This window comes from Sphaeramia orbicularis, chromosome 11 (genome assembly GCF_902148855.1).
Source record: "Sphaeramia orbicularis chromosome 11, fSphaOr1.1, whole genome shotgun sequence".
Lineage (NCBI taxonomy): Eukaryota > Metazoa > Chordata > Actinopteri > Kurtiformes > Apogonidae > Sphaeramia > Sphaeramia orbicularis.
Window position 1 is genome coordinate 53,743,353 of NC_043967.1, and position 112,531 is coordinate 53,855,883.

Below are 112,531 nucleotides of genomic sequence, written 5' to 3' on the forward strand. Positions count from 1 at the left end.
CTGTCATAAAAGGAGGTGCAAGACTGGTGTCAAACAAACCTGCTGTCATCAAAGGAGGTGCAAGACTGGTGTCAAACAAACCTGCTGTCATCAAAGGAGGTGAAAGACTGGAGTCAAACTCAGCTGCAACTGTAATCAAAGGAGGTGAAAGACTGGAGTCAAACTCAACTGCAACTGCCATCAAAGGAGGTGCAATACTGGTGTCAAAATTAGCTGCTGTGATGATAGGAGTTACAGTGCTGGCGTCAAACTCAGCTGCTGCTGTGATCACAGGAGGTGCAAGTCTGGTGTCAAACTTAGCTGCTGTCATGAAAGGAGGCGCAAGTCTGGTGTCAAACGTAGCTGCTGTCATCAAAGGAGGTGCAAGACTGGTGTCAAACTCAGCTGCTGTCATCAAAGGAGGTGCAAGACTGGTGTCAAACTCAGCTGCTACTGTCATCAAAGGAGGTGCAAGACTGGTGTCAAACTCAACTGCTGTCATCAAAGGAGGTGCAAGACTGGTGTCAAACTCAGCTGCTGTCATCAAAGGAGGTGCAAGACTAGTGTCAAACTCAGCTGCTTCTGTCATCAAAGGAGGTGCAAGACTGGTGTCAAACTCAGCCGCTGTCATCAAAGGAGGTGCAAGACTGGTGTCAAACTCAGCTGCTACTGTCATCAAAGGAGGTGCAAGACTGGTGTCAAACTCAACTGCTGTCATCAAAGGAGGTGCAAGATTGGTGTCAAACTCAGCTGCTTCTGTCATCAAAGGAGGTGCAAGACTGGTGTCAAACTCAGCCGCTGTCATCAAAGGAGATGCAAGACTGGTGTCAAACTCAGCTGCTGCTGTCCTCAAAGGAGGTGCAAGACTGGTGTCAAACTCAGCCGCTGTCATCAAAGGAGGTGCAAGACTGGTGTCAAACTCAGCTGCTACTGTCATCAAAGGAGGTGCAAGACTGGTGTCAAACTCAGCTGCTTCTGTCATCAAAGGAGGTGCAAGACTGGTGTCAAACTCAGCTGCTGTCATCAAAGGAGGTGCAAGACTAGTGTCAAACTCAGCTGCTTCTGTCATCAAAGGAGGTGCAAGACTGGTGTCAAACTCAGCCGCTGTCATCAAAGGAGGTGCAAGACTGGTGTCAAACTCAGCTGCTGTCCTCAAAGGAGGTGCAAGACTGGTGTCAAACTCAGCTGCTTCTGTCATCAAAGGAGGTGCAAGACTGGTGTCAAACTCAGCTGCTTCTGTCATCAAAGGAGGTGCAAGACTGGTGTCAAACTCAACTGCTGTCATCAAAGGAGGTGCAAGATTGGTGTCAAACTCAGCTGCTTCTGTCATCAAAGGAGGTGCAAGACTGGTGTCAAACTCAGCTGCTTCTGTCATCAAAGGAGGTGCAAGACTGGTGTCAAACTCAGCCGCTGTCATCAAAGGAGGTGCAAGACTGGTGTCAAACTCAGCCGCTGTCCTCAAAGGAGGTGCAAGACTGGTGTCAAACTCAGCTGCTACTGTCATCAAAGGAGGTGCAAGACTGGTGTCAAACTCAACTGCTGTCATCAAAGGAGGTGCAAGATTGGTGTCAAACTCAGCTGCTTCTGTCATCAAAGGAGGTGCAAGACTGGTGTCAAACTCAGCTGCTTCTGTCATCAAAGGAGGTGCAAGACTGGTGTCAAACTCAGCCGCTGTCATCAAAGGAGGTGCAAGACTGGTGTCAAACTCAGCTGCTGCTGTCCTCAAAGGAGGTGCAAGACTGGTGTCAAACTCAGCCGCTGTCATCAAAGGAGGTGCAAGACTGGTGTCAAACTCAGCTGCTTCTGTCATCAAAGGAGGTGCAAGACTGGTGTCAAACTCAGCTGCTTCTGTCATCAAAGGAGGTGCAAGACTGGTGTCAAACTCAGCTGCTGTCATCAAAGGAGGTGCAAGACTAGTGTCAAACTCAGCTGCTTCTGTCATCAAAGGAGGTGCAAGACTGGTGTCAAACTCAGCCGCTGTCATCAAAGGAGGTGCAAGACTGGTGTCAAACTCAGCTGCTGTCCTCAAAGGAGGTGCAAGACTGGTGTCAAACTCAGCTGCTACTGTCATCAAAGGAGGTGCAAGACTGGTGTCAAACTCAACTGCTGTCATCAAAGGAGGTGCAAGATTGGTGTCAAACTCAGCTGCTTCTGTCATCAAAGGAGGTGCAAGACTGGTGTCAAACTCAGCTGCTTCTGTCATCAAAGGAGGTGCAAGACTGGTGTCAAACTCAGCCGCTGTCATCAAAGGAGGTGCAAGACTGGTGTCAAACTCAGCCGCTGTCATCAAAGGAGGTGCAAGACTGGTGTCAAACTCAGCCGCTGTCCTCAAAGGAGGTGCAAGACTGGTGTCAAACTCAGCTGCTTCTGTCATCAAAGGAGGTGCAAGCCTGGTGTCAAACTCAGCTGCTGTCATCAAAGGAGGTGCAAGACTGGTGTCAAACTCAGCTGCTACTGTCATCAAAGGAGGTGCAAGACTGGTGTCAAACTCAACTGCTGTCATCAAAGGAGGTGCAAGACTGGTGTCAAACTCAGCTGCTTCTGTCATCAAAGGAGGTGCAAGACTGGTGTCAAACTCAGCTGCTGCTGTCATCAAAGGAGGTGCAAGACTGGTGTCAAACTCAGCTGCTTCTGTCATCAAAGGAGGTGCAAGACTGGTGTCAAACTCAACTGCTGTCATCAAAGGAGGTGCAAGACTGGTGTCAAACTCAACTGCTGTCATCAAAGGAGGTGCAAGACTGGTGTCAAAATCAGCTGCTGCTGTCATTAAAGGAGGTGCAAGGCTGGTGTCAAACTCAGCTGCTTCTGTCCTCAAAGGAGGTGCAAGACTGGTATCAAACTCAGCTGCTTCTGTCCTCAAAGGAGGTGCAAGACTGGTATCAAACTCAGCTGCTTCTGTCATCAAAGGAGGTGCAAGACTGGTGTCAAACTCAGCTGCTGCTGTCATCAAAGGAGGTGCAAGACTGGTGTCAAACTCAGCTGCTTCTGTCATCAAAGGAGGTGCAAGACTGGTGTCAAACTCAACTGCTGTCATCAAAGGAGGTGCAAGACTAGTGTCAAACTCAGCTGTTTCTGTCATCAAAGGAGGTGCAAGACTGGTGTCAAACTCAACTGCTGTCCTCAAAGGAGGTGCAAGACTGGTGTCAAACTCAGCTGCTGTCATCAAAGGAGGTGCAAGACTGGTGTCAAACTCAGCTGCTGCTGTCATCAAAGGAGGTGCAAGACTAGTGTCAAACTCAGCTGCTTCTGTCATCAAAGGAGGTGCAAGACTGGTGTCAAACTCAGCTGCTGTCATCAAAGGAGGTGCAAGACTGGTGTCAAACTCAGCTGCTACTGTCATCAAAGGAGGTGCAAGACTGGTGTCAAACTCAGCTGCTACTGTCATCAAAGGAGGTGCAAGACTGGTGTCAAACTCAACTGCTGTCATCAAAGGAGGTGCAAGACTGGTGTCAAACTCAGCTGCTGCTGTCATCAAAGGAGGTGCAAGACTAGTGTCAAACTCAGCTGCTTCTGTCATCAAAGGAGGTGAAAGACTGGTGTCAAACTCAGCTGCTTTCATCAAAGGAGGTGCAAGACTGGTGTCAAACTCAGCTGCTACTGTCATCAAAGGAGGTGCAAGACTGGTGTCAAACTCAACTGCTGTCATCAAAGGAGGTGCAAGACTGGTGTCAAACTCAGCTGCTTCTGTCATCAAAGGAGGTGCAAGACTGGTGTCAAACTCAGCTGCTGCTGTCATTAAAGGAGGTGCAAGACTGGTGTCAAACTCAGCTGCTTCTGTCCTCAAAGGAGGTGCAAGACTGGTGTCAAACTCAGCTGCTTCTGTCATCAAAGGAGGTGCAAGACTGATGTCAAACTCAACTGCTGTCCTCAAAGGAGGTGCAAGACTGGTGTCAAACTCAGCTGCTGCTGTCATTAAAGGAGGTGCCAGACTGGTGTCAAATTCAGCTGCTGCTGTCATCAAAGGAGGTGCAAGACTGGTGTCAAACTCAACTGCTGTCATCAAAGGAGGTGCAAGACTGGTGTCAAACTCAGCTGCTACTGTGATCAAAGGAGGTGCAAGACTGGTGTCAAACTCAGCTGCTACTGTCATCAAAGGAGGTGCAAGACTGGTGTCAAACTCACCTGCTGTCATCAAAGGAGGTGCAAGACTGGTGTCAAACTCAGCTGCTGTCATCAAAGGAGGTGCAAGACTGGTGTCAAACTCAGCTGCTGCTGTCATCAAAGGAGGTGCAAGACTGGTGTCAAACTCAGCTGCTGTTATCAAAGGAGGTGCAAGACTGGTGTCAAACTCAGCTGCTACTGTCATCAAAGGAGGTGCAAGACTGGTGTCAAACTCAACTGCTGTCATCAAAGGAGGTGCAAGACTGGTGTCAAACTCAGCTGCTGTCATCAAAGGAGGTGCAAGACTAGTGTCAAACTCAGCTGCTGTCCTTAAAGGAGGTGCAAGACTGGTGTCAAACTCAGCTGCTTCTGTCATCAAAGGAGGTGCAAGACTGGTGTCAAACTCAACTGCTTCTGTCATCAAAGGAGGTGCAAGACTGGTGTCAAACTCAGCTGCTTCTGTCATCAAAGGAGGTGCAAGACTGGTGTCAAACTCAACTGCTGTCCTCAAAGGAGGTGCAAGACTGGTGTCAAACTCAACTGCTGTCATCAAAGGAGGTGCAAGACTGGTGTCAAACTCAGCTGCTACTGTCATCAAAGGAGGTGCAAGACTGGTGTCAAACTCAGCTGCTTCTGTCCTCAAAGGAGGTGCAAGACTGGTGTCAAACTCAGCTGCTGTCATCAAAGGAGGTGCAAGACTGGTGTCAAACTCAACTGCTGTCATCAAAGGAGGTGCAAGACTGGTGTCAAACTCAACTGCTGTCCTCAAAGGAGGTGCAAGACTGGTGTCAAACTCAGCTGCTGTCATCAAAGGAGGTGCAAAACTGGTGTCAAACTCAGCTGCTACTGTGATCAAAGGAGGTGCAAGACTGGTGTCAAACTCAGCTGCTACTGTGATCAAAGGAGGTGCAAGACTGGTGTCAAACTCAGCTGCTACTGTCATCAAAGGAGGTGCAAGACTGGTGTCAAACTCAACTGCTGTCATCAAAGGAGGTGCAAGACTGGTGTCAAACTCAGCTGCTACTGTCATCAAAGGAGGTGCACGACTGGTGTCAAACTCAGCTGCTACTGTCATCAAAGGAGGTGCACGACTGGTGTCAAACTCAGCTGCTTCTGTCCTCAAAGGAGGTGCAAGACTGGTGTCAAACTCAGCTGCTTCTGTCATCAAAGGAGGTGCAAGACTGGTGTCAAATTCAGCTGCTACTGTCATCAAAGGAGGTGCAAGACTGGTGTCAAACTCAGCCACTGTCATCAAAGGAGGTGCAAGACTGGTGTCAAACTCAGCTGCTACTGTCCTCAAAGGAGGTGCAAGACTGGTGTCAAACTCAGCTTCTTCTGTCCTCAAAGGAGGTGCAAGACTGGTGTCAAACTCAGCTGCTGTCATCAAAGGAGGTGCAAGACTGGTGTCAAACTCAGCTTCTACTTTCATCAAAGGAGGTGCAAGACTGGTGTCAAACTCAGCTGCTACTGTCATCAAAGGAGGTGCAAGACTGGTGTCAAACTCAGCTGCTACTGTCATCAAAGGAGGTGCAAGACTGGTGTCAAACTCAACTGCTGTCATCAAAGGAGGTGCAAGACTGGTGTCAAACTCAGCTGCTTCTTTCATCAAAGGAGGTGCAAGACTGGTGTCAAACTCAGCTGCTTCTGTCATCAAAGGAGGTGCAAGACTGGTGTCAAACTCAGCTGCTTCTGTCATCAAAGGAGGTGCAAGACTGGTGTCAAACTCAGCTGCTGTTATCAAAGGAGGTGCAAGACTGGTGTCAAAGTCAGCTGCTACTTTCATCAAAGGAGGTGCAAGACTGGTGTCAAACTCAGCTGCTTCTGTCATCAAAGGAGGTGCAAGACTGGTGTCAAACTCAGCTGCTTCTGTCATCAAAGGAGGTGCAAGACTGGTGTCAAACTCAACTGCTGTCCTCAAAGGAGGTGCAAGACTGGTGTCAAACTCAACTGCTGTCATCAAAGGAGGTGCAAGACTGGTGTCAAACTCAGCTGCTACTGTCATCAAAGGAGGTGCAAGACTGGTGTCAAACTCAGCTGCTTCTGTCCTCAAAGGAGGTGCAAGACTGGTGTCAAACTCAGCTGCTGTCATCAAAGGAGGTGCAAGACTGGTGTCAAACTCAGCTGCTACTGTCATCAAAGGAGGTGCAAGACTGGTGTCAAACTCAGCTGCTTCTGTCCTCAAAGGAGGTGCAAGACTGGTGTCAAACTCAGCTGTTGTCCTCAAAGGAGGTGCAAGACTGGTGTCAAACTCAGCTGCTTCTGTCATCATAGGAGGTGCAAGACTGGGGTCAAACTCAGCTGCTACTGTCATCAAAGGAGGTGCAAGACTGGTGTCAAATTCAGCTGCTGTCATCAAAGGAGGTGCAAGACTGGTGTCAAACTCAGCTGCTGTCCTTAAAGGAGGTGCAAGACTGGTGTCAAACTCAGCTTCTACTGTCATCAAAGGAGGTGCAAGACTGGTGTCAAACTCAGCCGCTGTCATCAAAGGAGGTGCAAGACTGGTGTCAAACTCAGCTGCTTCTGTCATCAAAGGAGGTGCAAGACTGGTGTCAAACTCAGCTGCTACTGTCATCAAAGGAGGTGCAAGACTGGTGTCAAACTCAGCTGCTGTCCTCAAAGGAGGTGCAAGACTGGTGTCAAACTCAGCTGCTGCTGTCCTTAAAGGAGGTGCAAGACTGGTGTCAAACTCAGCTGCTACTGTCATCAAAGGAGGTGCAAGACTGGTGTCAAACTCAGCCGTTGTCCTGAAAGGAGGTGCAAGACTGGTGTCAAACTCAGCTTCTTCTGTCCTCAAAGGAGGTGCGAGACTGGTGTCAAACTCAGCTCCTACTGTCATCAAAGGAGGTGCAAGACTGGTGTCAAATTCAGCTGCTGTCATCAAAGGAGGTGCAAGACTGGTGTCAAACTCAGCTGCTGTCCTTAAAGGAGGTGCAAGACTGGTGTCAAACTCAGCTTCTACTGTCATCAAAGGAGGTGCAAGACTGGTGTCAAACTCAGCCGCTGTCATCAAAGGAGGTGCAAGACTGGTGTCAAACTCAGCTGCTTCTGTCATCAAAGGAGGTGCAAGACTGGTGTCAAACTCAGCTGCTGTCCTTAAAGGAGGTGCAAGACTGGTGTCAAACTCAGCTTCTACTGTCATCAAAGGAGGTGCAAGACTGGTGTCAAACTCAGCTGCTTCTGTCCTCAAAGGAGGTGCAAGACTGGTGTCAAACTCAGCCGCTGTCATCAAAGGAGGTGCAAGACTGGTGTCAAACTCAGCTGCTTCTGTCATCAAAGGAGGTGCAAGACTGGTGTCAAACTCAGCTGCTACTGTCATCAAAGGAGGTGCAAGACTGGTGTCAAACTCAGCTGCTGTCCTTAAAGGAGGTGCAAGACTGGTGTCAAACTCAGCTGCTGCTGTCCTTAAAGGAGGTGCAAGACTGGTGTCAAACTCAGCCGTTGTCCTGAAAGGAGGTGCAAGACTGGTGTCAAACTCAGCTGCTGCTGTCCTCAAAGGAGGTGCAAGACTGGTGTCAAACTCAGCTACTACTGTCCTCAAAGGAGGTGCCAGACTGGTGTCAAACTCAGCTGCTACTGTTATCAAAGGAGGTCCAAGACTGGTGTCAAACTCAGCTGCTGTCATCAAAGGAGGTGCAAGACTGGTGTCAAATTCAGCTGCTACTGTCACCAAAGGAGGTGCAAGACTGGTGTCAAACTCAGCTGCTGTCCTTAAAGGAGGTGCAAGACTGGTGTCAAACTCAGCTGCTGTCATCAAAGGAGGTGCAAGACTGGTGTCAAACTCAACTGCTGCTGTCATCAAAGGAGGTGCAAGACTGGTGTCAAACTCAACTGCTGTCATCAAAGGAGGTGCAAGACTGGTGTCAAACTCAGCTGCTACTGTCATCAAAGGAGGTGCAAGACTGGTGTCAAACTCAGCTGCTGTCCTTAAAGGAGGTGCAAGACTGGTGTCAAACTCAGCTGCTGTCATCAAAGGAGGTGCAAGACTGGTGTCAAACTCAACTGCTGCTGTCATTAAAGGAGGTGCAAGACTGGTGTCAAATTCAGCTGCTGCTGTCATCAAAGGAGGTGCAAGACTGGTGTCAAACTCAACTGCTGTCATCAAAGGAGGTGCAAGACTGGTGTCAAACTCAGCTGCTACTGTCATCAAAGGAGGTGCAAGACTGGTGTCAAACTCAGCTGCTGTCCTTAAAGGAGGTGCAAGACTGGTGTCAAACTCAGCTGCTACTGTCATCAAAGGAGGTGCAAGACTGGTGTCAAAGGTTGTTCCTGTCATCAAAGGAGGTGCAAGACTGGTGTCAAAGGTTGTTCCTGTCATCAAAGGAGGTGCAAGACTGGTGTCAAAGGTTGTTCCTTTCATCAAAGGAGGTGCAAGACTGGTGTCAAACTCAACTGCTGCTGTCATTAAAGGAGGTGCAAGACTGGTGTCAAATTCAGCTGCTGCTGTCATCAAAGGAGGTGCAAGACTGGTGTCAAACTCAACTGCTGTCATCAAAGGAGGTGCAAGACTGGTATCAAACTCAGCTGCTACTGTCATCAAAGGAGGTGCAAGACTGGTGTCAAACTCAGCTGCTGTCCTTAAAGGAGGTGCAAGACTGGTGTCAAACTCAGCTGCTGCTGTCATCAAAGGAGGTGCAAGACTGGTGTCAAACTCAGCTGCTACTGTCATCAAAGGAGGTGCAAGACTGGTGTCAAACTCAGCTGCTGTCCTTAAAGGAGGTGCAAGACTGGTGTCAAACTCAGCTGCTACTGTCATCAAAGGAGGTGCAAGACTGGTGTCAAAGGTTGTTCCTGTCATCAAAGGAGGTGCAAGACTGGTGTCAAAGGTTGTTCCTGTCATCAAAGGAGGTGCAAGACTGGTGTCAAAGGTTGTTCCTGTCATCAAAGGAGGTGCAAGACTGGTGTCAAAGGTTGTTCCTTTCATCAAAGGAGGTGCCAGACTGGTGTCAAAGGTTGTTGCTGTCATCAAAGGAGGTGCAAGACTGGTGTCAAAGGTTGTTGCTGTCATCAAAGGAGGTGCCAGACTGGTGTCACAGTTTGCTTCTGTCTTGTCAGCAGCAGGGGCTGTTTTACTAGGATTCCTACTTTACAAGTTCTCTGACAGTAAGTTGTGTTCAATTCAACATCTTTGTAAAAATGTGTTTGTGTGATCAGTGAGTATTTCAATGTACACAATTCCTTGCAAAAGCTCAGATTTTCTTTTTATCTGCCTTTTAGAAAACTCAAAGAAGAAGAAGCAGTAATACCACGTCCGGCTAATGACCCCAAAAACAAGCCCGGGTCCATATAAGTGATCTTCTCTACAATTAATGAATTTATCTCCATCCTAAAAACTGTATGATAAACTGTGTTTCCTTCCTGTCATGAAAAATGGCATTGGAAAAAATAAAATGAACTAATAAATGTAATCATCATCTAATCTAACGTCTTTGAGTACAATCCTGTTTAGGTATTTGTGTGATTTGTTGTGTTATTTACAAGGTCGGTGGGCTTCCTCGTTCGAACAAGACCAGGAACCGTCCCTGTCCTGATGCCATGAGCCTGCCTCACTCGCCCCCCAGACCACATAGTCCGGCCGGCTCCCCCTCACACCATGAGTACCACTATTCCACGTCTCCTCGTCCTCGGTCTGACCCCTCCACTCTGATCGTGGGTGACAGTACCATCAGACACATTCGCTTCGCCAACTCCATCACATGCTTTTTTCCTGGAGCCACAGCTGCAGACATACTGGACAAACTACTGGACCTGCTGCCGTCACTTCCATCCTCCGTTAAACGCATTATAGTTCACGTTGGCTGCAATGACACAGCTCGTTGGCAGTCTGAGCTGACAAAAAATGATTTCAAGACCCTTTGAAGTTTCCTTGAGAGTTGTGGCAGGTGGGTTTTTATCAGTGGTCCAATACCAACACTGTTTTGCAGCGTGGAGCGTTTCAGTAGACTGCTCAGCCTGAACACCTGGCTCCAGCTGACCTGCCGCACATACGACTTTGGTTTTATTGACAATTCAACCTCTTCTGGAACCGTCCCTCCTTCTATAGAGCTGATGGCATCCACCCAAACAAACTGGGCAGCTCTATAGATCAGTTTCATGATGACGTACGACGTATGCGGCTCGCGCACCTTGGAGGCAGAAAGCACGCCGAGTTCGTAGCAAAACACTGACTGTCAGTGTGAATAATGCCGTCGTCTTGCTGTGCCGTGGGTTGTCAGAACAGAAAGAACACACAGAAGGATTTAAACTTCTACAGAATGCCTTCTGACAAACATCCCTTCCAGAAGAATCAGCAAAAGTTATGGTTGCAGGCATTAAGACGCAAGAACTGGTCTGAGGAGGAACTTCAGAATGCTGGTCTGTGCAGTGCACACTTCAGATCTGGAAGGACTGGAGATCTACCAGACAGAGGTCGAGTTAACCAGAAATATTCCACCATTGACGGATTTTTTTTTTTTTAAATGACGGAAAATTCTGAAGGCCGTCCATCATTTTGACAGATTAAAATACTGAGGGTAATCGTTGTTTAGCTAACTTTAGCCAAAATTAGATGCTACTTTGCTAGTGCAAACTGTGCAGACAGCCGAGTCTCCTTAGTTCTTTTAAAGCCCAGTAAATGTGATGGCACTGATAAACACGGAGAAAAAAGAGGGACTGATGCGGTGAAGGATGACGAACATGCAAGTCATACGCCAGTTCTGATGGCATTTGGTGTGTTATATGTACGCATTTTCTACCTTTCATGTGTTATGGCATGTCAGTTTGTGCCCAGATCTGTGGTTCACAGAACCTGAACCCTAACCCTCAGTGCACGGGACTGACACTGTGTGAACAAACACAAGGGAAGTTTAGAATGTCTACAGAGAACACACCAATTAAAAGTGGTGTCTATAATTATGCGAGCAGTGATATCACGTTGGTTTATCAGCCAGCAGTAACTACAGCTGCTGCATCACTGAGATGTTTTGGAACATTAAATTCTACTAAATATATCTCATTATCATTAAAAAATAAAAATTTGAAATGACGGATAATAATATGTTATGATGGAATTTTTACGACCCTGTCCGTCAAAATGACGGACAATAAAAATGTCTAGTGCACCCCCTGCTGCCCACCCGTCTGTGACAGTCTGCTTTTCTACAATGGGACAGCCTGTCCGATGTGGTCAAGTCAAATTATGCAGCCGTGAGAGAGAAGATGGGATCTGCTTTTAGACAGAAACAGTTCATGGACAGGGTTAGAGCTAACATATTCGCTCGTTAGCCAGTTCCGGGGCAGAGCCTGGAGGTGTATGTGAGCCGGCTGGAGCTGGAACTGGAGTTTTTGCCTCCGAGGTGCGCGCGCATCACTGTTGTTAGTAAACATTGAAACTCATCTATACTAGCTGGTAACATTCAGTCCACTTTACACTCTGCCCCACGTGACTGACTGTTTACACCACACACCCTACACCTGTGTTCTCCCCACACCCACTAAAACAGCTCACAGCTCCCCCCTTTGCTCACACAGCATACTCCCTGCAGTACCACACCCTGTCAGTCACATCCCTGTTTGCATAACACACAGACTCCCCAGACACCCACCAGAAGTACCCCGTTCAATGGACCCAGACAACCTCATCACTCTCACAGACAATAACTCTGAAGCAACCACACCTCCAACCAATAACTCACCTGTAACCTTCAGCGTGACACTTTTAAACATCCATTCTCTGTCAAATAAGGCTTTTATTGTTAATGACTTGACTTCAGATCATAGGACTGATTGTTTATTCTTAACAGAGACATGGCTGAGCACAGACACACCAACAGTTCTCACCGAGGCCTCCCCACCAAATTTTAACTTTGTATTTTCTATTAGAAAGGGCAAGAAAGGTGGTGGTACAGCCTCACTCGCCTCTAATGCACTTTTGACCGAGCAAATTTTATTTGATCGGTACCCTACCTTTGAGCACCACGCCTTTGTTTTTAATAACCCTGTAGTTATCTGTGTCACTGTTTACAGACCACCAAAACAGTGCAGGTTTGCTAGTTTTTCTTAATTATTGTTTTTTTTTTTCTGAATGCTTAGTTTTAGTTTTAGTATTAGTTTTAGTTATTTCATATATTTTACCTTCCTCACCATCCTATTCAAAGAAATTAGTGAGGCACAGATCAGTGGGTTACCCTGCACACTTTATTTGGGGGTTGGGTTAGGGCGGCTCATTGACTGAGCAGAGACACAAACACATGTACAGTACAATGTATACATTCCATATAGTAGGTTGGGGGGTGGGGGGGAGTTAATCCAAACACAACGTCACTTACATGAAAACAATGCAAAGATGTGCAAAGCGTGAGAGGAGATGCACAAAGCCGCCAGCAGTAAACCAGATAGAAACACATATAAACCAGCCAACCAGCAGTAAACTGCATACAAACATATATAAACCAGCTAGCCAGCAGTAAACTGCATACAAACATATGTAAACCAGCCAATCAGCAGTAAACTGCATACAAACATATATAAACCAGCTAGCCAGCAGTAAACTGCATACAAACATGTATAAACCAGCTAACTAGCAGTAAACCAGATAGAAACATATATGAACCAGCTAACCAGCAGTAAACTGCATACAAACATATATAAACCAGCTAGCCAGCAGTAAACTGCATGCATCGGATGCATTATTCCTGACGGAGACGTGGCAAAGGGATGGGGAGTTCATTCATTTAAATGAACTGTGCCCTCCTGGCTGCTCTGCTGTTGGTCAGCCCCGCCCCTGTCGCCGGGGCGGTGGCCTTGCTGTAGTGCACCAAGACAAATACATATGCAGAGGGATGAGCACCGATGACTTTCCCTCATTTGAGTCACAAATGATCAAGATTGGCTCGTCCAGTGTGTTTTACTGTTTCTTAATCTACCGTCCCCCTGGCCCTGCTGGTGCCTTCTTAAGCGATTTCAGTGATTTCCTTACATCAATAATAAAACTGGAGAAGGTTTTAATTCTTGGGGATTTCAATCTGCACATCGATAACAATTCATCCAGCCCAGCAATGGAACTTTTAGCCATGACTGACACTTTTAACCTCAAACAACATGTATCTGGCCCCACCCACAAGAAAGGACATACCCTGGACCTGGTTTTCTCATTGGGCTTACACGTCACAAATGTGTGTGTTGAGGATGTCCACTTGAGTGATCATTGTGGTGTGTTTTTTGACTTATGTGTGCCTCTTGAGCCCAAGCCTGCACCTAGAAGGGCCAAGAGGAGGATCATTACAGAGTCCACAGCCCAGGATTTCCGTGCCCTGTTTAACCCTAGTCTTCTTAATGAGTGTCCCGATGTTGATGAGTTTATCCAGTGCTTTGCCACACACTGCAGCTCTATTCTTGACCAGGTGGCTCCCGTGAAAACTAATGTCACTCGTAAGTGGTCTTGTCCCTGGATAAATGAAAACATCTTAAACCTAAGGAGAACTTGTCGCAAAACTGAGCGTCTTTGGAAATCAACCCAGTTGGAAGTACACAGGTCACATCTTAAAGATCTCATAACCTCATTAAATAAAATGATTAAGGAGGCAAGATCCAGCTACTTCCACAAACTTATAGCCACAAACAAGAAAAACCCCAAAGTGATCTTTGACACAATCCAGTCCATTGTGTCCCCTGCTGTCCCTGCTGCCCCTGTGCTCTGTAAAGCTGACAGCAATGACTTCCTAAACTTCTTCACAGACAAGATCAGGGATATTAAACACAATATCCCACCACCCTCTGGCCGTCTGACCCTATCTGATCCCCCTCTGCAAACCTGGTCCTCTTTCGACCCTGTGACACTGGAGGACATCTCAGCACTTTTATCCAAAACGAAACCCTCCTCCAACTCTGCAGACATCCTCCCCCATAAGCTCCTTGTCGGTGTCTTTGACACTATTGGACCATGGGTCATAAAGTTTTTTAACCTGTCGCTCACAACTGGTTTGTTTCCCAGCTCCTTCAAACAGGCCATCATAGAACCTAAACTAAAGAAAACCACACTGGACCCCACAGACTTCAAAAGCTACAGGCCCATTTCAAAGCTCCCCCTATTGGCCAAAATCCTTGAGAAAGCAGTGTCTAAACAACTTACAGCTTTTCTGGAGACACACCAGATCTATGACACTTTTCAGTCTGGGTTTAGACAACGCCACTCAACAGAAACCGCACTATTAAAAGTGTCTAGTGATATCCTGATGGCGGCTGACTCCGGGAAATCCACGGTCTTGGTCCTGCTAGATCTCTCCTCGGCCTTTGACACAGTGGACCATACCATAATGATTGAGAGACTGAGGGACCTGGTAGGGATGTCAGGTCCTGTGCTAGACTGGTTCTCCTCTTACCTGACCGGCAGAAGCTTCACTGTGTCAATAAACAACTTCCAATCTGACTCAGCGGATCTACTGTGTGGTGTGCCCCAAGGCTCTGTCCTGGGACCAGTCCTATTCTTACTCTATGTCCTCCCACTTGGCCACATTATCCGACAGTACAGTGATGTCTCCTATCATCTATTCGCGGATGACATCCAGATATACTGCTCCTTTAACTCCTCTGAGCCCCACAAACTGAGTTCCTTAATCAACTGCTTGTCAGAGCTGAAGCAGTGGCTAAATGATAACAGCCTCCAGCTGAACTCCAGCAAAACTGAGACCCTCATCATTGCCCCGGATAGTGCAATCCCAGGGATCAAACATCACCTTGGAGACCTGAGTTCCTCGGTAAAGACAAAACTGAGGAATCTGGGTGTCATCTTTGACCAGGACATGTCTTTAGAATTCTACTCCAAACACCTAGTCAAAAACTGTTTCTTCCACCTACGCAACATCTCCAAACTCAGATCTATGGTGTCCACAAATGAGCTCGAGATGATCGTTCACGCTTTCGTATCTTCTCGCTTAGACTACTGCAACAGCCTGTTTACATGCTTAAACAAGAAGGAGCTGGCCCGTCTACAGTTTGTCCAGAACTCTGCTGCCAGGCTCCTGACCCGCACAAACAGGAGAACCCACATCACTCCCATCCTTAAATCTCTCCACTGGCTCCCTGTTCTATATCGTCTTCATTTCAAAATTCTTGTGCTAACTTTCCGGGCCCTACATGGCCAGGCCCCTGCATACATTGCTTCCCTGATCCAGCCCTACAGCTCGACTCGTAGCTTGAGGTCTTCAGGACAGCACCTGCTGATGGTTCCACGGACCTGTTTTAGTACACGCGGTGACAGGTCTTTTAAAGCTGTGGCACCACGTCTATGGAATGACCTGCCTCTACACCTACGGTCCATGGACTCTGTAGAGAACTTTAAGAAACACCTCAAAACCCTCCTGTTCAAAAAGGCTTTTTAGTCTCCCACCTGACCCAGGACCACCACAGACTGATTACACTCTATGTATTCATCATAACGTACTCCATGTGTCATTCCCCCCCCCAGTCTCTCTATATCTCTATCGCTCTCTCTTTTCTCCTCCTTTACTCTCTCTCTCTCTCTTTAACCCCAACTGGTCAAGGCAGACAGCCATCCTTCAGGAGTCTGGGTCTGCTCGAGGTTTCTGCCCGTTAAAGGGAAGTTTTTCCTCGCCACTGTCACCAATCACAAGTGTTTGCTCCTGAAGGATTCTGTTGGGTCTCTGTAAACTTAATTTGATTCTGATTTGAATTGATAAAGCACTTTGTGACTCTGTCTGTGAAAAGTGCTCTATAAATAAAATTTACTTTACTTACTTTACTTACAAACATATATAAACCAGCCAACCAGCAGTAAACTGCATACAAACATATATAAACCAGCTAGCCAGCAGTAAACTGCATACAAACATGTATAAACCAGCTAACTAGCAGTAAACCAGATAGAAACATATATGAACCAGCTAACTAGCAGTAAACTGCATACAAACATATATAAACCAGCTAGCCAGCAGTAAACTGCATAGAAACATATATGAACCAGCTAACTAGCAGTAATCCGCATACAAACATATATAAACCAGCTAACTAGCAGTAACCAGATAGAAACATATATGAACCAGCTAACTAGCAGTAAACCAGACAGAAACATATATAAACCAGCTAACCAGTAGTAAACTGCATAGAAACATATATGAACCAGCTAACTAGCAGTAAACTAGATAGAAACATATATAAACCAGCTTACCAGTAGTAAACCACATACAAACATATATAAACCAGCTAACTAGCAGTAAACTGCATACAAACATATATAAACCAGCCAACCAGCAGTAAACTGCATACAAACATATATAAACCAGCTAGCCAGCAGTAAACTGCATACAAACATGTATAAACCAGCTAACTAGCAGTAAACCAGATAGAAACATATATGAACCAGCTAACTAGCAGTAAACTGCACACAAACATATATAAACCAGCTAGCCAGCAGTAAACTGCATAGAAACATATATGAACCAGCTAACTAGCAGTAATCCACATACAAACATATATAAACCAGCTAACTAGCAGTAAACCAGATAGAAACATATATGAACCAGCTAACTAGCAGTAAACCAGACAGAAACATATATAAACCAGCTAACCAGTAGTAAACTGCATAGAAACATATATGAACCAGCTAACTAGCAGTAAACTAGATAGAAACATATATAAACCAGCTTACCAGTAGTAAACCACATACAAACATATATAAACCAGCTAACTAGCAGTAAACTGCATACAAACATATATAAACCAGCCAACCAGCAGTAAACTGCATACAAACATATATAAACCAGCTAGCCAGCAGTAAACTGCATACAAACATGTATAAACCAGCTAACTAGCAGTAAACCAGATAGAAACATATATGAACCAGCTAACTAGCAGTAAACTGCACACAAACATATATAAACCAGCTAGCCAGCAGTAAACTGCATAGAAACATATATGAACCAGCTAACTAGCAGTAATCCACATACAAACATATATAAACCAGCTAACTAGCAGTAAACCAGATAGAAACATATATGAACCAGCTAACTAGCAGTAAACCAGACAGAAACATATATGAACCAGCTAACTAGCAGTAAACCGCATACAAACATATAGAAACTATATAGAAACATATATAAACCACTTATAAACATATATAACCCAGTTCCTCAGCAGTGAACCACACCTTAGCAGATATGTCATCTCTTAATCATCTACAGTTCCATTGTTAGCCAACTTGGCTTCATTTCAGTTCAGCTAGCTGTAGCTAGTAACATCAAACGTTTTTAACATTCTAACAGGTTCCCTACCTCTGTAATTGGATTAGTTTTCCTCCTCCTCTTTTCTCCTCTTCTAAACTATGCAGTTCAGGCCTTGGAAGGTCTTTTCATGGTGATAAACTCTCCAGTTTTAACCTGGATGCTTACACTTGTCTGACTCTGTCCTTTAGCTCCGCTCTGTCTCTGTCACTCACACACACACACGGTGCACAAAAAAAAAACACATAAAAAAAAACTCCACGCATGCATCACTAAAGTAAATCCCAGTCAGGCCTGTGCTGCTTTGTCCCAGCTTTAGTCTGTATGTTCCAGGTAGAGTGGGACCAGAAGACGACTGGAAACCACCAGTGACCACCCAGATAGCAAAGAGACACTGGGACGGATCTGGAACAGAACCGCTGACCGAGTCGGCCCGAAACCATTTGGCGGATCTGGCCCAGTGTCCAAACACACATCGGGCCAAAACTGGTACGGCTCTGCGAAACGGATCTGCTACAGAGGCGGCCCGGCTCTGGCCCAGTTCCGTCCCAAATAGCAAAAAGATACTGGGACGGATCTGGAACAGAATCGCACCCCGACACGGCCCGAAACCGTTTGGTGGATCTGGCCCAGTGTCCAAACGCACATCGGGCCAAAACTGGTACGGCTCCGCGAAACAGATCTTCATCAAAAGCGACCCGGCTCTGTTGTGCCGGAGTCTCCCGCATTCCAGATGCGTTTCAGACCCATTTGCCACATCGGTGCCAGACCCGTTAGCCCTGTAGAAGATCCGTTTTGCGGAGCAGTACCTGTTTTGGCCCGATGTGCGTTGGACACCGGGCCAGATCCACCAAACGGTTTCAGGCCGTGTCGGGGTGCGATTCTGTTCCAGATCCGTCCCAGTGTAACCGAGCGTCTGGAAGATGAGCCCTGACGGCATGATGTGTAAAAAGGATGACAGTTTTAACTTTGGAGGCACTTTATTTCTTCACAGCACTGTCTTCAACATCAGCATGAACAACCTGCGTTTTTACACACATAACACACTTCCTGCCTTCACAATAAAAGCACTGTATTACATCCTGTCAGTCAGCATGAATAAATCATCCTATAAATTGGCAGCACAGAAACATTGCTTACACCAGCATCTCTTTGCTCTCTGAATTATGTATGGCATTATTATTGTTGTTGTTATTATTATTACTATAACTATCATCATTAACTGGCCTAATGCTTTAGTCGTTGTTTAGGCTATATGTAAAATACCAAGATCAGACCAGTCTAGACAGGTCATGAATTTGCAGGGGCTAATACCTGACTGTGGAAAAATTAAGACCAAAAATATCTACACGCAAATGAATGTTTGAAGCTGAATCAAGGATGTAGTCTATGTATCTGTTTAACATGGCTTACTTTTTAGTCTGAGTCGTGTTTGTCTGTACAACTAGATCTCCAATCAAGAACCAGTGCATATAGATGAAACAGTTTTATTTAACGCTAGGCCATATTAACAAACACATGTATGAAAAAATTTAAACAACTGATAGAACACAGTAAATTGGGACAAAAACTGAACTGACTGTCAAACTGACTGGAAAAGCCCAAAAACAAAAACTTAATGCCTGGCTCAGCGTTGACGCCTCTCTCCCTCTCCTGACGTCCGCGCCATCCAAACCATCTTACAGCTGCTGACTCCACTGGTGGCGGATCTGGTGGAGCCACATTTTCTCACAGCACCTATAACGTAAAATAGACACAAATAGAGTGAATATTTTTTCAAATAATTTTCCAGGTAAGCCCATAGCTGCCTGTGAGTATGTGACAGTGGGAAGAACGCATAAACGACACAACAGATTGAATGAATATGTAATATTGACACGCAATTGTGCGTGTGCTGGGAGGAGAAAATGTAAATAACAGTATATTCAATCCAACCCCACACACACACACACACACACACACACACACCTTTAAAATGAAAAATTAATGAATGAATGAGTCATGCAATACCTTCTATGACTAAACTCCTCCAACGTTACATTTCCATGCGTCTGGATCATTCAGTGCACTGTTACCATTAGTGCTGGTGTATCCCACAGCAGTTTCTACAGTGTATTGTCTCCAGTAGCGTACACAAAACCCTCATTTAAATAGGGCGGTCTGCAAGACTTTGCACCTGTTGTTATTCGCACAATCTTTGTAAATCACCCACAAACCACGGTCCAGCCCCACACGCAAAACTGTGCAAGCAAATTACCAAACGCAAATTATGATCTTCGTAGATCTGGCCCTTAATGTCCAAAAACTGCGATCAATCATCAACAAATTTATTTAATAAATTGTCTGTTTGTCTCTGTGTGTGTGTGTGTGTGTGTGTGTTTAAGTGCGTGTGCATGTGTGTGTGTGTCTCTAAAATATGAAAAATGAAGAATCCATCTAATAAATGGTAATGATAAGTAACCTTAAAAATAGAATAGAATAAGAACAAGTCCATCTCTAATCTGTTGATCTGCTGCTGTTTTCTGACATGAAACTACATTTGTTAGAACCAGAGACACAAGACCTGGACCCAAATGCACAACCAACAGACAGGGATAAAGTTAAAGGGTGTTTATTTAACACGGACAGAATTAACAGTTCACAAAAAGGTTTCCTTAAGGTGTCTTCGCAGGTTAGACTGTGTGAATTCGTCACGGCGTCAGAAACCAGCAAGGGAATCTCTCTGCCCGGGTCGGGAGCACACGAGGGGAACCCGACTAGGATTAAGCAGAGAAGAGTCAGGGGACAAACCGGGTCATACACAGAGGATCCAAAAAACAGGCAACGGGACATGGGGGAAAGGCACAGTACTAACCGTGAGTCCAGGCAAAAAGGTCAAAACCAGTGAGGCAGAATCAGGCAGAGGTATCAGGAGGGGATCAGGCAGGCTCAGGAAACGAGGAAACAAACCGGGTCAGGAACGAACAGACAGGGAGACGAACAGGTTCAGAGAATCGCTGGTAGGTAATCATAACACAAGGAAGGAATACGAACTGGCAACTGACAAGAGGAAACACAGGGTTTAAATACACAAGAGGGCGGGAAGACAATTGGACACAGGTGGAGACAATCAGGGAGGAGGCAGGTAATCAGGGCAAAGGTGAACACAAAGAGGAAGTAAAGACACCAGACAAGACACATGAGGGAAAAACTACAAAATAAAACAGGAAGTGACAAACAAGACAGACAAAACATAAAAGAGTCCGGTACTGATGTGACAGTACCCCCCCCTCTAGGGGACGGCTCCAGACGGCCCAGGAACCTCTGGATGGCGCTGATGGAAGTCCCTGATGAGATCCGGGTCCAGTATGAAGGACGCTGGGACCCAGGACCGTTCCTCTGGACCATAGCCCTCCCAGTCCACCAGATACTGGAAACCACGACCACGGCGACGGGCCACCAGGAGTCGACGAACGGCGTATGCAGGTCCTCCATCGACGATCCGGGGTGGTGGTGGAGGCTGGGTGGGGGGTACCAGTCGGCTCTCCTTAGCCGGTTTGACCTGACTGACGTGGAACGTAGGATGGATCTTCATGGTCCTAGGTAGTCTTAGGCGGACAGACACAGGGTTAATAATCTTTGAGACAGGAAAAGGTCCAACAAACCTGGGCGCCAGCTTACGGCTTTCCACCCTCAGAGGTAGATGGCGCGTAGAAAGCCACACCCGCATTACCGTGTAATGTGTGACTGACGTTCACCTCTTAACTAGCATTTGGCATCCATATGCGCCTCAAAATTCACTACACAACATTACTATAATTTTTATTTTCAATCATTATTCAATTTATTTACATTATTCAATCATTATTTTTCATCAGACACAGTCACGGCAGCTTTCCCCTTTCCAGACTGTAACAACCAACTATTCTACTAAAACAAACAACTGACTGAGGTGAACAGAGTTATGTTTGGAAAAACTGTTACACCAATCATCATACTAGTTTGACATACTTTGAACCAAATACTGCAAATCAGAACAAAAAATCAGGGTACTCACCTGTAATGTGGAGTGTGTCCATACATCTGCATCCGGATGACAGTGGAGCTGGACTAACTGGACCAGTCAACTTCACTGAATGGGGTAGACTTAATGAAACAACTAATAGATTTTTTTTTTCTCATTCCTTTATTCAAAAATATGATTACTTATAATTAATTATTCAATTATGACACTTTTTATATTTAAATGTATTTATTTACTATTATTAATTCCAAAAGGTTCAGACACATCAGAGGACATACACCCCCGGGATTTTTTTTTATTTGTTCCATTCCATTAAATTCCGGTGCTTCTGGCGTAAACCTGTAACACTGATGTGGGCCAGGTCCGTGTACCTGTCCTGAGACGGAACCAAATCCCGCTCTCACACAGTTTCGGCGCTTTCGGCTGAGTTCCGTCAAACGGCATTTCAGCGGACTGGCAGGAATGTCACATTTCCATTGAGTTACTTCCAAGGGATAAAGTGATTTGGGGACGTGGCCGCGATTGTCATTATTGATCATCAGTGATCACAGATCCCAGATCATTGATGGGGGTAACCCGTGGGACCCGTGGGTGGGGCTGGGGTGGGTTAAGAAAATGTCACTTTATTTGGGGTTGGGTTGGAGCGGCTCAAACAGATACATTAGATCCAGCTGATGATGATGATGATGGCGGGGGTGACAGCTGACTGGTCCCCCCCCCCCCCGTCCGTTCGCTGACCACCCCCACCCCAGTCCGACAAAGGAAAATACAATACTTTTCTATAGCCTTTGTGCTTTTCATCTTAATAGAATATTTCATTTGAATAGTCAGCAGAGCCTTTAAAAATTATGTGTAACAGTAAAATGAGGCGCAGTGGCCACAGATGTGCATCTGAACACTTTACATATTGAACTAACATGGGCTTTAAAGTTTTACTGTGATTCCCCAGATGGCAAAGAGATACTGGGACGGATCTGGAACAGAATCGCCCGAAACCGTTTGGTGGATCTGGCCCGGTGTCCAAATGCACATCAGGCCAAAACAGGTACTGCTCCGCCAAACGGATCTTCTAATGGTCCGGCTCTGGCTCAGTTCCGTTCAGTCACATCTAGGATATACACGAGAATCATGCTGGCCCAGATTTGTATTACGACTCTGGTCCAGATCAGTATTACTACTTTGAAAATCAGTCTTGGTTGTGTGATGGGAGACTGTTCTGGGCCGAATCCGTAAGCCAGCACAACTCCAGAACTGCTAGAGAGAGCTGGAAGACGGATCCGATGCAGATTTGGTCCAAAGTCAGAAAACGGATGTGAGCTAGAAACGGATGTAAAGGCTTTCATGCGGATCCGGCCCAAAGGTAATTGCTATCTGGGATGTCAGGGCATATATTTGGATGAACTGGTTAGTTTTACATCAAACTTTGACATAAACCGAAGTAAAACTTATTCAAAGCCACTCAAGTCATTTGAATGTCAATACTCAAAAGTTGAGTAAAACTAATGAAACCCTGCACCTCCAGACTTTACTAGATGGATTAGAGACAGCATGCACTTCCTTAAACTTGAGAAAATTAGATATACTCTCAAAGGTTCCTTCCAATTTAGAAAGACCTGGACTCCCTTCTTAGAATATTATGAGAGTTTAAAAGAACCTCAGAATAAGGATGAATAACTGAATGGCAAGGCACCCCCCCCCTTTTTTTTTTTGTTTTTGTTTTGTTTAATTTTGAATTTTGAAACTTTTATGTCTTCCTTTTTTTTTTTTCTTTCTTTCTTATTATGGTTGCCTTTCTATTTTCTTATCTGTGATTATTATGTCATATTCTGGGCGCCTCTTTTGTAATCCTTTCATAATTAAGAGAATTAAGTCCTCCTTGTAGATTCGAACTCGGTGGTACCAGTGGGATAATTGGGAGGGTGTGACGGGGTGGTTGGGTGGGTGGGATAAGGGCACATTCTCCTTATAGTTGTCCTCATTTAAATAATGTATGTATCCTTTTTTTTTTTTTTTTTACAGAAACATTGTTTGTTACTATATGTGTTCATTGAAAACTTTAATAAAAACTGTTAAACAAAAAAAAAACTACTGAAAACTTGAAATTTATTGAATTGGACCGCTTTTAGATAAAATTAAGACTCTGAAGAAAAACTGAATTAAAACTAGTCATTTCATCTAAATAACACTTAAATTTAAGACTAGAAGTGATAGAAAACTAATGTAACCCTTGTCAGATTATTTAATAAAACTAAACTATACACTCTTTTTCTGAAATCATTCAAATATTTACACGTTGATAACTGTTAAATGAGTTTTGCAGTAAAATTATTTGATTGCTAAAGTGCACATGGATAATTATATCTAAACAAGCATTTGGTGTTAGTTGTCCAGGCTTATTCAAAGTAAGAAAAAAATAATTTATTTGCATGAAAACTTCCAAAGATAACTCTAATTAATGACTAACAAATTTATTTGACCACCACCCAATGTACAGTTTATGTCACAGCTGCCCTAAATGAACAGATCTGGTAATTACCAAAATCATTTTGTATGTTTCTGTAATGGTTAATCCACCAGTATGTTGAAGTCCTATAATCTGAAATGATATTTATAATGTTATAAAGTTAAAGTTTTCACATCTGAACAAAATAAGCTATCACATTAGAATGTGATAAATGTATATGTTGTTTTCATGTGAAAGTCATCTGCTGATTGGACAGATTATAGAAGAACCTAGAAGGAAAATAAATCAGTGTAACTGGAATTATTAATTTCAATAATTTTACATAAATGATGGTTTTAGATGATTTTGCAATCATTAGATCAGTTCAGTTCAATTGTTTATTCAGACATTTCAAACATTAGACATTTATGCAGATACAATGGTTAAAAACTACAGTCTGTAAAGGAATAGGAGCCTAAGTTTATTCTGCCACCCCCCCCCCCATTCATATCACCAAACAAAATGAAACAAAGGTTCAATTGGTCAGACTTCTGTCAGGAATATATGAGAATTAAACATTTTTGAGTTTCAAAACCTGGTGGATTTCTTTTACATTTTAGTTTGACACACACTTATAAGGAGCATTAGAAGATGATAAAAGAAAAGTGTAAAAATGACTCATACGGCAGAGCTTTAATTAAGTCTGGCCACACAAATGTGTTGTTTTTTTTTCCTCATGTCTCCCAGCAGGCTCCATTGCACTGCTATTTCCTGTATTGCTGTAAACAAAGGCTTGTCAATAAACCATCATACAAGCGGTGGACTGACACAGAGCTGTTCCAGAAATACTCCTGAAACATGTTACATAAGTTTATTGTGTAAGTATGAGCCTCATTTGTCTAAAACTGTAGCTGACATTGTTTTCACTGCACTGACAAAGTGATAGAATTTGAAAAACCTACAACCATTCATTAGATTTACAGACACACAAAGTACTGACGCAGTTCATTTACCAAGTGAAAGTAAAGAAGTACAGGCTGTAAAATGTACTCAGAGTAGACATTTAGAAAACACCACTGTCAGATTCAATGTAGCTAGGGATGTAACGGTTACCAGTATAGTGATAAACCACGGTAACATTTCCAACGGTTGGAATTACCGTTTAAATTCGAATTATTATGATAACCGTGTTCGATTACCGCAGCTGCAAAACTAAATTCCTGCAGAAGCAGCGGCACTCCACGTATGTGTGTGTGCGTGTGTGTGTGTGTGTGTGTGTGTGTGTGTGTGCACAGTTTGTAATGTTTGTCTGAAAACATGGTGAAGGCACCTGCACCCACAGAGCTGCAGAGATTCAGGGATAGGGGCTCCTGCACGCTAGCAAGTGCAAAGCAGGGACCGGGGGGGGGGGGGGGGGGGGGGGGGGGGTGTACAATAGTGTGTATGTGTGTACAGTAGTGTATATGTGTGTACAGTAGTGTATATGTGTGTGTACAATAGTGTATATGTGTGTACAATACTGTATATGTGTGTACAGTAGTGTATATGTGTGTGTACAGTAGTGTATATGTGTGTGTACAATAGTGTGTATGTGTGTACAATAGTGTGTATGTGTGTACAGTAGTGTATATGTGTGTGTACAATAGTGTGTATGTGTGTACAATAGTGTATATGTGTGTGTACAATAGTGTATATGTGTGTACAATAGTGTGTATGTGTGTACAATAGTGTGTATGTGTGTACAGTAGTGTATATGTGTGTACAGCAGTGTATATGTGTGTGTACAATAGTGTATATGTGTGTGTACAATAGTGTGTATGTGTGTACAATAGTGTGTATGTGTGTACAGTAGTGTATATGTGTGTGTACAATAGTGTGTATGTGTGTACAATAGTGTATATGTGTGTGTACAATAGTGTATATGTGTGTACAATAGTGTGTATGTGTGTACAATAGTGTGTATGTGTGTACAGTAGTGTATATGTGTGTGTACAATAGTGTATATGTGTGTGTACAATAGTGTGTATGTGTGTACAATAGTGTGTATGTGTGTACAGTAGTGTATATGTGTGTGTACAATAGTGTGTATGTGTGTACAATAGTGTATATGTGTGTGTACAATAGTGTATATGTGTGTACAATAGTGTGTATGTGTGTACAATAGTGTGTATGTGTGTACAGTAGTGTATATGTGTGTGTACAATAGTGTATATGTGTGTGTACAATAGTGTGTATGTGTGTACAATAGTGTGTATGTGTGTACAGTAGTGTATATGTGTGTGTACAATAGTGTGTATGTGTGTACAATAGTGTATATGTGTGTGTACAATAGTGTATATGTGTGTACAATAGTGTGTATGTGTGTACAATAGTGTGTATGTGTGTACAGTAGTGTATATGTGTGTGTACAATAGTGTGTATGTGTGTACAAGTAGTGTATATGTGTGTGTACAATAGTGTGTATGTGTGTACAATAGTGTGTATGTGTGTACAATAGTGTGTATGTGTGTACAATAGTGTGTATGTGTGTGTACAATAGTGTGTATGTGTGACACTGGGAATGATTTGATCTGGAAAATATTCAAACAAACTCCACTCTTTTCTGTCCAACTCCTTTTTTTCACACTCAAAAACACCTCAGGAATCAATAGGAGAATTGATCAGGAATTGGACTGATCAGCAGAACTGATGATGGCATTGGTATTGATCAGACCCTCTCAGTTCCACCCTGGTGCACAGATCTCTTGTGTCCATAAGGTTCCATCTTTAATGCACATTTGTATGTTTGTTATTTACATGTTATTACTTGAATGTACATTGTGCTTGCTACTTTATTAGTTTTTTTCAAAATACAGCATGGTTAAATTATTTCAGTGTGTGTATCAGTACTTTTTGATCATTTTGAGCACATTTCAACAATACCATGATAATTATGATAACCGTGATAATTTTGGTCACAATAACCCTGATATGAAATTTTCATATCGTTACATCCCTAAATGGAACACTGAAAAATGATTGTCTGAACAGATCAAGCTGAAAAGTCACTACTCTGATTCAGAACTTTTAAACCAGACCAGTTTCAGACAAATATTCCACATAACTGTACAGGTCTAAATGCCATCTGAAACAGACTCAAAGGGCAACATTTTCAAATATTTTAAATGACAAATATCCAAAACTACTGCGTCACAGATGGACAAACAATTAACATCTATTTTTTGGAAGAATTCTAAAGTTCTAAAAGTGAAGTTCTTCTGACATTTTCATCCTCAAATGTATTCAGTGTAAACTTTAAACCCTCTATTTTACAACCGAATAATTGGTTAGAGGAAAAAAATATTTGGTCAAACCTAAATAGAAAGAGTTTAGAGAAATGTCAGCGTCACAGCTGGACAACAAATGGAAATGTCATTCATCTATTCATTTTCTGAACCTGCTTTATCCTCTCAAGGTTCAAGGTGTTCTTACACACTTTCCGGTGGCCCCAGGTGTTTGGCCAGGGTGAACTACTATGTTGCAAACGGTAAGTGTGTGTGTGTGTGTGTGTGTGTGTGTGTGTGTGTGTGTGTGTGTGTGTGTGTGTGTGTGTGTGGTGGGGCTCCTTCCGTTTACAAGAGGTACTTTGAGTTACCACCTATAGGTGGCAGCATGCCAGCCAAAAAAAATAGACCTTCGGGAATCTGGGTTATATTATACAGGTTACAGGGGTTCTTTGGGGGGTGGGTGGGGATAGGGGGTGTCATTGTCGTTTTGCCTTATTCCTGCGTCATTTCACCTCAAATGTCTGTCGTTCTGTTTTAATGCTCAGAGCAGAGGGAAGGAGGGTGTCATTCGCTTCTATTTTCACTCTATTTTTACAACCCAGTAATTGGTTAGAGGAAAAAAATATTGGATCAAACCTAAATAGAAAGAGTTTAGACAAATGTCAGTGTCACAGCTGGACAACAAAGGAAATATTCATTTTATGAACCTGCTTCATCCTCACAAGGGTCACGGGGGTCGCTGGAGCCAATCCCAGATACTTAAGGGTGGAGGACTCTGCCCAGAATGAATCACCATTGCCCATAAGGTAAGTGTGTGTGTGTATGTGTGTGTGTGTGTGTGTGTGTGTGGGGGGGGGGGGGGCTTCTTCTGTTTACAAGAGGTACTTTGAGTTACCACCTATAGGTGGCAGCATGCCAGCCAAAAAAGTAGACCTATGGGAATCTGGGTTATATTATATGGGTAACAGGGGGTTTTTGAGGGGTGGGTGGGGACAGGGGGTGTCATTGTCGTTTTGCTTTATTCCTGCGTCATTTCACCTCAAATGTGTGTCGTTCTGTTTTAATGCTCAGAGCAGAGGGGAGGAGGGTGTCATTCACTTTACCAAAGTTTCATTAATCTGGGTCACAGGTTTATTAGGGCCCTGGGTGGGAGGGGAAGGTGAGACAGGGGGGGGGGGGGGGGGGGGGCCTCATTCTCCTCTATTCCAGCTTCATTTCACTCAAATGACTGTCACTGGTTTTACAAAAGTTAGTGTGTGGTACCACCGATAGATGTCAGCATGGCTCAGAGTAACTGTTGGAATAAAGCAGACGCAGCCCCGCCCCCTCCCACCCCTGGCTGCACAAATGCCCTTAAATCAGATCCAAACTGGGTCCATGTTTGTAAACCCAGTGACACCAGTATAAACCAAAGGGAGCGCTTACTGGACCAGACCAGAACCACTACTGTCACTGGTCATTGGGTTTAGGGGGTCCCTCTGGTGGGCTGGTGTTGTGCTCCTGTTGGAGTCTTTCACAACTTGTCCTGGGATACATGAGGACACAGAAGGTCCACTGAAAGTACAACTGTTTATGTTCAGTTAAATATAGTGTTTGCATTCACAGTCACATCTGGAGATTTACTGACTGTTGTGTGCTGGTGTCACTGTTTTGTTAGATCGAGTTCCATAGATTTTTTGACCTGGTTTCCCAGTACTAGCATGGCCCCAGCTGTTGTCATGGGAGCAAAAGGTGGAGGACCGGCCCCAGCTGTTGTCATGGGAGCAAAAGGTGGAGGACCGGCCCCAGCTGTTGTCACTGCAGCAGAAGGTGGAGGACCGGCCCCAGCTGTTGTCATGGGAGCAAAAGGTGGAGGACCGGCCCCAGCTGTTGTCATGGGAGCAGAAGGTGGAGGACCGGCCCCAGCTGTTGTCACTGCAGCAGAAGGTGGAGGACCGGCCCCAGCTGTTGTCATGGGAGCAGAAGGTGGAGGACCGGCCCCAGCTGTTGTCACTGCAGCAGAAGGTGGAGGACCGGCCCCAGCTGTTGTCACTGCAGCAGAAGGTGGAGGACCGGCCCCAGCTGTTGTCACTGCAGCAGAAGGTGGAGGACCGGCCCCAGCTGTTGTCACTGCAGCAGAAGGTGGAGGACCGGCCCCAGCTGTTGTCATGGGAGCAAAAGGTGGAGGACCGGCCCCAGCTGTTGTCATGGCAGCAGAAGGTGGAGGACCGGCCCCAGCTGTTGTCATGCAGCAGAAGGTGGAGGACCGGCCCCAGCTGTTGTCACTGCAGCAGAAGGTGCTTTACTTGGTACTTTACTCATACTTTACCTAATTTACAAGTTCTCTGACTGTAATTGGTGTCCAAGTCAACATCTTTGAAAAAATGTGTTTGATGAGTATTTCAGTGCACACAATTCCTTGCAAATGTTTATATTTTCTTTTTGTATTGCCTTTTAGAAAACCCAATGAAGAAGGAGTAGTAATACTACATCCAGCTAATGACCCTAAAAAAAAAAAAAAAAAGAAAAGCCTGGGTCCATACAAGTGATCTTCTCTACAATGAATCAGTTTCTCTCCATCCTAAAAACTGTATGATATACTGTGTTTCCTTCCTGTCATATGAAAAAAGGCATTGGAAAAAATAAAATGAACTAATAAATCTAATCATCATCCAATCTAACGTCTTGGAGTACAATCCTGTTTAGGTGTTTGTGTGATTTGTTGTGATTAGATTTCTATTTTAACATTGTGAGAATAAAGTCTAAACATAAATGTGAATTAGAAGTATGAAATATAACTTCTGCACATAAGTCTAGTTTCCTCTAAATTTCTGTGGGTTTATGTGCCATGGATCTAACTTTACTTTTAGGAATTATTTTACATTTAGTTGCATAAATGTTAAGATTTTGCTTGACTAAAGTGTTTTATGATGATATATCATCAACTAAAACAATTCAAATGACTAAAAAAAACTAATCTTGGAATCTTTGAATAAAAAGAAATCAGAATTTAGTTAAAATTAACACTGGTGTGAAAAAAAGGTTCCGCGCCTACTTGATGAACTCAGCAGCTGTATACAAGTCCTTAAAGGGTTAAACCTGACACGCCATACACATGACAACCAAGGTTATTATCGTTAACGAAAATTAACGAAATGATGAAAACTAGAATTGAAAAAAAACATTTTCATTAACTGAAATAAATAAAAACTATCATTAAAAGAAAAAATGATAACTAACTGAAACTGTATTGTGTGTTTACAAAACTAACTAAAACGGATAAAAATTATGGATAAAATTCCCTTTGTTTTCATCTTTCTCAATGTCAGATTGATATGAAATCGATTTATTTCGCTCTAGCAATTTTATCTGCTGTCTCCATACGACACTTTTTGCTCCGTCACTTGTGTTCACTTGTGGTTTCCAGTCGTCTTCTGGTTCCCACTCTACCTGGAAACATGGAGACTAAAGCAGCAGAGTCCTGTCTGGGATTGATTTGAATACGACCACAGAGAAGAAGAGAAAAGAGACCACTGAACTAAAATTAATACTAAAACTAAACTAAAACTAAGCATTTAAAAAAAAAAAAAAACTAATAAAAAATATCAAACCTGTTTTAAAAATGAATTAAAACTAAGTGAATTAGATAAAAAGAAGTCTAAACTAAATAAAACTAAACTATAATGAAAAATCCAATACTATTACAGTATAACCCTGATGACAACAAAATTATGTCAGTCTGGAAAAGGTTCATATCGTTCGGCGTTGTCGGTGTCCTGAAACAGTATTTTTGGAGAACGGGTCCCTGAGTGGAAACATGTCCCAACACCGTCCTGGTGTTGGTGTATGGATAGACACAACACCACTGTATGGAAATGAAGACACCATAGGACCATGTGACCAGTAGAAGAAAAACCCTGGTTGTTACCTCCTGCACATGTCTTCACCACTCCCCAAACGGCCTCTCTGCAGACACAGGAGACCAGCTGCAGGAGGATGGTCTGAGGTCTGGATCCCTCTGTGGTAGACCTTCTCCTCCCCTGGCGGTGCGCTCAGTCATCGCTGTTAGAAAGCTTCTCCTTCATTGTCAGGACCTCCTCCTGGCAGATGTTGATGACTTTGGACGGACGTCCTCCTGGTGGGTTTTTCTGGAATTCCTGTTGATCTCAGGTTCCTTCTCCTCATCCAAGTCTCACTGTCATCCATGTGTTTCAGTGTTTGCTGAACCTGTGGCTCCACCAAAGCGACTCTCTGCTCCAGGTGACTTACTTTTGTAGTTACAGCTTTCAGTTTGGCAGAAACAATCTCAAATCTTTCCTTCAGGCCAATGATTCTGTGATGAAAGTAACCGATGGTCGGAGCTGTGACACAATGTACACAATATGGACAAAAGTATTTGGACACATCACGTCTACAGCTGTAAGATGTCCTGTTTGTGAGGATTTGAGATAAAAACAACATTTTCTTAAAGGTGCAGTATGTAGGAATTATGTTCTAAGTAATTATGGAATGGTCCTGACTGTCAGCAGACATGAAGGAATCCTGTTCATTTAAATCCTGATCTCACTGACAGTAGTAGTCCAGACAGAATATCTGCATTTGAAAAGCTCAGCGTCAGCCTCTAAATGATGTTTCTGTTATTATTGTGTGGCTTGGTCTGATGCTCCGCCCATCACCTGTCTTCCTTTTTTTTTTTTTTTTTTTAAACTTTTCTTGTCCATCATCCTAACAGCAGAATGGTAGTCTGGCTCCTTTTGGTTCTGCACAAATTTGCTTTGCCAAAGGAAACTTCATAAAGTATATGAAGCTTCCCTGGATATTCTACTGTGTTTATTATGAGTTTTGTTGAACCGCATTTTGATGCCGGACCTGACATAGGTGTGTGTGTGTGTGTGTGTGTGTGTGTGTGTGAAGGTGAGAGAGCAAGAAAGAAGAAGGTGGCGAAGACCCTCACAAGAAAGTATCGACAATACAAACAGTAACAACCATGGAGACAATTATAATGGAAAGAATAACTACAACCACAACAGAGTAAACTGGGCACAAGAGAGAGAGAAAACAACACAACAAACAAACAAACAACAAAATTACAATAAAATTAAAAAATATATATATAAGATCTATTAAATGATGGATATAAGAAGAGAAAGCATGAACAGAATATCATACACCACATCCGCCCAAATAATAGCAGTAACAGATAATACCAGTAACAGATAATACCAGTAACAGATAATACCAGTAACAGATAGTACCAGTAACAGATAATACCAGTAACAGATAGTACCAGTAACAGATAATACCAGTAACAGATAATACCAGTAACAGATAATACCAGTAACAGATAGTACCAGTAACAGATAGTACCAGTAACAGATAATACCAGTAACAGATAGTACCAGTAACAGATAGTACCAGTAACAGATAGTACCAGTAACAGATAATACCAGTAACAGATAATAGCAGTAACAGATAATACCAGTAACAGATAGTACCAGTAACAGATAGTACCAGTAACAGATAATACCAGTAACAGATAATACCAGTAACAGATAATACCAGTAACAGATAGTACCAGTAACAGATAATACCAGTAACAGATAACACCAGTAACAGATCCACTCTTCCCTGTAGACCTTCTGTGTTCATCCTCTGGTGTTTTCCACAAGGACTTTGTGGATCTAAAAACTTGAATGCGTTCTGTGACTGTGGTGAATCCAGTCCAGATGGAAACGCTGCTGTGGAGACGAATTCTGCCCATGGACGACAAACAAAAAGAACAAACAAAAGTGATTTAACACTATTTATTATAATATTATCCTCTGTATTATTATTATTATTATTATTATTATTATTATTATTATTATTATTATTGTTATTATTATTATCATTGTCGTTTATCAGGACTTAAATTTGAATACACACTAACTTAATCCACCTTGAACTGAAAATTGAAGATCCTTTCTCCCTCAGTGCTTACTTGACTTTCTTACTTTACAGCCAACCCACAGGTTCCTGCCCCACCCCCCACCTCCATGTCCTGACCCTCCAGGCTGGAGACGTTGAGACCCTGCCCTCCCTCTCCGGCCCTCAGGTGGGTCCTGACCATCCCCAACAGACCCCTGAATGCATCTTCTGCTGAGGATTCCACAGTACAGTATAGAACACATATACTTCTGTCATTCCAGTTACACTGATTTATTTATTTTCCTTCTGGGTTCTTCTATAATCTGTCCAATCAGCAGATGACTTTCACATTAAATCAGCATATACATTTATCATATTCTAATGTGATAGCTGAAGATGTGAAAAGTTTCTGTTCCAGGTGGTGCTAAGCAAAGAGGAGGAGGAGCAGGGATTAGGAAGGAACAGGTGTGTGTCTGCGGTTCCAGCAGAGGAGTGAGGCCAGTGCACACTTCACTCCATGCTGGTGCAGGGCGACGAAGGACCACGAGTAGGCCCAGGCCTGTTTGAAATGTGGATCTGGTTCAGAGGTGTGTGACAAACTGGTTTATGTTTCAGACTTGTGTCCCTGCTGGGGCAAAAAATACTGGTAGCTCTGTTTATGTGTTAGCTCTCAGCGTGGGAGACCAGAAGTAGCGTCACGGACAAGACGTAGACGCACATACACATTTATCTGAAGTAAAAAGAGGGAAAGTTAAATATGGTTGAAGTGGACGAATTGAGAAGAGGCGTTCAACGAGAATTATTAGCAATTGCTCGGTATGTGGAGGAAAAGTTTCCAACGGACTATATTTTAAGGTTAGTGGAAGATGTAATGGAAATTTTTGGAGAAATATCTGCACTGACGAATGCAGACATGGTTCTAGTTGACACATGTGTTTGTGTGTCTACGTCCTGTCCGTGACGCTACTTCTGGTCTCCCGCGCTGAGAGCTAACACATAAACAGAGCTACTGCATAGTCACTGTCAAGCCGGAATTGTCTGATCAGGTATCGACTAGTTATCCTGGACAGGAAGACCCGCCCACAGCCATTTGATTGACAGCTTGAGCCATCAGGTAAAAGCAATGACAATAAGCAAATGGAAAAGACAATGTCAAAATGGAATAAGCAAAAGCAATGATATGACTGCATTTGTATATTTTTTATTATTGATTCTTGTATTGATTCTCTTTTTATTTCCAAATTTCTTTTATTGATTCTCTTTTTATTTCCAAATTTCTTTTATTGATTCTCCTTTTATTTCCAATTTTTTTAATCGATTCTCTTTTTATTTCCACATTGCTTTTATTGATTCTCTTTTTATTTCCAAATTTATTTTGTTGATTCTCTTTTTATTTCCAAATTTCTTTTATTGATTCTCTTTTTATTTCCAAATTTCTTTTGTTGATTCTCTTTTTATTTCCAAATTTCTTTTATTGATTCTCTTTTTATTTCCAAATTTCTTTTATTGATTCTCCTTTTATTTCCAATTTTTTTAATCGATTCTCTTTTTATTTCCACATTGCTTTTATTGATTCTCTTTTTATTTCCAAATTTCTTTTATTGATTCTCTTTTTATTTCCACATTTCTTTTATTGATTCTCTTTTTATTTCCAAATTTCTTTTATTGATTCTCCTGTTATTTCCACATTTCTTTTATTGATTCTCTTTTTATTTCCAAATTTCTTTTATTGATTCTCTTTTTATTTCCACATTTATTTCCTTTTAATTTTGGCACTCCTGTGATTCCATACCATACGACCAAAGGCTGGTCAAGAAGCCATCATACATGCGGTGAAGCGGAGTGACACAGCTGTTCTAGAAATACTCCTGAAAAGTACTATCTAAGATGCCTTCGTAAGTATGAGCTTCATTTGTCTTAAACTGTAGCTGACATTGTTTTCACTGCACTGACAAAGTGATAGAATTTGAAAAACCTACAACCATTCTTTAGATTTACAGACACACAAAGTACTGACGCAGTTCATTTACAAAGTGAAAGTAAAGACGCACGGGCTGTACAATATACACAGTAGACATTTTGAAAACATTACAGTCAGATTCAATGTAGGACTGAAAAATGATTGTCTGAAAAGAACTGAAACTGTCAAACTGAAAAGTCACGACTCTTTGATTCATAACTTTTAGTAGTAGTAGTTTATTTCGAGCACATAGAACATACAACATGGTCAAAACAAATAAATAAATACAATTTTTTATGCGCTCGAAAAGGAGTGGGAAGAAGTAGAACTTATTGACTCCCTCTCCCTTTTTTACAAACTTATAATTAAACTAGATGCGCTTCCTTTGCTTTGTTAACACACATTTTCCTCTGTATATATATATATATATATATATTTTTACAATAACACAAAACATCCATACAAACCATTCATATACACTTTTTTTTAGTCACCTCTCACACAATCAGATTTGCAATAATCAACCGTTTTTAATGTAAACTATAATATTTATATCCACTTTAAATATAACTCCAAATACAATGATCAATAAATATGATAGTATCTTCTTATCATGATAACCAATCAACTATAATATCTTATTTTATGCGCACTGTAATGTTCTATATTTTGTTATTATGGTGGATTTATACGTCCTTTTAAATGCACAGATTGAAGAAGACATTTTTAAGTTTTACTCCAGATTATTCCACAGACGTACCCCTCTAACACAAATACACTGGATTTTTCTGTTTGTTCTAGACTTAATTTTCTTGTAGATTTCAGTTCCCCTTAAATTCTAATTCCTTTGCCTGGGCTCAAACATCTCCTGCAGACTGTAGGGGAGCATATGTTCATGGGCTTTATACATTATAATAAGAGTATTGAGGTCAACCAGATCGTGTCATTTTAAAGCATTTAATTTGATAAATAGTGGATTAGTTGGAGCCAGGTACTGTGCTTGATTGACAAGTTGAATTGCCTTTTTTTGAAGTAAGAATATAGAATTAATATTTGATTTATAGTTGTTACCCCATATCGCTGCACAATAGTTCAGATATGGAAGAACAAGAGAATTGTACAACATATGGAGAGATTTCTGATTTAGAAGGTTTTTGGTTTTATACATTATAGCGATACTTTTGGCTGTTTTTGATCTAAGTAAGTTTACATGCTTTTTCCAGTTTAACTGGTCGTCAATTATAATGCTTAAAAATTTTGTTGCAGACACTCTTTAATTTTCAGTGTCCTTAATTCTAATTTTAACTAGTTTGTTATTTTTCCTTTTGCCAAAAATAATATATTTGGTTTTACTAAGATTTAATGATACTTTATTGACATTAAACCAATCTTTTAGTATAGCAAGCTCCTTTTCAACTGTATCTACAATTTGACTTAAATCTTTGCCGGAGCAATAGAGGCTGGTATCATCCGCAAATAAAATACTTTTGAGGCTTTTTAGAACCTGACAAACGTCATTTATATACATAATAAATATTTTGTACAGACTTCTACTATTGAAGTGTATCAGTGAAAAGGTTCCTTCCATTTGGACACATTTAAATTGCTCATCTGTATAGTATTTACAATTACTAACTGTACTGTGGGAGTAATAATTATCAGGATCTATATTTTCACCAAACTTATTGTTTTTGTTCTCTAGGGAGTCATACGTGTTTAAGTCTGGATTGGGATGTTCATATTTCAGTAGTTCACTTGTATTGAGAGTATTTATATAGTTTTGAGGACATTCTAATTCATTATCATCAGAATTCATAAATGCTAACATAAACTCATCCTCAACCATTAGGTTTAATTATTAGTCTTGCGATTGATTTTGCACTATCAATTATACAGCACACAACTTCACCACAGACACTTACACACTGATTATGTAGCACACAAAATCACCACTCCCACTTACACACTCAATTTTACCACACAAGCACACAAATTCACCATCCGCACTCACACTTTTGTGTTTTATAATGACCCAAAACATAGAACAATGAAAAATGAAATAAAAAAATAATAATGACAGATAGGAAAAAGGAATAAGAAAGAAAAAGAAAAGAAAATCATGGCCTCTTAATAAGTAAATCCTCTTCTCCATGCCAAAGTCTTATTCAAACTCCACAATGTCCTACACATTGCATGCTACAGTATTTGTCTTTTTGTCAAACATAAAGAGGGCCATATGTTCGTCCACAAATCAGATCCACACAGCCGTAGTTTTAACCATCAAATGTAAAGTGGGTCATGTAACCATTCTCAAAGTGTAGCAGTCTCCCATGATCAATAATTCCAACTTCCACACAACATACACCATTTATCCATCCGTGGGCTTTAATTATGTTTTTTCATGTGCAGGTAATGGGTTTAGTCTTTCATAATCGTTCCATCACAGTGGTTATTAATCCACTCGTTTGATCCATCCACAACAAGGTATACTTAAATATATCTACCATACTATGAGGAGGGCAAAGGGCTACAGTCACCTGAATTAGCAACGTTGTCTGATTGGATCCAGGTCTTTTTCCTCCCTTACCGTCATTACTTTGGCTTGCTCCGGGGTTGCACCATGTAGCTGAATGAACACCTTGCAGTTCCTTGTCCACGTTGCTTTAATTCTGTTGTTTTTCTTCAGGATACGTGCTTCTCGAGCAATCTCCGAGTTCTTCTTGGTCAGATGCTCATTCAGGTCTACCGCACATCCCTTCAGCTTAACTCCTTGTCGAAGTAGCTCGACTTTGTGTTTACGATACACAAAGTTCAGAATAACAGCCGGCTTGGTTTTATCCTTCCGTGGAACAGTATGACACACCGAGATGTTTTTAACATCCAGATGTATCTTCTTCTCCACCAGGAATTGCAAAACTTGCTTTTCAAGCGTCTGCAGCTCTTCTGCACCGACATCTTCACTCACATTTGTGCCGTCTGCTACTGCTTTGGCGTAAGAGCCAGGTTGAATGTTCAGGCCGGTTATGATGACATCTTCCATTCGCGTATATTGCTCCAAATTATCAATCCATTTTTCAAGCTCATAGATCGTTTTGTCCTTTTCTTTTATGATGCCTTTAAGTTGCTTAACTTCGTTAAAAAGTGCCATTGAAAATGACAGCTGCTCGTTGACTCTGGTCATCTCCTCCGTCAGGAAGCTTAGTGACTTACGAATTTCTTCAGTGTCGTCTTCCATTTGCGGATTGTAGTTTGTTTTCTTTGTAGGCGGCATTGTCACCTTTTCCTACTGATCATTTACAACTTTACTTGATTTGTCAACACAGGACAACTTTTAAACCAGACCAGTTTCAGACAAATATTCCACATAATTGTAAAGGTCTAAATGCCATCTGAAACAAAGGGCAACATTTTCAAATATTTTAAATGACAAATATCCAAAACTACTGCATCACGGATGGACCAGAGGTTGCACTAGACGTTTTTATTGTCCGTCATTTTGACTGACAGGGTCGTAAAAATTCCATCATAACATTATTATATGTCATTTCAAATTCTTATTTTTTAAATGATAATGAGATATATTTAGTAGTATTTAATGTTCAAAAACATCTCAATGATGCAGTTTCTGCTGGCTGATAAACCAACATGATATCATGACTAGCATAATTACATACGCCACTTGTAATTGGTGTGTTATCTGTAGACATTCTAAACTTTCCTTGTGTATGTTCACACAGTGACAAATCCCATGCGCTGAAGGTTAGGGTTTGGGTTCTGTGAAGCACAGATCTGGACACAAAATGACATGTCATCAAATAACACATGAAAGGTAGAAAATGTGTACATAGAACACACCAAATGCCATCAGAACTGGAGTATTCCTTGCTTGTCCGTCATCCTTCACCATCAGTCCCTCTTTTTTCACTGCATTTATCAGTGCCATCACATTTACTGGGCTTTAAAAGAACTAAGGAGACTGGGCTGTCTGCACAGTTTGCACTAGCAAAGTAGCATCTAATTTAGGCTAAAGTCAGCAAAACAACGACACAAGACTGGACACTGACTGATTAATATGAACACTGACATCAACTGGACAGGAGGGGTACTACAGGTGGACTAACGGTGAGTCATGTGACTGCAGTACTGCTGTTGTATTCAGTGCAGTTGTGAACAGTGGTTCTGTTGGTTCTATACTGGTGCTGTTGGTTCTATACTGGTGCTGTTGGTTCTATACAGGTGCTGTTGGTTCTATACTGGTGCTGTTGGTTCTATACAGGTGCTGTTGGTTCTATACAGGTGCTGTTGGTTCTATACAGGTGCTGTTGGTTCTATACAGGTGGATGCTGTTATGGACTGTTTGATGCCTTGTTCACAGACAGACTAGTGATCCTGAGCAGGTTCTGTTCACAGTGTTGTGTGAAAACTTTCTTTGGTAGATTACCCTCAGTATTTTAATCTGTCAAAATGATGGACAGCCTTCAGAATTTTCCATCATTTAAAAAAAAAAATCTGTCAATGACGGAATATTTTTGGTTAATGCGACCTCTGGGATGGACAAACAATTAATGTCTATTTTTTGGAAGAATTCTAAAGTTCTCCAAAGTGAAAATTCCTCTGACATTTTCATCCTCAAATGTATTCAGTGTAAACCTTAAACCCTCTATTTTTACAACCCAGTAATTGGTTAGAGGAAAAAAATATTGGATCAAACCTAAATAGAAAGAGTTTAGACAAATGTCAGCGTCACAGCTGGACAACAAAAGGAAATGTTCATTTTATGAACCTGCTTTATCCTCACAAGGGTCACGGGGGTCGCTGGAGCCAATCCCAGATACTTAAGGGTGGAGGACTCTGCCCAGAATGAATCGCCATTGCGCATAAGGTAAGTGTGTGTGTGTGTGTGTGTGTGGGTGGGGGTGGGGGTGGGCTTCTTCTGTTTACAAGAGGTACTTTGAGTTACCACCTATAGGTGGCAGCATGCCAGCCAAAAAAGTAGACCTATGGGAATCTGGGTTATATTATATGGGTAACAGGGGGTTTTTGAGGGGTGGGTGGGGACAGGGGGTGTCATTGTCGTTTTGCTTTATTCCTGCGTCATTTCACCTCAAATGTGTGTCGTTCTGTTTTAATGCTCAGAGCAGAGGGGAGGAGGGTGTCATTCACTTTACCAAAGTTTCATTAATCTGGGTCACAGGTTTATTAGGGCCCTGGGTGGGAGGGGAAGGTGAGACAGGGTGGGGGGGGGGGCTCATTCTCCTGTATTCCAGCTTCATTTCACCCAAATGACTGTCACTGGTTTTACAAAAGTTAGTGTGTGGTACCACCGATAGATGTCAGCATGGCTCAGAGTAACTGTTGGAATAAAGCAGACGCAGCCCCGCCCCCTCCCACCCCTGGCTGCACAAATGCCCTTAAATCAGATCCAAACTGGGTCCACGTTTGTAAACCCAGTGACACCAGTATAAACCAAAGGGAGCGCTTACTGGTGCGGACCAGAACCACTACTGTCACTGGTCAGTGGGTTTAGGGGGTCCCTCTGGTGGGCTGGTGTTGTGCTCCTGTTGGAGACTTTCACAACTTGTCCTGGGATACATGAGGACACAGAAGGTCCACTGAAAGTACAACTGTTTATGTTCAGTTAAATATAGTGTTTGCATTCACAGTCACATCTGGAGATTTACTGACTGTCGTGTGCTGGTGTCACTGTTTTGTTAGAATAAGTTCCATGGATCCTCCTATCGTGTTTGCCCGTACTAAGGAGGCCCCAGTTGTTGCCGCCATACATGCAGGATCGGCATCAAAACCAGCTGTTGTCGCCAAAGAATGTGCATTACTGGTGTCAAACCCACTTACTGCCGTGGCAGCAGGGGCCGTCTGTGGTGCTTTAGTGGGATTCCTGTACAACAAGTTCTCTGTCTGTAAGTGGTGTACAGTTCAACATCTTTGAAAAAATGTGTTTGTGTGATGAATGGGTATTTCAATGTACACAATTCCTTGCAAATGCTTAGATTTTCTTTTTATCTGCCTTTTAGAAAACTCAAAGAAGAAGAAGCAGTAATACCACATCCAAGCCTGGGTCCACACAAGTGATCTTTTCTACAATGAATCAATTTGTCTCCATCCCAAAAACTGCACATAAATGTAGTTTCCTCTAAATTTCTGTGGGTTTATGTGCCATGGATCTAACATCCTTTCCTACTCCGGCAGAAAAACTCACTCTTTGAGGTCAGCGGCTCATTTTAGTAGGAGTTTGAGAGATCACAGGTTGAAAAGTTTATACTTCTTCCTACCAAGGTTACCGTTAATGAAAACGAACAAATGAAAACTAGAATTGTAAAAACATTTTCATTAATAAATAAATTCATAATTCTTGAATAAAATAATAATATATAAAAAATATTATATAAATAAAATATAATATATTTTTTTAAAAAATCATAAATAAAAACTATAATTAAAAGAAAAAAATGATAACTGAAACTGTGTATGTGTTTACAAAACTAAAACTTATAAACATTATGGCTAAAATTCCCTTCGTTTTCGTCAATGTTGGACTGATACGAAATCGTTTTATTTTGCTCTTGCAATTTTCTCTGCTGTCACCATATGACACTTTTTGGTCCGTCACTTGTGGTTTCCAGTCGTCTTCTGGTCCCCACTCTACCTGGAAACATGCAGACTAAAGTTGGGAGAAAGCAGCAGAGTCCTGTCTGGGATTTATTTGAATACGACGACAGAGAAGAAGAGAAAAGAGACAACAAAACCAAAACTAAGCATTTAGAAAATAATGAAAACTAATAAAAATAGGACCAATGGCCCTGTATCTTAGCGGCCAAATTAAAAGCTTAGGTAAATGTATCCAGATCCATTTATTCTCCCCCAGTTCTGTGTATTTATTCTATTACAGAAATAGTCCATGTTTTGCTCATATTCCAATCAGATCTGTAAAAAATTCAAATTCACACTTGATATCATTGATACTGATTTATTGGATCAATTCACTTCCTATCTGTTATAATGGGAACATTTTTCAAAGTTGCACCAAATCCAGAATCAGATCCAGATGGAAATAATTTCAATCCCTTGTGTTGACATCATCATAAAGAAGCTGTAGACCAAGTTTGAAGTCAATCAGAATTGTAGTTTCGGAGAAGAAGACGATTGGAAGTTTTGTAACGGACGACAGACGACAATAGTTTACAGCCTGTTGGCCGGTAAGCTAAAATCTAGCAAACCTGCTCTAAAAATGAATTAAAACTGAATTAGAGAAAAAAAAAGTTAACACTAAATAAAACTAAACTCTAATGAAAAATCCAAAACGATTAGAACCTTACTTCCTCCTCCTTTTCAACCATGCAAAATTCAGACTTGTATGTGCTTGAAGATTGTGTTCATTTGAATGTTATTTTGTTTTTGTCTTGATTTGCTTTGTTTTGTTTTATTTTGTTTCTTTGTATGTTCTAAATAAATAAATAAAAAGTCCTTTTGTCTTTTTGCTAAACCCCCCACCCCAACACATACATTCTGGCCTAGGTAAGTCCCCTCCCCTTTTGTAGGTCGATCTTGCCTGTTTCGTCGATTATACAAAGACATTGTGATTCGTGACGAACCTATCAGCTGTGTTCGACAAGGAGATAAAAACGTAACACCTGATTCATGTGTGGGTTCAGAGAACTGAGTGAAGAGGTCATGCACTGCATAATATGAACGGGTCCTGTCTTTGTTCACTCAACTCCTTTATAGGGCTGTGTATCAGCAAGAATCTGGGGATACGATACAAATCACAATACTAGGATCATGATATGATATCACGATATATGAAGATACTGTTAAAAAGGCAATTTTTTAAAAAAATGATTATTTCCTGGAAGAATTGAATTACACCAGAAAGATATATCGTTATCATATCAGTATCTAGATATGAACATTCAAGATATTAATATCGAAAAAGCAACGATATAAACGATATAGATTTCCCCCTGTGCTCACCCTGCATGTACAACTCTGGAAGTCACAACAAGTTTCATTTATTCGTACTTTATGTTAATGTTGATGACTGGCAGTGAGTTCTTGTAAATAAAACTGCACTTTCCGTTGTTTCATATTAAGATGTTTGTATTTTTCTGAAAAAATGCTTGGTTTTCACTGAACCCGTAGTCATATCGTATCGATATCGCGATATCCGGCATGAATATCGAGAAATGAAATTTTGTCCATATCATTCAGCCCTATTAGTAATCTGCCCAAATACTAAACACATTTTTATTTGATCCCAACAGGATCTAATGTTATATCACAAAATGTTTCTGTGTTCAAACTGAAATTCTGTTTTACAGACATTACAGTTTAAGATCCTGTTCAAATGTTCAGATTCTATTCGTTCAGAACCAACATCAGAACAGGATTTTTGTGCGATACCAACAAAGGACCGAACATTATTTAATAAAACAATGTTAAATAATAATAAAATATAAACAAAAAAGAAAAACAAACCAAAAACTGAACCTCCACAATATTTACATTTGAATAAATACTTAAAAATATCGATACAGTACTTTTTAATATCAATACAGTAAAATGTGAAATGAAATATTGCGATATATTGCAGAACTGATATTTTCTTACAGCCCTACTCCTTCATGCCCAAAATGAAGGCCATCCCATACTTTTACAGATACACAGTGTGTAAAAGGGTTGCTGGAAAGATGGAATGGAATGTTGATTTTTTTAAGTGGTACAGTTATCATTGTGTTAAAAACAGTAATAGCATCAATCATGTTAGATCAGTTCTAAAACACCCGTTACTCTTTCAGTGTCCTGTAAACGTTAACTTCAGGGTCTGTTCAAAAGGCCCTTCTATCCTTATGTGAGGTCGAGTGTTGAGTGGCAGGCAGTCACCAGGACACGATATTCAGGTCCAACTGCACTTTTATTGACTTTATCTGTGCAAACGACACACAACACTGGGGTTTGTGCACATGACCCCCCCCCCCCCCACAGTCACAACAACACAATTACACTTTACCCCCCCCCCCCCCTCCCCCCATGTACAGTACAACCTGACAACAGATGGAATTTCACTACATTTAACTTTACCCAGTACCTCTGTGTATGTAATAAATAAATAAACCTCTTGTATTACGGTCTGTACTCCATGTGGTGGGCAGGCTCCCAGGACGGTCTCCATTCTTCTCCACTGAAAGAGGAAAAAACTCAGTTACATGGATTTATCCTAGAAATATTAGAAACAACTATACTTCAAATAATTGTTTCAAATATTATTGATTGTTATGTGCTTTGATTTTACTGGAAAGCACTTTGGTCACTTTAAGTCACAGGTGTCAAACATAAAATCCGGCCCACCAAAGGGTCCAATTTGGCCCCTGGGATGAATTTGTGAAATGCAAAAATTACACTGAAGATATGAACACTCAAGGCTGTCAAAATCATTTTGGTCGATTCAGTCTAAAGTGGATCAGACCAGTAAAATACTACAGTCTACTCTCGTTAAACCGCCCACCGTTATACCGCCATTTTCGCTCACCGCCGACCAAAACCATTGCACAAAAATCCCCAATGCATTATTCCATTAGCTACCGCCATGTCCGCCTATCGCCATCCGCCAGCCCAGTTCCATGCACAAACAACACTTATACCATTGATTTCCCGACCGTTATACCGCCAGCGTGATTGCCATCGAGTACACATAAATTTTAACAATGCACTGAAACAAACGCGCCAGACGCTGATCGCGACAAGCTACGAGTAGGTCTACGGAACGGCCACCGTTCATTTATCGCAGAACGCTCAGTAGGTCAGGATGTCGGGAAGAGGACGTGGGATTAAGCCAAAGCCTCAAGATGATGGGGTGTCATTTCCCGACACGGTATAATAATGCTTCAAATGTTTCCCCACTTTAAATGATCCCTTACAACATAACAGAATCCAGATTTATTTAGAAACGCAATTAGAACGGGTTAACGGAGGCAGCATAGACATCATATAGTAAAGACATGCACATTATGGACGCAACCCGTTGTAACGCCATTTTCGCTATACCGCCAATTTGGCCGTGAACGGAAGTTGGCGGTATAACGAGAGTAGACTGTATCATAATAAACTATAAATAATGAAAATCACTATTTTTACCTGCACCAGGAGGTACTGTGATCACTTTGCTTTGTTTGTTTGTTTGTTTGTTTGTGTGTTTGTTTGTTAGCAACTTTACAGGAAAACTATTACAACCATCTTTACCAAATTGTACCCACAGATAGGCCTAGGCCAGGGGTCAGTAACCCTGATCCTAGAGAGCCACTATCCTGCATGTTTCAGATGTTTCCTTCTTCCAACACACCTGACGGTCAGTATCAGGCTTCTGCAGAGCTGGATGACAGGCTGATCATTTGACTCAGGTGTGTTGGAACAAGGGAAACATCTAAAACATGCAGGACAGTGGCTCTCTAGGATCAGAGTTGCTGACCCCTGGCCTAGGCCCTGGGACCAACCCAGTCAATTTTGGTCCCAGTAGGCCAAAGTTCAAGGTCACAGCAAGGTCACAAAATCCCAAATTTTCCTATCTCTCATCATTGAGCAATTTTCCAAAATTCATAAAAAATTCAAGATGACTCCGATTAGCCTCCAGTTGGATCCACCTGTAGCTTAGAACAATCTCTTGTATCTGGAACTAAATTGTCCACATCCACTGTGGAATGTGGACTCTGTGGACATTTACATTGAACATTGAAAATCCCATTTCCCACACATTTAAAACTAGAACTCAACTAATATTGATGTGAATTGAATCTAATTGGACAGACACATGACTGGGACCAAGCTTCAACTGTTTCTGCTGTATGGAACAACCTGGAAACTGTTGAATTTCAACAGAAACAGTCGATCCACACATGTACACCGTTCAGGGTGCTTGGCGGAGGTTTGCGTTCTCTGAACACTTGTTTTCTTTATTTTATTGCAAAAAAAAAAGTGAAATTACATAAAAATGTTGACATTTACAGACTAGCCTTTTATAAAAAAAATGGGAATTACCTGAACAAATATGAACAACCTGAAATGTCTAAGAGAAGTGTGTGGAGTTTTATCAGTATTCTGCCTGTTCCTAAATGTTTGGTGTATTTGTAGATCCACTGTGATCTGTAAGTTGTAACTCACATCTATAAATGATAAACTGAGGCAGAATATTGTTAAAATTGCACCTATTTTCATCAGAATTTTCAGGTTGTTCATATTTGCTCATGTTATGTTTGTAGATGTAAACATTTTCATTACAGAATTTTACTTTTTTCACTCAAAAACACAGACAAAACTTTGGAGTTGACATTATTTATAATTTCTTATCCTATTATTTATAGTATTTTACTAGTCTGGCCCACTTTATTTTATATTAGGCTGTATGTGGAACCCTGAACTAAAATGAGTCTGACACCTCTGCTTTAAGTGTTGTAAAGGACTCTATAAATAAATATTGATTGATTCAACAGTTAGACTTGAACTTCTTTAACGTTGCTTTCAATTTCCTAAACACAGGTTATCGTACAGAGGACACAGTCGTTAAACACTTACCATTCTTCACAGGTTTTCCAGTACACCAGGACCAGATCCACTCCCTACCATCAAATCACACTGAATTACTTCAGGGTTCAGTTCGATGCAGTTAAATGACTCCGAGTCAAGGCAAAGAAGTCAGCCAGCCTACCTGTGTTTCATACCAACCTTTTTTTTTTGTCTTTTCCCTAATTTGCAAGCTTGAAAAGACTCAGCATACGGATGCAAACTGCACTCTGGAAAAACAACAAAAAAGACCCTTATCATCATTTGTTATGACACAAAAAAAGACAATGACAACAGTGACTAAATGGGACAAATACTTATTATTTCCCTTTTCCTCCATTTTAGGTTACTGTGTGTATTTTTGCTCTTTCTGTCATTGCTCCGCTGTTTGAGTATGGTTTTATTTGTTTTTCTTCACACTTATAGAAGTTATAAACATGATGTAAAATGCTGATAAGATAATGCTGCCTGACAATAATAAAAAGATAATCACAAAAAAAAAGAAAACAGTGACTCTATACTGGCTTGTGTTTTTGTAGATTCTCCAAAACAGTCTGAGACGGTTCAGGGAAATCATGTTGTTCACTGTTATTTCTAATTATAGCTAGTATGTAAAAATATATACTTTTAAAGTGCGTATGTAAATGGGTTCTTCTATGAAACTGGTCCTAAAAACAGGACAGAGGGGCTAAAAATTCAAACCAGATGTAGACGAATTTTATGAAGCAGGTTTGGAAGCACTTTGGGTCTATTTGAAAAATAAATATTTACTGAGAAAAGACAAACTATTTTTCAGGTAAAACACATTTTTATATTATTCTTATTTTATTTTTAACACAAAAATCTGCACGTAACATGGTCAAAAGGACACAAAAATGACGTTCTACTATTGTTATTAATATGTCTTTATTCTCTCACAGGTACATTTTGGGAATTGAACTAATTATTCAAGGCAGAGTGTTTGACAAATATGACCGCTGTTGCAAAATCATTGGCAATTTATTTGTGTTTAAATGTTCAGGTTCTGTATGTAACACCAGTGGACACAATGGGTTCCACCCTAAACCTGGAATGAGACTGAGATTGATGCCAAACCCACATGTGTGGATTAGAAAACCACTAGGATCCACACATTGAACACAGTGTCTGTATGTAGAGTCTATAGAAGAGCATTTACACACGTTTTCTAGGGGTGGTAGAAAACATCGGTTCTGCAATACATTGCGATATTTCATTTCACAATACTGTATTGATATTAAAAAGTACTGTATTGATATTTTTAGGTATTTATTCAAATGCAGATATTGTGGAGGTTAATTTTGTTTTTCTTTTTGGTTTATATTTCATTTATTCTTATTTAACACTCTTTTATTTAATAATGTTCGTTCCTTTGTTGGAATTGAACTCAAATCCTGTTCTGATGTTAGTTCTGAACTAATAGAATCTGAACATCTGAACAGGATCTGAAACTGGAATGTCTGTAAAACAGAATTTCAGTTTGAACACCGTTTGAACATTTGGTGATAGAACATTAGATCCTGTTGGGATCAAATAAAAATGTGTTTAGTATTTGGGCAGATTTCTGGTGTAATTCAATTCTTGAAGAAATTAATCATTTCAAAACAAGAAACAAACAAAAAATTGCCTTTTTAACAGTATCATGATATATTGTGATATATCGTATTATGATCCTAGTATTGTGATTTGTATCGTATTGCCAGATTCTTGCCGATACACAGCCCTAATGTTTTCACATCTAATGTACTGACACCTAGGGAGATTTAATGTCCATATTTGGGTCCTATTTTTGGACCCAGTATTTGATTACAAATTCATTAATTATGGGATGGATCAGAGCAAAGGAGTATCATTGTTTTTGCATTTCTCTGAGGTCATCATTAGGTCCATCCTGGGGGAAATATGTCTATATTTACCTTTTATTATTGGGATCTAAACAGATGGAAAAGTGACAGAAACTAAAATAAACCCAGTTTCAGAGAAGAACCCAATTGCAATTATATCTTGGAATTTATATATATTTTTTGAGACAACACTGAAGTGATCCAAATCCAAATCCATGCCGCTGCCCCCCGCCCCCCAGGGTTACGGGTAGGAGCAGTGGCAGTGGTAAATAAACTTACCTCTGGACCACTGTCTTCTCTTCTTAAAGAAGATTTTCATTTCCTTGACCTGCAAGTAAGTAATGACAAAGGGAATGTGTGAGAATTCCTATAGAGGGGTAAATGAAAAAAAAAAAAGACTAATAAAAATCTATGGTGAGTTGACAGAGCCAATCCTAATCCATAATAGACAAACTGTGGTTGTGAAACTGCAGCACTGTGGTTCTGTTTATCTGTCAAATGTTCATTGTGGTCAGTTTCAGATGCTGCAGCTCTTTCATAATTCATAGTTTCAGTTCTTGTTTGTTCAGTATTAATTGTCCTCCTTGTAAATCACAGCGGGACTGACTGGACAGATCCTGACCAAGGAAAATCCAATTCTCTCTTTGTGCAGTAATCTACACCTGGATTTACTGCCTCTGTCCACAATAATAGACATTATATAGACTAAATGTCCAATAAAATTAACCTGGATTTGAAACATAGTATAGAAAACTATTACAGGATCAAAATCAAATTAATTTTAGCAAAAAATGTCTCTGTTTTGAATGTCTGGGGTTGCTAGAAATTTGTGATGTTAAAATGGGGTCAGGAGTTGGGATGGAACCATATGAAAATTTCATATGACGGTTGTTGTGACCAAAATTATCACAGTTATCATTATTATCGCAGTATTGAAATTGTGCTCAAAATGTTCAAAAAGTATTTATACACACACTAAAATAATTTAACCACGTATTTTGAAAAAAACCAAAAAAACCCAAAAAAAAACAACAACAACAAAAAAAATGAGAGGGCCTTACCTTTTGGCTCGGTCCCTAATAATCATAATAATTGGCACAATGTACCTTCTGTTGCAGAAACATTCAAATATTAACCCTTAGTGGTCTGAGTCTATTTTGTCTGTTTTTCAGTCCTTTTGATTTGGCCTTTATATACTATAGAAACAAATGTTTACTATACCCATGTTTGGGATCTGTTTTTTCAGCACAACATTTATATCATCTGTCTATTATTTTTTTCTCTTTAACCTACTGTATCAACATAAAAATGTTGATACTTTATTGCATAAATAACACACAGATGCTTAACGAACCTTTTCAAAGACTTTAAAAGTGAATATTGGTTCCAAATATTAGGTATATAAAATTAAAATTGTAATACATTAAAACTATACTCAAATATTTGACATAAAAGCAGACCTTTACATAGGCATTTTCTCTGGAAAAGTGCGGTAATCAAACACGGTTCTCATGATAATTAGAATTTAAATGGTAATACTAACCGTTGGCACTTTTACCGTCGTTTATCGTTATACCGGTAATCGTTACATCTCTACTCAGGAGTAAAAAAAATTTGGAACCACTGGAATAACTTAAATACAACAGCCAAAAAGCATCCATAAAGTGATCAAAAACAGACGCTCCTCAGCCGTTCATACCCCTGGACCTGCAGACCCCTCCTCTCGTCCGTCCTCCACATCCACAGGTTCTGTACTGTCCTCCACGGTCACGTACCCCTCCTCTTCTCCGTCTTGCGTCTCTCCACCAGACGTTCTTCTTTTGGCTTTGGGGTTAACCAGGTTTTTTAATTGCTGGGTCTGTGAGTAAGCGTGACAAAAGACAATATGACATGAATCATTCAAATAATATAACAAACAGAGGCTGAACCACACTGTGGGGATATCCACTGACAGCCCCACCCCCACTAGTGTTATGTTGTTTTTATAGAACAATTCTACTGCAAATTAACGAAGTGTTGAGACATCGAATTGTGCTTTCAAATGTTTGACTAATCCTTTTTTTTTCCCCAAAATAAGGTCCCATAGGGATCAGCAATAAGAGGCAGGAGTTTGATTCTTTTTAAAAAATTTTTAAAGGAAAATTGCTGTAAAATATAGAATAGTAGCAACAAAATGCCAGTATTTTACCGCATTAACATTTTTCCCCCTCTAGGTCAATCAGTAGTGCTGAACCTTAGTTAAAATGTGCCGGTTTTCATTTATGTCCGTTCATCCTCCACCCCAAAAAACGTTCCAAACTCTCCCCGTTGCCAGGCAATGCAACAATTAATACACAGTTTGAAAGTTCAGGAAGAGCAGCTCCATCTGCTTGAACTCACGCCTGCCTGCTTGTCTGTATGTCACATGCCAAGCAAGGTTATAATTGTTAAAGAAAATTAACAAAAAGACAAAAACTAGAATTGAGAACACATTTTCGTTAACTGAAATAAAACCTATAATAAAAGAAAAAAATGATAAATGAAACTGTATTGTGTGCTTACAAAACTAATTAAACGTATAAAAATTATGGATAAAAAATTCCCTTTGTTTTCGTCAATGTCTGATTGATCTGAAATCGATTATTATTTCGCTCAAACTATTTTAGCTGGAGGCACCATACGGCACTTCACAGTCCGTCCCTTCTGGTCCCCACTCTACCTGGAAATATGGAAAGTAAAGCTGGGAGAAAGCAGCAGAGTCCTGTCTGGGATTTATGTGAATACGATGACGAGGAAGATGAAAGATTTGACAAAACTAAAACTAAGCATTTAGGAAAAAATGAAAACTAATAAAAACTAGCAAACCTGCTCTAAAAATGAATTAAAACGAAGTGAATTACAGAGAAAAAAAAGTCAAAACTAAATAAAACTAAACTATAATGAAAAATCCAAAACTATTAGAACGTTGATGCTAAGCTGCATATTTATTCACATTAGTCCATTAAGACGCTTTCTCTGGAGAAAATGTTCTGCAACATTTTGAAAACCGCTACTCTGTCACTTTTAATGAATGGAACCTTCACATTGGTTAAGTCCATAAAAAGCAGAGTGATAACAACTAGCTGTAAAACTAGGAAATTTCAATCAGGCCTGAAAACATTATTGTTTACTGCAGCGTTCTCTTAAATGCTTAAATAATGTCTTTTAAATGAACTCTAAAATCACATTTTATCACTGATGATTTTAATGTCTATTTTAATTTTAGTGTTTTTATATTTTAACTTTCTCTCATCTTAAATGTATTTCTATGCCTCTTCTGTGATGCTTTTATGTTTTACATAAAGCATTTTGAATTGTCCTGTACATGTACTTGTTATGTGCTACACAAATAGACCTGCCTTACCTAAAGAGTCACCTGTAGCTTTTTTAATGTTTTCGTTTTTAATAATGTCTGTTTTTTCAATGATAACATCTGCCTGCCCAGGGACTACAGGTGGAAATTAGCACTAGTGCTAGAACCTGACACACTACATCTGTTCTTTTTAAGGTTAATGTATATTGTGCATTGTCCCTGTCTAAATAAATAAATAAAATGAAAAAAAAAAAAGAAAAATGGTTTATTGTGGGACAACCCCACTTCTAGTGATGTGTGGAATGAGCCTTGTCCAATCAGAAATGGACAAAAACTTCAACTGGACCAAACTGTTGTATAATAATCATTAATGGGGCAGCCGTGACAGACTGTTTAGGGCAGGGATGTCAAACTCATTTTAGTTCAGGGGCCACATTCAGCCTAATATGATATAAAGTGGGCCGGACCAGTGAAATAATATAAATAATAGGATAAGAACTTAGAAATAATGTCAGCTCCAAAGTTTTTTTCTATGTTTTAGACTGAAAAAAAGTCAAATTCCGTAATGAAAATGTTTACATGTACGAACCATACTTGAACATAATAAACAAATATGAAGTATGTGGAATTGTACTGATATTCTGCCTCTTACTAAATGTTTTGTGTATTTGTAGATCCACTGTGATCTGCAAGATGTGATGCACATGTATAAATGATAAACTAAGGCATAACATTGTTCAAATTGCACTTATTTTTCATCAGAATTTTCTGGTTATTCAAATTTTTTGTAAAAGGCTAGTCTGTAAATGTAAATATTTTTGAGTAAAAATTAGGTTTTTTTTTTACACTACAACAAAGAGAAAAGTTTGCGGTTTTCATTATTTATAGGTTATTATGATAGTATTTTACTGGTCTGACCCACTTTAGATTGGATTGACCTAAAGCAGGGGTCTCAAACTCCGGTCCTCGAGGGCCACTATCCTGCATGTTTTAGATGTATCCCTCTTCCAACACACCTGATTCAAATGATAAGCCTACCATCAAGCTCTGCAGAAGCCTGATAACAACCGTCAGGTGTGCTGGAAGAGGGAAACATCTAAAACATGCAGGATACCAGCCCTCGAGGACTGGATTTGAATACCCATGACCTAAAGTGATTCTAATGTCCTTGATTGTTAATATTGTCAGTGTAATTTTTTCATTTCACAAATTCATCCCAGGGGCCGGACTGAACCCTTTGGTGGGCTGGTTTTGGACCCGGGCCACATGTTTGACACCTGTGCTTTAGGGCTTTGGCCTTGAAATCGAAGGGTGTTGGATTCCCGACCACTAGGAAAAATGTGGGCAGGGAAAGTGATTGAACATCCCTCCCCCATGCCCACATCCACGGCTGAGGTGCCCTTGAGCAAGGTACCAAACCCCTCTGGGATAATGTGTGCTGTCACTCACTGGGTGTGTCACTAATTCACAGATGGGATAAATGCAGAGACTGAATTTCCCAAAACAGCACAAAAACTTCTGGACTCAGCACAGATGAAAAGAACATGGAAACAGTCACTCCTAACCAGTGACTCCTACCACTGACACTGGAGGCTCACATTCTCCTCTGTCCGGCACTGCAGCCCCCTCCTCTCCTGACGTAGGCCCCTGGTTTCCTGACGTAGGGCTTCTCTCCTCTCCTAACAGCTCCATTCTCCTTCTCTTCCCCTTCCTCTTCTCTTTGCGTCTGCTTTGCTCATCCTGAGGAGTCCATACTATTATAGTGACACATACAGTCAACTGTAACTACAAAAAACAGCTGCATCTCAATAAGCATGTATCCATGTCAATGTATTAACCTCCGCAGGAGAAGAAGAAACTGATCAGTGTTTGAGACATGTAATTAGAATTATGAATTTGGCATGGGTAATAAGACCCAAGTGTTGGGTGAGTGTTTGTGTGTGATGTTGTGTTTGTTCATGTAAGACCTCAGTGTGATTCTAATATGTGGTGGTTCAGTCACAGACAGTGTGAGGAAAAACAAATGTTAGAAAACACACTGATAAAACCATACCTTGCAAGAGCAACTGGTACAACTGTTCGATTTTCTCAATCATTTTCTTGGTAGCTTGGTCGCAGTCGTACGGGCAGATGACCCTCGACTCATATGTGTCAGATTTGTCATCGTAGATTGAATAAAGAAGGAACGGTCGGAGTCCGAGGGCCTTCATTTTCTCAATCTGAAACAGTTAAAGAATCACTAATTGTTAAGTCATGAATGAAGTATCAGCGTGAGCAGGATGAAAACACTCATCATTAAACCATATGGCATGAGTGACAGTGGGGTTGGTCAGATCTGGGTCAAAGGCTCAGTCACAGGTGGCCCAGTCACAGGTGGCCCAGTCACAGGTGGCCCAGTCACAGGTGGCCCAGTCACAGGTGGCCCAGTCCTGGTGCCGGTGCCGGTTCAGTTCAGAAAACTAACCACACAAATGGGAGAACCTCAATAACACACCAAACACCAAAACAGAAGGACAAACCTGCTCTGCAACCTGGTGCCACTGTCACAGTACGACTGAGACCCTTTTAAAATAGAACATGTCCTGTCCTCGTGTACAGACACGTGGTGTGGTTCAGCCACAGGAACAAACCCACAGGCTGAGTGTAATCACTCTGTAGGATGTGTCTCATCCAATCAGAAACGGACAAATAGTTCAACCAGGCCTAAATGTATAATATTGGATATACCTGAGACATCGATACAGATCAGTGGTCAGGAAGAAAAGCCTGTTTTTGATTGGATACAGAACACAGGTCAATGACATGAAGTACAGATGTGTGGGAATTGGATTTTCTTTTCATTTTCATGTCATTTTCAAGGACAGAGCGCTAATGCCTTGGTCACAAAGATTCTTACAAACAATGGGTTTGTACGAATCCTCCAGTTTGTACAAAATCTGGAGTTCATAGAGATTCGTGGAGGGAGCATGTCTACGATGTCCAGATTTCAGACGAACTGGAAGAGTCAGACAAAGCTGTCGCTGGTAAGAATCTGTGTGACCTAGGCGCTCTTTCCTTGAAAATGACAACATTTGGCCTCAGAAAATGAAAAAAAATGTGTTTTTTAGTCCATTTTTCCATTTCTGTCCAGTAATAAGTTTCTTTTTTGTTATTAGAGAAAATGAAAATAAATCATTTTTTAATATTTGGTTTATCTGTTTTGACACTGAAAAAGAAAAACGCCCTGAAATTCAATTTTAATTCTTCTATTTTAATGTGGAAATCAATTAACCACTAGTTTTTCTTTTGTTTCTGAAAAGAAAATCCAATTACCAACAGGTACACTGACCCAAAACCATGTTTGGTCCACGCTGATGTGCAGAGTGGAATGTGTTCACGTATCAGCCTGGGTTTACCCAGACTAGCACCAAACTGGCTGATAGTTGTAAATACCTGACAAGTTTCACATTAGTCACTACAGAGAGTTAATGTTTAAAGCAGAAACAAACAGATTTTTCAAACTGACTAAAAAACATGAAATCAAATGAGTTTGATACACTCCAGATTGAAGACATATACTACAGGGGTCCTCAACAAAGCACTTACTTACAGTCACTTCGATGTTATCCAGAAAATGGCTGACATTTCGGTTGCGTCTCATGGACTTGGCCCAGTCCATACTTTTGTCCTTAAAAGACTTTAAGCGCTTCTGTGCTCGTGCTTTGACAGGCTGTCCTGTCTGAGCCACTGCCTGAAAAGATCAGATTCACAATAATAATTATAAAAAAAAAAAAAAAAAAAAAGCCCAAATTTACTGCAGATATGGAGTTTGCAAATTCACTGACACATTCAGTGTCTCATAAATTGCTTGTATAGGTCTGTTAGGGCAGGGTGATTTATAATACATACAAAGTCAACTTCCTCACAGATAACCTGATAGACAATAATAATCAAACAACAGATATGTGATTCAGATTAACCAAAACTTAAGATGATATGGAATTATTCTTAAATTAATTCTTAAGTTATTCTTAATTATTCTCATCACCATCATCAGTAGTTGTAGTAATAATAGTAGTAGTAGTAATAGTAGTAGTCTAGTAGAACTACTAGTAGGCCCCAAATCACAGCTGTAGTACAGTAATCATGATGACTGATAATCTCTAAAATTTTACAAGTAACATATGTTTTTAGCTGAAGTCAAAATCGCATTCTATACAATGAAACCCAAAAGTAATGTTGGTCCTCAGAGTAACATATTACATTACTGACTAACTTCATCTTAAGACAACTTGGGTAGGTTTCCACAAAAACATACGTGCATCTAGATTATAATACTGGAAGGTCTCAGAGCATCTGTGTGTGTGTGTGTGTGTGTGTGTGTGTGTGTGTGTGTGTGTGTGTGTGTGTGTGTGTGTGTGTGTGTGTGTGTGTGTGTGTGTGTGTGTGGGCACAATTCTGACAAATGTAGACGTTTTTAACTGCCCAATTTAGTTCCTACAGTTGAGGAATAGTCCCATCTCTACATTAATAATTTCGCCAAGTTGACAGGACCAATATTTTCGGAGATATTAGTCATTTTGGAATACAACTGCCTTACATTCACGGAGGTGCAGTACCACGCTGCATGATGGGAAATGAAGTTAAAAACAGGAACACCACATTTACTCCCACGGTCCCCACATATCGGTGTTAACATTGGCACCTGCGGTCGTATGGCCTGTGCGTACCTCGTGTGTACTGGGTGACACGTATCCGTTCTTGGACAACGGGTCTCTGAGGCTGGGGGGTAAGGTCGTGATTCCTTTGGTGCACATGTCTTTGACTTCTCTGGATGGAGACGTTCTGCAGAAAAGATTTCTCAGTCACATTTTTTGGATTTAACTAAAACTAAAGCTACAATGGGACACAAAACCTAATAATGGAATATAGTTAAAAACGCACCTGTTCTTTTCAGCCATGTCGGCTGTCAGTGTTTTCACCATTTTCGTTCTGGAAACGTCCAACAACGTCTGGGTTTCGTCGTGTTCATTTATGATTCGTTCACCACCGGGTTTAGTGGTGAGAACAGATTCCACCAACTTCAAACAGAACAACAGTTCAGGATCAGATCCACTGAATTCCACAGCTGAACTTCAGCGTCTGCAGAAGGATTTGTGTTGATGTGTCGACTCTTACCTGTAGACCTTCTGTGTTCATCTTCTGGTGTTTTCCACAAGGACTTTCTGGATCTAAAAACATGAATGCATTCTGTGACTGTGGTGAATCCAGTCCAGATGGATGGGACTCAGGAAACGCTGCCGTGGAGGCGAATTCTGCCCATGGACGACAAACAAAAGGAAGAAACGGTATAACATTTAACCAATAAAGACCCAGTACTACTTTTACAGCAGTTCACAAATGATTTTATCTCTACATGTAATTTTTCTTAAGTGATTTATCACCATTTATTATAATATTATCCTCTGTACTTTGCATTTTTTTGTGAAAATCATGTATTTTCCTGTATTTAATTCACTAACCATGTTGATGTTTACAACAGCTCAGATTAAAGTTGAGGAGCAAACTGAAGAAAAGTGACTTTTTCAGCTTCTTATTTGCACACTGGTATCAGATCTGGACATGGAATCAGCTGACATCCAAACCTCAGATATCAGTGAGAAGAAATCCAAAATAAACCATGTGATCAGTCCAGGTTGACGTCCTAAACTACCTGACAGTGGAATGAGCTGCTCTGTGTCATTGATCTTCATCTCCTCCTGTTCCTCTTTCATGAGGGAGGGTTCTGGGTCTGGGTCTACACTAGGACTGGTCCAGTCCTCCTCCTGATCAAAGGGAATGTCTTCTTTAAACACCGGCAGATGCTGGACATCTGCAAATAATACACAACACACAATAATACACACATGGTAAACACTGACATTATACACTTAAGTTTAATGAATTAGAAAAGTCAGTGAATATGCCTTCAGATAGATAGATAGATAGATAGATAGATAGATAGATAGATAGATAGATACCAATGAATACAAGGATAAAACAAATCCAATCCAACTTTATTTGTAAAGCACTTTAAAACAACCACAGTGGACCAAAGTGCTGAACAGAAAAATAAATAAAAACCAAAATAACAGAGTAAAATACAAGAACAGATTAAAAGACATAGAACACAAATAGAATACAAAAGCAAACACACTATACATAATAAGTAAGAAGTAAATAAAAACAGAACTGGGTAAAAAACAGTCTGTATAATTAAACAGTAAGGTGCATCAATAAACTGTTATGTGCAAAGTAAAATGTACATTTCCAGTAGAATGGAGGTGCATAAATAACAATAAAGTGCATGACGGATATTAATCTAACATGATTTACACCAAAAAAAGACAGATAAGATGTAAACATGGACCAAACCTGGAGGATGAGCCACGACCTGCGGATTCAGAACAGAGTCCAGTATTTGTTTTTGTCTCTGGTTTTCCTCTTTAGTTTGACAAAGTTCCTCTTCGTACTCTACCATGGTTCTTTCCACCAGTCCAAATATCTCCTCAGCTGCTGCACTTAGTCTCTGCTCCACCAACGACCTCAACATCTGGACTTTTCGGGACATTTTTGGGTTTTTATTTTCACAAAGTCCGTCAGAAACACAGTTTTTCTCCATCATTCACTGAATTGAGTGTTAGCAGCTAGCAAGCTAAGCTAACTAAGCTAAATTAACTCCGTGAGCTAATATTAAAACCACTGGAGGACCGGCTTCTTCTTCTTCTGCTTCTTTTTCTTCTTCTTCTACGGAGTTTCTGGTAGTCGGCATCCGATTGTGTTGTATTTATTCTACCGCCGCCTGCTGGACAAATAAATGTTTACTCATGAACACAATGGCTTAAAAAAATAAATAAATAAAAATAAAAATCAGTGAATAGTGTGTTAGCGGCTAGCGAGCTAAGCTAAGGTAACTAAGCTTTTTTCCCCCCAACTTTATTAATCAAAATCTGGTCAGACATTCTAAAGAATTCCATAGAAAAAGACTTTTTTTTCCAGACTGAGCGTAAACATCAAACTTATGCTGAACAGTATTTGTAAAGAACATTACATATATTAAAAAAAAAGAAAAAAGAAAATGAAAATAAAATGAATAACAAAATAAAGTCATAGGTCTAATCAGGTATCAGGACTTTCAAATTTTCCCAAACAATCAAGGCTTGTTTGGTTTTTACATATTTCAGTGTTTTTTTGAAGTTTGTAATTTCATTTATGTAAATTAAGAACACTGGGTGGTTTTTCATAAATTTACATCTGTGTATAAATTGTTTAGCAATAACATTTAAAGTGTTGTACATAATTTCTCGTAGCTAAGCTAACTAAGCTAAATTAATTCACTGAGCTAATATTGAAACCACTGGAGGACCGGCTTCTTCTTCTTCTTCTTCTTCTTCTTCTTCGGACTTTTTTTTTTTTTTTTTTTTTTTTTACAACTTCATTCATTTTCTGAACCCGCTTTATCCTCACTAGGGTCACGGGGGTCGCATGGAGCCTATCCCAGCTACATAGGGGCGAAGGCGGGGTACACCCTGGACAAGTCGCCAGTTCATCGCAGGGCTGAACATATAGAGACAAACAATCACTCACACATTCACACCTATGGGCAATTTATTTTTTTACAACTTTATTAATCAAAATCTGGTCAAACATTTAAACCATTTTCATATAAAAATTCTTATTTTCTCCAGACTGAGCAACATTTTCAAACTTAAGAGAACAATATTAATAAAGAACATCATAAAATAAAATACAATCGAATAAAATAAATAAAATAATTATCAAAATAAAGTCAGAGGTCTAATCAGGAATCAACAAATTTAAATTGTCATATACAATCAAAGCTTGTTTGGTTTTTACATGTCTTAATGTCTTTTTAAAATTTGTCATTTCATTTTTGTACATTAAGAACAGTGTGTTTGTGTGTGGGGGGGGTTCTTTACAAATCTACATTTCTGTATAAATTGTTTGGCCATAATAATCAAAGTATCATACATAGTTTCTCTTTTTCTGTTTTCCATTATAATTCCAAATTGAATGTCTTTATATTCCAATTTAGGCGATTGAGTGTCCTTCTCAGATGTCCAGTTGAAATGTTGTCCAAAATGTCCTAGTGTATGGGCAGTCAAAAAATAAATGTTCTAACGATTCGATTTCAAATTTACAAAAAACACAATTATTTTTCTCTATATTAAAACTTTGTCTCATAAAATCATTGCAAGGGTAAATATCATTTAGTATTCTAAAATGAGTTTCTTTCGCTTTTGGGGGTATGGGTAGAGTCAGGTATCTGGTTCTAATCTTGATTATGATTTCTTTAGGAAAATCTTTTCATACATTTTTCCGTTTCAATGGTAAGGGAAAAAGATTACATGTGAGGGCACCACGCAAGAATGTGTTTGTACATTTTTCTCCCATAAAATTAACATCATCTATAAAGAGTGATGAGATCCTGGTATTCTGTTGTCATAAAAGAACATTCCTTTGATCATGTTGGCCATGCCTGTGGAATCGCTTTGATCACCACTAAGAAATGTTTTTACTACACTTTAGATTAAATTTGTGAACAAAAACATCATACCCAGAAAATCCCCTCTATTATCCATTAAATGCAGAATAGACCAGATCCCTGCCTCCACCCAGTCCTTATGAAACAAAGATTTTCTTCTGAACAAGAGCCATCTATTATTCCATATAGAAACAGAATGTGGAGTTGTTGTTGTTGTTGTTGTTGTTGTTGTTGTTGTTCTTCTTCTTCTTCTTCTTCTTCTGGTGGTCAGCATCATTGTCGGCATTCAATTATGTTGCATTCATTCTACCGCCACCTGCTGGACAAATAAATGTTTACGTATGAACGCAATAACTTAAATAAATAAATAAATAAAATAAAACAAAATAAAATAAAATTAAATTAAATTAAATTAAATTAAATACTGCAAATAAACCGAAAACGTGTTAATGTTTTTTTTACAAACTCAAATTAATATCTGAACGTCCTTTTTGTTGTATCTGTGTATATTTTCTGTCTTTTTATGACATGACTTTTTACAACCTTTCACATCTTGTTTTATCACATATTATTTATTCACTTAGTTCAATGTCTTCGTCATCTTCTGCGACACTGATTCACTGGTAAAACCCACGTACTTTCATAAATGACAGTGGATGGAGACACTTGGTTTATGTTCCGTTAAGGATAGATTTTCCTGGAAAACTCACTTTTTCTTCTGTTTTCTGTTTTGATCTAACAACCTTTGAATTAACTCTGAGTTTTTAATGACCATTTAAATTAAATATAGGAAATTAAATATAGGAAAATACATAATTTACAGAGAAAAATGCAAAATATAGAGAATAATATTATAATACACGGTCACTGAAGAGAGGTTAAATAGAGAAATTCACTTGAGAACTGCCACAAAACTAGTACCGGGTCTTTATGGTTAAATGATTTATGGAAAAAAGTGCAAAAACATGGATGTATAATGATTTGAATGAATTTATACCAGGTTTTTGTGTGTGTGTGTGTGTGTGTGTGTGTGTGTGTGTGTGTGTGTGTATTTTTACCATGAAGGCGTCTAGAGGGCAGTCAGTTTGAGAAAACAAGTGTTAAAGCCGTTGGAGATGCTGAGAACTGATGCAAGATGCAAGTGTTTTTGGATTTTTTTTGAGACAATGTAATTCCCTTTCCCCTCCCCTCCCCTCCCCTCTCCTCCCCTTTTTTACTTTTTTTTTATTTACTTATTTTCTTATGTTTATGTCAGTAGTTTAAGTATATTATTCAGACAATGTTTTAGTTTATTTTTCTTTATATTGTTTGTCTGGTTTTAATGTTATTTGTCACAACAAAAAAAAATGCAAATTCAAAAGTAATGATGTTTCCAAACCTGGTTAATGTTGACATCAGGGTGCCATGGTGTTGGCACATATTTTTTTGTTATCTTGTATGCATACCAATAAAAATATGAAACAGGAGATGTTGTGAACGGACACGTCCGCGTTGACCAGAGTGACGTTTAGTTTTAGGAAGAGGAAGAGCAGCTGTGGACTGAGTGGAAAACTGGAGGATTCAGGAGGTTCAGGCAGATCTGCTTCAGGTTCAACAGATCTGCTTCAGGTTCAACAGATCTGCTTCAGGTTCAACAGATCTGCTTCAGGTTCAACAGATCTGCTTCAGGTTCCAGTGGAAGATGCTCAGGTGGATGATTTTCTGTGTGGTTTGGTTTCTGAAGACACGTCTGATCACATGTGATGAAAACTCCACAGGTAAAAGTACAGTTTATACTTTAACTACACCTGTTTTGTGTTTCATTATTTTACTCTCAAGTAATTATTACTACTTTATTATATTTGCACAGTTCAATATTTCATTTTTTAACCAATTCTTACATTTGTTAAAGTTCTTTTTTGATTATATAAGTTACATTTTAAAAACACAGAGTAGATTTTCAACTCATCTCGTTACTTAAAATGTTTTATATTTACTTACACTTACTTATCGTGTTTTATCAGGTCATTTACATTTAAAAATATTAGAAATTTCAGTGAATAAAGCAAATATTCTTGTCTTTTTTTCTCCTTGAGGTGCTTTGATTCTGCAAATGTCTAATTTTAATCATTAATTTCCATCAAAGACGCTGCTCTTTATTTTCTAAATAATAACGAACAGTGAAATATATAATTTTACCCTCTTTTATACCTTTTATTCAGCCCAGCTTCTGCCTCATCATCAAACTGTTTCCATTTGATAAGAGGAAATGTACATAAAACAGGAAGTGGAGTAAAAATGGAGCATCAGCAGGACATGAATGTATAAAGCAGATAAATATAGAAATGGACCAGACCGAAAGTTCAGGAAACTGAGTTGTTCAAGCAAAATATCATCATATAATATGTCTTTAAATCATCAGTGTATCGATTAAATCTGATCTTATTTTCCATGTTGTGGTGTTTCTGTAATTCATTAGATGTTAAAAGCTTCGTCTTCAAAATAAACAGGTGTTTTTAATGGAAAAAATAATTAGTAAAACCAGAAAATGAGGGACGAAAACACAGATATAAAACAGTTCAAAGAAAAAAACTGTCCAAAAATAAATGTACTTTGAAAATTATTGATATAAAACACTGTAACACGAGTAAAATATATAAGTAAAGGGAATTATATAAAGAGAGAAAAACACCCTAATGTATTTGAACAAGTTTTTTTTATTTCAATAAAATGGTAGATAATATTGCAACACAAGTAAAACCATGATAAAGAATAAATGTGCACAAAACATTGTAAAACTACACAAAAAAAGGACACAAATGGTAAAAATAAAAAAACATTTTCAATAAAATTTGCGACAAATCATCATAAAACTTAAAAAAAAAGACGATAAGAGTCTAACTTTACTTTTAAAACAGCAAAAACATCCAGTTGTGTTGAATTCAACACATTCACAGTATCTTATTTCAGTAGTTATGATGAAAACCAGGCGATGAAAAGAACAATGATATAAAACAGCTCAAAGAAACAACTTGTACAAAAATAGATTTACCCTGGTATTCGATAATAACGTACAGCAGTTGAACAGCAGGAAAACCATAGCGGACCAGTCAAATAATAGCATGATAGCCAATAAATAATGGCAACTCCAGATTGTTTTAGTGCAAAAAATAACATTCAATTATGCCAATATTTACATTTACAAACTATCCAAACAAAAAGGATGTGAATAACCTGAAAAAAAAATGGAATTTGTTAAGAAATATAAGTAAAATTTGATCAATATTATGCCTTGATTGATCATTTATACATGTGCATTATACAGGGCTCTCAAACTCATTTTCTTTCAGGTTCCACATTCAGTCTGATTTGATCTGCAGTGGGCCGGACCAGTCAAATAACAGAATAACCTAGAAATAATGACAACTGCAAATTGTTGTCTTTGTTTTAGTCTCAAAAAAATCCAATTAAATTATGAAAATACTTACTTATATAAACTATCCAAACAAAAAAGATTTGAATAACCTGAAAAACTGAAATTTCTTAAGAAAAATAAGTGCAATATTAAAAATATTATTCCTCAACTTATCATTTGTCCATGTGCATTATGGATCAGATCTACAAAGACACTAAACACTGAAGAACAGGCAGAAAAGTGTTCAAATTGTGCTGAATTTTCTTTAGACATTTCAGGTTGTTCATATTTGTTCAGATTATTCACATTTTATTGTTACAGGATAGTTTGTAAATGTAAATATTTTCATAATTTAATGTTATTTTTTGCACTAAAACAAAGGCAAAAATTTGAAATTGTCATTATTTATAGACATAATGTCATTTTTTTTCTTCACATCAAACCCAGAAGAAAATTTGAATTCATTATTTTTTGTAGGATATTTGATGGTAGATCATCTTGGTCTGTATGTGGAACCTGAACTAAAATGAATCTGTGGAATTTTTGCACTTTGCAAATTCATCCCACAGGTCGGACTGGAACCTTTGGTGGGCCACATTTGGCCCCCGGGCCTCATGTTTGAGACCTCTGGCATTATCGGTCAGATCTACAAAGGCACAAAACATTTAGTACCAGGCAGAATATTGTTAAAATTACACTTAATTTTCTTCAGACATTTCAGGTTGTTCATATTTGTTCAAGATTTTCACATTTTAAAAGACAGTTTGTTAATGTAAACATTTTTTTATAATTTAATGTTTTTTGCACTAAATCAAAGAGAAAAAATGGGTGTTGTCATTATTTATAGGTTATTATGAAATCCTTTTTGAGTTTGATGCCCTAACTTGCACTTTGCAAATTCATCCCACGGGCCGGACTGGACCCTCTGGCGGGCCGGTTTTGGCCCCCGGGCCACATGTTTGCCACCTGTGATCTGAGGGTTAATATGACAGAGGACGACAGCAGCCTGTGTGGGTGTGTTCAGCTCAGGCAGGGGACGCAGACGATGTGGTAATGCTCTCTGCAGACTGAACGTTCACACATGGTGCAGAAGGTGAAGACCTGTTTCCTGCTGGTGCACAGTGAACACCTCCTCCTCTTCTGCAGCTTAGCGCGCGCTGTCGGCCGTGGAAGCTTTCTGATCCGAGCGTCCAACGCCAGGGCGGCGCCACCTGGCGTTTGGGGAGGGTGGTTCCTCCTCGCTATCTGTGGCGCCACCAGACTCTTCCCCAGCTCCTCGATAAACAGCCTTCGAGGATAACTTTTCCCCTGTTGCCATAACGGATCCACAGACGTCCACAGGATGAAGGCGTTGTGGGCGCTGACGTCCAACAGTTTGAAGAAAAGCGCCAGCGGCCACCGACCGGTCCTCCTCCTGCAGCTGTAGGGCCCGACCACCTGCAAAAAGAACCAAAAATAGTTCCAGCGTCCCTGTACGTCAGCATCTGTTCTGTGTGAATCTAGCTGAATGTGTGAGGTTGTCAGGTTCTGTTCTATGGTCCAGTCCTGTGGTCTGGATGCACATCAATCAAACTGTAGAAGTGGGCGGGACTTTCACTGGAGGAGTAACTTCCGGGTCATACCAAATTAGATATCAAAAATGTCAACATGAAACCCCACATTTGGTCCATTTGATTTTTACCTCCACCAGGAGGTACTGTGATCACTTTTCTATGTGTGTTTGTTTGTTTGTTTGTTTGTTTGTTTGTTTGTTAGCAACTTTAGGGGAAAACTCTTCCACCCATCTTTTCCAAATCTTCCCCACAGATAGGTCTAGGCCCTGGGACCAACCCAGTACATTTTGGTCCCAGTAGGCCAAAGTTCAAGGTCACAGCAAGGTCACAAAATCTACAATTTTCCATCTGTCATCATTGAGCAATTTTTGAAAATTCATAAAAAATTCAAAACGACTCTGATTAGCCTCCAGTTGGATCCACCTGTAGCTTAGAACAAAATCTTGAATCTGGAACTAAATTGTCCACATCCACTGTGGAATGTGGACTCTGTGGACATTTACACTTAACATTAAAATCCCATTTACCACACATTTAAAATTAGAACTCAACAAATATTGATTGGAATTGAATATAATTTGACAGACACGACTGGTACCAAGCTTCAACTTTGTACCAAATATTGTTCCGCTCCATTTCTCTTCCGTTACGCTCTGTCGACTTTTGTTATTTTTTAGGCACCATTTTCAAAAAAATCATAAAAAATGCAATTTGTGAAATATTATTATGACATTTGTTTTGCACATCCATAGTTTAAACAGAAATCGTCCATCCACACATGCACATGTTCAGGGTGCTTGGCGGAGGTTTGCGTTCTCTGAACACTTGTTTCCAATTTTTAATTTGTGCGTACAATGAAAAGAATGAAAAACAACTCATTTTTTGATTTGTACATGAATAATGAAATAACAAGTAACTTATTCATTTTCTGATTGTGGATTCTCAATTGAATGTAAATACGATGGTACTCAGACTGGTTAAACACAGTGTTAGTCTGAACTGGTGACGTAGATGCAGGTCTGTGTGACACCACATACCTTATCCAGGTTGCAGACGCCTCCTTTACACCGGCTGTAGTCACAGATAATCAGGGGCTTCCTCTTCTCCCTGCTGCTCACCGCCGCCTCCCGGTGTTTGGTGCTGATCAGCAGGATGTTCTTCCCCCGTTTCGGTACGTATGAAACGGCCGTATGTGTCCTGGTGAAGGCGAACACCGAGGAATGGGCGGCTCTACCCTGGGCTCGCAGGAGCTGAGGCGGAAGGTCCGGTTTGTTGTGGCGGAGGTTACCCAATAGCGCCACATTCCTCTGCAGAAGCTCCTCCCCCAGAGCAAAGGACGATACCAGACTGTCGCAGGTGACGGTGACACCGCTGAGCCCCTCTGTCATGTCAAGGACCACCCTCTTCCCCCGGTTCCGGTCCATCCTGGCACCGGCCTGCTGCCCCGTATCCACACTCATCCTCCACGCGTAACACGTGTCCACGTCGCAGGTCACCCACACCTTCAGTCCGTTCTTGGCGGGGTTTTTCGGGTGGAACCGACGGAAGAAGCAGCGGCCTTGGAATGGGATCAGCTGCTCGTCCACGCACACGTCCTGTCCTGGGTTGTAGAGGACCGGGAGGCGGGCGTTCCACATCTCCCATAAGTCTCGGAGCGCGGCCAGCTTGTCCCTCCTCATGTGCGGCGATCGAGCCTGCCGGTCCTCGAAGCGCAGGCAGGTGTTGATCAGCCTGAACGTCTTCTGACCCATGGTGGTCCTGAAGATGTCTCGGCCGGTGTGGTCGTCCCACAGGCTGCGCGTCGGCTCGTTGTGCGACTGGTAAACCCCTCCCAGCAGCACCAGGCCGATGTACGCCCGCAGGTCGATGATATCGATGTTCCTCCAGCCGCGGACGCTCCGCTTCCCCTGCAGGTTGGTGTGGTCGACGATCAGCTTCAGAATATCGTCGGTGATGTACAGGTTGAAGCTGTCCACCACGCTGCTGATCATGGCCGTGGCATAACGGGTGGGTCCCGGTTCCATCCCAGAGGGCGCAGGAGTATACGGCTGCGTACGGACATTGGTGGGGGCCCACTGAATGTCCCCACTTCTGGAGGTCCATCCTTCCGACACTGTTGTCTCACCTTCCTCGGTGTCGGAAAACTCATCCGAACTCTCAAAGGAGGATTCAAACACAGGAAGGTCTTCGTCTTCTACAGCGTCTTCGTCGTCCATGTCCAATTCCTGTTGCTCATCATCGGACTCAAACTCCTCACCGATGTCTAAAGGTTCCTGCTCTTCGTCTTGTGCAAAGACTCCCTCCACCTGGTCACATGAGAAAGGACTGGTTGGATAGGTTGTATAAACAACTCAACAAAAAGTCAGACTTTATTAAGTCTGGGAATCAAGAAGCCCCGTGTTTGATGTATTTGAAGCCTTGCATGTGTACGGACCAAGGTTATTATCGTTAACAAAAACTAACAAAATGAGGAAAACTAGAACTGTAAAAACATTTTCATTAACTGAAATAAATAAAAACTATAATTAAAAGAAAAAATGATAACGAACTGAAACTGTATTATGTGCTTACAAAAATAACTAAAACATATAAAAATTATGGATAAAATTCCCTTCGTTTTCATCTTTGTCAATATCGGATTGATACGAAATTGATTTATTTTGCTCAAGCAGTTTTAGTTGGTGGCACCATATGACACTCCATGGTCCATCAATTCTAGTCACTTGTGGTTTCCAGTCATCTTCTGGTCCCCACTCTACCTGGAAACATGGAGACTAAAGTTGGGAGAAAGCAGCAGAGTCCTGTCTGGGATTTATTTGAATATGACGACAGAGAAGAAGAGAAAAGATATGAAAAAAAACCCTAAAACTAATACTAAAAGTAAACTAAAACTAATAAAAACTAGCAAACCTGCTCTAAAAACTAATTAAAACTAAGTGAATTAGAGACAAAAAACTCAAAACTAAATCAAACTAAACAATAATGAAAAATCCAAACCTATTACAACCTTGGTACAGACCTGTGTGGAGTCAGTTTGAAGGCACATTGTTCGTGCTGACCAGTACCAGGGAAACACTGGTTTGTAAACAGTGTATTTTAGACTTAATGCAGGATCTGATTTGGGAATAACAAGATCAGAGAAAAAGATGGCATCTTATCACAATTTATGCCATTTGCATGAACACAGCCTAAATTATCAAAAGGTTAAGAATGGAAAGTGTGCAAAATATAAGTCCCTAATGGTTAATTACTTTCTAAAAACTAAATCAACTGATTTACAAACAAAAAATTACTGTAGATGACACTGTTTCAAAAACAACAAAGTGACAGTAAAAGGATGAATTGTTTGTGAAATACAGACACTGATGCAAGACATCTAATTTTGTGGACGAATGATAAATCATAATAAAAAATTTAAAAAAAAACAACGGATGAAACCTTTTGCACTTCTTAGTTATTTGTTGATGCAAAAAACATTTATTTGCTTGTAAATGTCTCCTACTTTTCTCCTTCCAATGACTGGTGCAATAGTGTCCCCTAGGGGCCTTTAGGTGCATCTACACCTTTAAAACCAAGTATATTCTTTTGGAGGTTCACTCTACCTACCTCCACTATGGGTGAAAGAGTTAACAGCTGTAATAACTGCTGGACATTAAAGGTGCGGGAGACTTTCATGACCAATTTTTCATCAGATCTGTCAAACCTCAGTCATATCCTCAGTATCATGAATCTGTTCGTCTGTCTGTCATTACTCACCTGAATCTCTTCCAACACAGTGAACAGTTTCTTAGTTCCATCCACCAGAAACAAACCATGTGTTTACAAACAGAGCCGCGAGGGAACTTGGGCATCTTCGGAATTTTGTCGCAACGTGCATTGTGGGAAACAGAGGCTCACACAGCCACCTGACAGGGGCAGCTGGAACAGACACGACGTGGAAACGGCAGGAGCTCCCTTCCCTCTGTGCATACTCCTCCAGCCGTTTCCGCGTTTCAGCCGTTTCCGCGTCGTGTTTGTTTCATCCATATGGTTGTGCTGCCGCTGCCAGGAAGCTGCGCGAACTTCTTGGTGGATGGCACTAAGAAACTGTTCACCATGAGGGAAGAGATTCAGGTGAGTAATAACAGACAGACTAACAGATTTGTGATACTGAGGACATGACTGAGGTTTGACAGATCTGATGAAAAATTGGTGCAGAAAGTCTCCGGCACCTTTAAATAATACCATCATCTAAACACCTTGAACTCATTGAACTTCAGCGTCTGCAGAAATATTTGTGTTGATGCGTCGACTCTTACCTGCAGAGTTTCTGAGTTCATCCTCTGGCGTTTTCCAGAAGGACTCTCTTCATCTAAACACATGAACGTATTCTGTGACTGTGGTGAATGAAGTCCAGATGGATGAGACCCAGGAGACGCCGCCGTGGAGACCAAATCTGACCATGAGACGACAAACAAAAGGAAGAAACGTTATAATGGTATTTAATCTGACATACGGTCTTCAGCCCCAGTCCCAGGTCATACAGATGCATCTTTATTATGTTTTGAGGTTTACTTTAACTTCTTCCTCCACCATGAATTTCCTCTTCACTTCCAGTCCAACCTCTCCAGTGCTCTGAACAGCTGAGCAGATATTCTTAAATATCTGTATCATAAACATAAACATGTGATCAGTCCATGTTAGTCTTCACCTACCTGACAGTGGAATGATCTGCCCTGTGGCATTGATCCCCATCTCCTCCTGTTCCTCTTTAATGCCAGGGGGTTCTGGGTCTGGGTCTACACTGGGACTGGTCCAGTCCTCCTCCTGCTCAGAGGGAATGTCTTCTTTAAACACTGGCAGATACTGGACTCCTGCAGGACACACAATAATACACACATGGTGAACACTGACATGATCCATTTAAGTTTCATGAATGAGAAAAGTCACTGAATACAGGGTTTACACCAAACACAGACACAGATAAGATGTAAACATGGAGCAAACCTGGAGGATCTCCCAGGACCTGTGAGTTCAGAACTGAGTCTAGTATTTGTTTTTGTCTCTGGTTTTCTTCTTTAGTTCGACAAAGTTCATCTTCGTACTCTACTATGGTTCTTTCCACCAGTCCAAATATCTCTTCAACAGCTGCAGTTAGTCTCTGCTCCACCAGCGATCTCAGAATCTCAACTTTTTTGGACATTTTTCTGCTTCACTTCCACTCCATCACACACTAACAGGACTGTTAGCAGTTAGCAGGCGAAGCTAACTTGGCAACACTGAGCTAATAAGAGCTAACTCAGTGGAGGACCGACTTCTTCTTCTTCTACGGAGGTTATTACGGTCGGCATCCGGTTGTGTCAAATTCTATCGCCACCTGCTGAACAAATGTTTTTTTTATGCTTTTAACACAAGAACTGCATAAAAAATACCGCGAATAAACCAAAACATCATATTAATGTCTCCTCGGGACCTTTTGTTATTTTTTTTAATGACTTATATTTTCAGTCTTTCTTCTTCTTCTTCTTCTTCTTCTTCTTCTTCTTCTTCTTCTTCTTCTCTTTTTTTAAATTGACAATATACAAATATACAAACAACTTGGCATTCATATTAAAGAACACAAAGGCACAGGTGCAAATAGGAGTACATAAATAGATGTCAACAACTGTGAAGACTGCAATTTTGAAAAATAAATAAATAAATAAAATAATAAAATAATAACAAATAAAATGAGTTTGGGGCTAGGGCTTGTTGTACAAATTATATTCTTTAATAATTGATAGAAGCTTCGGTGCAGGTTTATTCTTCATGTGATTGAGAGTTTTCATACAGAGCAGAAACTCATTATGGAAACTGGAAAATGTGGGTTTCATCTTCAAATGTTTACATTTGTCTGTGTAAAATTGACTCAGAATGATGACATTAATTAGTAAAAGTGGTCTTTGACATTGTCTTTCTTCTTCTTCTTCTTCTTCTTCTTCTTCTTCTTCTTCTTCTTCTTCTTCTCAATTCCAAGTTTCACTATTGATGTAAATGAAAGTAAAAACAAGTATATAGGAGTATATAGAAGAGTAAAACAACTAAATATATATGATAAAACATCTTTCCTGTGTTTATTTCACTAAAATGAAAGAAAACATTGTAACACAAGCAAAACCATAATAAAAAAATTAAAAACCTGCAAAACAATGACACAAATGGTAAAAAAAAAAAAAATACTGAAGACGGCATATTTCTTTAAAAAAATATTATGATGAAGCATAACAGCAACAGTCCTACTACTACTACAACAACAACAACTACTACTACTACTACTACAATAATAATAATAATAATGATAAATGTTATAAAAATGGCAATACTTGTAAAATCAGGTGATGAAAAGTAAAAACAATTATATAATACAATAAAAATAGCATATTTAATAGATCAAACAGGTTACCAGTCTTTTCTTTCAGAAATGATGATGAAGAATCTTTGTAAAACTGGACACTGAAATGAAGAACATGGATGAAACACCTCAGTGTCTGATATATTTCCATTTTCATGGATGTTAAACCTGTTGTGCGTCAGGTTTCCAGGGTGGTCTGTCCAGGTCTGAAGGGGGTCTGCCTGCCACCGTGGTCCGGCTCTCGGTCCCGGAGGACCACCACGTGTGCCTGCGGTGTGGGGTCCCCGACACCCCCGACGTGGTCTGGACCCACCTGGACCGGAGCATCCCTGGGCCGGACCCCCAGGAGGACCAGAGACTGTTCAGCCTGCAGCCTGATGGGAAACTCTGCCTCCTGCAGCTCGAAGACTCGGACGCCGGCGAGTACCGATGCAACGAGCAGCTGGTGGCCGAGCTGCAGGTGCTCACAGGTACACACCTGGTGCATGATGGGAAACAGAGGCAGAGTTCAGGCAGACCAGTAGAAGGAGACAGATCTGTGAGGGAGGAGAGTAAATGTGAGCCGTTAAGTTACCAGACTGATCTAAGATAAAGCTGGGGTCAGCTGGTCGGAATCCCAGCATCCTTTGGGGTTTGAGTTTGTTCTTATCTCATTAAGGTGGAGGTCTGGTTTTCCATGAGGTACAAACAGCACAGATGGATGGATGGATGTAATTCTGTGTTGAATACCCATAATATCTCTCTCTCTCTCTCTCTCTCTCTCTCTCTCTCTCTCTCTCTCTCTCTCTCTCTCTCTCTCTCTCTCTCTCTCTCCTCTCTCTCTCTCTCTCTCTCTCTCTCTCTCTCTCTCTCTCTCTCTCTCTCTCCTCTCTCTCTCTCTCTCTCTCTCTCTCTCTCTCTCTCTCTCTCTCTCTCTCTCTCTCTCTCTCTCTCTCTCTCTCTCTCTCTCTCCCCACAGGTCATGACCTCCTGGTGGCGGCCGGTCGGACGTTGCTCCTCCCCTGCAGGGTGTCGTCCAGACCCAAACAGAGGTGGATCCAGCGGAGGGGGGGCGGGCGGAGGGACCCCATCCTGACCCGCTTCAAGGACGGTTCGGTCAAACCGGAGCGGGACGACCGACGCTTCGGATACGAGGACGACGCCCTGCGGATCCAGAACCTGCAGCCGGAGGACGCAGGAGACTATCTGTGCAACGGAGAGCTGCAGGCCACCGTCAGCGTGCTCACAGGTCAGTCAGACGCAAAGCATTCTGGGAAAAAAAACAAAAAAACAGCAGCAGAAGAAGATGGTTTATTCCCTGTAACCATGGTAACACAGCCTCATAGTTTCAACCCCAACATTAACTTACATCATGTTTGAACTACTTTTGTTTGGGTTTTTTTTAAATCTAGTACACTGTAAAAAAAAAAAAAAAAAAAAAAAAAAAAAAAAAAAAAAAAAGAATAAATAAATAAATAAATAAATAAATAAATAAAAAAGAGGTAATATTCCGGCAGCAGGGGTGCTGAAAAAATATTGTTAAATAACAGAAAATAACCATCTCATAAAAATACGGCAATTTTCCATAATTCAAATACAGTTTTTTGTCCTAACTTTACATGAGATTTTGCATATTTTTTTGACTTTTTAATGTTTAATAAAGAATATTTACATGTATTAAAACAGTCAAATTCCCTATAAATAAATATATATATAATTTTCAGTGAGACTCAGCTGTCCAATCCACTGATAAAAACTGTATTTGGACAGTTTATCAGTGCTTATACATGTTATACATTCACAAAAATACATTTATTCAACATTTTTGTTGTGAAACCTCCTGTAATTACACAAGATATTTGTCAATTAACAAACAAGTCTGGTTCAACTGACAGAACTAATACTTCTGTTACCGTTAATTGTCAGTAATTTTATCTCATTTTATTTTTTTATTTTTTATTTTTTTTACAGTATTAAACTTTAAATCAACAGTTTAATCTCATAAATAGAATCAAAATATTTGTGAAATTATGATACATTTGCAAATGTATTTTAACTGTATTTTTCTTTAAAAAATAAAAATCTTTTAAAAATTGGAAATTTTATGGTTATTCACAGTTACAGTTTTTTCATGTTGTTTTCCATTTGACGTGTAAAATCACAGTCTGTTTTTGTCATTTCATTGATATTTTTCTGTATCTTAAAAATACAGGAAAAATCTGTAAAATAAACAGTGAAAATTCTGTTAAATTACAGATTTTTTTTTACAGTGTAACTTATTTTTCATTCTTTTTATTTTATTTTTTTTTTACATACTTTAGTTTTAAATGACTGTGCACAGATTTGATGATAATAATGGTTGAAAAAGATCCAGTTCCATCTTCATTCAGTTAAAACGTGCCTCATTCTGGACTGAAACAGTCTGAACCCTCTGTGTGTGACCGCTCCTCCTGTTAAACACTGTTTTCTGTCCCAGTTCCTCCAGGACCAACAGACGTCCAGAAAACGTCCAGCACGTCTCCAACGTCTGCTGTGGTCCAAACAGGTTCACAGTCCAACACAAACCAGAGCACATGTTCCCAGTTTGAATCCCATCTGTCGTTTCAAACCTGTTCTGTGTTTGTCACATGTTTCAGACGTGGTCCAGACCAAATCCAAGGAGAAGAAACCTGAGGACGGTTCGTTTGTCAAATTAACATCCACTAATTAATTCACTTACTGTTGGAAGAATGTGTTCTGGTTTGTGATTGGTTGTTTGTCATCTAAAGTGCCTGATTGGTTGTTTGTGTTCTGTGATGTGTCTGATTGGTTGTTTGTTGTCTCTGATGCATCTAATTGGTCGTTTATCGTCTCTAATTCGTCTGATTGGTTGTTTGTCGCCTCCTATGCGTCTGATTGGTGGTTTGTCTCGGCTCAGCCCTCCTGGTGGTGGTGGTGGTGGGTCTGGGGGTGGTGATCGTCCTCATGGCTGCCGTCTGCGTTTTACTGACGAGTATGAAATGCAAGAAGAACAAGAAGAAGAAAAACAGACGAGCAGGTAAAAGGATGAAGAAAAACAGAGACCAACCATGTGATGGGTTTAATAGAAACTGGATAAACGAGTCTTCTATAGCGACAGTTTCCTTTTGTTTGTGCATTTTATGTTTACTCGTTTGTTGACTTCATCACCCTTTATGTCTTTATGTTTTGTTTTCTTTTGTCATCTTTTATTATTTTAATTGAACATCTTTAGTCGTAAACGTGGCAACGATTTTATCTGTTTTGATGATTTCAGAATTAGAATCAGTTTTGTTAACCACATTTATGACTTTAATACTATTATTATTATATTATCATTATTAGATTTTATTTTATTGTTATCATCATCATCATCATTATTATTATTATTATTGTTATTATTATTATTGTTATTATTGTTATTATTATTATTCCCATTATCAGCATTATTATATTATTTTGTCAGTAGGTTCACACACATTTGCCCTCTGCCTTTAACCCACCACTAGACCATGCATGCGTCACTCACTGCATACTAGGAGCAGTGGGTTCACCATATCAGCACAAATGGGGTGAAGTGCCTTGCTCAAGGGCACATCAGCCAACAACTTTCCACCAGTCCAGGGAAGGCCATCTCAGCCACAGTTGCCCCTCATTATTATTCTTATTAATAAAGTAAAACATACCGACATGCTTTCTTTGTGTTTTGTTCGTACTTAACATCTGTTTCCGGAGGCAGAGGATGAACTCAGAAATATATTTTATTCATGATGAAACTTTTTTTTTTTTCTGCAGCTGCTGAACAAAGACAGGACGACACTGAGCTGCAGCCGTGGACGAAACCACCCCAACAAACTGGTAAAACACACTTTAAACACACATCAGACACTAAGACGTCGTCTATGAAAGGAATATTAATGTATTTACAGAGTGTTCGATGTATTAGTTGTGTTTGATAATGATGTTTTGTCTTTGGTTCCAGTACTTTTATCTGTATATGTCACATTTTTTATATTCTTTTTTACCAGGCTCATGTTAGTTATCATGTGTTTCAGGGGAAGATACTGTATATGGAGCCAAAACCCACAAAGATACAGAATCTGATCTGAAAAGTGAAGCTTTTTTTTTTTTAGTGTCAGAAACACAATAAAACATTTTAAATGTTGAAAATGTTAACAGAGCTTCTAAAAGTGAACATATGATTTCACTTTTATCTGTGTTGGTTTTCAGGGTTTAAATGACTTATTTAATTCTCTTTTCTTCACATACAATAAAAAAATAAAATACAGGTGAAATGTGCATGGCCTTAAAAGACATAAAAACTGAACTAAACGTGTTGTAAAGATTGAAGTCACTATTTATCGTGACCTCTGACCCCATGACAAAAACAGCACAAACAGTTGAAAACATCTGACAATGTTTATTTTGAACATGAGTATTTTGCTTATTTTTGTTCATTTTTTTGTTGTGTTACTGTTCAGTTTTGCTTCATGTTGATTATTTTTCAAACTTGTAGCTCATTTTGCTTATTTTTGTTGAATTTATTGCAGGTATAAAACATCAGAAGCTAATGCCTTAAATCTCATATTGTTTGAACAAAAATGTTAAAGACATGTGAAGTGCAAAGGGAGGTCACACAGAAACTAGCCTTAAACAAAAAAAAAACCAAACAGAACAACCATGAAAAACCTGAAATGTGTTTAAAAAAAAAAAGTGTACTGTACCAATATTCTGTCTGTTATTAAATGTTCCATATAATTTACTTGTAGATCCATGTGATCTGTACGTTATCACGTACATGTGGAAATGATAAACTGAGGCAGAATATTGTTAAAATTGGGCCGGACCAGTAAAATAATAACAGAATAACATACAAATAATCACGACTACAAACTTTTCTCATGCAAAAAAAGTTAAATTAAATTATGAAAATGTTTACATTTACAGACTATCATTAAAAAATGTGAATATACTGAAAAATTGGAAATTTCTTTAAAAAATAAGAACAATTTTAACAATATTCTGCCTCAGTTTATCATTTCCACAAGTAGATTATAACGTACAGATCACAGTGGATCTACAAGTATATGAAACATTTACTAATAGACAGAATATTGGTACGATTACACAGATTTTTTTTTTTTTTTACACATTTCAAGTTTTTCAGTATATTCACATTTTTACGGATAGTTTGCAAATGTAAACATTTTCATAATTTAATTTTACTTTTTTTTTTTTTTTTGCACGAGAAAAGTTGTAGATGTCATTATTTCTATGTAATTCTGTTATTATTCGACTGGTCCGGCCCACTTTAGATCATAGTGGTCTAAAAGTGGAACCTGAACTGAAATGAGTTTGACCCTCTGATCCAGATTGTGAGGAGTCTGAGAGTCCAGGTCCAGAGGAGGAGCTGATCCACTACGCCTCTTTGGGTCGACCCGACTGGAAGAAAAGACCGGGCCGGGGTCCAGCGGATCCGGACCACAGTGTGATCTACTCATCTGTGGTGACCAGATGAGGGACCAGGTGCCCTGAAGTAGAGGAAGACGAGGACGGAGATGAAGATGAGGATGAGCTGTTCCTAATTAAACCAACAATGAGACAAACACCGTGATTCCTTTGATTGTTTTATTACTTTGATGAATGTTTGTAGAAGTGTACGTTTCTGTTAAAATGACAAACATTTACACTTTATTCAAGATATTTGAACTTTACTGCTCCATAATTATACGATATGATCAGATATTTTCACATTATGGCAAAAAAACAAAACAAAAAAATCTATCTATCTATCTATCTATCTATCTATCTATCTATCTATCTATCTATCTATCTATCTATCTATCTATCTATCTATCTATCTATCTATCTATCTATCTATCTATCTATCTATCTATCTATCATTTATTTTTTTAATTTCTAGTCCAAATATCTCATCACACTTCAAATCAGACAGAATCAGCTAAAGAGGAACTTTTCAGTCAGATAGAAGAACTGATTTACAGACGACAGATCTGGAAAATCTGATTTACACTGAACTGACCAAGATCATTTTCACTTGTTCCATCTGCAGATTTTTTTTTTTGCTTAATTCAAGATTTTTTTCACTTAATTCAAGGTTTTTGTGCTTAATTCGAGATTTTGTTTTTGCTTACTTTGAGATTTTTTTTTTTTTTGCTTAATTTGAGATTTTTTTTTTTTTTTTGCTTAATCCAAGATTTTTTTGCTTAATTCAAGATTTTTTTTTTTTGCTTAGTTTGAGATTTTTTGCTTAATTCAAGATTTTTTGCTTAATTCAAGATTTTCTTTACATTTTTTTTTTGGCTTAATTCAAGTTTTTGTTTTTTTTTTTTTCACTTAATACAAGCAAAAAAATCTGCCAATGGAACAAATGAAACTTATTTTGGTAAGATTTCTTGAAATAAGATTTTCAAGTTTTAAGTTCTTATATCTCACTGAAAAGTTCCTCTTTAGGTGATTGTGTCTTATTTTAAGTGGGATGAGATATTTGGACTAGAAATGAGACAAATACACTTGGTCAGATTTAGATTTTTTCCAGTGTAAAGTTGAAACTTAAAGCATTTTATAATAAAATGTACATTATTATTATAGTGGAAGAAGTAAAATGGTGTAACATGGCAAAATTGTAAGCTGTAATAACACGAAAAACCTCCTGTTTTGTGGAAATGAATTATTATAACATGAAAATACCCTGTGATAAAGTGAAAAACGTACTGTTATAAGTAAAATACACTTCCTTAGAGTTTCAATCCATTCAACACAGTTTAATTAAATGTAAAATGCATTTCTTCAAAGCAAAATTAAAAGCACATGGAGAGATCATGGAAATAGAAAAAAAACTGTATTTCTTCAGCATCACATGCATTAATATTTTACATTATTATTGTGTATTTGTTAATGTAAAGACAGTTTGGAAGTACAGAAGAATGAATTTTCATGAAAAAAAGTAAAAACACTTAAAGAACTGCCTATGTTAGAGTGATCTACGTATTTTTAATTTATGATGAGATATTATGACATTATAGCGAAAGAAACAGAACTTTACTGTTAAAACACATTACAGCATTTTATAATAAAATGTACAATTTTACAATGTAAGAAGAAAAAATGTTGTAACATGATGACATTTTTGGCTGTAATAACATGAAAAACATCTGGTAATAATGAGGAGAGGATTTATTTTACAATGAAAATCTCTCGTAATGTGAAAATATCCTGTGATAAAAGTGAAAAACTCGTTATGAGAATAAACGTATTAATAGTATATTTATTCCTCGTGTGGTGGAAATTAATTCCCATACAGCCTCACTCCAAATAACACATAGATTTAATGTAAAATGTACATAGTAAAAGTAAAATAATGTTACAGAGATCATAGAAAAAATAATAATAAAAACACATTTGTTCAGGGTTATATTCAGTAAATAAAAAAGAATAAGCTTTAATAGAAAAACATATAACAGAAATACATTTTATGATTAAAAAGCTTAAACAGCTGATTCACATCTTTTTTCTGATGTGACATTTTATTAAAACACTTTACAAAAAGAAAAAAAAAACTTAAGTTTGAAACATAAGGTGTAATTTCCATTCTGACCAGCAGGTGGTGACATTTATCATTTGTAAAAAGTGAAAAAAATTGCTACCTGTTTGCACATTTCCCACATTTCCAGCCATAAACATATTCAGTTTGTTTTTAAAACAACGTGACACATGACTTTGTTCATTTGTATAAAATAACACATTTTCTACTAAATCTCAACTCGAAGGCTTTAAAATGTCCTCATATTTTATATTTTATTTTAAATTATTCCACTTTGTGGCGGTTGCTGGTAAATTACTTGTCATTTGATGCCATGAGGTTCTTACGGTTGTTTACAGCTGAATAAGTGACATCCTCCTCCACCAATCTGGTTTCTGCTCGTCTTGGTGGGCGGGGCTTATGTGGGTGTTTCAGGCTGGAGTAATGTAAACAAACATCCTGCAGAAATAAACACAAACACTTTTAGATCATCTTTTTTTTCACTTTTTTATGATCATTCCTTTTTGTTTTTATAACAGATCATTCCTGTTCTTGTTCAGTACATTCATACAGACACATTTTCAATTTTTATTCCAGATTTGACATGTTATTAATGTAAAAATGGTAAACTACGTGACCAAACAACACAAAACATCATCAACAGTGAGAAAGGAAGTAGAAAAGACAGACGACAGCTGTCCACACCAGTCACCTCCATTCTGTTCTAATGAAACCAAAGGGCAGGTGCAGGTGAAACCGACACTTTCAGGCTGCTTTTCTAAAAGTACAGTCATCATTTACAGACTGGTTTGAATGTGTCATGTGACCGACCTCTGCCGCCCTCAGACCGGCGTCGCCTCTCTTGGTTTTACAGCAGCAAGCACCACATTTACCTGAAAAACAAAAATAAAAGCACATTTCATGTATTATTTATGTTTGAAAAACACTGTAGAAAAACCTTTAGGAGTAACTTTACATTCACTCACACTGAAGGAGACTTTTTACCTCCAAGTTCTTTTGATTTTACAGATAAAACATCACTTCTGAACGGAGAATTTTCACAGTATTTCTCCTTCTGTCAGTACTGTTTCTTTTTTTTTTTTTTGCAATATTTTCCTTCTGTCAGTACTGGTTTTTTGCAGTACTTTTCTTGTTTTTTTGCAGTATTTTTCTTGCTTTCAGTACTCTTTTTTTTTGCAGTACTTTTCCTGCTGTCAGTACTGTTTTTTTGTTTGTTTTTTCCCAGTATTTTCCTGGTGTCAGTACTGTTTTTTTTTTGTTTTTTTGTTTTTTTTTGCAATATTTTCCTTCTGTCAGTACTGTTTTTTGCAGTATTTTTCTTGTTTTCAGTACTTTTTTTTTTTTTTTTTTTGCAGTATTTTTTTTGTTTTCAGTACTTTTTTTTTTTTTTTTTTTGCAGTATTTTTCTTGTTTTCAGTGCTGTTTTGTTTTTTTTTTTTGCAGTATTTTTCTTGTTTTCAGTACTTTTTTTTTTTTTTTTTTGCAGTATTTTTCTTGTTTTCAGTGCTGTTTTTTGCAGTACTTTTCCTGCTGTCAGTACTGTTTTTTTGTTTGTTTTTCCTCCAGTATTTTCCTGGTGTCAGTACTGGTTTTTTTTTGTTTTGTTTATTTATTTTTTTTTTTGCAATATTTTCCTTCTATCAGTACTGTTTTTTGCAGTATTTTTCTTGTTTTCAGTACTTTTTTTTTTTTTTTTTGCAGTATTTTTCTTGTTTTCAGTACTTTTTTTTTTTTGCAGTATTTTTCTTGTTTTCAGTGCTGTTTTTTTTTTTTTTTTTTTGCAGTATTTTTCTTGTTTTCAGTACTTTTTTTTTTGCAGTATTTTTCTTGTTTTCAGTGCTGTTTTTTGCAGTACTTTTCCTGCTGTCAGTACTGTTTTTTTGTTTGTTTTTCCTCCAGTATTTTCCTGCTGTCAGTACTGGGTTTTTTTGTTGTTTTTTTTTTGGGGGGGGGGGGTGTTTTTTTTTTTTTTTTGCAGTACTTTTCCTGTTTTTTGCTGTTTTCCTGCTGTTAGTACTGTTTTTTTGTTTGTTTGTTTGTTTTTGCAGTAGTTTCCTGGTGTCAGTACTGGTTTTTTTGTTTTGTTTTTTTGCAGTATTTTTCTTGTGGTCTGTACTGTTTTTGCAGTATTTTTGCAGTACTTTTCCTTCTGTCAGTACTGTATTTTTGTTTTTTTTCCCAGTATTTTCCTGCTGTCAGTACTGTTTTTTTCCTCCAGTATTTTTCTTGTGGTCTGTACTGTTTTTGCAGTATTTTTGCAGTACTTTTCCTGCTGTCAGTACTGTTTTTTTTTTTTTTTTCAGTACTTTTCCTGTTTTTTGCTGTTTTCCTGCTGTTAGTACTGTTTTTTTGTTGTTTGTTTGTTTTTGCAGTATTTTCCTGGTGTCAGTACTGTTGTTTTTTTTTGTAATATTTTCCTTCTGTCAGTACTGTTTTTTGCAGTATTTTTCTTGTTTTCAGTACTTTTTTTTTTTTTTGCAGTATTTTTCTTGTTTTCAGTACTTTTTTTTTTTTTTTTGCAGTATTTTTCTTGTTTTCAGTGCTGTTTTTTGCAGTACTTTTCCTGCTGTCAGTACTGTTTTTTTGTTTGTTTTTCCTCCAGTATTTTCCTGCTGTCAGTACTGGGTTTTTTTTTTTTTTTTTTGGGGGGGGGGGGGGGTTTGCAGTACTTTTCCTGTTTTTTGCTGTTTTCCTGCTGTTAGTACTGTTTGTTTGTTTGTTTGTTTGTTTTTGCAGTAGTTTCCTGGTGTCAGTACTGGTTTTTTTGTTTTGTTTTTTTGCAGTATTTTTCTTGTGGTCTGTACTGTTTTTGCAGTATTTTTGCAGTACTTTTCCTTCTGTCAGTACTGTATTTTTGTTTTTTTTCCCAGTATTTTCCTGCTGTCAGTACTGTTTTTTTCCTCCAGTATTTTTCTTGTGGTCTGTACTGTTTTTGCAGTATTTTTGCAGTACTTTTCCTGCTGTCAGTACTGGTTTTTTGTTTTTTTCCTCCAGTATTTTCCTGCTGTCAGTACTGTTTTTTTTTTTTTTTTTTTCCAGTACTTTTCCTGTTTTTTGCTGTTTTCCTGCTGTTAGTACTGTTTTTTTTGTTTGTTTGTTTTTGCAGTAGTTTCCTGGTGTCAGCACTGTTTTTTTGTTTTTTTTTTGCAGTATTTTTCTTGTGGTCTGTACTGTTTTTGCAGTATTTTTGCAGTACTTTTCCTGCTGTCAGTACTGTTTTTTTCTCCAGTATTTTTCCTGTTGTCAGTACAGTTTTTTGCAGTATTTTTCCTGTTGTCAGTACTGTTTTTTTGCAGTATTTTTCCTGTTGTCAGTACTGTTTTTTTGCAGTATTTCTGCAGTACTTGTCCTGTTGTCAGTACTGTTTTTTTCTCCAGTATTTTTCCTGTTGTCAGTACTGTTTTTGCAGTATTTTTGCAGTATTTTTCCTGTTGTCAGTACTGTATTTTGCAGTATTTTTCCTGTTGTCAGTACTGTATTTTGCAGTATTTTTCCTGTTGTCAGTACTGTTTTTTTGCAGTATTTCTGCAGTACTTGTCCTGTTGTCAGTACTGTTTTTTTCTCCAGTATTTTTCCTGTTGTCAGTACTGTTTTTGCAGTATTTTTGCAGTATTTTTGCTGTTGTCAGTACAGTTTTTTGCAGTATTTTTCCTTCTGTCAGTACAGTTTTTTGCAGTATTTTTGCAGTACTGGTCCTGCTGTCAGTACTGTTTTTTTCTCCAGTATTTTTCCTGTTGTCAGTACTGTTTTTGCAGTATTTTTGCAGTATTTTTGCTGTTGTCAGTACAGTTTTTTTGCAGTATTTTTCCTTCTGTCAGTACAGTTTTTTGCAGTATTTTTGCAGTACTGGTCCTGCTGTCAGTACAGTTTTTTGCAGTATTTTTCCTGTTGTCAGTACAGTTTTTTGCAGTATTTTTGCAGTATTTTTGCTGTTGTCAGTACAGTTTTTTTGCAGTATTTTTCCTTCTGTCAGTACAGTTTTTTGCAGTATTTTTGCAGTACTGGTCCTGCTGTCAGTACTGTTTTTTTCTCCAGTATTTTTCCTGTTGTCAGTACTGTTTTTTGCAGTATTTTTCCTGTTGTCAGTACAGTTTTTTGCAGTATTTCTGCAGTATTTTTGCTGTTGTCAGTACAGTTTTTTGCAGTATTTTTCCTTCTGTCAGTACAGTTTTTTGCAGTATTTTTGCAGTACTGGTCCTGCTGTCAGTACTGTTTTTTGCAGTATTTTTCCTGTTGTCAGTACAGTTTTTTGCAGTATTTCTGCAGTATTTTTGCTGTTGTCAGTACAGTTTTTTGCAGTATTTTTGCTGTTGTCAGTACAGTTTTTTGCAGTATTTTTCCTGTTGTCAGTACAGTTTTTTGCAGTATTTTTGCAGTATTTTTCCTGTTGTCAGTACAGTTTTTTGCTGTATTTTTGCAGTATTTTTGCTCTTGTCAGTACAGTTTTTTGCAGTATTTTTGCTGTTGTCAGTACTGTTTTTTGCAGTATTTTTGCAGTATTTTTCCTGTTGTCAGTACTGTTTTTTGCAGTATTTTTGCAGTATTTTTCCTGTTGTCAGTACAGTTTTTTGCAGTATTTCTGCAGTACTTTTCCTGTTGTCAGTACTGTTTTTGCAGTATTTTTGCAGTATTTTTCCTGTTGTCAGTACAGTTTTTTTGCAGTATTTTTGCAGTATTTTTCCTGTTGTCAGTACAGTTTTTTGCAGTATTTCTGCAGTACTTTTCCTGTTGTCAGTACTGTTTTTGCAGTATTTTTGCAGTATTTTTCCTGTTGTCAGTACAGTTTTTTGCAGTATTTCTGCAGTATTTTTCCTGTTGTCAGTACTGTTTTTGCAGTACTTGTGCTGCTGTGACTCATCAGGTCTGTAGAAGTGAAAGTAAAAGCAGCTCTGCTTTGTGTTTTTTTTCTTCTCCAACTGAAACTCTTCTTCATTTTCTCTTCAGACTCCGGACAGTTCGGTTCCCGTCTCCGTCTGTCTGAGCCGGTCCCCTGGTCCCGGTCCCCTGGTCCCGGTCCCCTGGTCCCGGTCCCCTGGTCCCGGTCCCCTGGTCCCGGCCCCCCCTCCACCCCCACCACCATGCCGGACCCCCGGCTGTGCCTGGAGGCCCTGTCCGCCCTCCTGAGCCCCTGCTCGGTTGAGTCCACCCCGGGTTCGTCCCAGCTCAGTCCGCAGGACCTGGTCAACATCGTGGCCCTGAAGGAGTTCCTGAAGCAGCAGGGCTTCCTGGAGCTGGACTACCCCAGCCTGGGCACCATGTCCCTGCAGGACCCGGACCCGGACCCGGACCAGGACCTGTACGGACCCCCCCCGGCCCTGACAGAAGGGGCCCCGCCCGGACCGAGGACCACCGTCAAGATCAACCCCCAGGACTTTTTCCACCCGAGCTTCGACTACGACTTCACCCACATCAAGGTGAACCAAGCACTTTATTTCGTAGTATTAATCTGGAACAAGAAGTTTATGCATTTATTCAAACTTTATTAAAAACGGATGGAAACCAGGAAATGGTGCGTTCACAGACAGTCGGACATCAGGACACCGGCTCAGTTATAATACTGTGGCGGAAAAAAAATTCTTAGACCACCCCTTGTTTCCTTCAGTTTCTTGTTCATTTTAATGCCTGATACAACTAAAGTGACATTTATTTAGACTAATATAAAGATAACAAAAAATAGCTTATAGTACTTTAAGGAAATCAGGAAATGGTGCGTTCAGAGACAGTCGGACATCAGGACACCGACACCGGCTCAATAATAATAATACAGTCGCGGAAAAAAAAACTTATAGACCACAACTACAACAGCTCATAGTAGTTTAGTTTCACAGCTGATATCTATCCTTTTAACATGTTTTCTTGATAAAAACCAAAATCCCTTCAGTTCTTCCATCAGTATCTGTGTCGCTGTACTGACACAAACTGTGCTTTTATTCATTCCATGTTTTCTTTTCTGTCTGTTTTAGTCACATGACACACACACAGGAGTTAGGACTGGATTACAGAACCAGTGTTTAGGGCCGTCTGCTATGATGGATTGTATAACCATTGTTTTTGATGACTAATCATTTTTTCCACTATTGTATGTGTAATTATGTTTACCTGCATTTATCCAGCACTGTGTATATGGTTATATTTTATATTTCTGTTTTGTACATTTGTTCATGTAAAATCAATCTGATAGCAGAAATTGTTCAGATTTAATTTAAAAGCACAAAGTAGTAGTGTATTTAAACTACAGAAAGTAAAAATAAATAAATAATAGTAACAAACACTTGAAGGGTGCGTCTGAAATAGATGCGATACATATAAGTACAACATGATTATTCTTATGTTATTAATAAAAACTCTGGATAGAAGTCAGTGACTAAATAAAATAAATGGCAGTAAATGACTTTGTGCTGCGTTCAAGACCCTCAGCAAAAATGATGTCAGCAGAGAAATACTTAATAATCTGTATTTATATTTACATACATAAATATTACATTTATATTTACATTTATCCAGCACTGCACTATTAGAGTTGACATTCCTGTGTTGTAAATACGTTCATATAAAATCACATTGAAAGCAGAAGTTTAGCGGCATATTTAATCTACAAAAAGAAAAAAAATGCGTGCGCACACACACACACACACAAATATATATATATATATATATATATATATATATATATATATATAAAAGCACAATTACTGTGTATATTATTATTATTATTATTATATTAATAAAACTCTGGACAGAAGTCAGTGAGTAAATAAAATAAATGTCAGTAAACGACTTTGTGCTGCCTTCAAACACAGTCAGACATTTGAGTGTTGATCCCAGTTTCCGGTCATGTGATGCGTTGTGTTCAAAAGATAATCAGAAACATATCATTACAGTCAATTAAAGATTACAAATCCTTACTGTAGAAAATATTTTAAAAAAATACTATATTTCTTATCCTGTAACACTATTTCTATTGTGGAATTATACTTTCTAGTCCTACTTGAGTTCATATTACAATCAAATTAGCTAAATGAACACGTGTAGAATGGAATCATAATAAACAGTTCAGAAATTTAAAAAAAAAAAAAATGCAGTAATGTGGGTCAGGACTGCATTAATATTACGAACACTCATATTTCTTATACCTATCTGTGTATTTGTTCATGTAAAGTCAATGTCACTCAGTTTTACTGTAAAAGAAAAACATGGTTGCACATTTTGTCCTTTAAAAGCTTGGAGTTAAAGACACATTTACATATTTTTGCGGTGTATAATAAATAAATGAGAAGAAAAGAGGTTTTAAATGAAAATATGGGGTGTAGTTTACTTTGTGACCAGCAGGGGGTGACATTTCTCTGCTCTAAAATATTCATAAAAATAATGTGGTCACTTCTCCACACATGTAACTTCTCTGTTTGTTTGTTTCTTCTGTCAGGATGGCAACAGGACGTTCGTACGCGGTGACGAGCGGTACGTCCGTCCCTGCGGTTGGAATCGCATCGCCCTGTTCGTCACGCGTAAGTACGATGACGGCAACGACTCGTGGCTCGGGACGGGGAAGGACGCCTGGCCCGTGTCCTACCAAGGACACAACATGGACGGATCCCTGGGCATCATCCTGACCCACAGCAAAGACACCGACGACGAGCCGGGCTTCCTGGACGCCGCCGCCGCCTCGCTGGTGTCCGACCAGACCAAAGGCCGCGGCGTCTACTCCACTCCGGACATCAAGATGGCCGAGAAGTACTGCAAGACGTTCAAGTCCAAGGTGGACGGGAAGACCTACAAAGTGGTCCTGCAGAACCGGATCAACCCCCAGAAGAGGAGGAAGTGCCAGAGGGACAACATGTGGTTGGTGTACGTCCCTGAAGGCCTCACGGAGATCGAGACCAGGGCGCTCATCCAGGAGTCCATCCGACCCTATGGCGTGCTGATCAAAGAGGTCTGACCGAGCTCACCAGAGGGTCCTCGAACGCAGCAGCAGAGTCACGATAAATCAGTTTTAAAAATGGATAAAAGGCGTTTAAATCAAGGGAAATAAAAGGATTCATATTTACTGTCATTCTATTTACAGATGCAGGGTTAAAGTCTAGTAGTAAAAGACAGATTCAGGGGTTTAGATCGAACTGAGAACCTGGTTTCAGATAAATGTACAAGGACACGGGAATTTTTACCGATTTTTACCAATTTGTAGGATTTTAGCTTTTAAGAGCGAAAAGTTAAAGGTTTTCTTACTTTATTATCCCTGTTGGAAAACTGTATGTTACCCTTTCATTAGCATTAGCATTAGCATTAGCACACATTAGTGTTAGTGAGCTGCTGTTGAAGGCGTTCAGGGACCAGCTCCAGCTCTCTGTCAGTCATTAGGAGCAGAAGTATCACATGCAGCATGATTTACAGATGATGGTTTACCCACAGCCTGTGTTCACCTCTGACAGGACCGACAGTTTGAACGGCTAAGAACCGAAAACTGGAGCTAGAAGAAGAGAGTTTAGGAAGACAATATGAGAAGAGAACCGCTACAGAACAGGTTCTGGTTCTGAGATAAAGACATGAGGTGATGTTTCCAGATGTTCAGGTCTGGGAAAATGAGTAAACATATGAAATACAGTAAATATATGAAGTTCTCAGGCTGTTTTTAGCTGATACCAGGGACGCCAAGACATTTATCTGAAAAGTGATGATTGTTTGGATCTGAGTCTTTGAGTTTGGGTCTAGAACACAGGTGTCAAACATGCGGCCCAGGGGCCAAATCCAGCCCACCAAAGGGTTCAGTCCGGCCCCCTGTGATGAATTTGTGAAATGCAAAAAATACACTAAGATATGAACAATCCTTTTAGTTCAGGTTCCACATTCAGACCAGTTCAACCTCCAGTGGGTCAGACCAGTCAAATACGATCATAATAACACAGAAATAATGACAACTCCAAATGTGTCTCTGTGTAAATGTAAATATTTTCATGTATTTACACTAAAACAAAGTATAATTTTGCAAAAACTGTGAATAACCTGAAATGTCTTTGGAGAAGTTAAGTACGATTTTAACAATATTCCACCTGTTATTAAATGTTTTGTGTGTTTGTAGATCCACTGTGATCTGTAAGTTCTAATGTACATGTGGAAATGATAAACTGAGGCAGAATAGTGTTAAAATTACACTTATTTTTTCAGTTTATTCATGTTATTCACATCTTTTGAAAGGATAGTTTGTAGACATAAACCTTTTCATAGTATAAATGAACTTTTTTTGCCCTAAAACACAGAGAAAAGTTTGGAGTTGACATTATTTATATATTATTCTGTTCTTATTTTCCTGGTTCGGCCCACTGCAGATCAGATTTAGCTGAATGTGGAACTGAACTAACAGGAGTTTGACACCTGTGGTCTAGAGTCACTTAAATCTGTGAGTTTATCTGTGTTTTTTTTAACCTTTCATCATCTTACTGAAAGCGATGACTGTGAAAACTGAGATAAAGTCTGAAGTCAGTGAAAAGCTGATGCTTCACCAAAACACCTCATTGTTCCTTCATCCTCAGCTGTCTTTCACTTCAAACAAGCAGAATCAGTTCATTTGTTGCTGATTTGTGACTTTAAACCACAATCTGTAAAGCAGAACCATGGTGCGTTCAATGACACTGGGACTTTTCAAGCAGATGGGGCATCATGGGAAACAAATCACTTTGGATTTTTACTGTTTTACTTTAGTTCGACTATTTTTTCTCTCGAATTCTGATCAGATTTTATCTGTGTGATGATTTTAAAAGCTGTTACTATCTTTGTAGTTCATTGATTCAGAAAAACTACAACTCCCATGTACTGGAAATAATTTCACTGTTTCTTTCTGTGTGACCATTAAATAAATAAATAAACAAACAAAGGGAAACAGCTTATTTGAATGTTTTTTGTCATAGTCTAGTATCAAACAAATATAGAAAACTTAAATTCCAGATGTGTTACTGTAAACGTAGATGAAAATGAAAAATATACACTATGAGTTACAATTAAAAACACCACAGCCATGATTTTCACTTTCATTTCATGGTTTTCTGATCCTAAATCTGATTTTCATTCATTTTAATTCACAGGATTTGAGCCAGTTTGATATAATAAAACAGAATTAGTTCAGTTTTGATGCCTAAAATGGATTATTTTTGCTGTGAATGAATATTTTCTGTGTATTTTTACCATCACTTAAGTGTAAAATCAGGCTGCTTTTGATTCCTACTCATAAGAATGGCAGATGAATAAATTAATTAGATTAATTTCCTCATCAGAAATAACAGATTAAATCCTCTTAATAAAGGATAAGATCTTCTTTTTATTGAACATATTTACAATCAGGAATAAAGTGTCTTATTGATCATATTCTTAGATGTGAAAAAGGATAAATTAAAGCTAAATTATTGTGTTCATTAGTAAAAAATAATGAGCCCCACTGTTAAAATACAATATTCACAAATTGCAGTGTGTATTTTATGTTTATGTTTATGTTTACACATTTGGCAGACGCTTTTTTCCAAAGCGACTTACAGGGGAAAACCAATTAAATCACTCAATCAATCAAATTTTATTTATATAGCGCCAGATCACAAGAAAGTTATCTCTTGACATTTTATATATAGAGTTGGTCAAAACCAGACTCTAAGCCAATTTACAGAAACCCAACAGAATCCTCCTGGAGCAAACACTTGTGACTGGTGACAGTGGCGAGGAAAAACTTCCCTTTAACAGCAGAAACCTGGAGCAGACCCAGACTCCTGGAGGATGGACGTCTGCCTTGACCAGTTGGGGTTAAAGAGAGAGAGTAGAGAAGGGGAAAAAGAGAGAGCGATAGAGATAGGGACTGGGGGAGAGGGGGAGAAGGGGGGAGTAGGGGGAGACACATGGAGGCGGTTGAGGATAAGTGAGTGGTGATGATGAGGGCAGGGAAGAGGCCGGACCACCGCAGCAGGTCCAGAGATAATCGTGAAAGAATCTGTGGCTGTCCTGGGAAAAACCTTATTAGAATATTTAAAATGGAATGTTTGAAAGTGCTAGGACAGGAGGTGCTCTCGGAAGAGCTGGGTCTTCAGGAGCTTCTTGAAGATAGGCAGGGATGACTCTGTTCTTGTAGCACTTGGTAGAGCGTTCCACCAACGTGGAACGACCCATGAAAAGAGCCTGGATTGTCTTGTACAAGGTCTGGGGACCACCAGACTACGTTCCCCAGACGAGCGGAGTGGTCGTGGGGCGACATAAGCTTTTATTAGTGCGCCTAAGTAGACAGGAGCAGACCCACGGAGAATTTTGTAGGCTAGGATTAAAGATTTGAATTTGATGCGGGCAGCTATGGGTAGCCAGTGTAACTCAATGAGTAAGGGGGTGACATGTGCCCTTTTAGGGTGAGTAAGGGGGTGACATGTGCCCTTTTAGGCTGATTGAAGACCAGATGCGCTGCTGCATTCTGGACCATCTGTAGTGGTTTGACAACACAAGCTGGGAGGCCCGTTAGAAGAGCATTGCAGTAGTCAAGACGGGAGATAACCATAGTCTGCACCAGGAGCTGGGTGGCCTGTTCGGTTAGGTATGGCCTGATCTTTCTTAGGTTGAACAGAGTGAAACGGCATGATCGGGTGACAGAGGCAACGTGATCCGTGAAGGTCAACTGATTATCAATCATGACTCCCAAGTTACGTACTACACTGGTAGGAGCCAGAGGTATGGAGTCAATAGTGATGGAGATGTCCAGCTGTATGGTTGGCTTAGCTGGGAAGAGCAGCAGTTCAGTTTTGGACAGGTTCAGCTGAAGGTGATGGGCTTTCATCCATGCAGATATGTCAGAGAGACAATCTGAGATCCGCACTGAGACTGTGGAGTCATCAGGTGGGAATGACAGATAGAGCTGGGTATCATCAGCATAGCAATGATATGAGAAGCCGTGTGAGTGGATGATCTGACCGAGTGAGGTGGTGTATATGGCAAAAAGGAGGGGGCCCAACACAGAGCCTTGGGGGACCCCCGTGGTGAGGCGGTGAACTGCTGATGTGTGCCCTAGCCAGGACACACTGAAGGACCGACCATTTTCACCACTAGGGGTCAGTAAACCCAGCCTGTTGATGAAGTAGAGGACACTTTTTTTTTTTTTTTTGCCTCACCGACACGGGAATTTATTCTGTATAAAACACATGAACATCCGTCCACCAGCTTCTCATGGCCAGTTTCCAACAGGCACACTTTTAAACACAGAGGCATAACAAACTGAGAGAACAACCGCTACCTTAGCTACATTCGCTTAGCTTCAGCTCAGGAACTCGGCATATTCCAAAAAGTGTTATACAGTTTTTCTGAATAAATTAATAATCACTGCGCTAATTAACCTGCTGATAACATGAGCTAACTGTACCAACTGAAATATGTAGCTCTGTGAGATTTTTTTTTTTTTCTACCACATTTTGATACTCTATATTCGGGAACACTCTTTTTTTTTTTTTTTTTAATTGAACTTGTGAAAAAATACAAACTCTCAATGAGGATAATAACATAATAATACAAATGAACATAAATAAAATAGAGTAGAAAAATCATGGGGATATGTAGGGCAAGAGCAAAAATACATTCAAATACAATCCAGTGTAAATAATCAGGCATTTTAAATTAAAGAAAAGGAAATGAAACACAGAGGACTTTTTAAATTCAAATAATAAGTAACGAGCAATGTTCTGGCTTATTTTCATTGCAATTTTGTTTTTTTTCTAATTTTCTTAAGGACAAGACAAACATTTTAAATTCGTTTGTAAATCCAGAAAAGCAGGGTTTGTTATTTCTCCATTTTGCACAGTGGAGATGATTTTTACCCAATAATAAAATGATATTAATGATATCTGAAACAGAGGAGGCCAAATTATACATACAAAAAATAATATGGAAGACAAAACATGGAAGAGGACACACACCTGAGCACAGGAAGAGGCCGACGACGAAGAGGCAGCAGAAGAGCAGCAGAGGGGGAAGAAGACACACCCCCAGAGTCCAACATGGCTGATGGGCTCCGCCTCTGGCCGACGCCCCCTCTAGGCCTGGAGGCAAAAACGCAACCACGTCAGGGTTTATGAACGAAGGCGACAAAAACAGAGACTGAAACTGACACCAGGGCTGAACAAAAAGAACATTAGCTGAAATTTAAAACAGTTTTCAGGAGCTTTAAAAGTTCTGCAAGTGAACGAACTGTTAAAAATGAATAAAATCGCAGGTAAAATCAGTCCCAGACCAAGGTTATTGTTAACGAAAACTAACAAAATGACGAAAACTAGAATTGTAAAAACATTTTTGTTAACTGAAATAAATAAAAACTATAATTAACAGAAAAAAAAAAGATAACTAACTGAAACTGTATTGTGTGTTTACAAAACTAACTAAAACGGATAAAAATTACGGATAAAATTCCCTTCGTTTTCGTCTTTGTCAGTGTTGGACTGATAGAAAAACAATTTATTTCTTTCGGGCAATTTTCTCTGCTGGCACCATATGATATTTAAGGGTCCGTCACTTGTGGTTTCCAGTCGTCTTCTGGTCCCCACTCTACCTGGAAACATGCAGACTACAGCAGCAGAGTCCTGTTTGGGATTGATTTGAATACGACGACAGAGAAGAAGAGAAAAGAGACGACTAAACTAAAATTAATACTAATACTAAACTAAAACTAAGCACTTAGAAAATAACAAAAACTAATAAAAAATAGCAAACCTGCTTAAAACGAACTGAATTAGAGAAAAAAAGGTCAAAACTAAATAAAACTAAACTAGAATGAAAAATCCAAAACTATTAGAACCTTGTTCCAGACACAGATTTGGACGAATAAACGTATGCGAAAACCAACAAAAAAAAATGTGTGGAATTTCCGAATGACTGTTGCAAAACCGCTCTTTAACGGCTCTCAATGTTGTTTCCGTGGTAACAGGACCAATGGTACGGTTTACCACATCCAAGACCTGCAAAAAACTGAACAGATCACATGACCACAACTAAACAGGAAGTCCGCCATTTTGAATTTTATGCTAATTTTGCAGAGTTTACTCGCATTGCATTTGAATGAACTCCTCCCACATTTTTTAAAACTTCAATCAGGCAGATATCACTGGGGATCAACAACAATGAAAATACCACACTAAACTTAAGTGCCGTTGCCATGGTGATGCTGGGACATTTGATATTTGTTTGTTTGGTTTTTTTTAAATATCAGTGGTTCACCACGAAACAGGAAGTAGCTCCAACTCTGAGGTACTTTGTCCGATTTGCTCCGACATCTATCCTGAACATATCTGAATGTCGACATTGCAGCTGTTGTCATGGCAACACAGCGAAGATCAGCCGTTTCACCAAGAAATGGGAAGTGGTTAGAGCTCCGATAGATTTGATCCAATCTGAACCAGACTGTGCAGTTCCCCCCTGAACACAACTGTGGGTCAATACGGAGCCGGTTGCCATGGTAACAGCATGCATTTATGATTCACAATGAAACTAGAAACTCAGAAATACTTGGTCCAACCTTCCCAAAATGTTCCATGATGGAAAAAAAGATGGAAAAGTGACAGAAACTAAAATAAACCCAGTTTCCCAGAAGCACTCATAGAACATTAGACATGAGAGCAGGTTTGACGCTGATAAACCACAGATTATTTACTTTAAAGAACCTAAACACCGGATTTTCAGCCGCTCTTTGTACCGTGGAAGCTGAGGTGAATTCCTGCGCTGACCGTCACCACCCCATTGGTCCGACCGCTGCAGAAATAAAGTCCAGCGTCGTCCTCCTCCACCTTCAGGATCTCCAGACTGTTGGTTCCATTCTCCACGTGCCCCCCGCTGATGAAATGACCCTTTTCCACTGTGTGCAAATCAAGGTTATTATCGTTAATGAAAACTAACGAAATGACGAAAACTAGAATTGTAAAAACATTTTCGTTAACTGAAATAAATAAAAACTAGAATTAAAAGAAAAAAACGATAACTAACTGAAACTGTATTGAGTGTTTACAAAACTAACTAAAATGCATAAAAATATGGATAAAATTCCCTTCATTTTTGTCTTTTGTCAATGTCGGATTGATACGAAATCGATTATTTCCCTCAAGCAATTTCCTCTGCTGTCACCATATGATATTATAAGGCTCCGTCACTTGTGTTCACTTGTGGTTTCCAGTCGTCTTCTGGTCCCCACTCTACCTGGAAACATGGAGACTAAAGCAGCAGAGTCCTGTCTGGGATTTATGTGAATACAACGACAGAGAAGAAGAGAAAAGAGACGACTAAACTAAAACTAATACTAAAACTAAACTAAAACTAAGCATTTAGAAAATAACAAAAACTAATAAAAACTGGCAAACCTGCTCTAAAAACTAATTAAAATGAACTGAATTAGAGAAAAAAAAGTCCAAACTAAATAAAACTAAACTGTAATGAAAAATCCAAAACTATTAGAACCTTGGTGCAAATCCTCTGCGTCCTTTCCGAACTTTGCCGCGGTAACGGTAACCAGGGGCTGCAGCCGGTCCCCCCGCTGCAGCCGGTACCAGGTGATCTGGGCGCTGGACGTCAGGTTACAGGCCAAGGAGACGTTCTGACCCACCTGGACCACATGGGCCGGACGGAGAACAGGCGAGGCTGTGGACAGGTGAAACCCGACACCTGAGGAGAGGGGGCGGAGCATCAGAGGAGAGGGGGCGGAGCGTCAGTCTGGAGCTTTTTTGAGGATAAAAGTGGCACAAATCTGACTTTTTTTTTCCCGTATGTGACTCATGTTGAACAAACGAGTCCTTAGAGATAGATTTATAACAAGGCTCTCAAACTCATGTTCTTTCCGGTTCCACATTCAGCCCAGTTTGACCTCCAGTGGGCCGGACCAGTAAAATAATAACAGAATAACAAATACAAATAATGACAACTCCAGATTTTTGTCTAGAAAAATAAGTCCAAATTTAACAATATTCCGCCTCAGCTGATCACTTCTACATGTGCATTATGGGTCAGATCTACAAAGACACTAAACGCAGTGTTTTTCAACCTTGGGGTCAGGACCGCACGTGGGGTCGCCTGGAATTCAAATGGGGTCGCCTGAAATTTCTAGTAATTGATTAATTGATAAACTGAGTAATTAATTGATTAATAAACTTGCTAATAAAAAATAGATGGTGAGCTGAGACAGACAATCACAATCCATAAAAGACATGACAAACTGAAGCTGAAACTGAAGCACTGTGCTTCTGTTTCTCTGTCAAATGTTCATTGTGGTCAGTTTCAGATGCTGCAGCTCTTTCAGAATTCATAGTTTGAGTTCTTGTTTGTTCAGTATTAATTTGCAGCCTTGTAAATACCAAGGAAAATAAAATTCTCCTTTTGTGCAGTAATCTACACCTGGATTTTCTGCCTCCGTCCATAATAATATACATTATATAGACTAAATGTCCTCTGAAATTAACATTTATTTGCAACATAGTATAGCAAACTATTACATGATCAAACACAAATTAATTTTAGCAAAAAAAAAAAAAAAGTCTCTGTTGTGAATGTCTGGGGTCACCAGAAATTTATGATGTTAAAATGGGATCACGAGACAAAAAAGGTTGGAAACCACTGCACTAAACACTGAGGAACCGGCAGAAAATGGGTCAAATTGGGCTGAATTTTCTTTAGACATTTCAGATTGTTCATATTTGTTCAGTTTATTCACATTTTATTGTTCCAGGATAGTTTGTAAATGTAAATATTTTCATAGTTTAATGTTATTTTTTGCACTAAAACAAAGACAAAAATTTGAAGTTGTCATTATTTATAGTCATAATGTAATATTATTTCCACATCAAACCGAGAAGTAAATCTGCAGTCGTTCTTTTTTGTGAGTTCTTCTGCTGTTCTTATTTGACTGTAGATCAGATTGGTCTGGATGTGGAACCTGAACTAAAATGAGTTCCACAGCCTGGACCGTGGAATTTTTACACTTTGTAAATTCATCCCAGGGGTCGGACTGGAACCTTTGGTGGGACGCATTTGGAACCCGGGACGCATGTTTGAGACCCCTGATTTATAATGAGTTATAATGAAATGTGAAGGAAATTAAAGGAAAACATCAACAAACTGAAGCGTATTCAGATTCTACTGTTGTTTTATTAAAGGCTCATTGTTTGATTTTATTGATCTTATTAATATTCTACAAACACACCATCATGTAAACTGTTATATTTACTTTTAATATTATCCTTTGTATGTTTTATTTCTATTAAATGCTAAATAATACAGAAGAATCCTGCACTTTAAAGAAAACTCTTCTGCTTTTTATTTACTTTAATGGTCTTTTGCACTCGTATGCATGTAATTCATATATAGAGCAATTCAATATCTGTACATTTGACCTGGTTTCAATCAATAAGGAACAAAGTGACAAAAAATGTATGAAGTTGTCAAAAAAAAAAAAAAAAAAAAAAAAAAAAAAAAACTGGCAAAAAAATGACCTAAAAAAATCAAAAACATGAACAAAAATAAACATCAAGGGAAGAAAATAATCAACAAAATGACTAAATAATAAACATAACATATAAATAAGTAATATAAAGGAAAAAGACTGAATTTCTTCCAACATTGATTTTTAAAAAAAAAATCCGTTACGATGCTTACGTCAACTGGAAACTTTGACCACACTAATGACCTACCACCTATAAAAATAGGTGTAGGTTCAGTGTAGTCACATCAAGCTATAAATAGATTTCCCATAATGCCCCTGCTGTGCATATAGTCACGACCACAACATTATTAACTTTTCTGCTGTTTCTGAACATGAGTCAAAGGAAAAACACAAGAAATGTGTGATTCATTCATTTAAAATAGAAAGAAAGTGATTTTAAATTAATGGTAGAAAAATCTAACCTGTTGATTTTTAAAATTATTATTTTACTTTATTTTCTGACTTTTGTTTATTTGACATTATCTCTGTTCAGTTATTCTTGCACATAATTGTTTTTAGAAAGGGTTTTATGCTGTTTTCAGCTGTGTCGAGTGGTTTAGACATGCACCTGAAGATAAAACATAGTATTATTATTATTATTATTACTACTACTACTATCTACTCTACAATATACGTATATATGTATATAAGATAAGATATACTTTATTGATCCCCTAAGGAGGAAATTCAAATATGTACAGCAGCATAAGACAGTACGCATCAATACAACAGAAAAACAAAGAGATAAACAATATAAACACTATAAATAAATTTGTTAAAGTGGCTAAAGTGACAAAAAATAGCAATAATAATAATGATATATCAATACAAACACAAATTTTCTTTCTTGCACTATAATATTGTTCATTTGTTTGATTTCTTGTTCATTTACATTATTTATTTATATTTTATGTTGATTATTTAGTCATTTTGTTGATTATTTTCTTTGATTTCTGTTCATGTTCTTGTTTATTTTAGATTATTTTAGTTCATTTTTACTCAGTTTGTTGACAACTTTGTTAATTTTTTGTTACTTTGCTCCTTATTAATTTAACTCATACGTACAAACAATACGTGCAGATATGGAGCTTTTCTATATATGAATTAAAAGCATACAACTGCAAATGACCATTAAAGTAATGAAAAAGCAGAACAGTTTAGACATGCACCTGAAGATACAATGCATAATAATGATAATAATAATAATAATAATAATAATAATAATGATAATAATAATAATAATAATAATAATAATAATAATAATAATAATAATAATAATAATAACAACAACAATAAAAGTGCATCTCAGGTGATGTTGAAGAGCTGTTAAGACTGAAATTATACAGAGAATTAATTTTTAAAATCTTTAGTCAATGATTCAATCCAAAGCTTTAAGTTCAGTTCTGGTTCATTTTTATGAACTTTGAGATAAAAAAGAAAAAAACAAAAACAGAGCAAAACTATAAAATACAGAAAATCTGGACTCTTTTGTAGGATCTAAAAGTACACAAAGATTACACAGTAATATTACTTTAGTTATTACATCACATGACTAATGCACACCAGTACCAACACTCCTCCAGACCTCCTTAAGCCTTTAATTCCACCTTAAATCCACCTCCTGCAGTGACGCCCTTAAATCCACCAGAGCCATGAAAACAACATGAGACTCACAAAGACCAGTGAGGATCCAGATCCAGGTGAGACCGGCCATGGTCACTCTGAGGTCCAGGTCCAGTTGAGGTCCAGGTCCAGGTCCAGCTGAGGTCCAGTTGAGGTCCAGGTCCAGGTCCAGCTGAGGTCCAGTTGAGGTCCAGGTCCAGGAGCCTCCTGTTGCTCCAGCAGTGAAAGCACAAAGAGTTGAACATGAGGAAGTGACTGGAAATGAAACAGAGCCCACAGAGTCTAAGGGGCTGGTTTAGGACAAAAACACCACAGTCAACAGTTTCCAGTCTTGTGGTTTTTGAAGTAAACCCACATGGCCGTGGTGATGCTGCCTTTAGGTTTCATTTCTGCAGGAAAAAGTCAAGCTCACAAAAACAAACAGAACAGGAAACTGTCAAAATAAAAGCACAAAATATCCCACTGTGGTTTGGATGAGAAATGACACCAGTGAGTGGGTGATCTACTGGAAGGAGGTTCTAGTCCATGAATCTGGATCATAATGAAGATTTTAGGAACTTAAAACAAACAAACAAACAAACAAACAAACAAACAAACAAACAAATAAAAGAACTTTAAAACATGGGCAGTACAGAAGAGGATTTGGGCCACTGGAAAAAAATTAAATTAAGATCCAATATATTTTTATTTGTATTATTGTTATTGTTATAATAATAATAATAATAATAATAATAATAATAATAATAATAATAATAATAATAATAATTATTATTATTATTATTATTATGAGGAAAAAAGTCAGAATTCTGAGATTAAAGATAGAATTCTGAGGGGGAAAAAAAGGTCAGAATTTAAGAGACAGATTAAAGTCAGAATTCAGATTTTTTTTCTCAGAACAATAATTAAAAAAAAAAAAATACAGATTCTGTATAATCCAGTTGATTGTGTTATTTTAACAGACAAAGTTTTGTGGTTTTCAAGTCATCGAAAGCATAAAATCATGCTTAAAATGCAGGAAATGACACATATCCTCCTTCAGGTCTGAAATGAAACTCAGGTTCAGGATGTAAAATCACAGAACACACATCCACTTACAGCCAAAAAGAAAAGAGAAGAAGGAGAAAGACAAAAATTCCCAAAATGGTAACATAAAAAGACTAGTAACCCTCTGGATTTCTGGGATTTTAAAGTCAGAATTCTAAGATTAAAGTCAGAATTCAGACTTTTTTTTCTCAGAACAATAATAAAAAAATACAGATTCTGTATAATCCAGTTAATTGTGTTACTTTAACAGACTTCAGGTTTTGTGGTTTTCAAGTCCTAAAAAGCACAAAATCCTGCTTAAAATGCAGGAAATGAAGCATCTCCTCCTTCAGATCTGAAATGAAACCCACGTCTGGGTCTGATGACACATGTATTAGTCATGTTCATTCCTTACAAATGCAGTCAGTCTATTCAAAGAGCCAGTGGCATTGATCCGATTCCCGTCCAGTTCAGAGTCAGTTTAAACCAGTTCCACTCAGTTCCACTGAAGTGCATGGACACTGAGCGTCTGCGGACAAATGCACTGAGCAGAGATGGAGGAGAAAACAGAGGAGAAGTGAACAACATCCAGTCTGTGATCTGGGATCAAACTGATTCTGAACCAACTGGTCTGAGAGATGAACGTGTTCCAACACATTTGGAGTCAATGAAATGAAAACAACTGAACAGATTTGAGCATTTAACTGGAGTCATTTTAGGAGAAGAGGAGCTTCTACTGCAGTCTGAGAAAACACCTCTGATCTGGAAGAACGACCCAGAGTAAAACTAACTGCTGTTTTCAGCTGTTTGTCATTTTATGGGTTCAGATTCAGGTTCAGTCCAAACCAACGTCATCAAACATCAAACAAATGACACTTTTTGCTCTTTTTTGTGGCAACGCAAAGGAAACAATATCACTTTTTTTTTTTTTTTTTTTAATTAGCACTCACATTTTGAATGGATCTTTATTATTTTGTGAATACAAAGCTGATGCTTCATGTAAATTAAATAAATGAAAAAAAAAAAAAGCCTAGATAAGACACATGTGATCAGCCTTCTGTTAATTAGAGCCAAATCCTGTATTCACTGATCCAAATTTGCTAAAAAATAAATAAAAAATAACTAAATATGATCGTTTTAAAGCTGTACTGCATCAGAACAAGGAGAATATCACCTGAACTTCAATTAACCCCCAGTTTTTTGTTTTGCTTTTTAACTTTGTGTTTTTTTGTCATATCTTTGTTTTTCTATTATTTTGAACCTGCATTCCACCCTGACATGTCTGTGTGCTTCTGTACATCGTATACCCAGTGTTACTTTTGTGGCAGTTCCAACATATGTTTTTTCTCTATATTTAACTTTTCTTAAGTGATTTATCACAATTTATTACGACATAATCTTCTGTATTTTTTCAGTGAACATCAGATATTTTCTATATTTAATTCACTGATCATGTAGATGTTCATTAAAGCTCAGATTAAAGTTGAGGGGTTTTATATCAGAAACAGAGAAAACTGAAGAAAAAGTGACTTTATTCATAAACTCTCTCATTAACTGAACATAAACCCAGTGTGTCCATCAGCTGCCAGTGGTCCAACTCTGTGGGTTTTACTGGGGAATCAATGCTCGTTTTTCATTCATTTTCTTTACTTTTAAAATTCATTTTACACATTATTTTATGTTTTTGTTTATTTGATTACTTATTTTGTTTGTTTTTTTCTGTTTTGTTGACAATTTTATGATTTTTCATCATTTTCTTTTCCAGTTTGTAGCTTATTTTGTTCATGTTACTTATTATTTTGTGGATTTATTCTTCATTTTGGTTCATTTTACCCACTGTCATTTACTGGTGAATCAGTGTTGTAAAAGATGATGGCGTTTCCATGGTAACTACGGAGCCTCTGAAGGTCCAACAGGGTCATATGTGATGACCAGGTATGAACCAGTTTAGATGAGTGTGGTTTTGGTCATGGGGGTCTGCTTGGGTCTTTGTGGGTTAGAACCCCCCAGGTGTGGGTGTGGTTCAGTGGAACAGTTTCAGTTTGCAGGGACAGCAGACAGGAAATGAAACCTAAGGCTGAATATGAACCACAGCAGTGACAGCACACACACACACACACACACACACACACAGTCTGAGAGGAAGGAGCAGCACGACTGAGCTGAGCTGAGCCGAGCCGAGCCGAACAGGGATGGACACACGCACAACACCGCACAGGTACGGACCCGCACCCCTGCACCGGCGCACACATGCACGCGCACAGCCGCTCTGCGCATTTACGCACACTTTGACCCAAACACTGATGCACGCGCCCGTCTGCAGATGACGACATTTGCACAGAAGTGCAGGTCTGTCACATCTGCACAGTACAAGCCGATCATGCGGCTCTTTTCGCGCATTTTTTCGCCGTTTGTCCGCATTTGGCTGCGATATGAAAGTGTAGCAGCTGCGCGAGCTCAACCTGCGGCAGTTTCTGTTTACTGGAAATATGTGCGAAAGTGAAAGTAAGAGTTCAGGGTAGGCCATCAGAGAGAGACTGAAGAGAAAAGAAACTAACTGCACTGACAGGAGCAGGAATGAAGAAGTAAACATTTAGGTACTTATGCAGGTCATTTTCTCTTCATGTAGTGAATAATTTTCCTCATACTCTTCACGTGCTTAATATTTTGGTCATTTCTGGTCTTTTTTCGTTTTTTGTTTTAATTTTATTTAAATTTAAAATTTCATACATTTACACACACACACATACATATGTATATTATGTATGTATATGTGTGTATGTATATATATATATATATATATACATACTTGTGTGTATAAATGTATGAAAATAAAGAAAATAATAACAATTATATAGATGTACACATATATTTGATTATTTTCTATTTCTGTTAATTATTTTGGTCATTTCTTGGTCTTTTTTTGTTTACTATCTTTATTGTGTTGTCATTTTGTACACTTGTTTGATTTTTTTTTCCTTTATATTAGTTATTTATATGTTACATTTATTATTTAGTCATTTTGTTGATTATTTTCTTTACTTTATGTTCATGTTGTTGATTAGTTTGGTAATTTTTAGTCAGTATGTTGACAATTTTTTTTAGTGTCACTTTGTTTCTTATTAATTGAACCAGGTCAAATGTACAGATAGTGAATTGCTCTATATATGAATTAAAGTACAAAACATCATTAAAGCAGAAGAGTTTTCTTCAAAGTGCAGGGTTCTTTATTAATTAGCATTTAATAGGAATAAAACATACAGAGAATAATATTAAAAGTAAATATAACAGTTTACATGATGGTGTTTGTAGAATATTAATATTAAAAAGATCAAACAATGAGCCTTTAATAATAAAACAACAGTAGACTCTGAATATGCTTCAGTTTGTAGTTTTTCTTTAATGTCCTTAACCCTATAAAACCAAATGTATTATATTTGATACATGAGTTTTGAAGCCCTCTACATGATCAGTGTGATACATTTTTTTCTTGAAAAACCTGATGTATATAATTAGATCCATGCAGTACACAGATAATTTGTAATGTTGGTGCTATTGTCTTAATGGACCATTTATTGTATTTATTGTTAGTTGTTGTCCGAGTGATAACTGCTGGGTGTAGAACAAACTGGCCCTTAATAAAGTTTACCTTGAATCCACCAGGGGGAGGAGTTTATTCACCAGAGGCCTTTAGTGACACTACAAGACTGTTATTAATGAGGAAGAACTGGGACCATTTAGAAAAGGAATGAACAGTTTGTTAGACATGTTTGTGTTCTATTATGTTTTTGTTTGTTCAAAAATAATAATATTTGAGCACTGAGACCTGATGGATCAAATATGATACAAAATGTAAAATTACACATGGAAATTGATATTTGAAAAATGGTTATTCAGAAGGACCAAGAAAGGCTCCAGCTTCAAAGAACTGGAATTTTCTGTCAGTTCTTGAATGGTTCAGGCTTTACAGGGTTAAAGTCTGATTATAACTGGGGGTTATTTGATTTCTTCCAGGGGTTTTCTCCTTCACTTCCACTTGTTCCTGTTCGTCGGTTTAGTCGGTGAGTACAACACGTCACAAACCAGATTTATCAGGTTTAATCAGATGAAACCGTGTGGAGGTAGCATCAGAAACGTCTCCAGCAGCAGAAAACATCATGTCCTCTGGTTCTTCTTCCATCTTCAGTCAGTGAAAAGTAAAGTTTCAGAGACCACATGTTCTTCTTCTTCTTCTGACATGGACTGAACACGACATGCTTCGATTAGTACGACAATGAAAAACACATTCACACACAGCATCTTCTTACAGAGGAAATATCTCATACAAAGATGTTATAGTAAAGTGCCCCGCCCTGGGAGGGGCGTGGCCTAAGTGTGACCCACCCCCTGACCTCATTTAAAGCCAGGATTGGAGCTCCAGGTCTGAGGCACATCCTGCTCTGGACTCTGAGTTTATTTCCACATTCTTCAGTTCACAGGTTATTATTTGAGTGAGTTTCCATTTGTTGTTGTTTCCGTTCTTTCGTTGTCGATCGTTAAAATGATCTGAGTTCGTTGTGGTTTTCTTTTGCCTTTTAAACACAGTCGTCGCTGTATCATGTAAAGAACCCAGGTCTGCGGTTCTGCTCGATGTCGTAACCGTCTGTTTTACATCCGTCAGAACCAGAAAGCGTTCGGGAAACCAGACACAGACGGACACCAATGATGGCGAAAAGGAGGGAACGCGGAAGAAGAACTGACGATGTGGCGACGACGAAAGAACAAACGTAAACGGACGCAACTTTTATCAGATCACAAACATGGGCTGTGAACTGTAAAGGTCTGGACTCCCAACCCACAATCCATCTGCAGCTCCTCCCACTCAAGGCCATGCCTCAGTGACATCATCAGGCCTGAGCTCCGCCCCCTGCTGCATTCCTGGCATCGTGGTCGACCTCCTGCTGGCCCCGCCTCCTATTCTACATACAGAATGTATACATGGTGATACAGAAACACCAGGTCATCACATGACCCCCATACGATGCTCGGGGTTCGACGGCGTCTCATAAAGGACCAGATGTCAGATCTGATCCCAGATTCCCATGACCCCGGTGACGTAAACGACCTGGATTCACCTTCTGCACAGAAGAACAGATGCAGTTCAGTAGAACATGTTCTGACCCTGGGTTCCATCATAGAATGGAACTGTTTAAAGCAGGAGGCGTGTCAGATTTATGAAACATTAGCCTAGCTTAGCTTTGTGCAACGACTCACATTTACAGATGAGTTTGAATAACATTACAAAGTTGAAATTACAGCTTTCATTTTCATTTTTTACATGTCATTCTGTTGTGCATGTTTTGATCATATCAAACTTTTTATCATGTAAAACTACAGATACATAATTCAATATCTATGAGTCAAACCACAGAAATGTCCCATCAGAGAGCGAACTTGAATTGACTGCCATTCCAACATTTATTTCAGTATAAAGTAGCTCTTTGTTTTGGATAATCCCTTATAGTCCAACGAAAGCAAAAATGAATTTAAAGGTAAAAATGTGGGTCATTTACCAACACTAATCTGTCAAACTGTCTCTAAAATGTCCCGTCAGAGAGAGTTCAAATACCGTTTTGACCCATATGTGTTTGTATTATATAGTCATATATATCGTACTTTCCGGACTATAAACCGCTACTTTTTTCTAACTCTGTGAACCCTGCGGCTTGTATCACGATGCCACCAGAGGATAGATTTTCACAGGCTAACGGCCTCCAGGGGGCGCTCCAGCAGGAAGCACAAAAGCCAGACAGACAGGTGGAAGAGGTGATGAAGAGGAGAAGTTTGAAGCTGAACTTTAAACAATCATTTTGCACAAACTCTCATCATGGAAAACACACAAAGAAATGCATATGATGCAGCTTTGAAGTTCAAACCAATGATGTGTCTGTAAAGAAGGAAATAGAGCTGCAGCATGTACAGAGACAATTAGATTATTGCCGTTTTATTAGGTTTTATTTCAGTTCAAGGTGACTGCTGCATCATCATGTCATAAAAATATTTAAGTGTAACCGTTGACATTGAGTCAAAAGTCTGTCACAGCTTTAACTGGAACGTTCTGTTTAACCCAAAAGGGAAAAGAATAATAAAAAAAAAACATCAGATGGGATTGAGTCTGAATGAAATGAACTCCACAGATATTTCTCTAGAATGCTCTGTGAATACTAGGGCTGGGGAAAAAAATCCATTTGATCGATTTTGGATCGGTTTTATTTTAATTTTGCATTATTGAGTAATAGTGGAGAAGGTCGATTTTTCAGAACGGGACCGTGAATACCTGACCCGGGTACCGCTGACGTGCAGCCGGCTCCGTCTCGTCTCGTGGGTCTCTGGGGGTGACGGGTGTCTCAATCTCGTTTGCGCCGGAACTCTGGCTCAGGTAACGACCACATCATCAGCCTGAGTCCGACCCCTGTTCAGAAGGATCCGGCACAAATGGAACAACAGATGAAAACAGTCACATGTAATTCAAACTTTTCCATCGGCCACTGGGGGGGGGGGGGGGGGGTGTGTGTGACTGTTTTTGTTTTACACACCAAACTAATTTTTTACCCACCTCTGGTGCTTGGTGGGTGCTAATTTTCCACCCTGTAATTATGTGTACATATATATTTTTTTTGTTTTGTTTTTTTGTTTGTTTTTTTTTTGCAGTATTGATCATTTCTTTCCTGCTACTTTTTTTCAACTTGCAGAAAAAAACAAAACCCAAACATTTCCCCTGGGATTAATAAAGTATTCAGATTCTCATTTCTGGGTCATTATATTATTATTTTACTTGAGATCATACTGGGCTGAATGTGGCCCCTCCTCCTCACACTGCGGCTCCTCCTCCTCCTTCCAGACTCCTCCCCCCTCCTGTCAATCACCTCCAAAGTGGGTCTCCAGGCCAAACTTCCCTGCAGTTGGAAGTCGCGTCTGGACGAGGCTCCGCCCGTCTGCCACGTCCAGTGGAGGTCCACGGCCGACACCGTGTTCGAGCAGCAGGGGGCGCTGCGGTGGGAGGCGGCCGAGCTGGCGGGCCGGGCAGAGGTTCCCGAGGGCCCCCTGGGGTCCGGGGACTGTTCGCTGATCATCAAAGATGTCCAGATCGCAGACGCCGGGCGTTACGAGAGCTACATGGTGGTGGACGGAGCGCAGTCCAGGAAAACCCGGGTGTTCATCCAGAGCGTCAAACTGTTGGTGTACGGTGAGTTCAAGGACGTCTGTCCGACATCAGCACTTCACTGAACTCATGGGCTGTGGACGCTCAGGATTTACATTTTTTTTTTTTAAACACCGTTTTAAACAACAAATTATGTAGAAAATCAAGAATGTACCGCCCTTTTTGAGTTATTTTGGTCCAAAACTTTCATTTCTTTCTGCTATAATCTCATTCCTCATCAGTTTTCCCTCGTCTTTTCTGTTTTTGTCTTTATGAACCTGTTTGTTCAGCTGCTCTTTAATAATAACCGTTTCCTTGGTCTCCTCAGATCATAAGTTGTTTGCGTCCAAACATCCTGGTGAGGATCTGGTTCTGAACCTCCACACGCCACATTCCATGAGGGTCGTCTACCAGGGCAGGTCAGTACGGAGACACATTTATGTCTTTATTAATGAATCAAATAGAAAAGATCTGTAGCCGAAAAAGAGATTTGACAGCAAAAAACAATAAGTGACAATAAAAAAAAAAGCTCATTTTGTTTCTAAATCAGTCCTCTTTACTTGTGAGTTCAAGTTTTGCTTGCGAGTTAAATTGCACTTAATGGGCGGGGCCTACGCTGATGGATGAGAGAAGAGTTTCTATTGGTGGGTTTGACCTGGCTTCAGCGTCTACTGCTCAGATCTCTGCTTTGGTTGCAAATCTATTCTATTTGATTGATTAAAAAAGACACAAATGTCTCTCCATTCACAGTGGCTCAGATCTCCAATCACAACAGTTAGACAATGGTACCATAGACACATGTACATTTAAATGACGCTTACAGGGTTGGTACGGGCGCTTTTGTAGCAGATGAAAAATAAAAGAATAACATGCAAAATAAATATATAAAAGTTAAGTAGGGTAGAATAAAAACTATCAAGAAATATGCAGCAAAAAATTCAAAAATAAAACAAAATGACACATTATGCAGCAACAGTCCAGTTAAAGTGGTGGTGCATGTATGTATTATTTATAGGTTATGACTCTGATAGATGATGGTTTTTATTGTCAAAGCTGTAATGTCGAGTCAGTTTCCCATAAATGTGACTGTTCCCAAAACTGAAAGGAAAACTACATAATACATGGAAAATATTAAAGTCATGTGGTCTGAGGAGGATCAGGAGGTGGTGGTTTTCCCAAAATGAAACAGATTATTGACTAAATTATTTTATCCACTTGTGTGAATTCTGACTGAGCTCCGGTTTATTTATATGTGCTCACATGTGTTACTTGAACTTTAATAATCTTCAATAATCAGACTATTTACATCCAGTGTCTGGTCATTGTTTCACCTCCTTCAACATTAACGAACCAGAATTAAACACATTCTTATGGAAGACGATTAGGGCCACTGGGGAAAAAAAAAAAAAAATTAAGGTCCAAAACATATATTTATATTATTATTCTGAGGAAAAAAGTGAGAATTCTGAGATTAAAGTCAGAATTCTCAGTTTTTAAAGAATTCGGATTTTTAACTCAGATTTTCGTCTCTTTTCTCAGAATTCTGACTTTTTCTCAGAATCTGGACATTTTTCTCAGAATTCTGACTTTTCTTTCATCATAATAATAATAATTATATCTATATCTATATCTATCTATATATATATATATATATATATATATATATATATATATATAGATATATATAGATATATGTATGTATATAGACACACACACAGTGGACCTTAATTTTATTTTTTTTTCCCAGTGGTTGTAATCCTCTTCTGTACATTCTTCATGTGATTAAACCAAGACTTTCTTCATAAAACCTGAAAAACTTAAACAGATAAAACTGATGATGAACTTTTAGAACCAAATGAATGAAAAATAATTACCTTTTCCAGTGACTCAGTTCAGGTTCGTGTGTTCCCATTGTGTTAAAACCATTGTCCAACTGTGTCTGACCAGGAACAGCTCTGATTGGTCGACTCTGTGGATCCGAGGCGACGCCGCCGACCAGCGTCTGCAGAAACATCCACTGAAGGAGGAGCTGACGGTGAAAGGCCTGAAGCGAGGAGACGAAGGGACGTACAAAGTCCTGGACGAGAACGGGTTGGCCATCAGCGCCGTGGAACTGTCAGTGGAAGGTACCCACGTCCAGAACATACCAGAACCAACGGACCACCAGTGGGAGGGGGACCTTCACCTGGTCTAGTCTGGTCTAGTCTAATCTGTTCTAGTCTAGTCTAGTCTGTTCTAGTCTAGTCTAGTCTGTTCTAGTCTAGTCTAGTCTGTTCTAGTCTAGTCTAATCTGTTCTAGTCTAGTCTAGTCTGTTCTAGTCTAGTCTAGTCTGTTCTAGTCTAGTCTAGTCTAATTTGATCTAATGTATTCTAATCTAATCTAATATTTTCTAATCTAATGTATTCTAATCTAATCTAATATTTTCTAATCTAATGCATTCTAATCTAATATTTTCTAATCTAATGCATTCTAATCTAATCTAATCTGATCTAATGTTTTCTGATCTAATCTAACCTAATATTTTCTAATTTTACTGAATCTAATATTTTCTAATCTAATGTTTACTAATTTAATCTAATCTAATGTTTTCTAATCTAATGTATGTTTTCTAATCTAATCTAAAGTAATCTATGTTTTCTACTCTAGTTGAATTTTACGTTTTCTGATCTAATCTGTTTTCTGATCTAATCTAATGTTTTCCAATCTAATGTTTTCTAATCTAATCTAATCTAATCTAATCCAGCCCAGTCCAGTGTTTAACTCAGATTTGTTGCTTTTTTTTCTGTTTTTAACCGGTGATGTTTTGTTTCCTCAGATCGATCCACGGCTCTGAAATTCACCCAGTCTGTGGAAAATGAAAACCTAACAGGTGAGAAAGACTTGAGCGTTGGTCATCTGGTCCAAACCCACCGCTGTGTGTTTCTGTGTGCATTTCTACACTCAACTGTTCTTAAAATGTTCTGAATCCTGGAGGTTAAAGTCAGTTTGACCTGTGTTTTCCAGGAGACGCTGGCCGAAGCTGCGGCTGCTCTGTCCTCGTCCTGTTGTCGTTCGTCGTCTCCATTTTCCAGATTCTTCATCTGCTGTGAAACTGTGACGTTAAGTTCTGTGACTGATGACCAATGTGTGTGTGTGTGAGTTTGAGTTCAACGCAGGACACTTTAAACCAGTTCAGTTTACATGCACGGGTCTATTTCAGGAGTCGGATCACTAGAGAGGTGGAGGGATTTCTGTGCAAAAGGGTTGAAAATGCGACGTCTGGTTTTTAAAAGACATAGATGTTTGGAGTTCTTATCAGTAAAATCATCTGCAAATTGAACTGAACCACAAAGACCCAGTGTTCGTGTTATTCTGAGAGTGACTTTAAGGACAAGCTGATCAAAAACAGAGAAAACCGAAGAAAGTGAAACTTACAGAAAACGTCATATTTTCTTACAGATTTACAAACTAGACAATAATAGATACTGATGAATAATGCAGTTCAGCAGCGTTCCTAATATTACAAAATAAAAATAATAAAAGGATCCTGAAATCCACACCTGTCTAGTCACATAAATGTAGAGAAAGTTGATATTGATTGGATTTCCTTAGAGCCTCTGAAAATAACATGAAGAAAGAATTTTCAAAATTTTAGCATTTGAGACTAAAAACACTTGTCTACGGAAGAGGATGAGGGCCACTGGAAAAAAAACAAAAAACATTAAGGTCCAAAATATTTTTATTATTATTATTATGAGAAAAAAAAGTCAGAATTCTGAGGAAAAAGTCAGAATTCGGAGTTTAAAGTCAGCATTCTGAGAAACAAAAGTTGGAATTCAAAGTTTAAGGCCAGAATTCCGAGGAAAAAAAGCTGGAATTCTCAGTTTAAAGTCAGAATTCTGAGAAACAAAAGTCGGAATTCTGAGGTAAAAAAAGTTGGAACTCTGAGGAAAAGTCAGAATTCTGAGTTTAAAGTCAGAATTCTAATAATAATAATAATAATGAAATATATATATATATATATATATATATATATATATATATACACACACACAGGACCTTAATTTTTATTTATTTTTTTTTGTTCAGTGGCCCTAATCCTCTTCTGTCTTTGCCACAATAAGAATAAAGTCATAAAATATCGAGATAAAACCCCTGATTTAATGAGAATAAAGTTGAATACAAAAAGAGTCATAATTTTACAAGAATGAAGTCGTAATATTATGAGAATAATGTCGTTATATTTCAAGAATAAAGCCATAATATTACGTGAGGAATGTCGTCATTTAAAAACAGGTGGAAAAATTATAAATATTTACGAGAATAAAGTCGTACCCACTCATAATGGAGAACTTGGAGCATTTCGTGAGGTTCTACTTTCATTTGAGGTTTACGCACAAATACTGAGCCTATTAGCCCCGCCCACCATCAACACGTTAGCATTAGTCGTCCACTCCAACAGAAGTAAAAGTTGCTGCTTCATTTGTTGCATTCACTGTAACCGGAAACTCCGTCATCAACAAGGATTAAGGCTTACGATCCCTAAATGATGACTTCTTAATTGCACTATTGCGAATTTATTTTCAAAATATTACGATTTTAATCTCATAAAAGTACGACATTATTTTCGTAAATTATGAGTTTGTTTGTTTTTTTTAACTACAACTTTCTTCTCATATTATGGCTTTATTCTCAAAATATTACAACTTTATTCTCGTAAAATTACGTATGTACGCAAAGTATTTGACTTGTTGTAATATTTCCAGAATAAAGCCATAAGCAAAGCCAAGCAGCAACTTTCTGTTGGAGCGGACGACTAAAAGTAAAAGTACTTAAAGTACGGGTTTTATCTTAATATTTTACGACTTTATTCTTGTAGTGACAGTGTTTTTATTTCTTCTGTAACCCTACTACGCTGTTGTAGAACCTAAATCTTCTGTAGGTGGATGATTTTATTCTGAAAACTCCAAAAATCTTCACATTCAGATTCTTTATGGACTTCTACGAACAGACGATATGAAACCTGGACCCAAAAACACAGAATTAAGAGCACTTTATCCACGGCTTTAAGGCTGATTCTTCGTATTTCTATGTATTTAGACACATTTTTAGTTTAGATGCTGCAGTTTTTCTTTGTAGATAAATCTTTACAGTCACCACAGGAGATTTCATCCTTTTCATTTGTGAATTATGGGAAAATTGTTCTGCTTTATTTGAAATGTTTTAATCATAGAATTGTTATGTTGCCATTTTATAGCACGTTTTAAAGTTCCAACAGGGAGTTCTCACTTGTTTCTTTTTATTTCCTCCCGTGAAGTGTCCATTAAATCTTGGAGTTCATCGTAATGTATGTAAACTAGACAATTTTTGTATATTTTCACAGTTCTATTTTCAGAAAATCTAAGCTGAAACAGCATCACATTTTTATATCCAGACAGAGAGGAGGGTGTGGATGTTCCGATTTGTCATTTTTATCATAACTTTTTCACAGACGGACCAGAAAAACCAAAAACCCACAGACCTCTAATGACCTTTTGCAGATATTCGTCCTCAAACCTCAACTATCGGATGTGAAAAGTCAGATTTCAGGTGTAACTCAGGTCATTTTTGCTGCTTAGACACAAGATCCAGCTCAAAATATGGGATTTATTTTTGAAGGAACCTTATTTTTAATCCATCAGAGTCATAGCGACACAATGAAACTGTACAGAAACTCAAACAGCAGTGGTTTGGACGCAGTGGCAGGTTTGTTTCTACACACATTCAACGTTCAACACAGTCACAGCAGATCATTACGGAAGAGGATAAGGGGCACTGGAAAAAAAAATAATTAAAATTAAAGTCCAATATTTTTTATTATTATTCTGAGAAAAAAGTCCAAATTCTGAGATTAAAGTAAGAATTCTGAGATAAAGTCAGTATTCAGACTTTAATCTCAAAATTCAGAAAAAAAAATATTTTAAACAGTCAGAATTCTGAGATTAAAGTCAGAATTTTAATCTCAGAATTCTGACTTTAATCTTGGAAAACAATAATAAATAAATAAGTCAGAATTCTGAGATTAAAGTCGGAATTCTGAGATTAAAAATCAGAATTCTGAGATTAAAGTCAGAATTTTAACCTCAGAATTCTGACTTGAATCTCGGAAAACAATAATAAATAAATAAATAAATAAGAATTATGAGATTAAAGTCAGAATTCTGAGATTAAAATCAGAATTCTGAGAAAAAAGTCAGAATTCAGACTTTAATCTTGGAAACAACAACAATAATAATA

General features: G+C 38.9%; 6 protein-coding genes across 13 annotated transcripts; 4 read left to right on the forward strand and 2 right to left on the reverse strand.

Annotated features, from left to right (window-relative positions):
- The first annotated feature begins 24,523 nt into the window (after positions 1-24,523).
- On the forward strand, positions 24,524-29,542 carry LOC115427905 (skin secretory protein xP2-like). Of its 8 annotated transcripts, none has more exons than XM_030146648.1 (6): positions 24,524-24,615; positions 27,192-27,263; positions 27,729-27,809; positions 28,661-28,734; positions 28,774-29,291; positions 29,441-29,457. In XM_030146648.1, the coding sequence occupies exons 1-6, from the start codon at positions 24,596-24,598 to the stop codon at positions 29,450-29,452; spliced, it is 777 nt and encodes a 258-aa protein (XP_030002508.1). In that variant the 5' UTR covers positions 24,524-24,595; the 3' UTR covers positions 29,453-29,457. The 8 variants fall into 8 exon arrangements, with proteins under 8 accessions (XP_030002508.1, XP_030002510.1, XP_030002506.1 ...); XM_030146650.1 differs by having other exon boundaries at positions 28,697-28,734; XM_030146646.1 differs by having other exon boundaries at positions 28,661-29,279; positions 29,441-29,542.
- A 14,318-nt stretch (positions 29,543-43,860) lies between these two features.
- LOC115427883 (uncharacterized) lies at positions 43,861-58,371 on the reverse strand. The gene is made up of 13 exons (XM_030146607.1): positions 58,004-58,371; positions 57,303-57,461; positions 56,768-56,904; positions 56,534-56,670; positions 56,320-56,434; positions 55,200-55,340; positions 53,664-53,829; positions 53,189-53,364; positions 49,979-50,137; positions 48,559-48,607; positions 46,580-46,647; positions 46,430-46,473; positions 43,861-44,045 (listed from the first exon to the last, which is right to left on the reverse strand). Exons 1-13 carry the CDS (start codon positions 58,251-58,253, stop codon positions 43,988-43,990), a joined length of 1,659 nt encoding a protein of 552 aa, XP_030002467.1. The 5' UTR covers positions 58,254-58,371; the 3' UTR covers positions 43,861-43,987.
- A 3,329-nt stretch (positions 58,372-61,700) lies between these two features.
- Positions 61,701-77,239, forward strand: LOC115427897 (uncharacterized). The gene is made up of 8 exons (XM_030146636.1): positions 61,701-61,891; positions 71,634-71,921; positions 72,410-72,679; positions 73,907-73,975; positions 74,067-74,108; positions 74,348-74,467; positions 75,223-75,285; positions 76,800-77,239. The coding sequence occupies exons 1-8, from the start codon at positions 61,816-61,818 to the stop codon at positions 76,943-76,945; spliced, it is 1,074 nt and encodes a 357-aa protein (XP_030002496.1). The 5' UTR covers positions 61,701-61,815; the 3' UTR covers positions 76,946-77,239.
- LOC115427881 (uncharacterized) lies at positions 64,412-70,381 on the reverse strand. Its single transcript, XM_030146605.1, has 5 exons — positions 70,068-70,381; positions 69,776-69,934; positions 69,380-69,516; positions 66,119-67,387; positions 64,412-64,965 (listed from the first exon to the last, which is right to left on the reverse strand). Exons 1-5 carry the CDS (start codon positions 70,261-70,263, stop codon positions 64,549-64,551), a joined length of 2,178 nt encoding a protein of 725 aa, XP_030002465.1. The 5' UTR covers positions 70,264-70,381; the 3' UTR covers positions 64,412-64,548.
- Positions 77,240-83,942: 6,703 nt separating the features above from the next.
- On the forward strand, positions 83,943-87,817 carry LOC115427903 (uncharacterized). Its single transcript, XM_030146643.1, has 2 exons — positions 83,943-84,405; positions 86,415-87,817. Exons 1-2 carry the CDS (start codon positions 84,070-84,072, stop codon positions 86,925-86,927), a joined length of 849 nt encoding a protein of 282 aa, XP_030002503.1. The 5' UTR covers positions 83,943-84,069; the 3' UTR covers positions 86,928-87,817.
- Positions 87,818-101,164: 13,347 nt separating this feature from the next.
- Positions 101,165-110,291, forward strand: igldcp (Ig-like domain-containing protein). Its single transcript, XM_030146644.1, has 7 exons — positions 101,165-101,313; positions 103,110-103,156; positions 105,976-106,320; positions 106,604-106,694; positions 108,223-108,401; positions 109,092-109,145; positions 109,280-110,291. Exons 1-7 carry the CDS (start codon positions 101,288-101,290, stop codon positions 109,363-109,365), a joined length of 828 nt encoding a protein of 275 aa, XP_030002504.1. The 5' UTR covers positions 101,165-101,287; the 3' UTR covers positions 109,366-110,291.
- Positions 110,292-112,531: the final 2,240 nt, after the last annotated feature.

Excerpts from the sequence above, each read along its gene's own strand:
- LOC115427905 (XM_030146645.1), top strand. The coding sequence starts at position 24,596 with ATGTTACATAAGTTTATTGT. Across the intron at positions 27,264-27,728 it reads GAACTACTATGTTGCAAACG|GGTCACGGGGGTCGCTGGAG; the intron begins GTAAGTGTGTGT and ends CATCCTCACAAG. Across the intron at positions 27,810-28,660 it reads GAATCACCATTGCCCATAAG|ATCGAGTTCCATAGATTTTT; the intron begins GTAAGTGTGTGT and ends CTGTTTTGTTAG.
- LOC115427883 (XM_030146607.1), bottom strand. The coding sequence starts at position 58,253 with ATGATGGAGAAAAACTGTGTTTCTGACGGACTTTGTGAAAATAAAAAC. Across the intron at positions 56,905-57,302 it reads GCAGCTCATTCCACTGTCAG|AATTCGCCTCCACGGCAGCG; the intron begins GTAGTTTAGGAC and ends GTCCATGGGCAG. Across the intron at positions 50,138-53,188 it reads GTGAGCCTCCAGTGTCAGTG|ACCCAGCAATTAAAAAACCT; the intron begins GTAGGAGTCACT and ends GCTTACTCACAG.
- LOC115427897 (XM_030146636.1), top strand. The coding sequence starts at position 61,816 with ATGCTCAGGTGGATGATTTTCTGTGTGGTTTGGTTTCTGAAGACACGT. Across the intron at positions 72,680-73,906 it reads CACCGTCAGCGTGCTCACAG|TTCCTCCAGGACCAACAGAC; the intron begins GTCAGTCAGACG and ends TTTCTGTCCCAG. Across the intron at positions 73,976-74,066 it reads GTCTGCTGTGGTCCAAACAG|ACGTGGTCCAGACCAAATCC; the intron begins GTTCACAGTCCA and ends CACATGTTTCAG.
- LOC115427881 (XM_030146605.1), bottom strand. The coding sequence starts at position 70,263 with ATGTCCAAAAAAGTTGAGATTCTGAGATCGCTGGTGGAGCAGAGACTA. Across the intron at positions 69,517-69,775 it reads GCAGATCATTCCACTGTCAG|ATTTGGTCTCCACGGCGGCG; the intron begins GTAGGTGAAGAC and ends TCTCATGGTCAG. Across the intron at positions 64,966-66,118 it reads GCGTCTGCAACCTGGATAAG|GTGGTCGGGCCCTACAGCTG; the intron begins GTATGTGGTGTC and ends TTCTTTTTGCAG.
- LOC115427903 (XM_030146643.1), top strand. The coding sequence starts at position 84,070 with ATGCCGGACCCCCGGCTGTGCCTGGAGGCCCTGTCCGCCCTCCTGAGC. Across the intron at positions 84,406-86,414 it reads ACGACTTCACCCACATCAAG|GATGGCAACAGGACGTTCGT; the intron begins GTGAACCAAGCA and ends TTCTTCTGTCAG.
- igldcp (XM_030146644.1), top strand. The coding sequence starts at position 101,288 with ATGGACACACGCACAACACCGCACAG. Across the intron at positions 106,321-106,603 it reads CGTCAAACTGTTGGTGTACG|ATCATAAGTTGTTTGCGTCC; the intron begins GTGAGTTCAAGG and ends TGGTCTCCTCAG. Across the intron at positions 106,695-108,222 it reads AGGGTCGTCTACCAGGGCAG|GAACAGCTCTGATTGGTCGA; the intron begins GTCAGTACGGAG and ends GTGTCTGACCAG.